Raw genomic sequence first — 120427 nt, 5'->3', positions numbered from 1 at the left:
CAAGTATTTCTCAAAAGTAACACTGAGTGTGGTTGGGTGCTGCAAATGCTTCTAATGCAGCCATTGACAAAGGATCCATGACAATGAATAAATTTGACAAATTTTGCAGTGCAGTTCCGCAGCCAAGTAGTGTGTACAAGGTGAACATAAAAATGCATGTATTGGTGGCAATAACATACCAAAATGCATTATATTAGGGGAAAGTGCTTTGCAAAAATGTGTGCATTAGGATAAATTTGCAAGGAAATGTTAATGCATTTTCTTGAAGACTTTCAAAAATCACAAACTGATGTGGAAATGTGAGGAACTGGACTTTAGATTAGAAACTGAGAAACTGAGAGGAACCAAAACTGATACCCACTTATTTCTAGCACGTACACCACACCTTGGTGAACCGAGACAAACGGAATGTACTTTGTTCTCTATAAATGATCTCAGGAATGTGTAAAATCATTGTACTACATTTTTGTCTTGATTAAATGCCAAATTGCAATAGCAACTACTTTGAAGTGGTGCTCAAAGTGTGAGAGAGAAAACAATAGAATAGTCAGACCACACTCAGTTATGTCCACCTGAAAAGAAATGGGTGTTATAGGTCCACCCCATCCCACCCCACTGAACAAAATCTGCCCTTTTTCCCTTATGGGGTATCCAAGAGCCCATATAGAGTGCTTAAGTGGGTTCCCTATCGGTAGGAGAAAATAACAGAGGCCAACCAGAGAATATTGAGAAGCAAAGCAGCTATTAAGCCTGATCTTTATTAAACTGTTGCAACAGGGTGCTCTCCCCCACGCACAGGAGAGAGGAGGAGAACCCAGAACAAAGGTGTGCCAGCCCTTATGTAGACTTTTCAAATTGCCCACCCTCAAACTCCAGACCACCCCCAGAAACGTCATGCATACATCACAGAAGGGGTGAGTCAAAATGGTTTCAGGACTGTCTTCCTGTACTGTTTCAGACATGTGGTTTATGTATTTATGTACGTGTTTGCCTTGTGCATTTAGTTTACATATTTGAGACCTTAAATTCTTATAACATTGCACTGTTTTGAACAAGAAATGTTTAGGGACTCTGTTTTTTGTGTAGGTGGGGGATGGTCAGTTGTTAGCCTGTGGGTTGGATCTGGCCTTGAAGGAAATGTTTACCTTACCCACAGCGGGCGTACCAACTTTTAGTCAATGTGTAGTAAAAAAGAGGTTTACTACTATTTCCCTCCCAAGGAAAGTTTGTTTTCCAAGTTGTAAGGAGCAGAATGTGTGACGTTATGCTTGAACACCTAATTGTGCAACACCTACTGCAATAGCTTTAGTAGGGGGCCACTTTGTCTGGCATAATACACTTCTGACATGCATGCAGACCATTTGGAGAACAGAGTGGTCCTCAGGGGCATGAAAGTTGTCCATACCTGATACAGAAGGCAATGCTGCTGTTGGAGGCTAAGGATGCTTAGCCTAAACTCTACACAGAGGTGCCTCCTGACCCATGAAGAGTCAGAATATGTGTTCAAGCTGCATTTCCAAGTACGGCATCAACAATCTGCTGTGTTTCTAACTGAAATAAGCTTCTTTATTTGGAACATAGCTGACTGGCAAATTGTGCCCCAGAAGATGACAACATTGTGCCTGCTGTGGTATCAGTGGCAGAGCCTCGTCACTGCCCATCCCTGCTCATTTCCACCAAGGTTTTATTGGCAACATATAAATGCCTCCCTGAAATCCAATAACAGGGTATGTTGTGGGGTTGGGGGTTGGGAGAGAATCTGTTAAAAAAACACCAACCAGGCAAATTATACTACCTCTGAGATAATCAAGTGGGCTGTTGTCATTTATCATGATGCTCTCATCCAGTGATGCTGCTGCCTCTTCTCAGAATAATTACCTTACAATGTGAGTAATCCTCTTTTTTATGTGTGAAGGGCCAGTTATCAAAGTAGCCATGAAAGATATTTGGGGGAAGACAAAAGAGCTGGAAATTCGTGCATCCTTTGGAGGTAACCCATTTATGCATTGATTCGTTAAATTCTGGTGGTTGTTTTTAACCATTTTGCATGGTTTTAAACTTGATTGTAAGTCACTTGGAGACCTCCTTCCCTGTGTGAGGTGACAAATAAATAAAATCAATAAATAGTGTGTGTGTGTGTGTGTGTGATTGGCATTCAGCCTGATATATCCAGGCAGGGTTTGGAATGTTCTTTAATCTGAAACCCTGGAGAGCTGCTACCATTCAGTGTAGACAGTATTTAACTAGAGGGACCAATGGTCTGACTTGGCATAAGGCAACTTTCTGTGTTCCTAATATGCTGTCCTTTTTTATTTTAATGGATAGGGTAGGTTTCAGCATGCATGGCCAATATTCAGTTTGCAGACTGTGATAAACATCACTGAGCTTGTGTAACTTTTTAAAGCATCATTTTTCTGTGCCCACGAGCTGACTGAATGTAGCTTCCCTGTTTAAGAGGAGATGATTGATCTGAGAAAACCTATATCCCCACCTTTCCAGTGTAAAAAATAAATGATGGTTTACGACAAATTAAAATTTTCAAAATAATTTATAACTTATTTTGCTCTGCTTATTTATTGGTTCTGGACTGATGAGGAATACAGTAATGAATGAAATAATATTAGAGCAGCTAGCTTAATTGAACAAAGGATATCTAGGGGCGCTATTGAGCATTTTTCAGCTCCAAGATGAACAGAGTGGTAAGCTAGCTAGAAATAGAAATGATTTTTTTTCTGTATTATTTTCATGCTGTAATTCTTTTGCTCTCTTTTTGACAAATATGTCCTACTTAAACTACAGTGTTTTTGTCCATGCTCGCTAAACGGATTGTGCTCGTTTATTTATTTATTATGCCGGGCTGTTGGTATAATTCCTCCAGAATATCTGAATCAAGAACAGATGGTGGGTAAATGTTTGTGTGGACCAAAGGTGCCCAGCTCAGTCTCCTTACCTGTTGAACTTTATTAATTGAGCACAAAGCTCTGTTTTGATAAGCCAGTAAGGTTTAGTGGTCAGAGCAATTAGACCAGGATCTGTAAGATCAGGATTCAAATCCTGAATCAGCCATGAAGCTCACTGGGTAACATTGGACCAGTCAGTGTCTTGCATCAGTCACAGCCTAATCTACCTCATAGGGTTGTTTTGAGGAGAAACTGGTTTTGGGAAGACTTGAGTTATTTGAAGGAATTATGAGATATAAATCCATTTATTTATATAAAAGCTTTTCTAAATGGCTTCCTATTTTAATATCTCTATGTGGTATACAAAAACACAACATAAAAACAGTTTAACAGTACTGTAGAAACAGGAATTCAGCAATAAAAAGGTTGACTTGTAGGTCAGGAAATCCTGGGCAAAAAGATATGTCATTACAAGCAGGTAGCTAATGGATGATGCTTCATGTATGGCAGAGGGAAGGGCATTCCAGAACGCAGGGACAATGGTGAAAAATGGCATTTTTAGGTCACCGCCCTATGATAGTTCTGTAGGATGTGGTGCCATGAGTAAAACTTCCCAAGATGATCTATGTAAGTGATCTTTTGGGTCTATACAGGCAGAGGCAGGTGGTTCCTTAGGTTACATGGTCCTGAGATGTTCATGGATTTTGTACATCAGTAATAAGAATTTGAACAGGGCCTGGTAGCTATTTGGCAGCCATTGAAAATGTGATGATAAAAGAATAAACCTTACAAATCATTGGCATTGTATTAGAATCATATGCAGCTAGATGCTTGTTCTCATATCTGTTCTGTTTTCTGCACTGAAAATTCCTTAATACTGTGCATATCCATCTGTCTTACTGTTTCCAAGGTTTTCATGATAAAAAGCTTAATAAACATATCAAGAATGCTTTAATTATGTGAAACATTTATTCGGTGCACATTTTACGCCTTCTGTTAAGAGCAGTGCTTTATTTGCTGTTTTCAGAATTCAGTATAAGATAAAATTATGCATAGTTTGGATGCAGACAGTACAGCCCACTCTGAAAGAGAATAAAAGAATTCTTTCAGACTCACAGACCAGTTGATAAACATCCGAAATGCTAGTACTTTTTGTGTTTATTGCAGTGTGTTAACATATCCTTCAGAATTTGTCTGTAATTACATTTCAGATGGATTAACTGTATAAATTTTATTTCATTTGACTCAGGATTCACTAAGAATGCCAGGACAGTTTTGGAAGAATATCACTATAGCTCTGGTAAGACACTTTCATTCAGCCATTTCTGAGTAAAGATACTATTCAGTATGACAATATTATATTTGAGATTTAAGCTTTACGCCATTGCTATAAAGTAACAGTATTTAATGCCTTGGGTTTTATGTAATGGAATTTGCACATAGTTATGTGTTACAGCATTTTTATACTTTGCTTTCATTACCGTACTAGTGTTGAATAAACCTCCGATTCTAAAAATGCATATTGCTTCCTATGTTTCAGAAAGCGCTTTAGCAAAGTATAGCAAAATAAGAGTTAAATTGTTTAGTTACTGGAGTAAACAAATCTTTGTGTTGTCACATTTCTTACAACATGAAGAAAGAGCCATGGATATGAAAGAGGAAGCTTATGTAAGGGCTGCAGTTACTTCTGACAATAACTGTTCCTATTTTAAAAACAAACTAACAAAAAACCAATATGTGCAAATTGAGTATTCACTTTAAATTCTAAGATAGGGTTGTCAAATTTCAAAAAGTAAAAATCCGGACACAAAAGTTTGGCCAAAGTTGTTGAGTTGCTTTGCGGGGGGGAGGGGGGCAGTTCTGGAGCGAAATCTCAAAAAAGAAGAAGTTTTTGAGCTATTTTTAAATGAAAATCACCAAACTCTACACTACCAACATGGGCTGCCATATGTCCAGATTTTCTTGGACATTCTGGCAATTTCCATCTGGACACTGTTTACGAGGGCTGCATACTGCCTATGTCCAGGAAATTCTGGGACTATGGCAACCCTATCCTAAGATCTAATTTCTGTGCTCTAAGGGTTGTTCCACATGCTATCAAATTACAGGAATGCAATTTCTGGTATTGATGTGGGTGGCGAGAGACAGAACTCACTAGAGATAATTGGTCAAAGATGCACAGCAAGGGTCAAGGACCTGTGTATTTTGTGCTCTGAAAAGGACACTTAAAAGTATTTGCTGTGACTTAGCTTTTATATGCATCATAACAGAAAGAGGGGCGATTATGGAGAATAGCCACACATTGTCTGAAGCACAACAGGATGGGGAGGCCACAATGAGATCTCATGTCTTGTTCCCATGCCCTCTTCCTGGCTAATCCACTGTGGCACAGTAACTTTGTATAAAATTACTGGGCTGCACCTGGTGATGCTGGCTGCTGACGGTGAACCTGTGCTGTGTCACTGCAACATGCTCACTGGGAACAATATCCGCCTGGAGCAGCGTTACTTGTGTCCTGTTCTGAAGGCCTGCTAGGTAATGAAAACAAGGGGCAAGCCATCATCCCAAACAACATCCTTACCACTTGAGTGGCTCAAGCTTCAGTCCAACTTTGATAGCCTGATCACCACAAGCTGTTATAATGGAGAATCAAGGCATCAGGTTGGAAAGGGGGCGTGTAGCTTTGATGTACAGGACATAAATCTTATTTGTTCATTTTATAAAGATTTTTAATTGCAGGTGCTGTTGGTGCTAGAGATGGGAAGCACATTTAAAAAAATGCTTTAAATGGCTGGAGGATAACTGGACTGAGAAGTATACAGCTTATTTTGCCTTTTAAAAAAATAACCCCAGAGCTTCTTTAAGAAATGAGGAACCAGGGTTTTTCTCTCTCTGGTTAGTGATAATTATGCAGAAAACCTGTATAAGCAGTTTAACTAGAGCCTAAGATATTTTTAAAAATGCATATACTTGGATTGTGGGTGGTGACATGATGCTATCATACAACTTCCAGCCCTGGAAAATCTTATGGGTGTTTCCAGCCTATTAGGCTTTCTGAAATCTGTTATTTGGCCCACATGCAGCACACTCCAAAGCTGTGTTGCTGTATTTATTTCTATGAAACCTATGCTCAAGATTCCATTTCGGGTCTGTCAAATGATATTATACTTGTTCTAATCCAGGCTTCCTCAAACTCAGGCCTCCAGATGTTTTTGGCCTACAACTCCCATGATCCCTAGCTAGCTGGACCAGTGGTCAGGGATGATGGGAATTGTAGTCTCAAAACATCTGGAGGGCCAAGTTTGAGGAAGCCTGTTCTAATCCAAAACAGTCCCTGGTGAGGCGCTTTCTAACATTCCTGGGTCCATGCAACATATATGAACATGTTCATGGCTGGCATCAAAGGTTGGCATGGCTGAGCATATGCCAGGGGGCTCACATCCCAAAATGGGGGTCACTGACAAGAACGCCACCAGACCTGTTCCTTCTCTGTTGCCACCAGCTTGATTAACCATCTTTCTCTCTCTCTCTCTCTGGTCCAAACATTGGTGAGGGGTGAGAAGGTGGGGAGGAGATGCCGTTGTCTGCGTGCTCATTGGCTGTCTGCCTGGCAAGCCAGGAAGCAGGTGATAGCAGTGATGAGGAAGAAGAGAAGTAGCTGCTTATAATGGTGGGGGGGAGGAAGTAGACTCAATGAGGGAGAGCAGCTAATGAAAGGTGTCCCGCCCAAAGGCATTCGAAACAAGGAATGTGCTGCACCGATAAAACTTCCATGTAGAACAAACTGATGTTATTATTTCCATCGATATCATAATGCCACCACATTTGGAATACTGTGTACAGTTCTGGCTGCTATATGCTAATATAGATTGTGGCTCAGAAAAACTTTAAAACAACTTTGGCTGCCTTTACCATATCCTAGATGTAGAAAAGATTCAGAAAAGGGCAACCAAAAGGTTACAACATTTGGGACTTTTCAGTTTAGAGAAAAAGTGAGTGGTGACATGATAGAAGTTTACAAAATTATTGAGAAAGCGCATAGAGAACAGTTCTTCTCCCTCTAGCATTACACTAGAACCCATGGACATCCAGTGAACTGAATGCTGCAAGATTCAGGGCAGATAAAAGAAAGTCCCCCTTCATGCAGCACATAGTTAAACCATGGAACTCGCTCCCACAGGGTTGACTGCCAACCTAGATGGCTTCTAAAGAACACTAGAGAGGGCTATTGATGGCTCCTAGGCATGATAGCTATGCTCTGCCTTCACAGCTGGAGACAGCTATGCTGGAAACCACAGGAGGGAAGAGTGCTCTTGTGCTTGAATTCTGCTTGCAGCTTTCCCATAGACATCTGGTTGGCCACTGTGAGAACAGGATGATGGACTTGATGGGCCATTGGCCTGATCTGGCCTACTCTTGCTATGTTCTTGTGTTCTTAGTGCTGTAGCCTGCTTCAGAAGTCACGTGGCCTTAGCCTCAGAACAAGATTCTATTTTGAACTGGGAAGCAAAACCTGCAACATATTAATAAATATATGTATTGTATGTAGCCTACCAGGTACTTGTCAACCTCTTATTCTGGTGGGGTTGGGGAGGAGGCCCCAGCAAGCGGCAAAACCTGGGTGTTTATCAAGACTCCGATGACGCATCAGCATAGCTTAACCTAAACCTACCTCACAGGATTATTGTGAGGACGAAATGAGGATGAGGAGAACAATGTCCACAACTTTGAGCTCCTTAAAGGAAAGGTGTGGTGTTAATGTAATAAATAACACAACCATTTATGGCTAGTGGACTATGTTCAATTTATAGATTACAAGGTGTACAGCTTCATAGAAGGTTCACTTCTATGAATTGGTGTTTTGTCCACACACAAAGATATAATGTATCCATAATTGTGAATACTAACAAAAATTAAAGTGAATGCAAAAATTTAACGAAGAACATTTGACTGAGAATTCTCTCCCCCCCCCAACAAAATATATACAAATTTCAGCAGTTTGGGTCCTATTTTAAAGTGGGAAATTCTGATAGCACAGTAAACAACTTAAAATGTTAGTTTAATAATAGTTTGGTATAAGGAATGACAAATCATTGTTGCTTAATGTAATCTTTCTTATGCTTAAATCTTGCACATGGTTATCTGGTGGTAAGCACAACCAAACACAGCATGACTCATTTCCAAGTCACCCTCCATAAGATTGCACATTAAATGAACACATTTCAATAGAGCACCACGAGGTGGCATTGTTTTGTAAGCTTTGGATGCTGGTAAAGGAAAGTCTTAACAAGAATTTTGATATCCCCTAACGTATAGTTGTGCTGCAGCCGATCCATATGGAGTGAGCACAATTAATGGAAATTAATGGGATTAGAAGAAGAAATCAATGGGATTTGCAGCCCAGTCCTAATCATGTTTACTGAGAAGTCCCACTGGATGCAGCTAATAATACCTAGGATTGCAGCAGCAGCAGTGGAGATGAAACAAAAGAAAGCAATTCAATTAGCAGTAGTAATTAGAATTCACTAAAATTTAATGGGGAGGGGGTAGTGTCTTCTTAACCTCAATTTGACAAGTGGACATAATTTCCTCTTCACTCAAGTGGCAAACCCACAAAACAGTTACAGTGGTACCTCGGGTTACATATGCTTCAGGTTACATACGCTTCAGGTTACAGACTCCACTAACCCAGAAATAGTACCTCGGGTTAAAAACTTTGCTTCAGGATGAGAACAGAAATCGTGCTCCGGTGGCGCGGTGGCAGTGGGAGGCCCCATTAGCTAAAGTGGTGCTTCAGGTTAAGAACAGTTTCAGGTTAAGAACGGACCTCCGGAACGAATTAAGTACTTAACCCGAGGTACCACTGTACTTTGGACACAAAACAAAAGTTGCACATTGCTATTTCCAAATGACAGAGAAGTCTTAGTGAAAAGAAGGCTATAAAGTCCATGCCAGGGGTAGCAAACATGGTACCTTTCAGATGTTGCTGGACTCCAGTTCCCAACAGCCCCAGTCAATATGGCCAATAGCCACGGATGATGAGAGTTGTAGTCCAACAACATCTTGGAAGCAACTTGCTGGGTACCCCTGGTCTATGAGATAGATCATGACCTGGGGGAATGAACACAAATCCTCCTGATGCACAGTTGCTAATTTTAGCTTTTCAAAATACAACATGTGAGGTAATGATATGAAATATGGCATAAACAGGACTAGGTGGTGACTCAATAAACATTCCAAAGATAACCAGGGCTGTTTTATGGCTTTCTAGCATTCTGCACTGCAGTGCTGCTCCTTATTTACATTGGCTTTGATTGATGCAAGAGAGACAGCGGAGTTAATTTATGTCAGCTGACCCAAGTTTAAGATCAAGCCACAGGACTTAATTTGAAAAGTTGGGAAAGGAATGCAATTTGCAAGTGACATCATATGTAATCTTTGAAATACTAGTTATAACTTTAGGTTATTTTTGCAACCCACTGATCATGTATTATTTGGTATAGGGGAGCACAGCCAATTTTTAAACTGGGGATTAGTTATCTGACTGGAATTTATAAAAGTATCTGGCATTCCTCCACGATCTCCCACAGATTGTTTTCCCCATGGAGGCATGATTTTCCTCCAGACGACTCTGGGGACAGAGCAAAAGACGGTTACTGTCAGTTAGCTCTTGCACGTTATATATTTCCCACATGTAAAAATACTGGCAGTAATTTGGTTGGCCTTAATGAAAGAACAAAAATGCTCTGATGGGAGTTTAACACTCATGGAACATCTTATATTGTAAACTGTCCTGTGATCCTCGCATGAAGGGCAGTATAGAAATAATAATAATAATAATAATAATAATAATAATAATAATAATGGGAGTCTGACTCCCTACCAGGCTTTGGCTGGGCTCCAAGGCAGGCCACAACTGCGGGTCCAGTTCTAAGCAAACAAATGAGAGTTGAAAAGAGTCATGTAACATGGCTGAGGACTATGGCTGAGGACTAGGTGGGGTCAGATTCTGAAGCATGCATTCTAGGCAGGCAAGGCAGCGAGAGCAGTGGCTCAGACAGAGGAACTAAGCCTGTAGCTGTAGTTATATGGAGTCAGCCAGGAGCAGTAGTTATGAAAAGGCGACTATTGGTTCCTAACAGAGGCGCCATATTCCGAAGTACATTGAGGGAGCCCGATGCAACGTCACACAACATCCAGACATCACTCTGCTTCTGTCTCTGCATTCAGCCTCAACAATGGGGGGGGGGCATTAAAAAAAAGATTGAGGGGGCCCAAAGAGCCTTTGTCCTCTGGAGCAAGTGCCTATGGTTCCTAAAAAAAACACCCCAAGTTTCATATAGCCACACATCATATACTGTATTTTTCGCCCCATAGGACGCACTGGCCCATAGGATGCACCAATTTTTTGGGGGGGGGGAATAAAGAAAAAAAATATATTTCCCCCCCATGCGCTTGCAGGGCAGGCAGCGGGGAGAATCGCTCTTCTCCCCGCCGCCCGCCTTCAGATCAGGTCCGGGGACAGCGGGAAGACGTGCTGCGCCTCCCAGCTGTCCCCGGAGCTTGTGGGGCAGGCAACGGGGAGAAGCACTCTTCTCCCCGCCGCCCGCCTTCAGATCAGGTCCGGGGACAGCGGGAAGACGCGCTGCGCCTCCCAGCTGTCCCCGGAGCTAGAGGGGCAGGCAACGGGGAGAAGCGCTCTTCTCCCCACTGCCCGCCTTCAGATCAGGTCCGGGGACAGTGGGAAGACGCGCTGCGCCTCCCAGCTGTCCCTGGAGCTTGCGGGGCAGGCAGCGGGGAGAAGCGCTCTTCTCCCCGCCGCCCACCTTCAGATCAGGTCCGGGGACAGCAGGAAGACGCGCTGCGCCTCCCAGCTGTCCCCCGACCTTGTGGGGCTGGCGCTGGGGCTCTCCTGAAGCCTGCATTCGCCCCATAGGACGCACATACATTTCCCCTTCATTTTTGGAGGGGAAAAAGTGTGTCCTATAAGGCGAAAAATACGGTAGATAGGGTATCACATCACCACATTTTTCTGCTACTCTCAAAAAGTATCCCACACATACCAATACCCTGTAATCCTCTCCAAACCTTGAACATTTCAAACACAGTTTACAAAAGTTTGATCCTTGTCAGAGAAATATTACTGATTTTTAGTATCATCAATGGTAAATTATGACACACTGCATCTTTCAGTATGTAAAGAAAACTCGCTTTGCAGGAGTGACTTATAGGAAAGACTTACTTAGGAACAAAAATGTGTTCTTACTAGACTACAGAAATTAGATAACTTGGCAAGAGAATTTTGGATGGTCTCAGGAGTAGACTACTTTACACTGGTGCTTGGCAATGAATTCAACAAGTGTTGAAATAGGATTGAAGCTTCAACATCTCATCTCTCTGTGGTATGTGTCAGCTAGTTAGGAGAGCCAAAGGAACTGAAGGTGAAAATACTTGTTTACTATGTGACCGAAACAGTTGTAACAAAAAATAGGAAGCTTGGAGTCCACACTTAAAAGTGATGTGTTAAAAAACTCTAGCTGTAAAAACCACAAAGTTTGCTAGTACTGTGCTAGCGGAAGTGAAACTGAACTGTTCCTCCTATGGAGAGGATCACATTGCCAGCCCAGCTGGAGAAGTTAATCCATGTTCGAACCCTTTCCTTGAGCTTTTGGGCATGTTTGCAACATTCCTGATCTCATAAATACATTTGCCCTCTCCTTGGCTCTTCTCAGCTCCATATCTGTGACCTCCTATCCTCCCTCAGGTGTGGATAAATATAGCCTACACCCACACAATACATTTAAAGCACTCTTATACCACTGTCAACAGCTAAGCCTTCCTCCAATGAATCCTGGGAACTAGTTTGTAAAGGGTGCTGGGAGTGATTAGGGGAACCTTAACTGACTATGTGTCCCAGGATTCTTTGGGGGAAGCCATAGCTTATAATGTGGTATAATACTGTTTTTGGTGAATGATAAGAATGTGACCTCAGAAACCTATTGGTTATTGGACTCCACTTGGCTTGAGCCTAACACCTTTGTTGCTCTTTGGCATGAATATATAAATAATTGCTTTATGTTATTTTTCAGTAACAATAAACTGATGGGAGTATTAAGAATTCTTGAACGATTCTCTCATAGCTCATTTCGTAATCTGAGTCATTAATCTGTCTTTTCTTCATTATGTTTTATTTTACTCATGGTGCATGGGAAACTGTTATTTATGGTATATTCTCCTGTTTTATTGAGCCTGTACAGTGAGTGGGTTGATGTGTGCGGTTTTTTGCTTAATTTATTTTGGATCCAAATTCTATGAAGCTGCACACAGAGAACTCCTCAAAGGGCTTCAGGTGTAAAAGAGCTGACTGAACCTCTTTTTAAAATCGTGTCTCATCTAGTGTAATAAGTAAAATGTTCTGCTCATATCTATAAAATAATAAAACTTTTTAATATATCAACTTGCTCTCTTGGGGGCTGTTGGTTAAAAGGCAGCAAGCTGATATTTCATTGATGAGAAATATTAGATACGAGCAATAAAATAAATATATTACTCATAACACTAAGCTATTCCCGAGTGGATTTTATAGATGTGAACATGATTCATCATTTTAGACAAATATCATTCAGAAGCTTCTAAAATAGGATCTAATCCCAGAGGAAACAATAACCTAAACTGCAGGTAAAACCTTTATTACAAGCCAAGCAAAAATGTGTCAAATTTTTGAGTTATCTTGTTAACGCTAGTACTATTACCAAACTAACACCAGTTCAACACACCTTAGTGTGTTCCCAAGCTGGTTCTGCCAGATCGAAACGTTTTGACTGCTTCCACTTCCAGCAAGCTCCAATCTTCAGGCTGTTTTCTTTCTTTCTTAATATTCTCAAACTGCAAATAGTTAAGCCCTCATCTAAACAGATATAGTCTGCAAGTTCCAGTGAACTAGGCTGCATACACACTATACATTTAAAGCATTAACTTTCCCTGAAGAATCCTGGGAAATGTTGTTTGTGAAGGGTGCAGGAATTGTAGCTCTGTGAAGGGTAAACTACAGCTTCCGGGATTCTTGGAGGGCAGCTTCTCTAATCCTGAGGTCACATGACCTAGCTGAATGGGATTTGGAATACGGTTGTCTCCCCCTGCCTCATCTGACCACACCTCTTATTTGGGACTTACCCCAGCCTTAGTTGAGTCAGGGTGGAAGATATAAGCCCATTAAGTTTGAATCCCCAAATTAAGGATCCAGGTTTGGAGAGGATCCCATATTTGGGGGGTTAATTTTCCTGAAGATATATGCTGCTGAGGGACTTCAGCTGGCATAGCCCTAACCAAGATCTGAGTGTTGTAAATTGGAAAGGGGAAATATTGGTCTTAATTTGTACATCAAAACATCTACTTAAGTCACATAACACACACACCCCTCAGTATTTAGATATTTTAAAATCATTTACAGGCATCAAGCAAAAATGAAACCAATGTCAGCTTAGGTAATTATGACTTTTAAAATGATTTTAAAATAATAATAATTTTAAAAACCACATGTGCAGAACCATATATCAGCCATTGAATAATGGTTGCTTTCCTAAATCTGGACTATTCTACAATCCTTAAAACTATTTGTGATAGCGTAATCTTGCTGAGGTCTGTTTCTTAACAGCACCAGAGTATACTGTGAGTAATTTATAGCCACCAATCTCCCTTCACACTTTCCACATAATCTTTTGTTTATTGGGGCACCAGTTTCCTGTGTTGCTACACAGGAAGTACTGCAGGAATTAGAAATTAGCCAATTGTCCATTTCGAATTGTTAATGCAGTTAGCGGAACTGTGCCTGGAATGAAGATTTCAGTGAAAGAGATTTCAACATGCGTTCAATTCTCCCCACTGAAATCAATGGGACTTAAATAATGATCTCGCCTGCATTGTTTTAGACTACATTGCCGGAAATGGAATATACAGTGCTCTACATGATATCATACTTTTTTCCATTACTGTGCTGATAAAAAGGCATTCTATGTTAAATGGCCTCCATCTAGTCTAGAGATAATTGAGTTTTTGTCCTGTTGATGATTGTAGTGAAACTGGAACTTGATTTTGCCTGGACTGAGGCTCAATATGTATGCCTTACTCTGGCTTATTATACCGCTGCAGCTATGACCACCATGACCACTGTTCTAGCTATTTCATATATATTAGATATCACAAGTATGCTAGGAACTCTACTAAAAACATACATTATTAATGCCTTGCTCCAGGGCACTTATAATTAATGCAGGGTTGGCCAACATGATGCCCTTTAGATGCTATGAATAAGAATACCCATCATCCCTAAGCATTGGGCAGCCTAGCTATTGCTGATGGGAGGCAGTCTAGTTCTTGCATACCAGGTATATTCATTCTCAGTGCTTTTTCTGGGGGGAAGCAGGGGTACACATACCCCTAAACATTTTGTGAATCTAAGTTTGGCCTCATTGAGGGGCAGTATTTCAATATGAGTAGGAAAATAAGAGTACCCCTAAACATTGTTTAAGAAAAAAAGCACAGCTCATTCTTACATTACTCCATGAACTCCATAAAGAACAGCGTGTTGGAATGTTATATTTCTACATGTGCCTTGATTCTCTTCAATAAATCTATGTATGAGAGCTTTGTCGAGTTTTGTTGAATGCTATCTAGATTGAGAGAGAAGTCTCAGGACGGAATACACCATGTTGCCTACGCCCTATGAACAAGACGATTGTTTGGACAATTGCTTACCTCATAGTCATAAATTGGAGGGAAGATAGCACAGCAAATAAGTTTAAGCAAAGGTCTCACATAACACTGTTTTGGATTGTGTCACCCTCATTGATTTGGCTAACCCCAATGTGCCATTTGGATGAGTAGGCATAGGAAGGATATCGTGTAGGCTTGTTGGTGTCAAATGCTCTGTATTTCTATACCGGACACCCATACCCCCCAAAACTGGTGCCTACAGCCCCTTTTGCTCAGAGGGATGCTGCCTATTGCTCAGGAGTGTGGTTTGTCATCCGCACTTGGCAGAGGGTAGGGAAGGGGATAAATTAATTGAGTTTGCACTTTACTGGGAACCAAGGGTTTTTTCAGCCGGAACTCACTGGAACTCAGTTCTGGCACCTCTCAGGTGTGTGCCATTGCCATTATAAGAGAACAAGGGAGGCGTTCTTGGTGAGTTCCAGCACCTCTTTTTCTAGAAAAATTGCACTGAAGTGAACCTACCTAATCTGTGCTCAGACACAAACATGGGTGTAGCCAGGATTTTTGTTCGGGGGGGGGAGAGCATTTTCTTAGTGGGGGGCAGAACCTGAGTTAGCTATTTTTTTAATTGAATTTTATTGATTTAGGGGGACAGCTGTCCCTCCCTGCTCCCCCTTGGCTACGCCCATGGACACAAACCACAATGCACCTGTGGGTTTATCCACACTTACCTTTCCTCTGTGCTTTCCAGGTATGGTATGCACTTTAAAGTTCCATGCTTAAAGCTCTATTTTTTGCCCCAAAGCTTTTCACCATGAAAACCTGAATTGGAGCAAACAGCAAATCCATGGATAACCTGAATTGCCATTTGTTGCACTTCAGCTTTAAAGAGCAGGTTTTCATGGGGAACACTCTAGGGTGAAAAACAGAGCGCTGGGACATTGAGCTTTAAAGTGTGGACCTGTGTTTGTTAAGCATGGGGCAAAAGGTAAATGTGGATAAGCTCAAACTTTCAAAATTTGCACTTCTCCAAATTTTGCAATGCAGTTCTCCACCCAAAAGACGTAATGGGGGAAGTGCACAGAAAATGCCCTGCTCCAGGGCACTTACAATTATGGGCACCTATGGTGGAGAATTGCTTGCAGAATTATTAGGATGAATGCACATGAAAATGTAAGTTTTGTGCAGACCTTTAATAAAATCACAAACTAATGTGGAAATGGGTTGAACTGAAGTTGAACTGAAGTTGAACTAAAGTTTGAGGAAACAAGAAACCGAGAGAAATAAAAATGGTCAGATTTATCCATCCTTATTTGAGGGCTGTGTCGGCATTCTGCACAGCAGTATACATGGGGTTTCCTTGGAAAAAAAGCCCTGATGAATAAACATTCACAAACTCTTTATTGTAATATATAGATAGATAATTTGAGGATCTTTTACAATTTTATAACATGCAGATAGACATATGTGTTGAGAAACCAGAGAAAGGAGCTGAGGGAAGTCGAAAGGTGGGGTGGGAGGTTGGGTTTTCTGTTTAGGGGGGAGGGGGAGGGAAAAAATGGAGGGGGAAAACAATGTGGATTATGTATTTTTGTTAAAACTATTGTGTTGAAATTTCTAATAAAAAAAATTTAAAAAGAAAAAAGCCCTGAAATTTTTGTTTGCCCAGAATTCAGCAGCCCATCTATTGCTATTTCTTAAATAAGTAAACAAATACCTGTGCAAAATAGATTTTGCTCCCAAGAGTAATCTAAAGGCCATTCTTCTCTGTTCCCCGTTAGAACCTTGCACTGGCATCTGCTGACTGCACTGCCTTTGAACAATTCAGTTTTGTCAGTGGATATCAAGACATTCATGTCACAGCCAGGTCATAAGTAATTATAGATTAGGAATGAGGATAGTCAATGAATAACAGAAGCAAATGCAGAGACAGTGCACCAAATATGTTCCCTTTTGAGCAGTCCTGTTCGTCTACAGTTATTGAACTGTGTTTCATACAAAACTTTAAGAGCAGCCTAAATTTTCAGCCCTTGCCAAGCACTGCAGTACCACAGCGTGAGGTAACCCGAGTGCGATCATAACAACATACCTTCTGAGGTAAAGGACATTGGCACCAAGCTATTTATTTCTCATCTCCCATTCAAATATTCATAGCTAAGCCTATGGCTGCCGTCCACAAAATATTTAATCTGAGTAGCCCATGCATTTGGAGGGGCACCTGTCCCAGAATGAGTCAGTTGTGGTTTGCAGTATTTTAGACAATCTCCCTGCTAGTAGTGATTTATTCAAGACTAGCCTTATCATTGGACAACGCAAGGAGGCTAATTATGAGGCAGCATGTTATAAGAGGCAGCTGTTTTGTTTCACTGGCAGATGGAAGGGACATTCTTTTCCCAGAAACAGCAGGATGTGAAAGGTAAATGGAATATCAGATCACATTAAGGATTTGAAGAAGGACCGTCATCATGTATTTCAGAAAGCAACGTAAGGGATGTTTAGCCTAGAGAAGAGGGAGAACAACACAATAGAGGTCTTCCAATAGAGGAGATTGGGAGTGAGGGGCTTGTGTTCTCTGTTGCTCCAGAGGTTGGAAGATACAGGAAAGATTTCAGCTCAGCATTAGAGAAATGTTCTAAGAGTAAGGGCTGCTCAACAATGAAATAGACTTGGGTGGTGGTGGACTCTCCTTCCTGAGAGGCATTTAAGCTGAGTCTTGGCAGATATCTGTAGTGGTATCCTTCACTGCAGATCCTGCGCTGAGCAGTGGGCTGGAATACTAAACAATCTGAGACTATGTAATTCTTTGTTCTTTTCCAACAAAAAAGTCTCTCTCTGTCAACAAGGTCCATCAAGGCAAAGGCAGCTGCCAGGACTGAGCTGTAGGTAGGTTGGAAGCTATGAAGGAGAAGTTGCATCACAGAGTCAGATGTAGGAAACCTTGGCTTAGGCATTGGGCGTGTATCCCTCTCAGACCCCTGCTGGGGATCTGAGGCTAGACAGGGTCAGGAATTCAGGGGCACTGCAAAATGTGTGTTCACACAGCTGGCCCCCTTTATCCACACAGCTGAGGGGAGTACTATGACCCACCACTGTGCGCTTGTGGCCAGAGACTCCCCTCAAGACCCCTTTAAGGGGTAACCCTGATATCGCTGCCACAGAAGGGGCGAGTCACCGCATCACCCGCTCACTGAATATTGGACTAATGGATTCCACCCAAAGCCTAAAAACACCAAAGTTGTGACAATTGCTACAGGGAAAGCAAAACCCGCAGAGCAGGGGAAATTCCTTCCCAGCTCTGAAAAACAGCAGCCATCGTCCTACCGTAGCAACGCCCATGAACCTAGAAAGGAAACAGTTAGCCTGAAAGAAAAGATGCAAGTACAGGGGGGAGGGCTGGGGGGGGGGTGATGCCACGGCTGTAACGGATAGGGATACACCAGTTTAAAAATGGGTTCTGGCGGGAATCCAGACAAAAGACTCCACAGCAACCATCGGGGGCGGAAACCTCGCCCACCATTTGACCTGGTGAGTGGATATTCCAGTGCATGGAAAGCTGACAAGTCTTGGTAAGACCCTTTCTCCCTGAGATTTAATTTTTCCATGTGGAGAGAACCTGAGGCAGCAGGTAGGGAGATTCATTCATTCATAAGCCCCTACCTTGTCCCAAGTGGTACACAGCATTGTTCTAGTATTATTTCAGTTAGGGCAGCTGTTGAGAATCTGTAGCCCTTCAGATGATATTGGATTGCAACCGACATCAGCCCCATCTGGCATGGACAATGGGCCTGGGATGATGGGAGGTGTAATCTTAACAACATCTAGAGGGCCACTATGGCCTCACCTCTGGGCTAAGGCTTGTTCACCCAATCAAGAGTTAGATGTTATTACCTTAGGTTATCCTCCTTAGGATAGCATCTCCTTCTAGCTAAATGGATAAGTAATTCCCAGGCAGAACAAAAGACTGTGCTGATTTTCTTGGGTCATTCACTGGTTGTTGCAAATGTTCTGTGCAAATATGACCCCCAACCACCAGAGCTAAAAAAAACAACACACCCTGCAGTTTGTTTACGGGATCACTTTATCGCAGGCTGAAAGTAAGCCGAGTCAAGAACTGGTTCTGCCAAGGGTGCTGTCTCTCCCTAAGCTCACCCTGACCTGCGCTTCACCCTTCGAATGTAAACAAACCAAGGATTGAAGTTGATTCACTGCGCTGTATCCCAGGATAGTTGATTCTGTAAACAGGATGCTAGAATGCCAAAGTGCCTAATGTGAGCCTTGTTAGCATTCCACACACCAAAACAGTTTAAATTGCTTCAAAATTGGCGACAGATTACTTAAAAGGTCCTTGTTTGTGATAGCTTTCTAATAAATACTGTTGGCTTTTCACATGACGATTTTCCTGTAAATGTTTTTTTTATTAAAAAAACCGAAAAATCTCAAAATAAATTTTAAAATGACATTGACCTGCTGACCCTTCGCCACAATTCTTTTTTTGAAGGATAAAAGGAATTACACACCCTGTTTGTGTTTGATCATGTTTATAGTCACGGGAAGACTCTTCCTGCAAAAAGTGAGGTTCCTTCATATGTACGGTACATACTGAGCTAGCTATAGAGTGCAGTTCTATATCCACTGATAACTCAGCAGCTGAGGAACTCTGCAAAGCCTGCTTCAAACTTCTCAGCTGTTGACAGGCTTGACTTGCTGAGAACACTGGTTAAATATAGCACGAACGAGCTCAGCTCAACAAAGTCATTGCTCTCTGAACAGTGTGAGAGGAGACCAGGAGAGGGGAAATGCAATCTCAGAACTTGACTGCCAAAGCTTAGCACCACAGAGCAACAGTTGTGGGTGGGGGCAAAACAACAGCAAGAGAGGCTTTCAGACAAAAGCCTGGGGGGGAGAAACATAACTGAGAGGCTGTACCTCCTGTTTCTTCTGCGTGGTATTTCTCTTAACAGGAACTACGTTCCTCTTCTGCTCTCTTCCCTATTTCCTGCATTACTTCAGTCACTGATAGATCTAGAAAGAAAGCGAGGGGAAGCTTCTGTCTCTGTGTTCTTCTGGGCCTGATTAATACCTTCAGTCTTGGTCATGCAAGCTAGATTCCTGAAGCCTTCCAAGAGCACAGTGTCTTTGTAAAAGGAAGGCAACTCGGTCTTCTCTTCCACTTGGCAGGTAAGACTGAATTGACTTCTCCAGTGGAGTTTTTCATTGAGAATCATTGTTTTTGCTTCTTGTTTGTGAATGTTCCCTTGTTTCTTGTGTGTGTGTGTGTGTGCCTTCTGTGCTTAACATTCTGCTTAATGTGGAAAGTTAAGAGAAACACTCTCTTTACAAAAAAAAAAAGAGAAGATAAAAAGACTGTCTTTTTTTGCTTTTATCAGTACAGGAAAATTGTCACGTTCTTTTACGCTATCTGTCAAACTAGCAAGGCTAATGGGATATGGAGGCATGGAATATAACAAAGGCATCAGCTATGTTTGTGTAAGCACATGCTGTCAGAAGGCACATTAAGATTGGGGTTTTATTTTAAGAAGACTGGCTGGGGCTAGTATCACAACAGCTATAAAACCTAGTAATGAAGACTGGCTAGTCAGCAGGATGAAGTAGGCATGCTGTGATATTCTGAATTAATTGTGAGGCTCTTGTCTGATGCTTTCTAGCTCACCTATCTATTTTTCGCAAGCCTGTAATTGCTTTTGTACACCTGGTACATTTTGTTCTGCCCTTTTGACAATAGTCCCAAGTCCTGCTGCTGCTATCAAGAATATCTATCTTATTAAATCACAGTCCGAATGTTTACTCTGTGTGAATAACTCCATGAGCATTCATAAACAGGATATTTTTGGACATAACAATGTCAGGATTTATTTAGGTATAAATATATCTTTACAGAGAACTGACCATTCAAAATGTTACCACGTTGCTAGAACACACATTCTATTTTTTACTATAATAATAATAATAATAATAAATTTTATTTATATTCCGCCCTCCCCAGCCGAAGCTGGGCTCAGGGCGGCTAACAACAATAAAACAAAAAATAACCCAGTTATAAAAACATTTACTTCCAGAGTACATGGAACTTACTTCCATGCAACTGATAGTACTCTGTAAAAATATGTTTATCATATTTTATTTTGTGTTTTTGCATTTTATCTTCTTTTTGTAAACCACACTGAAAACTTAGTTGAAGCATATAAACCCTGGAAATAAGTAATGGAGCAATTGTGTTTAAGAACCGCAACTTGATAGGGTTGTATACCCATATGACCACACCTATCTAACTATTAACTGCCTAAAACCAGCTAACAACAGAAAAATCAGGCAAACAAATAAATGCAAGAATAATTCATAACTTGTTGGAAAGTGTTGACATTTACCTGAAATACTTCCTGTTTCTTAAAAAAGATTTTTCTAGTAATAAAAGAATGCAGTAACAGAATTTTCTGTTGTGTGCCCAATGCAGATCATTTGCTCAGTCTAAGAATATGATAATTTGTTGCTTTATTTAACTATCTAAAGAAATAAAATGACAATCTGATATTTCAGTCATTAACACATCTAGTCTGAATTACATCCCAGCAATTAAATGACATCTTAGTGCCATGATCCTAAATTCACTTACTGGGAAGTTTCCAATAAGTGGACTTAGGATCATGGCACTAAGTTACGATGCAAAAGTGGTTATTTTTGTTTATGGGTATAAATTATGGCTGATAACGTAACTGCTAAGAAAACAGTGAGAGAAATGAAACAGTAAGAATGAGACACAGTTCCAAAGAGTCATGAGAAAAGTACTGTGCATTATTTATTTTCCAGAGATGTATCAATTGAATATTTAGAACCCAGATGATCTACAGTGCCTATTCATGGTCTTAGTTTCTCTTCTTGTCAGTATGTTTAGGAACGCATGCAGCTGTCTATCGCTTTCTTCTAGTGCATGCCTTAGGCCTGCCCTAATAGGAACTATGACACACCTACTCCCAACCCAATAAATAATCAACTTCCACCCTACAGCTCCAGGAACAAAACTTTCATCCATCCATATGGAACAGGTCAGCCATGTTGATATGCATCTATTCCTTAAAGAATGCTGGCTAGCACCTGCAAGGGAAACTTTTTCTTTTCAATACTGCTCTTTTGTGTGAATGCATTTCTCTGCAAAAGAGCTGTTTTAATTGTAAAAATTGAAATACCATAAATGTGCCTTAGAAGCTGATTGTGGGAAAAGGCAGACTGCAGCCTTTCCTCATCTGCATGTTTCCATTGGGAGGAGCATAGAAAGAGGATGATGTCAAGGAGGTTTAACAAACTGAAGGACACCCGTCCTCTTTCTGTGCATCTCCTGTACTCCTGTGGAGCTTTTAAAAGGATTTCCTAATGAAAGGTCAACAACTTTGATTTCCTAAAAAAAGCTTAACTTTGGCTGCCCCCCCCCCAAATCCTGGCTACGCCCATGCTAGCAAATATCAACCGTGAAGGCTGTCATGAGAGGAGTCCCTTTGTATAACTCTTTGAATGTAAATCACTATAATTAGCAGCATTCTTGTTGTTATTATTTTTAGGTGTGTAATGGCTGCTCGCTAAACACAATAAATCACACTGAACTGAGCTGAATTGACTAGCAGACCCACAAAGTTTCATGTAAAGAAAGCAGCAAGGTCTTATCCTGTGGGATAAAGAACTATAACTCAAAACAAGAGAAAGGTTTGCATAGTCCTGGAATAGCTTGGGTGCTAGAAACTAATTCGTTCCACCATTTACCTCTTTATGATAATAAAAAGAGGGGGAGAAGTTAGTGAAGCACCATAAACGAAGAGCTTTGTGGAGTTAACCTTCTCACTTTGTGGGAGGGATCATTTGTTTCCCCTTGTCACAGCAAATAGCTTAATGTGTGCTGGCATTTTTGATGGCTTCATCTTAATATTTTCCAAACAGGAGTCTGTCTGAATAAAATTCACCAGCTGATATGTGTAAGGAGCAAAACAGTGTAATGACCTAGTCACCTCTGTATGTTCCCTTCCCCTCCCTTCTAAAGTGGGTACACAGGCTAAAATTACCCTTCTAAACAGGTGCCCACAAAGGGACTCTGGGGTTTTCCTGTCAAATCTGTGAAATATGGAACATGGACTTTACAACAGCTGGGCCACAGGGATTGTTAATAGCTGGACTGTTTTTGATGTAGATTTTCATCCCAGGAAAATATATTGACCTAAACACATGTTCTTTCCTCCCTCCTTCTTCTTCCAACACCCCCTGAACCAGTTTTGGGGGGGCAAACAGCGGGAGGAGAGTGGGGAAACCCCACTGCCCTATGTGGAAATCCTTGTGTGGGCTTCTGCTAGTGGAACTCATTATTTGAATCTTGCTCACAGCCATCATGGCTAGTCACCATTTATAGTCTTACCCCTTATGAATTTGTCTAATCCTCTTTTAAAGACATCCCAACTAGGGGCCATTACTCATCTCATGGGATAAAATTCCGTTCTTAAACTATGCGTTATGTGATGAACTATTTCCTTTTACCTGTGCTGAATCTTCTGATATTCTGCTTCATTGAATTGTCCTGCAAAAATGGACACAACGATGGCAGCAGCCAAGCTTACCTCAGAAGGCTATTATTCCTTATCTGGGATGCCACTACTAAAAAGGTTTTCTCCCTTAAGGGGTTGACTGCCTCTCTTCATCTGGTGGGGCACCCAGAACAGGCCCCAGAACAGTTTTGGCAAGAAGGTGATATTTCAGGTAGCCTGGTCCCAAACTGCTTCTGGAGTTTGGGACCAAACAAACACATAAAGGCAGGTGCTGCTTTGGCCTCCTGTGTCATCAGCTAACATATGGAAAGGCTGTTAACTCAGAGCTCCCACAGCTGCCCATGTAGCTGTTGTCCTGGCCTGATCAAGGCACATTCCATAGGTCCAGAGAGAAACTTGTCCCGACCACAGCCCCTTGGCAACTGTCCACACCTGCTCACAAATGCCTGCTTCACCATTTCAGGCACAAGAGCACACTGTGTTGGGGATGTAGATGCAATCTGCTAACTGTGTGGAATCCTCTGTCAAGGCTATCATCTAAACACTTCACTCACTGGTTACCTCTCCTTATCGTCCTTTCCAAAGAACAAATAAAGCAATCTTTGTCATCTATGAAGAAGCCTTTTGCTGGCCTCCCCCTCTGTGTTGTTCCCTGTTTTTCCATTGTCCACTAAGCTTTCTGCCCATCAACTTTGCGAGCCCTTCCTTTCTCCTTCAAAGCTCAGCATGCTTTTGTCCTGTATTCCAGTTGCCATTTCCAGCTCCTCTCCCTTCCCATGGGAAAAGCAACGTACATCTTTCTCTTTCATTTCCTCGCTGCAGCCTTTTTTCCTTATGCCAACAGATGATTTCTACTCCTGGAACAAGCATTTTCTTTTGCTGTATAAAGTATTAGTAATTTTCAGCTATGCTATGATCTGGTTTTTTTTTTTTTAGCAGTTCTAAAAACAAAAACAAAAAAACCCATAAATAGTGGTGTAGTGGTTAAGAGCGATAGACTCATAATCTGGGGAACCGGGTTCGCGTCTCCGCTCCTCCACATGCAGCTGCTGGGTGACCGTGGGCCAGTCACACTTCTCTGAAGTCTCTCAGCCCCATTCACCTCACAGAATGTTTGTTGTGAGGGAGGAAGGGAAAGGAGAATGTTAGCCGCTTTGAGAATCCTTCGGGTAGTGATAAAGTGGGATATTAAATCCAAACTCTTCTTCTTCACCAAAACAAAGAGAGACTGTCAAGGCCTCCTTGTGGGGTCTGAACTGGCAGTGAAGGACCAGGGATGAGACCTTGGGGTCATAGTAGATAGCTTGATGAAGATGTCAACCCAGTGTGTGGCAATGGTGAAAAGGTAGGGTTGCCATATTTCAAAAAGTAAAATTCCTGACACCTGTGAAATTGTTAAGCTTTTTGGGGGGGAACAAACCCAAATTGGGGGAACCTAACCCCCAAAATAGTGATTTTCAGCTTTTTGAGCTGTTTCCACTGCCTTTTCCATCATGTTTTCCCTGACATTTTGCCGATTTGGTAAAATCCCCCCAACGCCATTTTTACACCCGAAAACTAGGACATGTCGGGAATTTTCCTAACATATGGCAAGCCTATGAAAAAGCAAATTCCATGCTAGGAATCATTAGTAAAGAAATTGATTAGAAAACTGCTGATACAGTATACAAACCTATGGTTCAACCACATTTGGAATACTATGTCCAGTTCTGTTCACCTCACCTCGAAAAGGATACTGTGTAGTTGAAAAGGTTCAACCAAAATGTTCGAGCAGATGGAACAACTCCCCAATGAAGAAAATCTTGCAGCGTTTGGGACATTTTAGTTTAGAGAAATGCCAGGCAAGAGGTGACATGACAGACGTTTATAAAATTATGAACGGCACGCAGAAAGTGTTCTTAAAACTAATACAAATCTAGCTAGTTATTGGCTTTCTGTAAGGTTCGTTCTCAGATGGGACATTTGCAACTAGAAACTTTGGTTCCCAAATGGCACATTTGCAACTGTAGCCCCAATTCAGATAATGTTATTTATGCTTGAGTTCCACTGAAATGGATGGGACTGAATTTGTCACACTGATTTTAGCTGGATTAAAGTCAGCAATTCCAACTGATCAAAGTGGCAATTCTATCTAAACATGGGTAGGATTGTAATTTTATCCAGATTGAGAGTTACATGTGAAATGAGGAATTGCCATGTGAAAAAGGTGGCATTGATAGTTGTAGAGGAGATAGAATTTTGGCAGGTGTAAGCTAACCTGCTGAAATCACATATTCTGCACAAGTATTGATGGCACAGGACAACAGCCCTCTCCTCTTTTTAACCTACCACCCTGTTCACCAATTTGGGATTTTACCTATTTCCTTTTAAGAACATAGGAATATTAGTTGTTTCATTTTAGGGTTCCCCCTCTCTCATTCATTCTGTTTAATGTGTTACAAAATACTTATTCACTCAAATTTCCTAAAAATCATAGTCAGTCATTAGGATACACAAGAAGTTTCTGTCTTCACTGCTTTTTCCTCAGTTTCTTTCATGTTGCTTTTTCTTACAACATGTTCTAAAGTTACAGTGATTTCTTCTTGTGCTGAAGGTCAGGTTGCGTATATACACTAGAGGAAGGCTGTGGAAGAGTTTTGTAGGAAATAGCACAACAGAGATTAGATTGCCATCGGCTATTAAATACATAAGGCTGAACTCACTGAAGTGCCCAGACCCTGATCCAGGATAAATTCCTATGACCCCCAAAAGTGCACTTAAAATGTGGATTTCTGGAATGCAAGCCAAATTTGTATGAGCAACATAGCAGTTGTGTGACTAGTTTACATCAAGCCTCCAGAACTGAGAGGAGGATAAGGAACCACACAGATCAGCGGCTGCAGCAAAAGGGATCACAGAGGACAAAGATGACTACTTTATTTTTTGGAAAGCGTGATAAGGAGACGCTTCCTGATTTCTCAGTGCATATTTACTGAATCACCGCAAAGTCTTCCAAGGGTTTGTCAGTTGCTGGGTTTGTGTATGGAGAATGATGTAGACATCAGAGTCTCCAGGGTTTTCCCACTCTCAAGTTTTCCCCTAAATCTGAATTCTTTCTGAGATAGACATAAACTATTCCATTGCTACATTTCATGGATTTTTAGGTGTGACTCTATCAAGCTTTTATGGATCATAGTTTGAGAGTTTTGAATTGCTTTTGTTCCAAAGATACTGTAACCTGACCTCTTTGGATAAGGGAGTACAGAATCTGGTTAATTTAAGAAATAGCTAGAGGATGGCAGTGAACAGAAAACCCTGCATTTGCCAAACAAACAAACAAAAAAAAGCATCTTGATTGTGGGCAAACTTATAAGGCTACAATCCTATACCCACATATCCGAGAGTAAGCACCATTAAACTCGCTGAGATTTACTTCTGAGTAGCCACATGACCTGGAAGCTGTCTGCGGACAAACGCCGGCTCCCTTGGCCTATAGAGCGAGATGAGCGCACAACCCCAGAGTCGTCTGCGACCGGACCTAACGGCAGGGCCGGATGTAGATGAAGAGAGGCCCTAGGCTACTCCACTTGTGAGGCCCCTCCATATCCCCCACCCTCACAACTAGAAGAAAATGAAAGTGTGTTATAAACAAAATTGAGTGAAGCCAAGGATGATGACGGGTATTTAAAATTCTACAATTCACAATTTCTCCTCTAACGGACATAATATATTATTGTTAAATACCATGGTGATTTTTAAAAATGCATAAGTTTAACACTGAAAAACTTTTGTATTAACTGAACTTTGTAAACCTTTTATTGCCTGGGCAGGCCTGGAACTAGTTCCCATGTCTTGTTCCTCTCTAAGGAATCAAGTTCAGCCTTCATGGCATTTAACCATGGCTCAGCATCCTCTGAGGTTAAACTTTGGACCTCTTGGAAGCTTGAAGGTTCCCAAACCTTCTCTGAGTTACTAACAACAGCTGTATCTACTATGACAGTTTTAACAAACTCTTCAGCATACCTTTTGGGTGGTTTACCCTTTGTGGCCCTTTCAGATCTGCATACTATACACAAGTCTTCCATGCTAGGCTTCTCCTATTTAGGGCAGGCCACAAGCCTGGGCGTCCTCTTATATACCTGCTGGGATTAACAAGTCATCTGACCCTCACCTGAATCTCATAACTCTCCTTTGGCTGCCTCTGATTAGTTATCATTTAACTCTTAGGGGAAATAATTAGCATCACACATCATGTGCATGGAAGTTGTCGAACCAATTAACCAACTAGAAGGATTACTGTTCCTATAACTTGATATTGCTGGATAGTTTTAATGAACTGCAAAAGCATTTTTAGTTTGCTTTTTGTTGCCACACTGGAATATTTCTTTATTAGTGCCACTTTGTTTTGTTCAATTCCTTGCAAATGAAGGAAAACAACTTTTCTGCTTGTATATGTTGATAATATAATTTTGAAACAATATTAAAACAGACCTGCTCTCTTTTGGCCTGTATTTTGGAGCTTTATAATATAGGAAGACTTTGGAAGAACCGGTTGACAAGTCTTATCATTTGCTGATGTATGTGCAGATTTTATTTGCTGCTATTCTGGGCTTCTGGTGCACCAGGGTTTACACCAGCATAGTAGAGTTGGACAGGATGCCCGAAGGGATGCAATTTATGAGCTTTCTCCATTATCTGCACAGCAGAGGGTGTTCAGTCAACAGTGCAAAGGCTGAGTTGAAGCATTCCCTGCTGGTTACCTGCTTTCAGCAATAGGGGTCGCTGTTTGGTAGCACCCAATTGGTTAGCTGTCAGATTCTAGAGCTCCCTATTGGTGGCTCTTAGGTAATTTACAAAATACAGAGTCCATTCATAAAACACAGTGTTCATTCATAAAGTGGTAACATAAATCTCCATTGCTACATATTGGGTGTATATTTTAGTGGTTGAATGCACAAGTTTATGGCCATGCTGTAGTGTAGTGCTTATGTGACTATGAATAAAAGGTGGCTGGGCTCATTGTCTCAGGGTTTGGGAGGGGGAGAGGTGACAAAACTGATTTCCAAGTTCCCCCCTTTATTTCCATAACAATTCCTTGAGTCTGTACTCTAAATGGTGACACCAGGGACCTAGAAGGTGCAGGGCTTGTCAGCCCAACCCCTGCACTGTCTCATCAGGGCTGACCTTAAGGCAGTTGGAGCAATTGGGCCAATTTGGGCCCCATGGGCCGCTCCTAAGGGGCCCCCTGCACCAGGGCAATCTAGATGGATTTTATTTATGTCTATAAGATTTTGCAGACTTTGGCTGTGAACTGGGGCCCTACAAAAAAAATAATGAAGTTGCACCCCACTGCTTCAAATTGGGCCCCACTGGCTAGCCCTGAGTCTAATAGTTGCTGGGCCTGAATTGCCCTGCCCTTGCATGAAGTTTACAATTTTGGGAGAGGGGAGACTGCAGCACTGGGGAGCAGGCAGGCTGCCGAGGCCCCCTAGATTTAGAGGCCCGAGTTGTCCTGCCCTCACATGAAGTATTGGGTTTGCAATTTTGAGAGAGGGGAGACTGCCACTGGGGCGCAGGAGAGCTGGCGAGGCCCCCTAGATTTAGAGGCCCTAGGCTTCAGCCTACTTAGTCTATACATAAATCCGGCACTGCCTAACAGTCAGGGGTACCTTTACCTAGGCACGTACACCACATTACTGCTTTAGAATTCTTGCTGCCATTTATGTTACACACACACACACACACACACACACCACCCTTCTTCCGAGGATCATGGGGCAGTTTACAACATAAAAACACACAAAAAAATGCACAACTGTCCTGCACATGCCTACTCATGGCGACCACCATGTATGAGTGGCATGTGTCCAGGGTGCTGGCATAGTCCCTGATTGGTGGGCTTTGGTTAGTTGTTTCTGGGGATGTGGGAGGGGGGAGGAGCATCTGTACCCTTTTTGTGCCATTTGGGGATGTTCCAAGATGTAAATCCTTCTCTCCTCCTGGGCTGAGCAGATACAACATACAGGAGCCTTTGTGTCAGTGTAGCAGTCACAAATCTTCCTCTCCCAGTGTAACTGGAGAATAGGATTCCTTTGCCTTTCTTTTTTCAACTGTAGGAATTCACTAGTGGTACAAATCAGATTTTGCCATCTTTAAAACAGAAATATAAGCGAGGACAGGGAATCCCAACGAGGAGATCATTTATAAAGTAGGCATAACTAGTAAAAGTGTGGTAGACTTGTTGATGTCAGGAAATCATTGAAATCATGCTGTGTAGGATATTGAAACAAACTCCGCACATCACTGTAGCATCCCAAACAAGAGGCTGTCTTGGTCAATGATCAGTTCATGAGATCAAAACCCAGCCCTTTTCATGCAGTAAGTAGTGTATGGTGCTCATTACAGTTGGCCATGTGGCAAAGTGGTAATCTCCATGGTGGAGCCAGTTTGTTGGGACGTGAATAATCTTTTACCTCAACTTCAGCACAGGCTGAAAATCAATTCAGCCACATGACCGAGCAATTAGATGATGGTGGTGTGGTGGAAGCGCACAGAACTATCTATGAGGCCAGGTTTTTTAGGCTGGAATCTTTCATAGAATCGTAGAATTGTAGAGTTGGGAGGTACCCCAAGGGTCATCTAGCCCAACCCCCTGCAACGCAGGAATCTCAGCTAAAGCATCCATGACAGATGGCCATCCAGCCTCTGCAAGGTCGCTTGTGGTTGCTTTTCAATGTGGGGCAGAAAGTAGCATTGTGCAACAATGCAAGTTTTAATGATACAGACACAGGAAATGCAAAAACACCATTTAAATATAGCTTGTGAAGATGACCTGTATGTGCGAACAGTCCTGAGTATGATTTAAATGTCTCCAGGGTTGAGAGAAACCGCTTGTCTTTCCTTTTTGGGGCAAATTATTACATACGCAGTTAACACTATTCTGAATCTTTGTACTACAGAGACAGATAAAATTATATTCTAAAAGTACAGTCAGTTTTTGTTTTGTTTTTGTACAGAAAGATATGTGAATTCTTTCAGGCTCATGGGAATTAAATGTTTCAGTGTTTATTAGCCTAATTCTTCTGTGGCACATGGGAAGAAAATGATCTTTTCTTCATAAGCAAAGGATCTGGCCTTGAAAGAATGGTAAAAGTAGCAATGTTAGTTGCATTTGGTTAAATAGTTATCTACTGCTGTATTTTTGTGAACTCTTATTGTATGTGGGTGGCGTTCTCGCCTTGCTCTCATGGTAGTTGCCATTACAGTTTATCAGACATATTAAATCCCCCCCTTAAAACAACAACAGAAGAAACATGCAAAATAAACAAGGATGTGATTGAAAGCAGTAGCGAACTGACGTCATCCTTTTAAACTGCTGCCAGCTTGCTTTGTTTATTGATGAGATCTTTGTGAAAATAAGGTCTTTTCTACGCCCAGATGAGAAGCAATGGGGCTAAGTAGTCTTTACTTTTGTTTTTCCATTCCCATTTCCCTCTCTGCTTCTAATGCACTTAGGCTAAAAGTAACCTTGTAATGGGCCGAGTTCCGGTAACTGAGTAAGATACAGGCTGAGAGAAGGAAAGAAGCATTGTAGACTTCATGACGAACTATTTCAGCACAGCAACCTGAGTGTTTAAGGAAATGAAGCAATGCCCGTTTATTATATTTGCAGTTACTGTGACAACAAACATATACTCCCCCCTCGCCTCCCCCAAACCCTCATACATCATTCCTGACTCCGTTCAAAGCCTTTGAGTCCGGCAGACAGAATTTTCTCTTAAGCCCTTTTGCATACCTGACAATATAGCTCACATGGTGTTATTATTACCTCCGTTGCAAGGACTGAATTAGGTTGTTTATTCAAGTCGTTTTGGAAGGGTAGCAGTTGTGTTGTCTGTTGACACCTGAGTGCTAAGCCTAGCAACGCAGTGTTTAGGTAAGAGAGCGGCCATTTCCAACTGAAGGTTCTACAGTCTTGTGGCTTTCGGGATTTTGAGAGCAGCTGCTTTCACCATTATTATTATTCTAAAAACACTGCTACTTTTATCATACTTTAAAAATAAAAAATAAAAAATCAAGTGTCTAGGCATCATGGATTTGGAGGGAATTTTGAAACGGTTGTCAGGAAGTATCTATTAAAAGAATTAAAAAGAAGAGATATTTGAGATTTCTCACCCACCACACTGAGCCACCTCCTGATCATGGAAGTATCACAGAATCATAGACTTGGAAGGGACCACAGGGGTCATCTAGTCCAACCCCTATAGTAAAATACCTGCAAACTACAGATTCTATAATCAGAGTGCAAATACAGTAGTTTAGTTATCCTAACTAAGCTTTCACCGGTAAGATTGGTGGGAAATGCCCGTTTATTTTATTGGAGCTCAAAGTGATGTATCCGAGTTCCCCTCTCCGCATTTTATCCTTACAACAACTCTATGAGGTCAGTTTAGGCTGAGAGATTGTGACTGACCCAAAGTCACCTTGTGAGCTTCGTAGCCAAATGGGGATTTGATCTCGGGTCTTCAACACTATCCACTACACCACACTGCTTGGCAGTCACAATAACATCTGCCTTGAGAATAGATCTGACTTGTGTCACTCTGTTCAACATTTCTTATCACCCAAGTGAAAGAGAGTAGAATGAACAGGCCTTGGTTCTTAATGGGGCACACTAAAAGCAAACACTGTCTGACTTTCAAATCTGTTTTGAAGCTAGGCTTGCTCCACTGGTGGTATGAAGCAGCTAATGTTTCTTCAACGTTTCTGCTGACAGCTACAGCTGACAGCTACATCTTGGTGAACCGCAGTATAAACCCTGCCTTCAAGCTGTTGCTTTGATTATAAGTGTTTAATTCCTCTCATAACATATTCCTGCAAACTCCGCATGAATCCCCTTCCTTCCCAAGATAATGGTGCTACAATTCCCTAGTGCTGATAGTCATGTCTTTGGAAATAATTGTGCTGATTTCAATTAAACTGCCTTTCATTTAAAGCAGATTAGGATTGTAGCCTTGATCAAAATAACAGTCCAGTGCAGCGTGGACAGTGGATTCACTTAAAGGGTTTGTCGTGTGGGAATCAAAAGAGAATGATGCTGATTGAAAATGATACGAGCTATAAGCATTCCAAGAAATGCCATTTGGTGAAAGATGGTGAAAGAGCCTGTCTCTATGCAGTGCTGACATTTGCAGCGGGAAACATGTTGATCTGTGGCTGTTCAGAAAACAAAACTTCATCCTCCATCCATATAAATTTTACACTGTAAGGACTAAATGCCACATTTGTTACTGTAGCAGATGAAACTGAATAATCTCAATCTATATCCTGCCCTCTTCAACTAGACTTCATGTTGAGGCCTCAACTACAGGATACGCAGCACAATCCTATGAATGTTTACTTAGAAGTTATTCCCATTGAGATCAATCTAAAATGGCCCTAGGGCTATTTGGACTCATAAATATGCCCAGTAAATTTTAACAGATTGTATTAATGGGAGAGATGGAGATCATCCCACTACACATTCCTCCTGTCACCAGTGTGCCAAGTGACCAAGTGACAGGAAGATGAGCAACCATCAGATAGAGCCCCTGAAATTATTGAGACGGTGAAGATGATATAACAAGAGAGTTCTTGTTGCTCACTAATCTGCATACATCTTCTTTCACTTTATTGGCTCTCCCCCACCTTCACCTTGCCATGAAAACAGAAACAATGAGAAAGAGAGAGACACTGAGAGAGAGACATGGAGAGAGTGCACAGGCAGGTAAGCAACTGATCCTCCCTATCTAGTCAATTCACCCACCCATTCCTCCATTGAATGTCCAGGAGAAGCAAGAAATGGGCAAAGAGATTGCCAGCAGGGGCCCAAGGGGAGTACCCTCCTGAAATAATATGGTAGCAATGAATGGATGCAGAAGCATGAAGTTCAGGACAGCTGTGGATGTGGTGACCCACATGTGTCATTTTGTCCTGGCTGCATCTGCAGTCCTGCCAGTGAAGTGAATTTTGTAGCTCTGTTGTGTTCTGGTCTGATGCCAAAACCCACAGGGAAACCAGTGAGATTACTTGTCCGTGACAAAGATTGGAAACAGACTAAGGCCTTTTATGCCTCTGTCTCCAGACTCCACCACCTTGAGAGAGCTTTGGAGCCTCGATGGGTCAATCCTCTGGCCTGTAGATGGGTACACCTCCTCCTCCTCCTTTCCATAGCCTCCCTCCTGGTGTGCTCCCCACACTGCTGGACTGGTGGTGTGCAGTGAGAGGCATCTAGTTTTTGGGGCTCCGGGGAAGGTGTCTGTGAGGGGTTAGGCTCTGGCCTGTAAGCCCTGGTGGTCTGGGAGGTTCCTCTGGGAGTTCTCATCCAACCACCTTGGGCACACTGGTCTCCCTATCTTCCGCAGTCTTATCTCTGAGTCCTGATCCAAATTCTGCTCCCTATCTGGTTCCCCTACAGCCTACAGCATGGGTAGGCAACCAAAGCCTGGGGGCCGGATCCAGCCCAATCGCCTTCTAAATCTGGCCCGCAGATGGTCCGGGAATCAGCATGTTTTTACATGAGTAGAATGTGCTCTTTTATGTATCTCTGGGTTATTTGTGGGGCCTGCCTGGTGTTTTTACATGAGCAGAATGTGTGCTTTTATTTAAAATGCATCTCTGGGTTAGTTGTGGGGCATAGGAATTCGTTCATATTTATTTTTTTCTGAAATATAGTCTGGCCCCCCACAAGGTCTGAGGGACAGTGGACTGGCCCCCTGCTGAAAAAGTTTGCTGACCCCTGGCCTACAGCTCTGTGTCCACATCATTGCTGGGCACAGAGGTCATGACAGTCTGTCCCAGCAAGCACTTCTTTTCCTACTAAACTCCTGTAACAGTTAAGAAATGTATCTAAAACTGCTCATTGATACCTGGGCATCTCAGGCACCCCTGACATAAAAATAATGTTGTTTTAAAGGATTGCCTAATTCCACACACACCCTTTTGCCTGTCTTTTATTTGTTTAGATGTGTGTAGAAGTTTTGCCTGTTTTGAGGGAGTTCCAAGCATTGCTAGTCATTCTTCCATGAAATGGATATTTAGTGGTGCCCATAACGGTTTCTCATGTGCCCCAAGGCCAAAAACAGTTGAGGAACTCCTGATCTAGAAGGTAGTTTATGAAATCCAACTTTAGACAATGTGATATCGGAGCTGGGCTTAAGGCAACGCAAAGCTAGGCCTCTGAAAAGCTCACACTGTGTGTGGGTGAATTGTGTGAACTGCAAATTGGTAGAACAGATTTACACCCCCCCATATAGTTCCTTGAGTTAAAACAACATTTAATGTATATGATTGTGAAAATAGCTTTTCTTCATCTTTCTGTGTGGCTGAAACAGGGCTAAAATTCCAGAAGATATAGAAGATAACAGTGGCTAAGTGTCAAATAAACACATATTTTAAAATGCTATCATAAAACATTACAGGAAGGAAAACAAACTGTAGCTGTTACATTGTTCTTATATGTTTCCAGCACGCTGCCAAAATGAATTCTTTTGGAGGTTAAGAAAGGGGCCAAATTCAAGCAATGTCTGGGTATGTTTTTGCTTAAAGTGGAAATATCTTTTGACAGGACGTGAGGTTCTCAACCTTTCTTTTTATAAATTAGCCATTGTAAGTGGCATGAAGAGAAGGTAATGGACAACTTCACAGCCGACAATAGCTTCAGAGTAAAGGTAAATTAGAATAAGGAACACTAAATCTGAACTTTATGCATAATAGCTTGGAAAGCTACAGAGTCTTGTTTTATGCACAGAGAGCTTCAGGTCTTCACTGTAAAGTGTTGTGACATTCTAGCATGAGGCTGATTTGAATTCTCAGTGACATTGTTATTGCCCATTTGCTCATGCAGAATCAGCAGCCTTGATGTTTAAGTTAAAGAACCGACAAACACCTCTTATTCCCACCCTTCTTCTTGTAAACACTTAAAACTTCAAAAGTGACAAGTATTTACAAGAAGGAGTTTTTGTGCGCTTGCAGGCATACGGATCAGGCCAGTTTAAATTCCTCAAACATCCCTTGCACCCACTCTGCAAACAGTCATCTGCATACTGCCCCCAAGAAATTTGCAGCAGAGAGAGGCCAATTCTTTTAAAAAAGAGGCTATATGCATGTAAATTTAAACATAAAACGTGTGCTAAATATGCTGCCTAATCGGTGCAAATAATGTATACACCCACAATTGAACCACTAAATAGTTAACACTGTAAGAAGTTGCTCACTGTCTTGGAATGTGAGGAATATTTGTGGCAGTTGATAAAGGAGAGGCCACAATCCATACAGGATACATGATGGGTTTCCCCACACTTCCCCTTAAGAACTGAGTCACCGCTGTGGCCGACATTCTGATTGATTGATTGATTATTGATTAAGCATGGATTGATTAAGAGGAAGAACCATTTGCCCTGCTGCCTTTTCTTTCGTTACCTTGCTCAGCGTGCTTTAAGGAAACACTTGCAGAGTTGGTTCTGTGTGGTTCAATTACCACTTTCTACAAGGCAATCAATGTACAATGCCTTGAATGGTGGGTGTGAAACATGCAAATATAGTAAACAAAGAAACAGCATAATTTGTAAAATACAGAATGTTGGGTAGTATTCAATGAAGTTTCGCTGAGAGTAAAGGTAAAAGTTAAGGGACCCCTGACCATTAGGTCCAGTCGTGACTGACTCTGGGGTTGCGGTGCTCATCTCGCTTTACTGCCCAAGGGAGCTGGCGTACAGCTTCCGGGTCATGTGGCTAGCATGACTAAGCCGCTTCTGGCGAACTAGAGCAGCGCACGGAAACACCATTTACCTTCCCGCCGGAGTGGTACCTATTTATCTACTTGCAGTTTGATGTGCTTTTGAACTGCTAGGTGGGCAGGAGCAGGGACCGAACAGGAGCTCACCCGTCGTAGGGATTCGAACCGCCAACCTTCTTGATCAGCAAGTCCTAGGCTCTGTGGTTTAACCCACAGCACCACCTGCGTCCCTTTGCTGAGAGTAGGCAACTTCAAATTAATGAACATGGCTAAGTTAGGACCATTCATTTCAACAGGTTTACTTTGAGTAAAACTTAGTTAAATTCCACCTGATGTGTTTAATTTACTCTAGTCATTACCTGGGTTATCTGGAAGAATGCAATGGATGGAGGTTACATGCCTTGTAATACAATATATTGATGTCTACTTCGTTCTGATTCACCTACTGCAGGTTCAATGCAGAAGTTCAATTTTTTATTTTTATTTTTTAGTCATCGTTTAATAATTACATTAGTATGTTCAAGATACTTGGTGTATAGAATGAAGGAGACAGGCAAACATGTCTTGCTGTTGCTTTATAACCTTGAAAACAAAAGAAAAATTGAGTGTGGCCCAGATACAGCCTTTACCACATCTTGGCCCAATAAAATAGACGGTTCGTGACACAGGCTAAGCCTTTAATGGATCGCGGCTTTAATGACAGCATAATTTTATTCAAGCTCTCTCTTTGATCATGGAATTGAGAAAGTATTTATTTAGCATGCTATTTCATCTCACGTAATAAGACACAGGTTTACTTTTCTGGTACCCAGTCCAGGCCAGATGCAAAAATAAAGATCCATGGACTATAATATTCATAAGAAATTCTAGGGGAATGTTGTAGACAGTTTAAAAATTGATAGATAGATAGATAGATCCATCATCTATCTGATGATAGATAGATAGATACCGTATTTTTCCATGTATAAGACAATGCTTTTTTATTTTTTTTTAATGTTAAAAATTGGGGGTCGTCTTATACACAGATAGTGCGGGGGGGGCGGGCAATTGGTAGCTGCTGCGAGCAGGAGTTTGTCAGCTGCGATTGGGCGGGTGATTGGTGGCTGTGGCAAGGCCTGCTGGTGTTTGGCTGCTATAGTGGCAGCAATTGGGCGGGTGATTGGTGGCTTCAACAAGCCCTGCTGGTGATTGGCTGCTGCTGGCGGCTAGCGGGCAATTGGTGGCTTTGGTGAAGTGTGTGATTGGCAGTGGCGATCAGGCAGGTGAGCGATTGTTTGCAACGCCCCCAAAAAAGCTTAACAACTTTGGGCAATCTCCCCCCATTACCTTAATTTGGGGGTCCCATAAATTAGGGGTCATCTTGTACATAGGGGCGTGTTATACATGGAAAAATATGGTAGATAAAAAAGTGAAGTGTGTGCCATAAATGTGTGTGTGTGTGTGTGTGTGTGTGTGAGAGAGAGAGAGAGAGAGAGAGAGAGAGAGAGAGAGAGTGCAGAAGAGGCCTTCAGGCAGACCAGTGAATAGTATTCTCTTTTGTAGGGTACCACTCCTTCTTTCTATCAGCAAAAGACAAACAAATAAAATACATGGGAAAAAACAAATAACAGCAACAATAATGTATTAACTAACTAACCATTGGTGGCCTTTTCATGACATCTGAAATCAGGTACCTGAGGTTGCCTCCCTCACTTTACCTAATGGTAGGGTCAGCCCTTAGTTGTGTATGGTCCCAGATACAGAAATTGCATATGTATAATTTCTAATGAGTGAAGCGCCTTACAATGTTCATTTCGCTAAATATTTCAGAATCGTGAAACAGCTCTTCCTCTCTGTTTAACAGAAGTTGAGGCACAATGATATGACCCATTTCAACCTACTCTGGGACCTGCTGTTGAAGGGTGGGCATTGGGTAATAAATGTGATGATGACAACAGACATTGTCGTGGCTCAGCCTGTGTGTTGCTGGCTCCCTCCATGTCCACACTGCACTGAGAGTCACAACGACACAGTCCCTTTGGGGTGAAATGTGATGGCATTCCCTGGGATGACTTGGATGTGTCTTTCCAATTTTATTTTGTTTATTTTTGTATTTTTTGCTGTTGTGTGCCTCCCTCCACCCCTGGTACTGGGCACACCTTGGGTATTTCAGCCATTTTGTCAGTGGCTTATATCTCCAATCTTGGCACAATGTGATTGCATGACTGCTCTGTGAGGCAGGTATTGGGTGATGAAAGAGCATAGAAAGAAAAGCTTCAGAATTGGACAATTAGAGACCAGACAATGTCTTGTTTAAAAGTAGACGGAGCAGCTTCTGGATCCAAATAATGGCAGGAAGTCAAAGGTCTGAAGTGGTTCCCCTTGCTTTCCTGTTGCTGCAGGTTTCTATTATCCAGTGGTGTTGTCTGCTGTAGTCAGACAACACCAAGAGCCATGCTAGAAATCTTTCAGAAGCAGAGCAGCTGCTACTTCATGTGCCAGGAAAGCAGCTCCAAATATCTACTGCCCCGTGGTGGCAAGAGGAATTGAAACTTGGGATTTTCGGGACTTCTAAACCACATGACCATATTTCCCATATTTCCCCCATTTCCCTGCCACAAGTGACATTGACTGCTTTAACTGATTTGCTTCGCAGCGCAGCGGGAGCAACATTAATAATTCTTGTTCATGTTGTTTCATATCCTGAAGAGCAAAAGCTTATGGAGAAAGTGTTTTGACTGTGCAAGGGTATGTGTGTGAGAGAAAAATTGGTTTGATTCCTCTTTTCTTTCTGTCAGTCTCATTCTGCTACATCAGGTCTCTTGGGCTGGCAACATAGAAAGAGGCCTGATACTTCATACTTGAGGATGAGAGACCATAACAACACAGGCTGAAGTGGCTACAGAGACATGCAGTGATAAATAGCAGCAATTAATAATATATAATTAAGTCACACACACACACCATTTGTTAAGCAAACTAAGAAAAACTTACGACTTGTGGAAAACAGTTTTGGAAATAATTTTTGGTGAAAACAGTGAACTGAAGAGTTTCTAAGCAAGATAACTTTATCAAGAGTCACATGTGTATCACATGCATGTGTTAATTGATGGAAGACAGGTTCTACTACAATGTTTAATGAATTAAAACAACAGCTTCATTTGTGAGGCAGACATATCCTTAGGCCAATCTGGAGTTTTAGGATGACAGACCCAATATTGACCTTTTCATACCTTCCAACATTTCGAAAATAGGGACGTCCCATTCCATAATGATAATTTTACTATTTATGCCCCACACATCTTACTGGGTTGCCCCAGCCACTCTGGGCAGCTTCCAACATATATAATAGCATGATTAAACATTTTAAAAACCCTTCCCTGTACAGAATTGCCTTCTGTTGGCTCGGGGGTTGGATAACTCCATACCCTCCAACATTTTTCCAATGAAAATAGGGACATCCTGAGGAAAACTGGGACATTCTGGGATCAAATCAGAAACCGGGACAACTTCTCTAAATTAGGGACGTCTCTGGAAAATAGGGACACTTGGAGGGTCTGTCTTTTTGCCAGATTCTATCACAAGATATATATTTAGCATAAACAACAGTGGTGTTGCAGAAAACAAAACATTATGTCATAGTAGCTGTGACTGATGCCTGAATCTTTTCACCAAAATGCACAGAATAAAAAGGTTAAGTTAGTCTCTCTTCTAGTTCATTTTGCACAGGGGTAAACTTAATGAAAAGCAGGGCCTATGGATCTGCTGAACAAGACTGTGGAGTGCCAGAGAGTGAGTAAAATATCATTACATCATCATGGTATTTTTGGCCAGCTCACATCCCCATGGAACCTGCTTGTTTGTATTGGGGGCCTTTACGTAAATGTCTGTGACAGGTTTTAATTAATGCATTTATTTTATTTTATTTTTTGCGTGACCCTGAGCATTATTCTCAGGGTGTACAAAATACGCTGCATCCTTTACACTGTGAAGAAAAGGGATTTGGGGTTTCCTTATCACTTCTGTTCTTATACTGACTCGCTTTTGTAAGACTGTGTGTTGCTTCTTCTCTTCACTGGAGGATGTGGGAAAGTGTAGGAGGGAAGGAAGAGAATATTCCTCGAAATTACCTTTGTAGGTGGAAAAAAGGACCACCCACTTCTTAAAATATCTCAGCGCCTCTGGACAAGCTGTTATGAAGTTTCAGAAATGCTGCTGTAATGGGTGGGGCGTGTAAGAAAATGTCGCTGCATTAGTACAAATCCTTGTGTGTACCTAAATAGGTTTTTTTAAGATCACGGCCTGGCTTAGCCCATCACAATCCCCTTATAACCGCTCGGACCATTTGCCCATCTAGGCTAGTGTTGTCTGCTCTGGCAGTGGTTTGCCATGATCTTAGGCAGTGCTTTTCCTCATCACCTGCTATTCGGTCCTTTTATCTGAAGATGCTTGGGGTTGAACCAATGCCTTTCTGCGTGCTCCACCACTGTGCTCTCTCTCCCCTGCCCTCAGATGCAAGCCAATGTCTCTGGCATAACTGATCCTTGCAGCAATGGCAACTGCCCCACCGAGTATGCTGGACTCCAGCCCCATCAGTCCCAGCCAGCACAGCCCATGATCAAAGATGATGGGAGTTGTAGTCCAACATTTGGAGGGCCATAGGTTGCCCCTGCCCTGGACACAATCTTATTTTTCTGCTATTGATGAAATCATCATAATCAAGTTTGATAAGCTGAGTTTGAGGTTTACATTTCATCAAAATTTTAATAAAAAGCATATGGCAAGATATGTAACAGCCATTGTATGATCTCAGAGGCATCTGAAACATAATGGCCAAAACTGAACTATGGTGAGATGGAAATTATGGGTTGTATCCAACTACGTTCTAATCGGACTAGACCCTCTGTAATGAATGGACCTAAGTTAGTCATGCCAATTAATTTCAATAGATCTACTCTGAGTAGGCTTAGCATTGGCTATAACCCAATGCATTATAAAAAAAACACAGTTCCTTACCATTTATCCTTGGACATAGTAGTAACAAATATTTTTTATACTTATATTCCCAGATCCAAAGAAGTTTCTGTGAAGCATTGTGCCAAGTTAAAATTGCTCTGAGATCAGATTTTGCACTATTGCCATTGCTGTTCAATCAGAATATCTGTGTACTCTCTGGAGTGCTCACATGGTGGTATAGAACAGTACTTCTGGGATGTATTTCAGAGATGTATATGTTTTCTTTTAAAGTATGATGTGCTTTCCCCCCTGGTTCTTCCATTGTTAAGCATGCCCAGAACACGCACAACATATGTTAACAACAGTGTTCCCACTCCAGACACAGTTTCGCACAATAATTCAAGCTTGAAACAATGCCTAGGGGTGGTTGTGCCATTTTCTTTGCAAACTCTAATGTGCTAAAGAGTTAAAGAGCGCTGCACTAGATGTGTTTGGTAATACATCCAGATGTACATTCATATACAGCTTGTGTCAGGCAAAGGAATTTGCAAACAAAACCAGTCTCTGCCTTTGTATCTCCCTTCCTCGGAATTATGGCAGAGAGATCCCTTCCTGGAAACAGTGAACATTTAAATATCTAGTTCAATAGACAGAGAGCAAGATAAGAGACCCAGGTTCAGTTTGTAGGGGTTATGAAGTCCGTTACTCAGAGTACTTTCCCAAATGAAAAGAATGCACAACTCAGTGGGAATTGCAACAAGGAGATACAGATAGGATTGGGTTCCAAAAGGCATATTTTGCATTTACTGTAGTGCATCTGCCAGGCAAATGAAAAGCCCAAAGTGGTTTTCAAAATATCTTTCTTTCATTTAGCATACCTCACAAGCATGGACACCAATAGCATAGGTCCTCTAATGAACTGGTAACTAGTTAAGGAACAGGAAGCTGGGAATAGGAATAAATGGAAAGTTTTCACAGTGGAGTAAGGTATGCACTGGGGTCCTTGAAAGATCTATATTTGGATTGGTACCCTGGAGTCTGGAGTGAGCAGTGAGGTAGTCAGGTTTGTGGATACTAATGTATTTATGATGGTAAAATCCAAAGCAAACTGCAAAGAACTCCAGGGGGGGTCTCTGCAAACTATGGAATTTGATCTTTGCCAATTCCAGTATAAATCAACCTGATCTGTATCTCCTAGTCCAGCAGGTTAGACTTCTGCTCTCCATCAATTTTCATACTTCCTGAATGCTCCAATGTATTTCTTGGCTTTAAAAAAATGAATCAAAATGTATATTTGGAGAGAAAGTAACACACACACACATGCAAAATTTAAATATGTAGATTTCCTTTATCACTTCTTAGTGATTGAGGCTGCAGTCCTATGTTCCCTGGAGAAGTATCCCAAAAACCATAGGATATTATCAGGGAATCTGAAGGAGATCTGAGTCTCCCATCCCCAAACCATTGGCCCAACTGACCAATGGCCAAAAGGGGGGGAGAGGTTCTGGAGGTGTGCTGGTGAGACTAGGCAGCCCATGCACTAGCCACTCAGCCAGATATATGTCAGCATCCTTCAGGGGCCGAGATTCCAGCTGGCTAGCCCCCAGCTGGATCATGCCCTTCCAGCCATGATGAACCCCCAACCTCTGGTGCGATGTAAATCTGCAACTCAGACTTCAAAAGACTGAGCACGCTATATAAGCAGAGCATACTGCACAAACAGAACAGGCATGAGGCTTGTGGAAACATACTAACAAGCTACGGATTTATTAAGCATAAATCAGGACAAAAGAAACATGTCGTCTCACTTTCTTCTCCTCAGAAAGACAGTCAAAAGCAAAGGCTATACACACAACGGAAGTTCCCAGCAAGCTGTGCTGGTATGTAAACAGACATGTGACATGCAACAGTTCCATGTCTGCAACTAAAGGTGGAATGGAATTTTCCAACAATATTTTGCTTTTGAAGCTTTATAGGGGATAATGGGGAGGAGGGACCAAGGCAGCATACAGCCCCCACACCACCTTGCAAAGGAATCTGCTGGACTGCAGATTCTGAAGTGGACAGTGATCCTCTTTAGCCTAGCTAAAGGAAACTGCTAGGCCTAAAAGGCTCCCTTTTAAAAAATAATAGCCCATCCCAAGACAGTGGGGCCTGCTTCCAAGTAAACATGGGACAGCATTGTGGGATAGCAACTCCAGCTGCTGGTGGTGTGGGTCTAAGGCCAAGGCTTGTAACAAAGGACTCAAATTCCAGGGAGTGGGGAGGGAAGCTGTTAGCCTGTTGTGGTTAAAAATGGCGAAGAATTTTGTGACACCCTAAAGACCAGCAAACGGATTTTACAAGTACTGCGGTTCTAAGTCAAATCTTCCTGTTGAATAGTTCACCACTGTCAACTATGTCCAGTCTTTAGACTGCCACACAACTGTTGTTTTTATTTAGAAACAGGGTTCTGGAAGTAGAGAAGTTGGCTTTTAAATAAATTATGCCTCGATTTTGTTCCTTATGAGGTTAGATATCAAGCAGACTCTGAAAAGCAAAACGTATTACAAAACCACCCAGGAGTTCATTCCCTAGGTACTCACATTATCCGTCTCCTGTACTGTCTCTTTTAAACCATCACATTCAGCTGAAGGCAGATTTTGAGTTATACCTTTAAAGTAATATATGGACTTGGCGGGGGGGAAATGGTGTCTTTTATGAAAGATAGCACCGTTTTATTCTGGAACTGGTCATGCAGGATTGAAGTTTCCTGCTTAAACGTTCCAAAATGAAAATTTTTATTTCATTATCTGTGAAATGCTCTGCTTTCATCCGCGGCCAATATCTTCCTCTTTCTTACAGTGCTGCAAGCCTTCTGGTTTCAGTAAATCTTGAGTTTGGCTTGGATTTTACCAAGGCGCTCTCTCTCCCTCACCCCTCCGCTTTTCAATTACCCTTCAACACAGACTTTTTTGAGCATGCTCTTAGATTACATGTTGATTGTGTTGACTGTAAATGTCAAGTTGTTTTTCAGCTCTTTCCTAGCACTATACAGCTTTCCCCAGCCCCTCCTCTTTCCTTTCCTTTTTTGTTTTGTTTTGTTGCAAGGATGCACAAACAATTCATTTAGAAAGGACATGGGGGAAATGTGTCTTGTGCTATTATAACTGCTACTACCCTGGGTGGCTATCCATTATCCCCAGGGCTATTACTTAAATGGTGACTTCATTTGATATGACCTTGCCACTGTTAAGCAAAATAACATTCTCTAGAGGTGAACTAACAGTGCAGGTCCTGTTAGCCAGTGCAGAGACAGCTGGCACTGAGTTAGCGATTGGAGTCAATGGACTTGACTCTCGTTTTGCTTCCAGGCAGAATGTCTGGAGCCAGTCACCATCCAAGAAAGTTAATCTTGAGGGCTTGTGTACATTCATTTTTAGCACTGCTGTTATTGTATCAAGCCTGGTTGGGTAGCATTAGTGAGACGACTGTTCAGACAAAATGGAGACAGAAGGCTGCCAAAGGGGCTTGCCTTGTTCTTCTCCAGGAAATGTCCGCTCACACTAGAGGTGGGCACAGCCCTGAAGGGGTGGAGGGCACCTCCTTAATTATTATTTTTTTAAAAGCAAGGAGAAGAAGCCACTTCATGCACTAGAACAGAGAGGCCTCTTGGGGAGAATGCATGCTTCCCCCTATTAACACTCATCTCTCATTGCATGTTAATGTATATTGTGTATCACGGTGTTATATAGGAGCCTAGGATGTTGCCTTTGGTCCATCTAGCTCAGTATTGTTTACCGTGACTGGAACATGTGCAGATGAGGGCGACCAAGATGACAAAGGGGTCTGGAAACCAAGCCCTATGAGGAACAGTTGAGGGAGCTGGGTGTGTTGAGGAAGAGGTGATTTGATAGACTTCTTCAAATATCTGAAGAGCCATCACATGGAAGATGGAACCAGCTTATTTTTTGCTTCTCCAGAGGTTAAGACTTGAACCAATGGATTCAAATGACAAAAAATGAGCTTCTAAATACAGTGGTACCTCGGGTTACATACGCTTCAGGTTACAGACTCCGCTAACCCAGAAATAGTACCTCGGGTTAAGAACTTTGATTCAGGATGAGAACAGAAATTGGGTGGCAGTGGCGTGGTAGCAGTGGGAGGCCCCATTAGCTAAAGTGGTGTCTCAGGTTAAGAACAATTTCAGGTTAAGAACGGACCTCCAGAACGAATTAAGTACGTAACCAGAGGTACCACTGTATTAGGGATAACTTTCTGGTGGTAAGAGCTGCTCAACAGTGGAACAGGCTGCCTCCAAAAGGTGGGTGACTCTTCTTCATTGGAGGTTTCTGAGCAGAGGTTGGATGGCCATCTGTCAGGGATTCTTTTGCTATGATTCCTGCAACGCAGAAAGTTGGACTAGATGACCCTTAGAATCCTTTCCAAGCCTACAATTCTACTATTCTATGAGCAGCAGTAGCTCCCCAGGGTTTCAGAAAGTGTTGCTGAATCCAAGGCTGCATACATGTTATACTTAAAGCACATTTAAAGTGCATCCACCAAACAACCCAAAGAACCATAGCTCAAATCCCCACAGAGCTACAGTTCCCTGTTACATAGGGATTAGTCTGTTTTTCCAAGCAGCCCTCCAGAATCTGCCTTGCAATTCATAAGTTCACTGGAGGCAAGGTTGCTTGGACTGGATATTCATACAAAATGTGGCTTGGATGTTCATACAGATGTTTGCAGAAGACTCAGCTCATGCCAGAATCAGCATGGTGGTGAAGTCCTCTTCTGTGAATTAAAATGACCCCATGTTGCAGAAAACATAGTGGATTAGTCACATTCCAAGGAACAGCAATTGTGCCCCGGGGATGCCTGTCTCATACTCATTTGCCCCTTCAGACCAAAAGCACTTCCTACCAGCATGATAAGGCAACCAGCTTTATCAATATCTAGCAAAGTGGGGATCTTTAAAGAACATTCCTATCTGAGCAGATAGGGATCCCTTCTTTCACTGACACACTTGACAATTGCTTCAAAAGTAAACGTAGCTGTGCTGGCCCATAAGGAAAATTCCAAAATCCATATCAGGGAAATACCAAATGTCGGTTTTGCAGTTAGTAATTAACAATATACCTGAAAGGGTTTGCTTCCAGCTACCTTCCTCCTTTGTTGTTGTTGTTTAGTCATTTAGTTGTGTCCAACTCTTCATGACCCCATGGACCAGAGCACGCCAGGCACTCCATTCTTCCACTGCCTCCCGCAGTTTGGTCAAAACCTTCCTCCTTAGCTGAGCCCAAATTCATGATATTTCACCTTGGCCCCCAGGCTCAGTTGACCCAGGTGATATGAAAGCTCTGTTTATAGTGGTTGCTGAGTGATCACTGTTTCAACACATGCAGATTATCACAATGGTTGCAGGTAGAATTTGTGAATGCATCCATAATTTACCTTATGTCAGCCTTCCCCAGTCTGGTGCCCTCAGAATGTTTTGGGGTTGTATTCAAAGTAGCACCATGGAGATTGTTTCATCTGGCAAGTATTTCTGTTTCCAGATAGGATGAGATCTCCCCTCTCCTCCCCACAACCCATGCTGTTCTGGGGGTTCTCCCGAACCCCTGGAACAGATTTGGGGAGGATGCAGAGGGTGTGTAGGGGGAGAAGAGGGGGTAATGTCCCATTACTGCAGCGTGACTCATTGTGCAGGCTTCTGCTAGTGCAGCAAGTTAATCAAATATGGCCCATTGACTACAACTCGCATGATCCTTGACAATTGGCCATGCTGGCTGGGACCAATGGGAGTTGTAGCCCAAGGCCTCTGAAGGACAGTAGGTAGGGGAAGGCTGCCCAGCCTTCCAGCTTTGGAGCCTTTGGGGTACATTTCATTTGTACAATTGTACAATTAATTGACTTCAGGCACACATCAGTAAAATACTGCATTGCATGAGCTCAGGAAAGCTGTAATTAGTTGAGCTGGTAAGAGATGAGCGAGTCTTGAATTTTAAAATATAGACTTTGATAAGCTGCGTCACGTATGTGCAGTAGGTGACCAGATGGAAAAGGAAAAATGTAAAAACTGAGCGTGTGCCAAGGTTTGAACATAGTCCAGAAATTTGCATTGACGTTACTCTTCCAACAATATATGGACATTTGAAACCACAAAATCTGTGAAGGGACTCAAAAAGAGGGAACCTCATAGGAGTTCTTGCTCTCCTGGTAGTTTAAGAAATAAAGCAGTTACAAACATAACATCTAATAAACTATGGCTCCAGGAATGGACCGATTTTGAGGACCAGTTTCTTTAAGAAGACATTCATACAGAACCATTATGTCAAAATGTGATTAGCACTGATTAGCGTGTTAACCTATTTCAATGTGTCCTAAGAAGGGCTGGAACTCTGCAGCAACTGAATGGCTGAGTTTTGAATTAAGAATTCTCTGGCTCATGTCTCACTTCTGCCATGACCTCAGTAAATGGCTTGAGACAAATCACTGTTTCTTATGCTATGTAAACATTCCCAACTTAAAAAGCAGTGAGGTTGTTCTTTTATCGCTGCGTTTCAAACCACATTTTCAGGTTGTTGTAAGGTGTTATGTATAGTGTTACAAAGGTTGTACACTACTCCCAACCTCTGCCAAGAGGTGTCAAAATTCAAGTGGGGTTCCAGTCGCTCACCCAGAATTGTTTTTCTGTTGGGAAATCAAGGCACAGCAGAGGCTAGTGTCTTTTAAGAAATATGGTATATTGTACACATATTTACACCTGGGTCTACTTTGGAGTTCAGAGCATGGCATCTCAAGAGGGGCTTGTTCCCCCAGCATTCTAGCCCTGGATTGTTCAGGCATCCTGACCGCCATATCTGACTCTGCCGCAGCCTGCCAAACTGGTTCCGGCCTCCACAGCAGCTCATGAAGTCCTGCCTGCTTCCTTTTATCTTCCCCAAAACCCTTGCTCCAAGCAACTCCTCCCCATCTGTCTTCTCGCCTCCTTTATCCAGACCTCTGTTTTTAAAAAGGACAGCATTTTTTTCTGTGCGACACCCTCTCCCATCACCCAGGCAACCTCTTCCTCTCACCTGCAGAGCCTCCTGCCTGGTTGACGGTTTCTATTGATGGCTTAATGAATTGTTTCCAGAACCTTTTCTTAAGGACTTCTGTCTCAGGTCGTCACCCTGGCTTGAAAGAGAAGCTTAGCCTGTATTTTTCACTGGCTTGGCATCTTCCCTTCAATACTCCAAATATTAACTAAGTTCTACCATTTATTATTTTCTAACATTCACTAACCCTAGCAGTTATGGGTGCCTTTGCACCCCCCAAACTCTGTTACCCCAGATCTGTAACAATAAGCTTAGTTTCATCCTCACATGTGCAGTATGCAGATAATACTGATGTGTTACCAGGTTTACTGAGGTATATGCTTGGAACTCTGCTATAGAAATGATAATTTAAGAAGTAATGTTATGCGATTGGAAATCTGGCTCTCGTTTAGCCATTTCAGTACGAGCTGTGTGCTGTCGAGAATTTGGCTCTAAAAGTGTTATTCCCACTTCCTGCTTTTTTATCTGTCATACAGAATGCTGATACATTTGTGGTTTGCTTGGGCGTGCTAATAGGGCATATGGTTTTGTAACAACACCATCCACTTTGTAGCAGGTTCCACTAATGCTTTTCATAATGTAGGAGTATAATTAGTTCTGATAAAACATTATTTTTTAAAACAAAACAAAAAAACAAGACCAAACCATATGCCAGGGAATGAAAGAAACATACCCTTGTTTATAAGATTGAAAACAAACTAGCATGCGTACATGGTGCCTGGATCATTGTGTTGTGTAATGTTTCTTCATTATTTTCATGCCTGGAAGCCAGTTTTGTTTTATCTTTGTTGGTAGCTGATTCATTTCTGAGTACCGTTCGAAGTGCTAGTTCTTATCTTCAAAGCTCCTCATGGTCTACACTAGACTATCTGATGAACTGCCTTCTCCAGTATATACTCTAGCCCACATGGTCTGATGAACATCAGAAGGCCTGTTCTGGGTCTGCCCATAGACTGAAGGGCATGCTTGGTGGTGGCACCTGTGCTGAGGAATGTCCCTTCCTAGGCTGACCCCTATGACTTTGTCAGGAGCAGGTCAGCAATAAACCACACGGAGTAAGTGAAGTTAACTCTTTATTAGACAAAACAAGGTATGCTCAGGAGTGCCTGGCCTAAAGAGCACAGGAGCTCTTCTTGGTAGGTCCTGCCCCTATGAAGCAATTGTGGAGACAGAAGGTCTCCACAGTTTTCCACCCCTGCCTAAGTCTCCTCCTCCCCCAGGTCCTTACCAAGCAATCTGAAACTATGCTGCCATGCCTGTCATTGCTCCTCTCTCTTCATACCTCTCCTAGTCCTGAGAGACCAAGGGGGAAGGAGAGTTTGTTGTAGCAAGAGGGCGAGACACCATGGCTTCTTCACCAGCCTGATTCATCTCTGCCTCTGGGCTTCCCTCCTCTCCTGCTTCTGTTTCTGGACTTCTCTCTGCCACAGACTCTCCCTGCTCACCAAGCCCTATTACTGCTTCAGCTTCTGATGCCCCCCCCCCAATTTGACCTCTGACTATTCATCATCATCCCACCAGCAATCTGCCCAGGCTCTGAGCCTTCTTACCTTGGGGGTTCCCCCATTGCTGCTCCCACCAATCACAGACTCACAGAATGGTCGAGTTGGAAAGGACCACAAGGATAATCTAGTCCAACCTCCTGCAGGGCAGAAATTTTTTACCAACCAGGACTCGAACCCACAACCCTGAAATTAAGAAGAGTCTCATGCTGTACTATTCTTTTGCATCCACCCAGCCCATGACAGACTTCTTCACTATAAGAGGCCAGATATATCATGAAGTCTAGCAATGTTCACTAAAGGCCGACTCAAAGACACGTGGCTTTGCCCTTGTGTTGGTTTGTACTACTACAGCTTTTCACATAAGGAATTATTTGTGGAAAGTGCCCTGCATGAATTCAGTCCTTCTCAGTAACCTGAACACTGACTGCAGTTGCTAGGAAATAAAAGTTTGTGTCCTGTACACTGAGACTTATCACAAGTTTTCTCTAGAAGGTAGGATGTTCTCGTTGTATGATTGGTATCTATTTGACAGTGTGGGCTCACCCACACTTCTGCTAGACACAGGTCCTAGCAGTTTTCCACTTGCCCTGCTGCTCCCCCCAGAAAACCTGCTTTTTAGTGCTAAATTGGAACAAATAGCAATCCGCATAAAACCCAATTACTGTTTGTTCCAATTCATCATTAAAGATTGGGTTCTGCTGGGGGAAGGTGGTGGGGCAAACAGGTATGGATAAGCCCTATGTCAGGCCTCAAATCCACTGTGGATCCTGAACCCAGAACCTGGCAGACTACTGGAAAGGATTTAGCCATGAGTTTGATCAAACTGTGGGAGGCAGTGGAAGACAGGAGTGCCTGGTGTGCCCTGATCCATGGGGTGACGAAGAGTCGGACATGACTAAACAACTAAACAACAATGCTATTACCAGGCTCTGACCTAAATAAAAACATGAGAAGAGCCTGCTGCATCAGGTCAACGTCCCATCTGGTCCAGCATCCTGATCTCATGTCTTTGCCTCTGTCTTACCCTTCTCAGCTTAAACAAGTGCTGGTGTAACACTCTATGTATCAGTTCTCACAGAGGAATACAGTTATTGTCTGTGGAAGAAGATGGGTCTCTGCAAGAGGTGTTGAACATTACCTTACTGGGGTTGGAGAATTAGAATTAAGTTTCTGCACAAAGTGTGGCAATGATATAATATTTTGACGGGGAAGTTGACAGGGCAGTGGAGCCAGAAATTAGAGCCAACAGCTGTGTATATTCCCAGCATGTTGTGCTGACCACATAAGGTGACATCAGCAAGTTCTTGCCATATTGAACCAAGACAAGACATTACTGTGGGAAGAGTAATGACCATTAAAAGCTGTTTGAGAGTACAGTGAACAAATGCATGGTACACTTGGATGACAGTACAGAGTCAGTTTCCTACTGACAATAGAAAAAATGGCAAAAGTTTCCTAATACTGAGGATTAGCCATTTCAAGAGCAAAGGAAGCCTTTTGTAGGCAAGCTAATCTATCTGGTAACTTGCCAGATACATTCCTGCTGAAGATGTCATCCTTCTTTGCTGACGATGAAGCAAATTTTGGAGCAAAATACAGTTTGTTCATATTAAGCTAAACTTCAGGAGCCGTGCTCACAGATGAATGTGATGACATAAAGGAGGAGAGAAAAAGTAAGAAACATCTTACATATACAGAGCTACCTTAAAATGGCTTTCCTGTTGTTCTGCTCCATGCCTCTTTAGTAGAGTGTGGAAACTTGAATTATCAGGATAGCCCTAACCATGTCTGTCATTCATTCCTGCGTCAGTGACCAAATGGTTGTCAGTTAAGCTGATTGCATGTGACTTGAACATTCCTTGCCAGGCAGGAATTGTGCTTTTCAGTGGGTACCATGCTGCCATGATACTGTAAGACCCAGCCTGGAAAATGTTGGACTAAGACCTGAGAGTCCAGGGTTCATTCCCTGGGTAACTTTGGACAAGTCACAGTCTCTCAGCCTAACCTACCTCACAGGGTTATTGTGAGGATAAAATGGGGAGGAGGAGAACCACAAGCTCTTGGTGGAAAGATGGGATATACAGTGGTACCTCGGGTTAAGAACTTAATTCATTCTGGAGGTCTGTTCTTAACCTGAAACTGTTCTTAACCTGAGGTACCACTTAGCTAATGGGGCCTTGCGCCACCACCGCACGATTTCTGTTCTCATCCTGAGGTAAGGTTCTTAACCCAAGGTACTATTTCTGGGTTAGTGGAGTCTGTAACCTGAAGTGTCTGTAACCCGAGGTACCACTGTAAATGTAACAATCAGTGCTATTTTTCTAGAGAAAGAGGTGCCGGGACTCATCATGAACACCTCCCTTGTTCCCTTATAATAGCAATGGTGCTCACTTGAGAGTTGCTGAATTTCAGAGAGCTTCAGCTGGGGAAAAAAGCCCTGGTAACAATAAAATTTAAAAAATAATACTTCAGCCTCTGTTGATCTGTAGGAAAAATGTGCTACCACTGGTGAATTGGTACAGATTTTTTGATCTGATCAATTTCATCTGAAATCAATTTCAGCTATGGACACTTCAACTTCTCTCATATGAACATATTTGCATTCTATTAAAGCAGTAGAATTGGTAGCTATTTCGATGTCAATGAAAACAGGAGATGGGAACAAGGGGTTATTACTTACACCACTGTTAGGTTAAGCCAATTCATAGAAATGAGGTGCTAGTCAAAGCCAGCTTGTCTAACTGACATGTGCCTCTCCGCTGGCTTCCTATCTATATGTAATTCCAACCAGCCTCTTTATCTGATTCTACAAGTATTACTGATGCCACAGCATTATCTGATTTGGCCTGTTTTCCCAAGAGCTCTGATGAGTATATATCTTACACTAGATGAAAGAAAACAAGATTAGGTTGATCCTCTTCTGACATCCTCTGTGTCAGCAAATTCCATGGAAATATTTCTTTCTGATCTCTGCAAAACCAATGTAGAAGCCATGTAATTAAAAGCACACATGTTGATAATTATTGAAAATTGAAGCACTGTTTCCCAGAACAACAAAGGTTTAAGTAAATAACCAGAACACTCATGTACCTACCACATAAAATGAGACAAAAATCCACTGCCTTGAAGAGTTACGCAATATTTTCTTCATACTGTTGAAAACAACGTAAACACTAACCTTTTAATTTTTAATTTTCCCCTTTACTTTTATCATCTTGGGTGTACGATATATATCCAATTTTACATATGAGAGTGGCTTTTGGTGGTTTGTGCATATTGTATGGAAAAGGATGCTGAGGTAGTGTAGTGTTGGTAAAATTATTATTGCCAGGCTCATTCAGTCATGAATTTGCAGCATTTACCAAATGAGATGCTTTAAAGCAATGTAGTTATTTGGCTGCTTAAAAAAAAGTGCGAACTGCTTACTGTTAATAATGCTGGTTGGGTATATGTTTTGTTCTGGAACAACTTTTATTAGCCACGTCAATGAAGAAACCAGGTTTTGTTTGTCCTGTTCTGTTTTCATGCTTGGAACACCATGAAATCAGTGTTCTTGTAATATTTCCCCTCGCCCCCTTTTTGCATCTAATCTCTCCTGGTTCCACTTTACTGGAATTCTGCACAGATTTCCTTGTGGGGGGATGAAGAATTTGAAGCAGTGCAAGTCAAAAATCCATTCTGTGTGCCAAACCAGCAAATTCCATTTGTTTATTTCTCATACTTCTTTCATTTCACTCGTATGCAAATATCTAAAATAGCAAGTTTGCTATGTTGATTTCCCTCTCATCTTTTGTTACCAAGTTAGCACAATCTACCATAATTTTTGAACTCTCAATTAAATAATGTGGAACAGAGATGGGAAGATTTCAGGCTTGTAGGATCTAATTTGCTTTTCTACTAGGAACCCTGTGGTACATGTATTTAGGAGAGTGTGTGTACTTAAGACATGACTCTAAAACATGATTATGAGAGGTGAAAACTTTCCCAGAGAAGCAGTCAAGCATCATACTATTGTGTGCCTAAACAGGTTGTTCATATCACACCGATGGTTTATTTGGGACAATCAATAGAGCATCCATTTATAACAAAACAAAACAAAAAGAATCATAAGTCATATGTTGGCTAATATGGTGCAGCATAAGCATAAAATCACAGGTGCATTTAAACTCACAACTTAACACATTTATACTCCCAGCCTAAAGAAATTAGAGATGCTAATCTCCAATATAAATAAAGCAGTGGAATTATGAAATTCCTAGAAAACAGAGAAAGATCGCAAAGTGCAATCTCCTGTGCTTGGAGAGGCTCTTGAAGCTTTTGATTATGATATGCATGTGAAACAGCATGCATGGAAGTGCAAAAGTATTTGCCTGAGTATGTGTGAACCAGAGAAAAGTCAGGTCAAGCGTTCTCCCATTACACCCCAGATACCACTGTTCAGAGCCAGGTGTACTCTAGTGGCTCTGGAGGGTCGACCTCCTCGTAGGATTAAGAGACAGGCTGCCTCTGAGCACATGCTCAGTTCAGGAATTGGGCCCAGTTACAAAGTGAAGCTCAGAGACATTCCTTACATAAACCCACTCCTGGTTTTATCCCCAAGCTTTTTTGTGTTAGAGCATTCATTCTGTTGTAGTCAACGGAATAGAGCTATTGGTCATGTTGGGAGCGTGTGGTGCCCATAACAATTTCTCCTGTTTGCAAATGTGCCATCAGGCCCAAGCAAGTTGGCAATCTTTGTACTAGAAGATCCTGCTCAGCCTTCCCCCAAGAACTGCTCACCACTAAAAATGTACTGCTCATCAATAAAAAGCATGTTCTACAATCATTAATTGGCTGACCCACCCTTAAACTATGTGAAATCTCCAAATAGGTTATTATGTGATGTTCATGTCACTTACTGATGGGGTGGAGTGAGATCCCACAAAACATCTGAGTCACCATGAGAGCCAAGTACTTTTTCCTGAAAAGGAAGTAGACTGAAATGCTCATGACCTATTACAGTTCAGTAGCAAATTGAATTGGCCTGAAAGGAAACATTGGCCAATGTTTATTTTTCCACCACAATCCTGAGACACCAAGTGTTTCCTAAACCCCACAGGTATTGTTCACATTCATAATAGATATTTATTTTTAGAGTGGGGGCACAGATCTTCTAAGAGATAAAAATGCCATTGGTTGAGTGAGGATATTCTGCTTAGGTATTCAAGAGCCTGGGAGCCAATGGGTTGGATTTCAGTGGGACCAACTTAGTCTGAACCCATAAACCTTCATATGATCATTTCCCTAATGGAAATAAGGCTACAAAGAAGAACTCTGTGCTTGATTTTTCTCCTTCAACTGGGGCAAATAAAATGGTGAAGCAGCTACAGAGCTTAAGGATGGCAATGGAGAAGGAACCAGGGTATTGGAAACTACAATAGTACATGGTAAGCTGCCTTATCGCAAGTTAGACCTTGGTCCATGCAGGCTATCTCAGTATTGTGTATAATAAATGGCCACAAACTAGTTTCAGGTGAGGTCTTTTTAGCTGTCTCTGGAGATGCAGGGTGGGGATTGATCCAGAACCTTCTGCATGCAAAGCATCTGTTCTGCCACTGAGTTAAAGCCCCTCCAGCAATAATGCTTCACAGTTGCATGGCACATACTGAGAGCTCAAAGTGCTACGCACATGCTTTATATTCGTAATCCTTATTCAAACAGCTCTGTTAGGAAAGACAACAGCATTAGCCTTGTATTGCAGATGTGAGGCTCAGGATGGAGAAAGAGTGGTTTTCTGTGGCTCACAGCTACTTCTACCGGGGAAAGCTTACTGAATTCATTGAAACTACAGCACTGTGATAATGATGGAAATTTGAGAAGTAATAAGACCTATGTTTAGGAGACAAGCATAGCACTGGCTAACTGCAAGCCCTTCTTTGCTCTGTTGTCGTTTAGTCGTGTCCAACTCTTCATGACCCCATGGACCAGAGCGCGCCAGGCACTCCTGTCTTCCACTGCCTCCCGCAGTTTGTTTGTTTTTTATAAAATATTTATTAAGGTTTTACCAAAAACAAAGGTTTACAGAATAAAAAGAAAGCATAAAAAAGAAGAAATAGAAAAAATACAAAAAATACAAAAATACATAGAAAAGAAAAAAGAAAAAAAATACAAGATAAAAAATTAAAAAACATATCTATTTTTTGGTTATCTTTAAGCTCATTTGCTTGTTTCCTTGACCTCCTCACACCTCCCCTTTTTGTATTCCCATTTACATAATCAATTCAGCAAATCCTTACCCTCTTTCATTTATCTTAACTCTATATCTTAACATATTATAGCTATATATTTTCATTCATTAGCAATCTATTTTTGCATATTCTTATTAACTTTGTTGCTAATGCCACTTATTTTCAATCCAGCATCATTTTAATATTCATTAATTTTACAATATTTCTGCAAATAGTCTTTAAATTTCTTCCAATCTTCTTCCACCAACTCTTCTCCCTGGTCTCGGATTCTGCCAGTCATTTCCGCCAATTCCATATAGTCCATCACCTTCATCTGCCACTCTTCCAGGGTGGGTAACTCTTGTGTCTTCCAATACTTTGCAATAAGTATTCTTGCTGCTGCTGTTGCATACATAAAGAAAGTTCTGTCCTTCTTTGGCACCAATTGGCCGACTATGCCCAGGAGAAAGGCCTCTGGTTTCTTCAGGAAGGTATATTTAAATACCTTTTTCATTTCATTATAGATCATCTCCCAGAAAGCCTTAATCTTTGGGCACGTCCACCAGAGGTGAAAGAATGTACCTTCATTTTCTTTACATTTCCAACATTTATTATCGGGCAAATGATATATTTTTGCAAGCTTGACTGGTGTCATGTACCACCTATATATCATTTTCATAATATTCTCTCTTAAGGCATTACATGCCGTAAATTTCATACCAGTGGTCCACAACTGTTCCCAGTCAGCAAACATAATGTTATGTCCAACATCCTGTGCCCATTTAATCATAGCAGATTTAACCGTTTCATCCTGCGTATTCCATTTTAACAGCAAGTTATACATTCTTGAAAGTATCTTAGTTTTGGGATCTAACAGTTCTGTTTCCAATTTTGATTTTTCCACCTGGAAGCCAATTTTTTTGTCCAAATTATAGGCCTCTCTTATTTGATAATAATGAAGACAGTCTCGCACGTTATCTTTTAATTTCTCAAAACTCTGCAATTTCAATTTGTCTCCTTCTTGTTCCAAAATTTCCCAATATTTCGGCCATTTGGCCTCCATATTGAGCTTTTTCTGAGCCTTTGCTTCCATCGGTGACAACGACCTTGGGGTTTTATTTTCAAGTAAGTCTTTATATCTTATCCAGACATTAAACAATGCTTTCCTGACAATATGGTTTTTAAATGCTTTATGTGCTTTAACCTTGTCGTACCACAAATATGCATGCCACCCAAAAACGTTATTAAAACCTTCTAAGTCCAAAATGTCTGTGTTCTCAAGAAGCAGCCAATCTTTCAGCCAGCAAAATGCTGCTGATTCATAGTAAAGTTTAAGGTCTGGCAGGGCAAATCCGCCTCTTTCCTTTGCGTCAGTTAATATTTTAAATTTTATTCTGGGCTTCTTGCCCTGCCAGACAAATCTAGAAATGTCTCTCTGCCACTTCTTGAAACAGTCCATTTTGTCCAAAATTTGCAATGATTGAAACAAAAATAATATTCTTGGCAATACATTCATCTTTATAGCTGCAATTCGACCCAACATGGAAAGCTTCAAATTTGACCATATTTCTAAGTCTTTTTTCACTTCTGTCCAACATTTTTCACAGTTATCTTTAAATAAGTTTAAGTTCTTAGCAGTCATATTAACCCCCAGGTATTTTACTTTCTTAACTAATGTTAAACCTGTCTCCTTCTGAAACCTCTCTTTCTCAATCAGTGTTAAATTTTTCTCAAGAACTTTGGTTTTTGACTTGTTCAACTTAAATCCTGCCACATGACCAAATTCTTGAATCAGTTCTAATACTCTTTTCGTACTAGATTCTGGCTCCTGTAACGTCAAAACTAAGTCATCTGCAAAAGCTTTCAGTTTGTATTGTTTGGCTCCGACCTGTATACCTTTAATCAGACGGTCCCTTCTGATCATATTTAGCAGAACCTCCAGGACCGAAATAAAAAGTAATGGGGAAATTGGGCAGCCTTGTCGTGTCCCTTTCTCTATCTTAAATTCCTCTGTCACCACATTGTTAACTATTAGTTTAGCCTTTTGTTCTGAGTAAATTGCACTTATACCATTTTCAAACCCTTGACCAACCCCCAGCCCCTGGAGATTTTTCTTCATAAAATTCCAAGAAATATTGTCAAAGGCTTTCTCAGCATCTACGAAAATTAAAACTGCTTTAGTATTGATGTTCACTTGCAACTTCTCCAAAATGTTAATTATATTCCTCGTGTTGTCAGACAAGTGTCTACCTGGGAGAAAGCCAGCTTGGTCCTTATGCATCTCTTCCACTAATACTTTTTTTAATCTATTAGCCAAAATATCAGCAAATATTTTGTAATCCACATTGAGCAGGGATATGGGGCGGTAATTCTTAAGTTGTGTCTTTTCAGACTCAGTTTTCGGTATAAGCGTAATATAGGCTTCCTTCCACGACTCTGGCGCTTTTCCCCCCTCCAAAATTTCATTACAGACCTCCTTTAGTGGTTGAATTAACCAATCTTTCAAAGATCTATAGTATTTTGAGGTTAGGCCATCCGGCCCTGGAGATTTGCCCAACTCCCGCAGTTTGGTCAGACTCATGTTTGTAGCTTCAAGAACACTGTCCAACCATCTTGTCCTCTGTCATCCCCTTCTCCTTGTGCTCTCAATCTTTCCCAACATCAGGGTCTTTTCCAGGGAGTCTTCTCTTCTCATGAGGTGGCCAAAGTATTGGAGCCTCAGCTTCACGATCTGTCCTTCCAGTGAGCACTCAGGGCTGATTTCCTTCAGAATGGATAAGTCTGATCTTCTTGCAGTCCATGGGATTCTCAAGAGTCTCCTCCAGCACCATAATTCAAAAGCATCAATTCTTCGGCGATCAGCCTTCTTTATGGTCCAGCTCTCATTTCCATACATCACATCTCTGCTCTGTAGTTTCCCCCAAACAGATTTGTTAAAGTGCCTTAGGATTTACAATGTCACTATTAATCTGGCCTTATTAAATTCCTCATGGAGACTAGATGGTCAGTTGCACCAAACCATGTTGTCCTGTGTATGGTTGACAAGTCAGATAAGATTGCAAGCATCAAACTGAACATTAAATGCAGAGGAAGAGGTTATTAAGAAAAGATCAAAATAATATTATTTTCACTATGCATTTGCATGTTTTTGGTCTTCATAATCACTGTAATTAGATTAAGTGCCTAATTAATATTACAGACAGAGGGTTTTTTTTTCCCTTGCGAAAAACATTGCAAGAACAGAGACAGAAGAGGATAACATGGTGAGATTTTAAGCCACAGAGGATAATGGTCTTTACTGATTAGTTCAAGAGAGGAGCTTCTACATCTTACAATAGTTTAGGAGAGGCTGAGAGGTGCAGTTGGAGAGAAACTGGTAATGATTAGGTGGATGAAAGCCTTTTCTGAGGGCAGGAAAGCTACATAGGAAAATGGAAATTATGAAGGGAGGGAAGGAGAGAAGTATGAAATTGTGACAAATGTTGCATGTGAGAATGAAAGCCAGAAATTGAAAATATTTGTATGGACAAAAACATTAAATATTCTGCAGTGGGAAACTTGGGGGGAAGCTATAGTTTTGTATGGTCTTGCCAAGTCCTTTTAGTGACTAAGGAACTTGTTGAAGAGCTAAGCATTTTAATTGTTGCCAAAACTGAATATGGCCCTGTTATTGGAGGCTGCAATCTGGTACCAACTTACCTGGGAGGAAGTTACACCAAACTTAATGGGGCTTACATCTGAGGAGACTTAGGACTGCAGCAATAGTTTTGCCATCTTCCTCCTTCACTTTTAAAATGGTTGCCTCTCATAAAGTTTGGCAAAGTTCTGTTTCATTGTGTATGGCTGACTGACAACTGCAGTGAACCTGCCTGGATGCTTAAATGAGATATCAAAGTACTTTCTGCAGAATTTCATCGAAAAAGGTGTTGTTTATAATTATTATGAAAGTATGTTACTTAAAAAAAAAAGAATAATACATTGTTACTGGTCTGGAAGTTCCTGTGCAGATGGCGTAAAAATAAACAAATATTTTCCCACATGTTTTCAAATTTTCAAATAAAACTAAAAGCCCTAGCATTCAATTTTATTTTATTTTTGGTTTTGTTTTATCCAGGTCAGGATGAGATCCCGAAATCAAGGTGGAGAAAGCTCATCCAACGGGCATTTCTCCAAGTCAAAGACCATTATAAGCAACACAGAAAACCAAAACCTTCCGGAAGATGCAAAGAAAAAGAACAAATCTAACCGGAAAGAAGATGAAGGCTCAGGCTCAAGCAACGTCAAGCAGCACAGCAGACTGCCAGGTCCTAGTGAGCGGAAAAGCAAGAAATCAATAGATCTTTCTAAAGAGGATCTGATTCGTCTCCTTAGTATAATGGAAGGAGAACTGCAGGTATATCAGAAATTCTCTGCCCCTCTATTTTTTTGAAATATTTTTTGCTTCTATGCTATAGAAAACATTTGTGCCTTGACATATATAACACAGAGTTCGTGTGTACATGTGACATATAACCCAACCATTTTGAAGACATATGTCTGGGCTCCTTTGGTAGGAAGGCCTTATAAAAAATTAATAATGATGAATTAATGATCTTAGGGAGAACACTTGGACTCTCCTTCAAAGGCATAAAGTCCCAGTTGACTTGGAAGAAAGGAGAAGCTGAGTCTCCTCTCTGAGGTCAAGAAAGATTGAAGGCCAAACTACATCCCTGTGATCTCTGTAAAGGAAATGAGAGCCCAGTTAGTCAGCATCTAAGTCTGTATGACTCCATCTGTCTCATAACAGCATCCAAAAATCACTAATTAGGAAAGAAAGAAAAAATCCCATTGTACAAGACAGCATCACACAAACAGAACAGGGAAGCCTTTTGCCAGAAAATACACAGAAACATATAATACTTCTCTGCCCAACAAAAGCAGTACTGAAACTCAGCACCTATTATACCAGCATTTGTTGATATTCTCAGGGGGAAGGAGCTATTGAAATGAATAGACTGAATGATCCACAGGGTGGTTGTGTGTCTGTTTTAAAGAAACTATTGCCCCCCAAACCTCCCCCCCCCATGATGACTCCATGATGTCAAATCAATGGATAGAGTGGCCCAGATGATAATAAGCAAAAGGTGAAGAGTCTGGCAGACTGCCCAGCTGTTGCAGTGACCTAATACAGTGGTACCTCGGGTTACAAACTTAATTCGTTCCGGAGGTCCGTTCTTAACCTGAAACCATTCTTAACCTGAGATACCAGTTTAGCTAATGGGGCCTCCTGCTGCCACTGCACCACCACCGTGTGATTTCTGTTCTCATCCTGAGGTAAAGTTCTTAACCGAGGTACTACTTCCAGGTTAGCAGAGTCTGTAACCCGAAGTGTTTATAACCCGAAGCGTTTGTAACCCAAGGTACCACTGTACATTGTAGCATGTTATATATGCTTTTCTTTTCCTTTGCTGTATGCAGTCAACTCTTTGCTCAGTGTTTTGAATTATGGAGCTTTAACCATAGTCTTTTCTCTCTGGGTCTTCCTATACGAAGAGCCAATGGCTGACTAGCCCTGCAGCTGTTTTTAGTGTTACACTAATGCCAGGCATCTGCAAACAAATCTTTATACATTTTGTGGCGATGAAACAGGGAGGGGCTATCTTTGCTATCAGGGTTTATCCTGTTGTGGAAGAAGGCAGCTGGATTTTTATAACGTGGTTGAAAAATTCACTGAAATGTTTGACAGACTGGGTGAGGGGAGGTAGGAGGCAGGAAGAAGCACCACCTGACCAAAATAGATAAGGAAAGGACCTTTCAAACACACGAGGCACGAGATAGGAGAGGAACCTCCTGCTAACAACACAAGCGCCACCCAGATACCTCTTCAGATATCATAGGGCTCCAATTCCCATCAGCCCCAGCCAGCACAACCAATAGCAGTCCAGCAGCATCTGGTTGAACTAGCTACCTCATTCCCCTTCCAAAATAAACGAATCCAGGCTAATCGACAGCAGGGATTTTTCTTTGCTAGCAGCTACAAATGGAAGGATAGTTTTGCATTAAACAGCCATCATGTCACAACAGAACTGATTTAGTCATAAGCAGGGGTGCCTGGTAAGGGGGGTAGGGGACAGCCCCCCAAATATTTTAAATGAAGTGGCCAGGCCTCTTCAAAGTTCTGTGGTGGTTTCTCGCAGCCCTACCTGGTAATGCCAGCGATTTAACGCTATTCCATTGGCCTATGGCCCTTTCCTACGGTATAATCGCTATGCCATAGTGGAGCACCTCTGCTTCCTTTGCTGTGTGAGGGAACGCGTGTCTGTGTGTGTGCTCAGAATAAAGGAAATCTGACACAATAATGCCATTCATCACATACCTCTGTGTTCTTGCATTGCCTATCAATAGATATCAATAGATTATCAATAGGCTGGGATCTCTTGGTCTTCTTTTCAGGTGCAGGCCACACGGCTTTCGCAAAATATATGCCTTCTTAATGAGAACAAATGCAAAACAGCCAACTTCAAAAGGATTTGCCTTTCTAGTTTTGTGTGTGTCTGGTTTAAAGGCTCCACCTGTTGGCCAGCTCAAATGGAACAAGTGCTGCACATCAAAGTACTGCTGTTCCTGTCTTTTGCTCAGTAGGCATTTAACTTGATTTTCTTTTTTAAAAAATAACAATTGACATCTTTAAAAATGCCATTAGATTCTTGCCAAACAAGTGTGTCGTTGGGCATATTCCCATCAGATATCAACACTTTGCAAGGAACTTTGCAAATTAAATATGTGGCAATAAAAAATGAGGGACAATTTGCATTCTTAGTTATGATACTGCCACCAAAATTATGTGGAAACTAAATTAAGTCCAAAACCCATTTTACTGACGCATCTGTTTACCACAAAATAGATACTTGTGCTGCTCTTCTTAAGTGATCAGTCAGGGCTTTACAATAGCTCAGGCGTAGGAAACCTGTAAGCCTCTGGATGTTCTTGAACTCCCAATTCCTGTCAGCCCCAACTAGCATGGGCAATAATCCGGAATAATGGGGCCTGTAAATTAACAACATCTGGAGGACCACAATTTGCCATTCCTGCTGTAGATGAAACTAGGCCTGGATGGTGTGGAGGGGAGAGATTTTACAAAGGGGAAGGCTCCCCCACTGAGAAGGCTCTCTCACATGACACCACAATGTGAGCAGCAAGCCTCAGCCAGAGGTTGTAGAGCCAAGAAAGCACAGCCAGTTTTATGGGGAGCTAGGCCTTGAAGTGGGCTTCACTACGCTATGACTTGTGAACGTTCCTTGCACATATAAACAGTGGAATAACTCAGTTGGTAGAGCATGAGACTCTTAATATCAGGGTCATGGGTTTGAGCCCCACGTTGGGCAAAAGAGTTCTGTGTTGCAGGGGGTCGGCCTAGATGACCCTCGTGGTCTCTTCCAACTCTACAATTCTATGTTTCAAAATACAACAGGCCCAATCCTTTCGTGGTTACTACTTTTTTGCAACTCAGTATGACCTCTTGGTACTTGTACACTATTTGTGTCTTCTGCTCTGGTATCTGTATCCAAGCAAGACATGGACCACCCAAAGCTTGCCTTTTTTCCTGTCTCCTGTGTGTGTTTATTCAGTGATTCATTTAGGTAACACTGGCTTGGATCCAAGGAAGCATTTGAGAGAGTGGATGGCGCTTTCACTTGCGCAAAGGGGTGGTGGTCTTGGATTTCTGCCGTTTCCTCCACACAGCTGCAGCCCTCAGGCCACATCAAATGCTATTCTGGAGTATGCCCCTGACTCTCAAGAGAAGCTTCTTTTTTGGGTGGCGGGGAGGGGATGAGGTTGCAGGAAAGCCTCTTTCCATGAGCAGAGCAGAACTCACAGTTCCCAGGCTCTACACCTCTCTGTGAGAAATTTGATTCTTAATCTAAGGGGAAAGCTAGACCTGACTATGCTAGATGTGATCAGTTTGACAAGGCACGTCTGTGATTTTTGGTTAGCAAAAATGTAAGCAGGGATGGTGAATCTGTCAATATCAGTTTCTCTCAGTTTCTCAGTCTGAAGTTCCGTTATCCACCTCTTTTTATTTTAATATCTTTCTGAAAATTCACCAGCATTTTAGTACAAATTTCTCCTTATAAACACATTTGCATTCAGTTTCCCCAATACACATTTTTTTGCAATGCATTTTTGTATCTTATTTTCAGTAATATGTGATTTTTAAAAAATGCATACTTTACCCCCCAGTACATGCTTTTTTGAGCATGCCTTGGCTGCAGAAATGTATTGCAAAATTCAGAGATGTGCAAATTTTGAAAGGAGGGTTGCATTATGGTTCCCATGTGGTTTTGGGAAGTATGAGCTAGGTAGATTCACCTTTCAGTGAGAGATGAATCGGTTTTTTCCACCATCCCAACACAAGGGGCCCTGAGGTGAAATGCGACCAGAGTGTGGAGGAGGGGGGGAGGTTAACCCTTTGCCCCTGCTGCAGTCCTGGTTGGAATCAACACACACACTTGCAGGTCACAAAGGGAGGAAAGCTTCTGGTGCCGATGGGAGCTTTTCTCCCACTGCAAATTTATTTTGTTTAAAGCATTTCCAAACCACTTAATATTTCAAAATTTCTAAATAGTAAGTTCTATGTACAATATAAAAACGATGCCTTTTAAAACCAAAGTACAGCTTAACACCAAGGAAACAGTGTAACAGCATATAGCAGCAACTAAAACAGAAATTCAGGGGATTCATACATGTAAATCAGTTGCTCAGAAGGGAAGGTGGCCCTCAAGCTGCGTAATCTTCCCCATCCTTGCTCTATCCACACCTCCTGAACTTCACAGCTGCAGTAGTTGTTTCCCCACCCAGTTTTCCATGTTCACCGTTGGAATTGTGTCCTCCCCCCAACCCACTGGGATGGCAAAGAAGCTGCACTGCTGCAGGACACTGGATCATCTGAAGGACAAAACAGGCAATATATTAAGCTTTCAATGTGTAGTGTTTTTCTTCTTTTAACAATGCCAGTTCCCTGGGATTGGAAACTCAGGATTAGAGGATTGCCGCAGAGCCTTGTTCTTCTTCTTTCTTTGGTCTTGGTCAAATGGCTGCAGGCTTTACTCAGCATCATAACACAGTTACTCGACTTGAGCACAACCAACAGATGCCCATGGGCGTCCTTTCGTTTTCCTGAGAGTCTCCAGCAATCGCTAGAGAAGAGAATAACACTGCTCTGGTTCCCCTCAGCAACTCCAGCCACTGATAAACCTGATGGACACAATATCTGCAGATGGCTAAATTTGGCCATGAGAGCATTTATAATAACCGGCGAGGGCAAACCGCGAGTCAGCTGGTTTGTCCATTGTGATGCCTTAATTCCTGAAGCATGTAAGACATATCGCAACACACTTTGATCTGTGTACATAATCTACATTGACCTTTCGATTTTGCTTCTTGTAATGCCAAGGATCACGGAACCGTAGGCTTGCGACTAACCTTCCCCTTTGGTGCGATAATAGAGAACAAGGCTCCTTTTCAGTGTCAACAAAACAAGAAATGATATCTTTCAGCCCTTAAAAAGTCTGACAACATCAAGCAGTGTATATAGTTAATTCCTGGTCATGGGAATTTGCTGTCCCCAGGCCAGACTACAGATAATGAATTATGTCAGTGAAAAGGCTCTGGTGGCCGGTTCTTTTCACAGAAAAAGTGACATCATCTGTGCAGCTCTCTGGCAATAAAGCCGAACCAAAAGCTATATGGCAGGAAATAACAGACAGATGTCTTCCAGGGTGCATTTGATCTGTTTCAAAGCCTGATGTAAGAAGTAACAAAGTGGGGCTCTGCTGCATCGCCGCAGTTCTCGCCTCCTCATTTTGTCTTCTAAACATTTGGAGGCAAAGCCCCCAGCCCCATTGGAAGTGCAGTTTATATATATAGCTGCATGCACATGCACACACACACACACACACACACACACACAGAGAGAGAGAGAATAATATAATAGGCTCACTGGTTTAGATCAGAGGTCTGTCTGGCCCAATATCCTGCCTTTGACATCAGACTTCATTAGTTGCTTGAGGGTGTGTGCAAGCCAGCACAGCATTATTATGTAACAGAGTTAGTCCATTCATTGAATTGGTATAACTGGTACTTCACTGGGCTATTCATTTGTCTCTCCTGAATAAGCAACAGGGATGTTGTTGTGTTGCTGATATATGGGAAAAAGTTTTAACTGTATATTTTATCTTTTAAAAAGACATCTAAGTAGTGGGGTGTGCCTGGTGCTGCCTGGGAATCTGTAGAAACTATTTTTTTTTTTAATGGATTGTGTAATTCGTGAGTTTGGATATGTCACACCAAAAACTGGGCAAAGTCACAACACAGTTAGGTCCTCCATCTTGATTAAAAATGGTGCCCAGCACCCAAACTTTGATGAAGACTATGACCCCTGCACCTCGTGAACCCTCATGCTGAGTTTGGTGACAATATCTTGAGAGGCGCCCAACAAATGGACAAAGTCACATTTTTGTCCACTATCTTGATTCAAAATGGCACCCAGAAACCAAACAGTGACAAAGCTTGCCACCCCCACCTCAGAAACCTTGATGCCAAATTTGGCATTGTCATCTCGAGAGGTGGGTGGACAGACAAGCAAACTTTCCAAATATATAGTACAGTACTTAACCCGAGGTACCACTGTAGATGCAAGTAGAGAACCTCGAGCCTAGGGGCTGAATGTGAGCCTCGAGACCTCTTCATCTGCCCCTTGAAACTCTCCCCAGGTCACATCCCTCACGGGCTTGCTCCATACCCAGAATTGGCTGTCCTTGAGGCCTTATAATGCCTCATGACTAGATGGAGGATGGAAAGTGGCCTTTGTGAGTGTGTGTGGAAACTCACATACTGTAGAAAAGAAACATTTGCATGTTTTTCTCTGCTTGCATTTGCTGCTGGCAGACCCCAGAAAGTTGCTCAGAAGCAAATACAGTCCTCAGGTTGAAAAAGGTTTCCTACCCCTGTATTGCATCAGGGCCGGTTCAAAATATGAGGCGTGCCTGGGCAAAGCATCATCTAGTTGGCCTTCTGTTGTGTTGATGGGCTCCTTGGATTTTCTTGGTGGCAGCAGCACTCCAAAGGTGGAAGCCGCCACTTAAATTTCCCACAAAGCCCTGGGATACCCAATATTCCCACAAAGCCCTGGAATACCCAATATTCCAGTGTATTGTGAGAAATTAAAATGGAGACTCATGGTCCCAGTTTCTCATTGTGAAGTGTCTAGGACAGGTTTTAGTGGTGGTGGTGAACAACCCTGTGGGGAGTCCAGAGGCCCTAGCAGCTGCCCCAGGATGCTGATGCTGGGCCTGTATTGCATGTAGATATGTTGTCAACATGGATGATGAACATCTGAAAGACACATGCCATACTAGCCTAAATTGCCAGAAACTGAAGAGAACTTTTCTTTTGGATGTGAGAGATAACGTTTGCAGCTGCCTGAGAACAGGCACCTGAAATCCTTTAGAGGGCTACCTTGTGAGTTTTTATTTACGTTCTTTGTCAGGCCCAGTGCACAGAGTCCTTTAAAATTTAGAAAATGTACCACTGGTATGACCACAACACTGCATTGGGGATCCATGACCTTATCTTATTTCTGATCCTAGTACGCAGCAGCTGTTGCACTATTAATAAACTGAATGAGGACTACAGAGTGCTCATGTCCAGAGTTTGACAGTTACGGGTGTAGCATAATCAGAAGAAAAAGTCTGGACTTAGTAAACTTTGATCCCCTGTTTCATGGTGCCTGTAGTCATGTACCCCAAGCTGTGCACCATAAGGGCTTGAAGAGCCATCTTGGGAAGTTAATAATATCCAATAAATCTTGAATGATTTCATGAAGAACTTTATTTATGAGTGGTGCTATTTGTCTTCAGCATTGCTAGGCTCCTTCCATGTGCAATGGTCATTATATAATTGAAGAAACAGATCTCTTAACAGCAGAGTTCAATTATTATCTTACACGGCTCATCAGTCAGCTAGGAAACAAAGTTGTTGGTGGCTAAAAGGCAATGATGCTTTTAAGCAAAGAAACAGTTGGGCTTCATGAGCATCTTATACTGAACCTAAAATTAACTAGCTAATGGGCTGTTGCTTCCACCCAGGGAATGCTCAGATTGCTGGTGGTTAAACAATTATGTATGTGTTGCAAATCAGTACTTTTAACCCAAATAATTACTACAACAGCATCCTATGCAAAGCAGGTATGCCAGAGCTTTGAAGACAACATGCTAGGGACTAGGAATGCCCCAGAAGTATTTGCTTTCCTGGATCAGACCAGAGGCCCATCTAATCCAACATTCTCTTTCTAACAACAATCAGTAAACCTTTTCTGGAAGCCCAGCATGCCCAGGTTCTTTCAGCTAGACTACTATCATGTGTTCAGTGTGGGGCTGCTCTTGAAAGCTGTTTGGAAGGCACAATTACCGTATTTTTCGCCCTATTGGATGCACTTTTCCCCCTCCAAAAATGAAGGGGAAATGTGTGTGCGTCCAATGGGGCGAATACAGGCTTTCGCTGAAGCCTGGAGAGCGAGGGGGGTCGGTGTGCACCGACCCCTCTCGCTCTCCAGGCTTCAGGAAGCTATCCGCAAGCCTTGCACGCCCGGCAGGAGTTCCCGTGGGCTCATAAGCTTGTGGGCAGCAGCCTGCAGCCCGAAGCACGGGGTGCGCTCCGGAGCTCGCCCCGTGCTTCAGGCAGATGTCCGCAAGCCTTGCGCGCCCGGCGGGAGTTCCCGTGGGGTCGCAAGGCTTGCGGACAGCAGCCTGCAGCCCAAAACCCGGGGAGCGCAGTGGAGTGCACCCCGGGGCGATCCGGAGGCAGCGGTAGGTGAAGCACAGGGCTTGCAGCACGCGGCGCGCGACTGGAGGAGGCGGCTCCCTTATCCACTGCCGCCGGGCTGAGCTCCGCGCTGGCTAGCTCTCAGGCTGGTGCTTTGCGCCCAAGCGGGAGAAGGCGCACCTCTTGAGGCTGGGAGAGTGGAGCGCGCTGAGGGAACGCGGGCCTGGCGCGCGTTGTGGGGGGGAAAGCGCACACTAATGATCCTATTGGAACTGGACATCCCTGCACCTTCACTGGAGGTCCCCACAGAAGCTGCCTTGGTTCCTAGAGGGCTATCAGATGCCTGGCTACCACCTACAGGGCCTCAGATGGGGAATTCAGAACTGCCCCCAAAGTGCCCAGCTTATGCATGGACACCATTGGATACAGCCCATAGTACGTCAGCAGTCGAAAATGCTGCTATTTCATTGTTTAAGTAATTAAATAATAGTAGTAGTAATATTAATAATATTGTCAATTTGCAGGCTCGAGAAGACGTGATCCATATGCTGAAAACAGAGAAAATAAAGCCTGAAATTCTGGAGGCGCACTATGGCTCTTCAGCTCCAGAGAATGTCCTCAGGATATTGCACAGGGATGCGACCCTTGCCCATGAGAAATCAACAGGGGAAGATGTCTATGAGAAGCCAATTTCAGAGGTAAGCAAATTACTTTAGGAACCTTGAGTCAGGGTGTCCTTTTCATTTTGACTTGCATTTGCGATTTGCTTTACAAAATACCATGACTGAAGGCATGGGCACATCCCCAACCTTGCATGTCTCTGTTTTCCTCTCTTGCACCACATGTTGCAGTGGCAACACTTGCGTACGTAGATACCTAATCTGATCCTCTACAGTGATAGTGTGTTAGCGCTCAACACGTTGCATGTTTGCAAAGTTTACGAGAATTAAAAATCTAAAAAGCAGACTTTGAGGCTGTGATTGGAGAAACACATGCCTTTGAGTAAGAGAACACTGTGAGAATTACCTCTGAGGAAACATGCATGTTCTGAATGTGGAACCAAGGGCAACAGTATGTTACCATTTGCAAATTCCACAGCAGCACAACACACCAGTGACCAAACCACTGTGATATCTGTATATAGTCCTGTGAAGTTGACAGTGTTTGCTCTCAAACAGGGATGGAGAACACTAAGCCCAGGAGCCAAATGTGGCCTGTTGGCCTTGAAAGCGTAAGCCCCAGGGATATTGTGGGGTTTGGGGTGTGTGAATCACCCTGTGTTCCAAATCCCATTTAGTTATTCCACAGAAACTTCTAGACTTCTGATTAACTTGCTGACTCTATATAATGGATGACTATTATTACAGAATGGGTCTCTGTGCTAGGCATAGATGCCAAAGGAAGACTTTTTCTCCATTTTTTTTTAAAGAGAGGGGTAACTGTTAGCTGTCATTGAGAACATTGCCATAGTGATCATGAAGTATAAAAGGGCAATCACAACTAATCTTCTTAAACTGCTCTGTACAGTTTAATTCTGAAGAGATTTAAGAGTGAGCCTTTAAACCTCACTGAGAATCTTCCCTTCCTTCACACTGAAATCTCTTTTCTCCTTCCAGTGAAATCTGAAATAGTGAGCCGAATAATCAGTCCCTTCCTTCAATCTAAGCTCTCATCAAAATCAAAATGTCAGTAGCTCATTGCTGAAGCAGCTTGGTATGGTTACAATTTTAACTTTTGCCCTCCTCTACATTTGATCTGTCGTGGGCAAAGCTAATGGGTATCAGTGGTGTTTATTACTAGTGACTGCTTATAGGCAATGAAAGAGGCCATGCCACGTTTACAGTAATGCAACATCCTTGTTCAGCAGATGTACCAATGTCAGCCAACAATGTATTTAACACAGTCCATTTTATATTTCAACCAACCAGCTGGACAGACTGGAAGAGAAGCAGAAGGAAACATACCGGCGCATGCTCGAGCAGCTCCTCCTGGCAGAGAAATGCCATCGGCGCACAGTTTACGAGCTGGAAAATGAGAAGCATAAACATACAGATTACATGAATAAGAGCGATGACTTTACCAATCTCTTGGAGCAGGAGCGTGAAAGGTGAGCATTAAGAGACAGCCTGTTGAATAAACTCTGCATTTCGGGGGTTATTCTGATGGGAAACAACGGGTTTTTCAAATACATTTTTCAGCAGAACTGCAGAATTCCAGATATCAGAGATATTGTAGAGAGGGAATTAACATTTTTAATATACTGTTTCTCACCACTTATTGAACTTTTTTGCCCAACCAAAACCTATTGTCAGTTCTCTGGTACTGTTGAATCCGTATTACCGATATGGGAATAATTCATTCAAGGCTGCAGAGCTAGTCTAAGGCTTAAAAAAATAAATAATAATTTGGGAACAAATATACAATCAATTACAGTTCCTCTCTGTTGCTGCCACACAAACCCTATGCCCAGCTGTATTAGTAGTAATAAAATAAAACATTAATTCAACCGCTGCCCATTTAAGATGTGTACCAGTTTCCTGTGGGTCTGGGGTGGTCTATATGCATGTTCTTTCTTTGTTTCAAATGAAATAAAAGTGGACCACATAGTCCAACACTTTTTCACATCTGAAGCAGAGTGGCAAATGGCACCCCCTACTTCTTCAATAGTTTCCACAGCCAGCGAAATTATTTTGGCACCCAAGAAAAGAAAATCCCACATATGCCTCTTCCCCACCCCTCTGACAATAAAACTACAGTAATAAATTAAAGAACTAACAACTTGGTGCCCTTTCATGATACCCAAAATCAGATGCCTGAAGCAGCTGCCTCACTTTGCCTAATATTAGGACCGGCCCTGCACACATTTTTATATAATGAATCCAATCCTCACTGATTCGCTCTGTGATTTCAGTGTGAATGTTTCAACATGCAAAGATACCCTTGGAGAAATAGTTTGGATTGGTATGTGCTAAATCATGATCTGGACGTATGTTTAGTCATTGAAAAAAATAGTTCAGGATGCACACTGGAAACATCAAGCAATGTCAATTTCAATATATAAAGAGCAGCAATCTGAATAATCTCTAGGATAACCAGTAAAAGAAACTGACTGGTTTATCCTAGTTTATCTGCTGTTTTGGTAGTGGTGATGGTACTCCATAGGGAATATATAACCCAATGGACTTATATCAGTTTTATAGCACAGTCAGTCATGGTTTCACCTAAAGAATGCTGAGAATTGTATTGCGATGAACTACTGAACATTTTATGGGGCATCTTCATGACATCATGAGAAAAACATCCTTCTCCTATGTTTTCCCTGTTCAGCCTCTATTCCCCATCCATAGCTCAGAAGATTTTACTTTTTTGAAGACAATAGGACAGCTGCACACTTTCCCCAGGCATAGATGACCAATCAGACAGCTGTCCACATGTTTGGGTTGGTTGTAGCCTGTATAAATTGTTCTAGAGATTCTCTCCTCTGAGATCTGTCTCTCCTCTCTAGGAATCGTCTCTATTGCTTTTATCTCTCCCAATTCCAAATAGCAGTGCTTTTATATCAGTTTCCATTAGAGTCTCCCCTGATGGGAGTCTACTTAGCTTGAACTACCACGGCTTTCTCTAATTGCTTTGCAGTGGCACCAAGATTATGGGTCGGGGACAAAGCAAAAACAGACACATAATTCCAAAGTACGTGCAGAGTTCAAGTGGAACTAAGCTAGCAAGTGTTTCTCTGTGTTCACATATTCAACGTTTGATTTTGATTTTTTCATAGTCTCTTACAGAGGGACTGTCCTGATTGGTTAAAGCAAATCACTGAAAATACAGGCAATTGATGAAATATATGACATCAGTTTTCCTGTGTAAACTACAGTTCCCATAATTCTTCAAGGGAAGTCATGTGCTTTAAATGTGCAGGGCCAGTGAGGATGTGATGGCTAGGGAGGAACAAATACACAATGCTCACTCTCCAGCCTCGCAGTTGTGAGAGAATGTCCCCAAAGGGCCTGAAAGTGGAAACACTGGCTTGCAGTTCTTGGAGCCGCTGTTTCGGAGGCCTTGGAAAACAAAACCAATGGAGCAACACTCTTCCTTATATTTCCCTGTATACAAACTGCTGGAGTTATTTAGCCTAGCGTAATCAGTTAGCTTTTACGTAAGGCTTCTTTGTAGGTTAAACCGCTGATAGTGATTGGATGTTTGAATTTTCTTAGCTCAGTATCCTCAAAGTTCTTTTCTCCAGTTGAAACAGTAGGGCCCAGGTATAGAGAAACGCTGATTAATTTATTCCAATACAGAGTACACACACACACACACACACACACACACACACACACACACACGTTATCCTGCTTCAGTGCTAGCGTCACAAATATGGTCTTTGTTAATGCTCCTGGTTCCACCCCCTCTGAAAATGCGTGGCTATAATTGTAGATATACGCAGGGGATCCTCGGACCCCCGGATCTTCCTCCTATGAAAACTTTCGCTCTTCTAATGACATTTTTTGCTCTCCATCCCAGCACCCCCAGCAAAGAAAGAACTGGCGAGTTTCTCAGTAGCCTGTGATAATACATTCCTCTCTGCTTCAGTCATCCTGGCACTGAGATGCTCCTTGGCTGCTCTTCTGGTGATGTAATGCTGGGACCGCATCACCTGCAAAGGAAACTGATCTGCATCTAATAAAGAGCGCAGGCCTCTTGAATCAGAAACGGGAGCACTGATGTTAGCGGATTTCAAACATCTCTCTCGTACCCCCCACCCACCCTTTGTGCTTTTGTTATTCAGGTTTCCTTCCCTTTCCCATGAGAAGCCAGCCCCAAGCCTTTCTTCCCAAAATGTTTTCATTTTGCTCCACTTTATTTCATATACATGAGATGCAGAGTGACTGTGGAGGTCTAAATTCAGAGAAAGGCCTTCTCCTATGATGGGCTTAAAATCTGCAGACTTCTCTCTCTGGGTTTGTGTGTTAAACAGAACGGTTGCTTTAAAAAAATTACAGCAACAGAGAATAAAAGGGCTATACTAGTGTCATTTTGCTGTCGGCTAGTTGAAGCTTTGTCAGAGCATGTAGGCCGAGATATAAACCACTGCTTAGACTCGCGCAAGTGTGTTAACCCAGGAATAGAGACAGATTGTGTGTTAGCCCAGATGGAGGGGGTGCCAACTCCCATCAGCCCCAGACAGCACGGCCAACAGTAGCTGACCCTGATCCCTGATCAAGCAGCTTTTGAAAGTTTGGTTCCACATAGGCATTGCCTAGCGGGGGGAAGGTAGCTCCTCATACAAACAGCTCCCCACACCCCATTGCCAGACTCATGTTGCTTCTTGACAGAAAGCCGTTTTTCATAGGATTGTTTCATACAGATAGAGAAATGCCGTCCTGTGTGGGCTGAAGGCTTCCTTCCAAGCCACTAGAGTTCCGCTCTCTCCTCCTTTTCTGGGGAGGGTTCTGTAGCAGTTCCTCCCTAACACTTGTCTTTGGCTCTCACCTTGTAGCCACTTTTGGGGGGCTTCCACCTTGGCCTACACCCAGTGGCGTAGCGTGGGGGGTGCAGGGGGGGCCGGCCGCACCGGCCGCAACATCTGGGGGTTAGGGTTAGGGGGCGCAAATCCACGGGTTAGGGGGCGCAAATCCACGGGTTAGGGGTGCAAATTACTTGCCTTGCCCCGGGTTCTGACAACCCACGCTACGCCACTGCCTACACCCCCTCCTCTGTTGCAGGAACCACACACCTGGCCTGTGAGTCAAACCAACTGGATTTACTTTAGAGAAACCTAAAGTGGGGCAAAATTCACCTTCACATAATACACTTGCCCCTTTCTGTTTCCCCCTTTTTTCTAGTGCCTCCACTGCTTTTTAAAAGCATTGCTGGGAGGCAATAGAGGCAGAAGGTGCTGTTCTTCAAGAAAAACAAGTATAGAGTCCCCTTGGGCCCAAAAAGCTAATTTTATGGTTCTTTGTAATCTGATCATAACTGGTAATTTCTAATAGCAATACACCTATAACAATATTTGAAGACCAAAAGCCAGAAGGTGGTTTCTTATATTAGGCCTACTCAGAGTAAACCCATTGGCTTTAATGGATGTGACTAACTTGGGTCCATTTATTTCAGTGGTCTACTCTGAGTACGGGACGTGGGTGGCGCTGTGGGTAAAACCTCAACGCCTAGGACTTGCCGATCGCATGGTCGGCAGTTCAAATCCCCGTGGCGGGGTGAGCTCCCGTCGTTCATTCCCAGCTCCTGCCCACCTAGCAGTTCGAAAGCACCCTTAAGTGCAAGTAGATAAATAGGTACCACTTTATAGCGGGAAGGTAAACGGCGTTTCCGTGTGTTGTTCTGGTGCCGGTTTGCCAGAGCAGCTTCGTCACGCTGGCCACGTGACCCGGAAGTGTCTGCGGACAGCGCTGGCTCCCGGCCTCTAGAGTGAGATGAGCGCACAACCCTAGAGTCTGTCAATACTGGCCCGTACGGGCAGGGGTACCTTTACCTTTACCTTACTCTGAGTACAACCTAGCAATTTGGATACAATCCAGAATTTTCATCTCATACAACATGATAGATTATATGTAAACATAAAATCTGTCACTTTAATTGTGCAAGGTGGTGTTTTTTTAATGTTCAGATACATTTTCTGCCCGTATCTTCTGAAGGTTTCATACGTTCTGTTCATTAGTTTTTCTCCCTTGATTCTAAAGCTATGATCCAGAGCAGCGGTGGGGGGTGAGGGTGAGCAGGACAGCACTATTGGGTGTTGTGGGAATTTATAGCATTGCAATTATTACTCCTCTCACTGTACAGTGATTAAAATCTGCAAGAACAAAAGAGCAGGAGAATCAGTGTAATATTCTGAGAGTTCTGGCATAACAAACCCTCTTTCATAACTGCTGCATATCACTGTTATATCTACAACACTGATATATATATTTCTACTTTTCTCAGGGATACCGTCAATATGTTGAATTTCTTGAATTCAAAGACAATAATTTAAATGAAAGGGATGATCTTGGAAAAGACACCCACTAATTTCATTCAAATGTTTTCTAATTTCCATAATGAATATTTAGAAACTGGTAAATGAAAGGAAAACAACAACAACTAATCCAGTTGTTCTTACTTCCAGCTGATCTTTAAGACAGCAGTTTATAGATGCTACTAAGACTGGATGGAAATGGTTTCGAGCTTCTGTATGGGTTGAACAGCTTTTAAGATTAAGGAGGGATAACTAGATAATTGTAGCCACATGATAACTAGACAGGGAGAAAGGAGGATGTCAGGACACTGCCTCAAAATAGTTTTGCAGGAGGGGACCACAACTCAGCAGGACAGCACATTCTTTGCATTAAGAATTCCCAGCTGCCAGGTTCAATGGCAGGCATCTCCAGATAAAAGGATAAAGTGATGGGAAATACTCTCATCTAAGAACTTGGAGAGCTGCTGCCAGTCAGAGAGTACAATATTAGTCTAGGTGGACAAATGTCTGATTTGGTATAAGTCAGCTTCTTGTGTAGTGAGAATTATGGCCTGCCTGATACTGTATTGAGCTTCCATTGGGTTATAAATTACAGCTGATTCATCTAATATTGTGAATGTTGTGAACATTTCTCTAGTGGAGAGTGAGTCGATGGCTTTAACAGGAGCTGAGAGTAGCCCAAGGATATTGCACTACAAGTTCCATTGACCTCAGTATGACTTACCGGTACTTCTGGGTAAACATGCCCAAGATTGCCTGGTAAGAGTGTGATGTATGATTCTGCAAAATAAGTATAAAAAGGAAATGGATTTAGGCAGTTTCAGAACACCACAATTATTTCTCTGTGTGTTTAGCATAAGGATTGATTTAGTGCCAAGTAGCATAAAAGCGCATGCAGCGTGGCTGACATTTGAAAAGGTAAAACAGCTTTGATTTTATCTGGAACCAGACAGATCATACAGCTTACAAAAATAAATAAATACATTGGTAGGGTTCTGTCATATTATGATTTGTAACTAACAGGGGCGGCTGTGGACATTGCAGGAGGCTAAACTAAATGACCCTCACTGGTGGAGGAACAGGGGTGCGGGGGGGAGTGCACCACCCCCGGTGGCATGATCCCGGTGAGGTGCCATCGCGGCTGCTCCCCCCGTGCTGGGTGCCACGCCCCTGCAGGCGGTGCACCATGCCCCAGGACGCGTGCCACACCCCTGCGGTGGCACGGCGCGTCCATGCGGGTGGCATGCCGCACACCCCGGGACACGTGCCACACACCCCGGGACGCACGTCTGCCATGCCCCCGCCTGCTCTCTGCCCCACCCCCCACTGGAGCTTGAAGCTCCGCCACTGGACCCTCAGGGTCCCTTTCAATCCTACAATTCTATGAAATGTCTGCCATAAGCTATAGTTTATGGTTTGCTCTTTTTGAAACTGAAATTTTTGGGTGAGGCATGTGACTGACAGTGCAGTTCTCTACACAGAAGTAAGCCCAACTGGGTTCATTGTGAGGTATTCTCAGGTAACTGTGTAGAGTTTGGTATTGCAACCTATGATTTCAAAGAGAACGGCACTGTATCATTCAATCAAATGGAAGGCTTGCATTGATGGAGGAAGAGGAATGGGACAGGATCAAAACCGCCCCCCAAGGGCTTTCCACACCACCATCTGGTCATATGCTTTGAGAAAAGCCTGAATTCTCCCCAGTCAAACAGAAATGCTTTTAAATAAAAAAGTGTCTAAGGTCATTACGTTTAGTTCATGAATCATACTCCATAAAAGGCAATAAATGCATAACAGGGAGATATAGAACAATTCACGGCGTGATTTAAAGAAGAAGAAAAAGCAGCGCCTCAGCCCATCAATTCAGAGGGAGAAAAAAGCCTCAAGAGAATAATATAATGTTTTATAACATCTGCCTGGAATGACCTGTTTTAAATAAAAGCACGGCTGGTGACTACGGCCAGTTGTTCAGCTTAAGTTTACTAAGTGAGGGGTTTTTAGGGAATATGATGTAAGTAATATAAAATGTATAGCCCAGAATCAGCACAGCTTGCAATCCTCTTCCCGCTTCCAGCATTCTTTTTTCAAGGATATGTTTTATTTCTCTTTATTGAATACTTTCCCAAGAGGCACAACATGAGTAATGCAATATATTTATATTAAAAACAGCCAGTTTTCCTTTTTCCCATGATTAAAAAAACCCACCCTTCCCTCCACCAAATGGGTTCTAGGAACTCATTAACATACATTAAGCACTGCACAGGTGGAAATCTGCAGGTTTGCATAGAAATATGATCATTATCTAGAAGCCTCACCTCTGAGCATACAGTAACCTGGAGCGTCACTAAAATACGGCTTCTTTAAGGATGGTGATTCCTTGTTTGCAGTGCACTTTTCATGGCAGCAAGTAAACGGGAATCCTGGGGAATAGTTGTTTGTTCTTTTGCAACAAGCATCTGGCTTTGTTTGTAGAGGATTTAAGTAATGTAGCCCAGGAATCTAGGAGTTCTGTGGGTGTTACCTTTACTACATTGCATGAGTTCCATTGCATGAGATAAGAAGCATGAAAAGAGAAGCCAAAGCAGGGTTTAATTGATGCAAAAGCACAGTCCTGAAATCTATGTTTAAAAGGGGGCTGAATCCTGGAATATAAGCAGCATGGTTGCAAGAAGAAGCTACTGCTTGTAAGTATGGAACCCAAAACTGGTGGCTGTCATCTCCTCAATTAATTAATGCAGACCATAAGGCACAATGCAGCATATGGCATATATGATAGCAAGGTAGTTTTATGGAGAGGGTGGATCTAAAACACCTGGCTTCAGTCAAACACAGTTGAAAAGATCTTATCAAGAGCACAGCCACACCATACATTTGAAGTACTTGGATGCTACTTCAACAGCCATGGTTTCCCTCAAAGAATGATGGGAACTGTAGTTGGTTAAGGGTGCTGAGAGTTAGCAGAACTGGGAATTACAAAACCACTTTTTAGCTCTCAGTCGGAGCAACCAGCAATCTTCCAGACTGACATTTGCTCTAATTTAGCATTGAAGAATGGGTTTTCCCTGGGAAAGGAGTGGGTCAAGAGGAAAACTGCTTGGACTCACTCCTTCTAGTCATGGGACAAGTGGGGACAAGCCCTAAGTGTTGCAGTAGTAAGTCCTTGGGGGTTGGCCAACCAAATCTGAGCTTTTGAGCAGCATGAAATACAGCTTAGGTGGATAAATAGGTGTTTGGTTGCTACTGATCTAGTTCCTAATTATTTAATTATTGTTTATACAGTAATTCGTGATTTATTTTTACTACTGCAATCTGCTTAGCGTTCTCACAGGAAGGTAGGGGGAAAATAAAGAATCAAATCTGTCAAGAAAAATACCTCTGGCGGAAATTAAACAGATGAAAACTGATAGCTCACTCAGTAGAGCACGGGACTCTTGATCTTGAGGTCGTGGGTTCGAGTCCCATGTTGGGCAAAATATTCCTGCATTGTAGGGAGTTGGACTAGATGACCCTTGTGGTCCCTTCCAACTCTACGATTCTATGATTCTGTGAAGTTTTTGCTAGCATGAAGATGCATTGATGGCGGGAAGCGCTGACCTGATTCGTCTTTTAAACTGCAGCTGTTATAAATAAGGGTGTGTGGAAAAGTTTGGTTTCAGATGATGCTACCAAACTTCCAGAAAGGTAGCACACCCACCTTCAGCCTAGCTTGGGGAAAATGCATATCAGCATGTCTTTCTTCACTGGTCATGTGAATGTACACCAAATGACATTTAATTCAATGACAGTGTAACCCAGATTTAGCTGCCATAGGATGACCCCCTGGAGACTCATAAAGTGGCTGATTCTATATAAATCAGGACTTGTTTGTAGAGTGATGCTGTTAGTCCAACAGCAATCTCATACCCTCAAGCATTATGTCACAGCTGTCTCTTAAATACACAACAATTGCAGACTGGATTTTCAGTGTTGTTTTTTAAAATTGCAACCCAGTTTTTTTTCTGAGTTACAAGCAGACTTTGGGCATGTAAATTCCTAAGATTGTTAACCTAGTGTCTATTTAGGAGATGTATAGCAACTATAATAAACAGTCTCTAGAAGACAGCATACCCTTCCTGTAATTTTTAGGTGGAGGGGGTCATTTCAGCTTCCATTGTCCTTTGTGCTGCATCTAGGATGGGAATCCATAATAGATAAATAATGGTTTTACTTTACTTTCATGCTGTGTGATTTCAGCTCCTTGGGCTGATTCTGAAAGGATTGCAATTGCAGCTTGAACACATGTTTGAATGGAACTGGCTGGAGTTCAATTAGTTTGGAAGAGGGGGGGATTTGGGGGGGGGGAGGATGAGAATACACTTCTATTGTACCTACCTTCCCCCCTACTTCCCCCCAAGCCTTTCTCTAGCCACTGTTTTCCTTTGCTTTCTGAAGTAGTGAGGCTCCACCCCCCCTCACTGCCCAAAGTTAAATCTGCACAATAATGAACCATATAAGGGAGGGATGACATCATCAGTGAGTGGTCCCAAGCTGTTTTGCACAACATTCACCTTTCATTGTTCTGATGACATGGCTGGAATGTGATGGCTAATTCCCTGTAGAGCAGGGGCTAAGCAGGGCCTGCAGACTAGCAAACTCTTGCAAAGAGAGGCAGGGAGGGGGAATCGAAAGTGCTCCTCATTAGGAGAAGGTAAGAAAACCGCACTCTGCTGTTTTGTTTGTTTCCAAAATGTTGCTTCTTGTGTATGCACATTTTTCAGTACTTGCGCTAATGGATTTGCTTGGCAAGAAGACTCTGCGAAGAGCCTGTTGCATGTAACAGGGAAGTACAGACATGTGCTTCGTTACAGCGGCAAATTAACTGCAGCTTTAAAAACTAGAACAGCTCGGATCTCCCTGTTGACTGACTTGGGGAGGGAAAGCTCTACCTTGCATCAAAACATAGCCTGCCTTTCAAGGTATGGCATGTTCTGACCTTGTAAATAGAGAGATGCTATGAAACTGAATCTTTCCTTGGAGTTACTTTGTGGTTCGGTTTTCATTTCATTGTGCAGAAGACAATTCACAAGTTCTTAAGGGAAGGATAACCTAGACCAAATACAGCCTTGGCAGAGCTTTAAATCTTTTGCTTCACATTGGCATAGATCTTTTTTTGCTGAACTCTGTACTGATAATTTCTTATTATGTAACCAAGACATTGAATTGTTTGGTCCTATAAGCATTCTGTGTTGTGAGTACTCTTTAGGTTGTAATCCTGTGCTTACTTACCTCGGAGTAGGACCCACTGAGCTCAGTGGGTCTTACTTCCGAGTAGGCTTGTGCTGTTAATGTGATTGCTACAAAACAGTGTGTTGGGAAAGCCTTCAGGGCATTTGAAACAAGTGAGATATCCCACTGCTCTAAAACAGGGGGAATTTGTCTTGCACTGTATTCAACAAAAGCAGTTGGTGTTCATGCTGGATTAATCTTTAACTACTTTGTAAAATGATTTTCTAGTTCCAGTGAACTGGAATTGTTTATTTCTTTGGCATAATTTTTAATAGGGCAAATCCCAAGGCATGTTCTGAAAGCACGTGGTAGCAGCCACCTTAAAAAGGTCAATAGCCTGGATCGGAGTCCACCTTGGAACCTCATTATTGCATCTTGAGTTTATTAATGGAAGAAAGGTGACATATAAGTAAAGGTAAAGGGTCCCCTGACCGTTAAGTCCAGTTGCGGAAGACTCTGGGGTTGCAGCGCTCATCTCGCCTTACCGGCTGAGGGAGCCGGTGTTTGTCCACAGACAGCTTCCGGGTCATGTGGCCAGCATGACTGGGCCACTTCTGGCGAATCAGAGCAGCACACGGAAATGGCGTTTACCTTCCCACCGGAGTGGTACCTATTTATCTGCTTGCACTTTGACGTGCTTTTGAACTCCTAGGTGGGCAGGAGCTAGGACCAAACAACAGGAGCTCATCCCATCACGGGGATTTGAAACGCGACCTTCCAATCAGCAAGCCCTAGGCTCTGTGGTTTAGACTTTAACAAACAAGGTTATTTTCAATGCTACCTTCTTTATCTGACCAGTCAAAAAACCTGAGTGGTGAATTGGGCAGATCATGCCTGCTTACCCAGCGTGCGCACGTGTGTGTGTGTGTGTGTATAGACACACACGCACACATGCACACACACACGTGATAGTGGTAGCATGTCCTGCGTCGCAGGATGTCACATAAGCCATCTTAATCTTTACAGCAACTACATAAGTTAGGGCAATACGATTATTTCCATGTTATAGATTACTGGGGGCTCAGGTTGAGGGCTAAACAGCATGCCTTAGCCTTGTTTTTGGGCTACAACTTCCATCAGCCCCAGCTAGAATAGCCAATGGCCAGAGAGGATGGCAGCTGAAGTTCATCGCTATCTGGAGGGCCACAGGTTTCCCACCATTGCCATTTCTCATACTTATGTGCATTTCATTTACTTGCAGTGCAGTCTCAAACATGTCTCCTCAAAGGTCTCATGCATGTTAGAATGTGCATTTGTCTTCGTATGGATAAAGTCTATCCACACCAGGCTGCTTTCAGTTGGATGCTCAGCTCTGTCCACATTATGGTACAGATAGTCATGCAAACATTATCTTATTTAAAGTGTGACGATGGCTGGATCGGAGCACTGGAGTTCCCCCCTACATATGGTGTCAGAAATAAACTTGTTCACATAGTCATGTGTGCAGGTCATGCAAGCCCTTGTTTTCTTGTGGAGCCCTCATCCCAGATTGTGGTTTTTCAGGGAATCCATACTATCCTTGCGTGGGGAGAATAAATGTACACCTTTGTAAAAACACAATGTGGGCCTGAACCTTTTCATAGATTATAAGCATATGAGCAAGGATTGTGAATTCCTATTTACGGTCAACTGCTTAAAAGCTCTTGAAGTAACAGATGATGCTGATGATGCACAGCTACTAAATATGATAGCTTTTGCACAGAAACAAGAGGCGACTAGGACACAACCAGAGTTTGTTGTGCATTTCACAATAAGCTGTTGAAATATATTTACATTCAGCAAGACAGCTCTTAAGAGCAAATGCTGGATAGCTCCCTGAGGAAGTTTACTGAGGCTGAGTTGAGGGCCATCATGTTTTTCTTAAATGGAGAGCTCTTCCATATGGGACAAGGTGAGGGCTGCATTATCACTCTGAAAGTTGTTGGAGGCTGTATCCAGTAGTGAGCGAGCTAGATCCACCACAACCCCTCACAACAGATTCCCAAGAGGGGTTAATCTTTCATTTTCTCTATTGACTTTTTGGGAAAAGAAAAGAGAGAGAGAAGTTTTTTAAATTAATTAATTAATTATTTGATAAGACTGCTCTTCAATAGAACTGCCTTGTCTGGGCAAAGAAAAAGCCAAAAAAAAACCCTCTGAAATCCCAACAGAAGAATGCAAATAATGCCAAACCACAGCTGTATTGCAAGCTATGCCACATTGCTATTCAGTGCCTCCATCTTCAAAATCCAACTGCAGCCCCCAAACTTGCAGGCATTCAGTTGCAAAAATGCATGGATGGCTTTTTGCATATCTGCAGGAAATCCAATCTCTCTTTGCACAGACACTTTCCCCTCTGCTTTCATCTCCTTGTAGCAGATAATTGCAGAGAAAGAGCTGCAATTGAACACTTTTCACAACATCAGAGCCCTTTCTCCTCTCAGCTGTTCATTGGGGAGCAGCTGTTGCTTAGGAGGGGACCCAGAGGGTGGGTGCTTGTGCAGCTAGGAGTTCCTTACTTCATTGTAAGAAAATACATACAGTCCAGAAGTAGATTATTTTGGGTTTTGCACACTTATCCTCCATGAAAGTGCTTTCCATGTCTGAAAATTCATAGTAACCTGAATTGTTTTGTGTAATCCCTAATAAGGGGACAGGCTGAACAGTTTCCTCAGTGATTCTTTAGGCAATAGTTTTACACATGCTTTAGATATGTGTCAATTATTATTATTATTTAATCCATGACTGCTTGGTTTGTAGGTTGTAAAAGCAGAGTTATAAAAACATCTTATTACTTTCTGGAAATTTCTTTAAATATTTCTGGTAAGAGGAAACATGAAAATATTATGTGAACTTGAACTTTAAATAGCTTTATAGAGAAGTATGTGCTTCTACTCTAAAGAGTAGTAAAGTTGGCTGTTTAAGGAGAAAACTTCATTGAATCTGGAATGTTCTAAAGTCTGCAATGACGTACCCACTGATGGCAGTTAATACAAGCGGAACAGTAATAATAGCACTGATACTGTTCTCTTCCTGCAATAATATAGGTTTATACTAGTGAAAATATTGCTCTACGTTTGGGTTCTCCTTTTCAGAACCCTTACTCTTAATCACCTCAAAAGAATGGTAAAAGGATCTCAGATATCTGGAGAAATATCAATCTATAGTTCATTTCAGAGAAGCAATAAACTCTGGGCTAATCTGGAAATTTCTGAATATTCCAAATTAAGTGTGACTGTTTTCATTTTTTATATATCTTCTAATTAAATGACAAGGTCTGGCTAGTTGAGACTTTGAGCTTGAGATAACCTCAGAGCGTTAGAATTCCAGAAGCAAGGAACACTTTGTTCAAGCCAGGCTTACAAATAATTTAGTCTGAACCAGTAGTTGCTAGTAGGGTGGTGTTTGTCACTGGCCTTCTGAACACTGAGCATTCCTGGTGGTTCTTGAGAAAGGTTGCGTTCAGTGTGAGGCAGGTGTGATGGCAGGAGGGCCAGATTTGCTTCACCACCGAGTTGCACCATACTCTCTCTGTCTCAGGAACTAGCAGTGATGCTCAGTGTTTGGAAGGCAAGTGAGCAACGCTACACTCCCTGCCTCACTCCACTAACTGGTGCTGATCTCAGCTTAATACCTTCAGTGAAGGAGAGCATTCTACCTCCCTAGACAGTCTTTGCCACTGTCACAAGGTCACAATATGACCATGGCACAAATAACTGACCTATGTGGATTTGATACACTGACTTCTACTTTAAGCTATGCTCTCAGCCATTGAACAGCATTAGCAAGCCAGTGCAACATTATCCTGGGCCAGAGATACCTGATGTGCCAATGCTGCATGTGAAATTGAAGACATCCTTCATGAATTTGCCTAACCCTCTTAAAACCCCATTTAAGGTTGTTACTAATGGCACTTATTCTGCTTCTTCAAAATAATGATGTGCTTCCTGAACCTACTGCCAATCACCCCCATAGCATGTCTTTTGAGTCTTGGGTAGGAGAACAAATTGTGACAAACTACCTCAGGGAAGATGGGAGCAGGGCAAGGTGACAGAGTCCGTTTTTTAACCTCGGTCACTCCATGTCTATTAACAACTGAGAATTCAGAAATTCTCAATATGTGGTAGCATATAATATAAATATGCAGCAAGATCTATCAATATTGGGGTTCCCGTGACAGTTTATTGGGCATAAATTAAAGCTGGGGCACAATGGAAACGAAAACTATATTTTTATGAACAAACACTCAATGGAAGATAAAGCTTGATAGTTTCACTATTAAAGGCACAGTACTTGTTTTCTGTCAGAAACACTGTTTCAGGTTTAACAAGATTTTTTTTTAAAAAAAAATCCTAGCAAGAGAGCTGCTTCTATGAAATCTATTTCATCCCAGAATGGCTATCTGCTTTTACTCTGCCTGTAAAACACCTCTAGCCCCTTTGTAAGGCCCTCCCTTCCCCTGAGGAAATTAATCAGGTTTATCCTTCCTGATAAACCCCTATGCACCACAAGCTGCTTCCGTTGCCATGCCCTTTTCTGCTGGTTAAACCGTCAAATTATCCCTTTACCATTCTCACTCTCTCCTGATTGGCCATTTCTCCTCCCTGCCATGACTGGCTAAGGGTCACCAGGAGGAATAACCCAATGGTTTGTCAGCTGCACAAACATCTCTAAATGTGCTCTTCCTAGTTCAGGGATGGGGAACGTCCATGAGATGGCCCTTCAGATGATGTTGGACTCGGGCTCCCATCAGCCCCAGCCTACATGACCAGTAGTAGTGACAGATAATGTGAGTTGTAGTCCAGCAACCCCTGGGAGCCACAGGTTCCCATTCCTGTTCTAATCATGCATACTTTTATAAATCTCTGTGATGTTCCCTCTTAGCACACACTCTCTGAAGCTCCATGTTCTTGAGCCTTTCCAAGGAAACTGTTCCAAGCTTTTGACCATTGTAGTTGCTTTTCTGTGCCTTTTCCAGCTCTACGGCATTCTGTTTGGGTAACCAGAATTGCACACAGTATTCTAAATCTGGGCACAGATTTGTATAATGGGATTATACTTTCTCTGTTTCTTACAGCTGGGGGGCAGGGGGCGGGATGAGCTAAGCCTCTGTCCACTGTTCCTACTATGCTCATCAATGTGGAAAGAACATTTGGGGACTGAATTTCATTCTGTTGTAGTGAGCAAATACGACTTATGGTTCTAGATGAAGTTTCGGCAAACGGCATATTAGAATTTTTTTATTTTAAAAAATTATTTAGTAAAGTATCTTTGAATCGATACACTGCAATACTAAGAGTGAGATAATAATTTGTATTATTTGGGTTTGAAGTTACTGATCCACGTTAGTGTCTGAACTGGAACTAAGCCAGAGTTTTCATTTATATATACTCCCTGCTAATGAACATGAACTCTAACCAAACCCAGTTTTTTTGTAGTTTAAGCCTTGGCTTTCAATACATAGAAGACCAGGCATCAGATGTGTAGTCATGTAATCATTGGTACAAGATGTCTCTAAAGAGGCAGAGAGGCATAAAAAATGTTTCAACTTTACAGTGATGGAAAAGGGTAAATGTAAACCTTTGGTGTGATCCATAAGAGATTTTATTTTCTAATGTTACCCAAGCATTGGATAACATTAGAACAGAAGAGGATCCTGGTTGGACTAGACCAACGACTTACATATATACTGATAAATACCATCTATAGGGAAGGTCCCTGGGACCTGGGTGGTGCTGTGGGTTAAACCACAGAGCCTAGGACTTGCTGATTGGAAGGTTGGCGGTTCAAATCCCCACAATGGGGTGAGCTCCCGTTGCTCAGTTCCTGCTCCTGCCCACCTAGCAGTTCGAAAGCACGTCAAAGTGCAAGTAGATAAATAGGTACCGCTCCGGCGGGAAGGTGAACGGCGTTTCCGTGCGCTGCTCTGGTTCGCCAGAAGTGGCTTAGTCATGCTGGCCACATCACCCGGAAGCTGTACACCGGCTCCCTCGGCCAATAAAGCGAGATGAGCGCCACAACCCCAGAGTCGGCCACTACTGGACCGAATGGTCAGGGGTCCCTTTACCTTTACCTTATAGGGAAGGTAGTACATGTTTCAATGACAGTATGTACATTAGCTGAGAAATTTTCTGGTGAAAAAAATCTGGTGGCTGGGGAAAGAGAGGATCAAAAGGAGAATTTCCTTCCTGCCCTTTCTTGTTAAAAGTTGTGCAACATTATGCACAACAGCTCCCAAGGAATGTACTTTTAAAAGAACCCTTAATGTACTCACCCCTTAAAGGAATAGCATGCTGCACATTTTGGCAATTTTGGGTGTACTCATATGTACAAGCACCTAGAGAAGGGATGTGGAACTTGTAGGGATGGGGAACCTGTAGCCATTCAGTTGTTGCTTGACTTCAACTCCCATCATGCCTGGCCATTGATCATGCTGCCTGATGCTAATGGAAGTTGGAATCCAGCAACATCTGAAGCCCTACATGTACCCCCCCCTTGCTTAGAGATATGCATAGTTTAGGTAGTAGGAATTATTATTGTGTTCTTTTTAAAAGAAGCTTATAACACTGTTTGTTTTCTCCTTCCTCAGATTAAAGAAGCTTCTTGAACAGGAAAAGATCTACCAAGCCCGAAAGGAAAAAGAGCATGCAAAAAGGCTCAACAAGCTAAGAGAAGAATTGGTCAAACTCAAGTCATTTGCACTCATGCTTGTGGATGAAAGACAGATGCACATTGAGCAACTGGATCAGCAAACCCAGAAAATACAAGATCTAACTCAAAAACTAAGGGAAGAAGAAGAGAAACTTAAGATTCTGGGTACCAAAGGAAAAGAGGATGGGCAGAAGCTAATGAAGCTAGAGGCAGAACTTGAACACAAGACATCCTCCTTTTCCCAAGAGCATGAGGAGATGACTGCCAAACTGGCTAGCCAAGAGTCGCACAATAAACAGCTCAGGCTGAAACTGGCTGGTTTAACCCGGAGAATTGAGGAGCTGGAAGAAACCAACAAAAACCTTCAGAAGACTGAAGACGAGCTTCGGGAACTGAGAGACAAAATAGCCAAAGGGGAATGCGGCAACTCCAGCTTGATGGCTGAGGTGGAAAACCTCCGCAAGCGGGTGCTTGAGATGGAAGGCAAAGACGAGGAGATCACAAAGACTGAATCTCAGTGTAAGGAGCTTAAAAAGAAACTACAAGAAGAGGAGCATCACAGCAAAGAACTGAGGCTTGAGGTGGAGAAACTGCAGAAGAGAATGTCTGAACTGGAAAGGTTGGAGGAGGCTTTCAACAAAAGCAAATCTGAATGCACTCACCTGCGTTTGAACCTGGAGAAAGAAAAGAACTTAACCAAAGACTTGATCAATGAGTTGGAAGTGGTGAAGACGCGAGTGAAGGATCTTGAGTCTTCAGAGAGTAAGTTGGAGAAAGCTGAATTAAACTTGAAAGATGACCTAACAAAGCTGAAGTCTTTTACTGTCATGCTGGTTGATGAGAGAAAGAACATGGTGGATAAGATAAAGCAGGAAGAGAGAAAAATTGAAAGCTTGAATAAGAACTTCAAGGTGGAGCAAGGCAAAGTTATGGAAGTGACTGAGAAACTAATAGATGAGAGCAAAAAACTGTTGAAGTTGAAATCTGAAATGGAGGAGAAAGTGTCCAGCTTGACAAAGGAAAGGGATGAGTTAATTGGCAAGCTGAAGAGCGAGGAAGAAAAGTCCGCTGAGCTGAACTGCAAAGTGGATCTGCTGAAGAAAAGGATTGATGGCATAGAGGAGGTAGAAAGGGAAATAGCCAGAGGCCGCGTTAAAAAAGGGACTGGGCTTTCTGGACAAGAGGACAACAAAATTAAAGAGCTAACAGTTGAAATTGAAAGACTGAAGAAGCGTCTCAAGCAACTGGAAGTTGTTGAAGGAGACTTGATGAAGACGGAGGATGAATATGATCAGCTGGAGCAAAAATTTAGGACTGAGCAGGATAAAGCTAACTGTCTTTCTCAGCAGCTGGAAGAAATGAAGCTCCAGATTGCAAAAAACAAAGCAATAGAGAAGGGAGAGGCAGTGACTCAGGAGGCAGAGCTGAGGCAAAGGTTTCGACTGGAAGAGGCGAAAAGCAGAGACTTGAAAGCCGAAGTGCAGGCTCTCAAAGAGAAAATTCATGAGCTGATGAACAAAGAAGACCAGCTTTCTCAGCTCCAAGTGGATTACTCAGTCCTTCAGCAAAGGTTTCTGGAAGAAGAAAACAAGAACAAATCCATGGGCCAGGAGGTGCTGAATCTGACGAAAGAGCTTGAGCTGTCTAAACGCTACAGCCGTGCCCTGAGACCCAGTATGAATGGGAGAAGGATGGTAGATGTGCCTGTCACATCCACCGGAGTACAAACTGATGCAGTAAACAGCGAGACAGCAGAAGAGGAGACACCAGCTGTGTTCATAAGGAAATCCTTCCAGGAGGAGAACCACATTATGAGCAATCTTCGACAGGTTGGGCTCAAAAAGCCCAGCGAGAGGTCATCTGTGCTTGACAGATATCCTCCTGCGGCAAATGACCTTACCATGAGAAAATCCTGGATCCCATGGATGAAAAAAAGAGAAAATGGCTCTCAGGTGACTCCAGAAAAAGGAGCCAGAATACAAACCAGTCCAGAGCGTCCTGGGGAGGTTGTCCTTTCTCCAAAGCAAGGGCAGCCTCTCCACATTCGGGTAACTCCAGATCATGAGAACAGCACAGCTACTCTGGAGATTACTAGTCCAACAGCTGAAGATTTCTTCTCCAGCACCACCGTTATCCCAACCTTGGGGAATCAGAAACCACGGATTACCATCATTCCCTCTCCTAACGTCATGTCCCAGAAAGGAAAAGGGAGTGAGAGCCCAGCGGGCCCAGAGCGAGCCATGTCTCCAGTAACTATAACTACTTTCTCCAGAGAGAAATCTTCAGAGAGCCCAAAGTCTCCATTCATGGAAAGACCCGTATCACCAATTCAGATAATGACAGTGTCTACCTCGGCAGCACCTGCAGACATTACCATGTCTCCAGAATCGCAGGACATGACCATGGGGAGGGCTGTGTTTAGAGTGACGCCGGAAAAACAAACTGTCCCAACTCCCGTCCGAAAGTACAATGCCAACACAAACATTATAACGACCGAGGACAACAAAATTCACATCCACTTAGGGTCTCAGTTTAAACGCTCGCCTGGCACTTCTCAAGAAGGAGCAAGCCCTGTGATAACTGTCAGGCCTATGAATGTAGCAGCAGAGAAGGAGGTGATGACTGGGACTGTCCTCCGTTCCCCCAGGAATAACATATCCTCAAGGCCTGGAGCAAGCAAAGTGACAAGTACCATCACTATAACTCCAGTTACTACGTCATCCACACGAGGAACACAATCCATGGTAAGCAATAGGGAATCTTATGGAATATGTTTGCATGCAATATGGTAGGGGGAAATATGATTTTTGAGAGTTGGGCTTGGATCTGAGAGATCTGGGCTCATCCTCAACTTGGCTTAGGAATTTGGTGGCCTGAGTCAAGATGAAATGGAAAACCGCTGTTGCTTTTTTTAATGAATGGCTGCAGCAAATCTTGACGTCACTCTCCTCCTTCACCTCTTCTTTTTCATGCCAGAGGAGAGATTAGAAGTACCTTTGTTGAGTGTTTTGGGCAGGGTTGGAGAATCTTTCTCCTCCCTAAGGGCCAAATTCCCTTTGGGAAAAGTCATGGGAGCACAAGCTCCCAAAGAATGGGGTGAGGTAAGGGATGTCTTAGGGCAGGCATCCCCAAACTCGGCCCGCCAGCTGTTTTGGGACTACAGTTCCCATCATCCCTGACCACTGGTCCTGTTAGCTAGGGATGATGGGAGTTGTAGTCCCAAAACAGCTGAAGGGCTGAGTTTGGGGATACCTGTCTTAGGGGAAGCACTGTGGGCTATATAAAAAGAACTGATGGGCCAGAGATTTCCTATGCTTGCTTTTTAGGGCATAGCACTTAGCATATATCGCTTTAAAACTCTAATCTTCACACACCCACACACACCCTGTTGCCTATTCTGAGACTCCTTGGGAAACATCTGGGAGAGGAGGAGCCATAGAAAGGGTGGGCGGCAGGGACCTTCAGTCCTGGCAACTGCTCTGTAGGGGCAAGGGTTGCTGAGTTTCCTTGAATAAAGAGTTAACACTCTGGCAACTTACTCTGCTTCTTCATGCTGACTGCATCTGACTCCAGCCCTGACAGTGGGTGGTGAGTCCACGTGTTTCTTCCTGTCCTTCGAGCACTGAAATACTAGGAGGAGTGTAAAAAGACTGGGGCAAATTTTTACTTTATATGAAAGAAAACTGTAAACAGTTGAAAACGCTTGTAGGTTTGAGTTGAAATGTTTGGTAATGAGAAATTAAGGAGCTTATTTACATATAAGAAGGTGATTGCTAAAAGATTGATATAGGGTAAAAAAGTGGATATAGGTATGCGAATAAATTGGTAATGGTGTGTGGAAGTCTGTCAGAGGGAGGGAAGGAAGTTGATGCTTTATTTAAGCAATGCTTTAAGTTATGGATTTTTTATTATTATTTGTAATGAAATATAGAAAACTTAATAAAACTTATATAAATAAATAATAAAAATAAACTTAATAAAAATTATATATATATATTTTAAAAAGAGATACTAGGAGGATTACTGTTCTCTCCTTTTCCTCACAGAAGGCATCTCAGATGACACCCGGGGCACAAACAGGAAACTTGACCAAAATCTGTTTTTATTCCACTGCTATTTTTTTCTTCCTTGTCTTGCAGACGGGACAGGATGGGTTATCCCAGAGACCTACACCCACCCGAATCCCTGTATCTAAAGGTATGAAAGCCGGGAAGCCAGTAGTGACAGCCCCAGGATCAGGAAATCAGACCAAATTCGAGCCTCGAGCCGAGACTCAGTCTATGAAAATAGAACTGAAGAAGTCTTCAGCCAGTAGCTCTGCCTCCCTTGGTGGGGGGAAGGGCTGAGGGCAGTGGCTAAGGGGGTATGTTCTGCAGGTTTTACTGCTACCATGGAAATAAGCCCCCTGTCCTGTTTAGTTGTTAGTGTTTGCACATACTAATTAAGTCTGCTGAAGCTGTCACTTCTACTAATGCATGCATGTCTTACCTATTGAATGTAATAATCCCCTCTTCCTTTCCTCTCTGCTGAGTAAAAAAAGAAACCCCCCTTTCTTTTTAAAAAATGGTCTAGTTCAGCAAGTTCTAAAATGGGGCTGCTGTTGCGATTTACCTCTTTCAAGCAGCTGACCTTGTCCCCCTTATTTTGCTGCGCATGATCATTTTAGTCAGTAGTTTGCCAGTAAAGTTGAGCACTTTACTGCTGCTCCTTTTCAAAGCCACATCTGTCTAGTTCGAACTGTTCTGAGATAGCAACAGGCAACATACAAATGCCTCATTTAAATACAACAGGTATCATTCCTGAGGTGCAGGAGGGGTTAGGAGTGTATTCTAGGTGTAGATCATTAGGGTTTTTGATCTTGCAGATCTTTTTATTCCCAAACTCAGGTTGGACCTAACTGAAGGCTCAACAAAATCAATTAAATCATTTTTGTTCATGCCAATGACCAATGGTTAAAATCTGCAGCAAGTGAACAACCTTATATTTATGCCTTCTACCTTTTGATCTGGGATGGTCCTAATGTCAGCATGTTGGCAGGGGCGAGAGAGAGGTCCTGCTGGCAGACTTTACTTAGAGAGAGAGGTGATATCTAAAACAATGAATAGGTTTGAGCCTCAAGATCACACCTGTATTTCTCTTGTCAACACCTGGACTTAGGGACATCTGGCCAAACTGTGTGTCTTCTGCCTGCATTGGAGTGCTTTGCTTTTATTTCTGAAACCATGCTTTGAGAGTGGAATTTTGTGTGAATATGACTGGCTGCCATTATAACTGTGTCTGTCTATTAGAACCCCAACTGTTTATGAGCATTTGTGTTGAAGGAAGTAAACAGCTACAACCAAAACCTTTAACCTCTGGCAGAGGTGACTTGACATGCAAAATCCTCTGCCAAGCTGCACTTTTCCCTTTCTTTTCTTCCTTTTTTGTTTTGTAATGATCTAGTTGAATGACCTGCGGAAATTCAGCAACAAATTCCTCAATGGCTCCATTCTGGAGGAAAGGGGGAAAGTATGCACAGTACCAAAAAGGACCTCTGTGCAACCAGTGACAATAAAAAGGGTAAAGTGCTTAAAGCAGAGTGAATGGATTTGTCCATTAGGAGATGAAACTGAACTGCAGAGAGATTGTGTAGTTTAAAAGTAGTCTGAGGTAGAAGTCTATAAAAGGAAGACTGCCATCAATGGCTGTAAGTAAAATATGAATGCAGGAATGAATTGTAGGTCAAATCGTGTCATTAACTATACCTTGAGCTGCTAAGGGCCACAAGTATTGATTTTTTAAAACAACAACAACAACAACTCTAGTGCAAGGACAGTGCAAGGCTCTCCTCTCCAGATGTTGGTGAACTCCCCATTCCCCAACCAGCATGGGGAATAGGCCAAGGTTATGGCAGTTGTAGTCTGACAACATCTGGAAGGCTACAGGTCCCTCATCCCTACCTAGTGGAGCAGAATTTTCTCCTTCTTCACTAGTGTGTTTATGGGCTGCAGTGTTTTGCTGGCATTTCAGATTCCAGGTGAGCAGCTGGATTAGTTTGTTGCAGCCCCGAGGCACCTTTATCCATGGTGGACGCTTTCATGGGCCAGGCAGACACTACTTCATCAAATTGTGCTCTGGCCTACAAAAAGCTTATGCCACAATAAATGTTTGGGGTTTTTTTTGTCTTTGAGGTGCCACAGATCTTCGCTGACATTTCGGTTTACTCGTCCAGCCTTTACCTACATCAATAGCAAATGCCCGTTATGAGAAGGAGTGAGGGATGTGAGGCTTGTATATTACAATGACACAACCTGTCCTAGCCAGCGCCAACCAAGTGCCAAGCTTGGAGGGGGTTTTCTCTCTCTTTTCCCTGCCTTCCCTCCTCACAGGTGCACACAATAGCTGACTTAACAATGCTTTCCACTTTTCCTTCTGTGGTAAGGCTGTGGCAGAGCCAGCTGCTTTTCTGTCTCTCCAGCCAGGAGCAGAGAGAATGCTGCTTTATGCCAGAATTTTCTTAATGCAATGAATGGAAGGAATGACAAAGTGTGTACAAATGATTAATGCAATCCTTCCTCCTCCTCCTCCAAAAAAAAGGGGGGGGGAAATAACTCACTTCTACCTCCATCTTCCCCTCTCCTACCACCTTCATGTTTGTTTCTGGTTCAGAAAATAAAGTGTGACAGAGTGAAAGAATCCAGGAACAGGCTTTTACCTACATCAGCAGCAAAATGCCCCTTATTAGAATGAGTCAGGTATATGTGGCTTGTATATTACAGTGACACATCCTGTCCCAGCCAGTGTCAAGCTCAAGCAAAGCTTTTCTTTATCCATAGGAGTGAATGGCAGCCATTCACTTACATGGGAAATAGGAAAGAAGTGCATTCAGGTGGTGACTAAACCCTGCTTCCTACACCCAGTCATTTGAAAAGTTTCTATCCATGTTGCCGCTCCTAGGATCTGTTTCTGGCTTGCACGTTGACACAGTGTGGGAGCTGACTTCTCATGAAGCAAGAGCAGAGACCTTGTGGCCCACCAGATGTTGTTGGACTCCCCATCAGCCCCAACTAGCATGGCCAGCAGTCGAGGTGATGGGAGTTGTAGTCCAATAATATCTGGCAGTCTGCAGGTTCCCCATCCCTGTTAGAGAAAGAGTGATGCTGATTATAAAGGACCAGATCGTGCCAGGCTGAGAAGCCTGAACACTATTCTTCCATGACTTTGCTTCTTAACCACCTATATTCACTGCTCCTGCACAGCCTATGGTGGTGCTGTGCAAATAGGAGAAAGCTATTCTCCTGCTTTGAGGAGGGAAGATTGCATGATTTCATGTACAGAAAAGCCTTCCCGCATAAGGAGGAGGAAACTGAGCATGCAATCACTAAATATTTCACTGGGTGCCAAAACAATGCATATTATTTCTGCTTTCAGGATTACATAAACTGGTACGCGTGTGCAAGAGCCATCTGAGTAAAATCAGACTTCTTTAAATGGAAATTTGGTCACCGGACATTGTCCATTGATGCAATTAAACTTCTTGCTGCTGCTGCAGTAGCCTAGATAATTTTTGCACATATTGCTGTTACTTCAGTACTCTCAGTGCCTTCTATTAACTTGAGGCTTGATGGACTAAATACATCGCTCCTCCGCTGAGGTACTCTTTTGAGATTATCAGAGTTTGGGGTCATTTTGATTACAATGTAAGGACATCACACTTGCATTGTAAACTAACACGCTCCTGTGTTTTAACTGGCTTGTAGCACAGGCTACTACAGTAAGGGTTATTTTTAAAAAAACCTCTTACATGCTTTTTATTGCTTATCTGCTGCTGGTGTTCCTGGGTTTGATTGGAGCTGTCATTTGCTGGCAGCTGGATCTTCTTTTGGGGCTTATTTTCATTGGGAATAATGTCCTTTCTTTCCCAGATCAGTGTGAGTCCCTTAATCTTGACTGATCTTTAAGAAGAGCTTGAGCGAATAGTTTGCACTTGTAAAAGTTGACTTCATTTTAAAATCATCTTACTATTTTATCTATGTTCAGTTTTGGGGATACATAAAATTTCCAAATGAGTAGTAGTCAACAATTTACAAAGCCAAATAGCAGTTCATTTGGATTTAATTTCACCTGTTTACTGGAAGGGTGGAGGGAGATATGCTCTACAAAGGTTCTAGTCAGATAAGGATTTTAGTTAAACAAACTGAGTGGCAGCCAAAATATTATGCATTTTGTCACAGGGCCCTACAAAGATATCGCCTTTTGCACACAATAATCTCAGTTGTAAAGAGAACTAATTTAAAATTATAATTTAATCACTAGGATTTAATGATACTTAAGCCTTATGCAAATTGTTCAGTATGAGCCTTATTGTGTGTGATCTCAAGGCTATTACTTATTATATTTGTATACTGAACGATTGTGTGCTATTGTATCTGTTATAAAAGAGCAAATACGGGTATAAATTGTAGGTTCCTTTTTTCAAAACACTCAGTAATGGCAACCTGGTAAATAACCTTCATGATTTTTTATGGCTATTTCCAAGCATGCTAGGGACCAATTGCTGTTTAAGTTAAATTAGAGTAGTGCCATCTAGTGATAGTATTCTAGAATAGCTCATTCTTTTAAAGACCATGATTGGTTTATTTATTTGTTTGTTTATTTATTTCTGTTGTTGCTGTGATTTAACTAATACACGTTTTGGCTTGTGCACATAGGTAGCTTATTTTTTTAAAAAAATAAGTAAATAAGAAGAAGCATAGCCAGGGTAGGATTGGGGATTATATGCAAGCCAAAAATGGCTGCAAATTTATACATTTGCAAATCAGTTTAATAAGTTCTCAAAATTATACTAGGGGAAACAATGAACAGAATGGGAACTATCAATGCATCCCTGTAATTTGATTCCTTGAGTATTTCAGGTTATAGAGCCTTTGTTCCGTGGAATATTTAGCATCAAATGTAGCTACCTGAAAAGGAGAAATATTCAGATACATGTGTCTGGTTTTATTAAGCTTCTTGACTTTGATCTAAAGAACCAAAACTCTGCATGTTTATTCAGAAGTCTCCTCTGTTTAACGGGGCTTACTTTCCTAGTACTTAAGGATCAGAATCTGTCGTGCCTGTTCAAATATCCGTACCCTGTGGCTATATTTGGTACTAAATAGTTTTTTCTGTAGAAGGCTCGTAGAACTTGAAATTAGTTTTTGGCTTATTCACTGTTTTGAAGCAGTCAATTTCTATCATCCCTTTTATAGTCTTCTTTGCATCCAATAAAATATCTCCCTTCTTATGGAGAGAGACCTACACTTGAATGCACAGATGACTTAATATATTTGAATTAGCTTTTTAAAAAGTTATATAGAAGAAAATATACCATATAGAGGACTAAACTCCCTCCAATCAAAACTGTATATAGCGTCATGATAAAGCTAATTATCTTGTAGAAAGACACAAGTTGGAAAACCTTAAATTTGCTATTACCAACTGCAGTTTGGAACTGCAGAAAGGACCAAACTCTCAGTCCCTGCTCAGTTTTTAAAAAGAAAACTATATGGGTTGGAACCAGACGGACAATGCAGTTTTCATTACTCAGAAGTAAGTACCATTGAATTTAAGGGAGCTTACACCCAGGTAAGTGGATACAAGATTGCATCCAATATTAGTTCTCATTTATTTCAATGGGACTACATGTTGGTCACAGCTAATCTTTCATGTTAAATATCAGTAGGACCTAAGTGTAATTAAAAGAAATGTTATGATATAGGGATAGTACACTTCCAACTAAAGATATGTAAGTAGTGCTGGAAGTATTTGAAGCAGAGGTTTGTTTTCTTTTTAAAATGATAAGTGAGAAGGTCTCAAAGTGGAAGCATACTGGGAAAAGAGAATGCATTAAGATAATTTTTTTTAAATAACTACTTTTAGATACAGGTGTGTTTCTTTTAACCAAACTATAGTTAGTTCCTAAGGAAAAGGAAGTGTTTCCTTTTTATGTAACTCCCACTACAAGTAATATTAGCCTGCTGGTGGCAAAAGATGATTTCTGAAGCTCAAGAGTGGATGGCAATTATTGGCATTTTTGAGCATCACAATAAATAATTTCGAAGAAAATCGATGTGTTAATGGATTGGACTCTGCTTTCAAGATGTCCACAACAGAAAGTGTTTTCACTTTAATGTGAGAAAGGGGGCTTTATATCTGTGATGTAAATAAGATCTGAAATTGTATGAATTTCTGAATTAAAAATTATTTTAAAAGCTAAAGACATGATCCCATCCTCTCTAGGTGTGGTGCCTAAATATGGAGTATCCCAGTTAAGTCTCAGTAGAGCTGTTTCCTACTCCCATTTCCTATGTGATTATAACTGGTACAAGGGACCATTGGAAGAATGGGAGGTTTGTCCTTTGCCCAATACAATTTACACGTGACCATGAGGAACTTATGCTGAGTAAAGAGAACAGATGGCAGGGGATATGGGAACCTTCAGTTCATATTAATTGGCTCCCTCACTGGTTGAGTGCACAGATGGTGGAGAGAGGAGGGAGAGCTGTACAGTGCTCTGCAGAAATACTCTTGAGAATGAGTGGACTGGATTATGCTCCTTCCATTTACATATGACAAGCAGCTTCGTACCCAGCAGTGCTCAGGAATTCTAAGAAACCAATGAAATCAGTGTGGCTTTGAAATTAGTGGTTGAAATCCATGCAGTTTTGAAAGGTTCAGTCCCATCGTCTTGATTCAAAATGGCATCCAGTTGAATCCAAACGTAGGCAAAAACCTGTTCCTTGATCTCAAGGAACATTATGCAAAATTTGTTTGCGATATCTTAAGAGGCATCCAACAGCATGGCAGGCAAACAGCTTTCCAAAATGTTTTGTAGATGGGGATAGAGTGCCCTCAATTATACTGCTAATTCTAATCTCTTCTTTGGCCATCTTGATATGAGTAGTTCTGTTCTGTCTTTCTTGTTTGAAGTGGCACTTTGAAGTTTCTGTAATGTAGCTAAGCTGTTGATGGGATTAAAGATTTAACAGTGTGGGTCCTCATAGACCTTTCATGTATTCTCATGGTAACAGCCTATGCTTTGCTATGTTTCTTTTCCCCTTTAGAGAGCATCATCATCCATCAGTTACGCATGAACTCAAGATGAGATGCCATGCAAGCTCCATCCTATGTACTTGCACTTCTCCTCCACACCACTTGGTTGGATCACTGCTGAAGCGCCACCTCATTCCCTGTGATCTTACCTGCTACTGATTGCTTGTGGAAGTATTTTATTCCTTCCATCAGAATCTGGCTTTTTGTGTGTGCAGATCCATTAAAAAAAAGTTTGATCTTTGGAAATTAGGTGGAAAGAGAACGTCTTCTGTGCCAATTTTACTCTTTAATTTTGCAAAGCCTTTGAATCATGTGTGCTTTTTGTTTGGCGTTTCCTACGTAATTTATTTTTATAATACAATTTGTAATGAAAGACATTTTGTGGTTGTTGTTGGTTTTTTTTGCCAAATCTGACTTTGGTGGTCTGCGGCACATTTGGTAGTAGAATACACTGTCAAAGATTTCAGAGTGCCGGTTTGTATATTTTTTATTGGAGTTTATAAAGATGTTGACTTGACCTCAATAATGGCACCTTTTAGAAAACTTTGCCACGTTTCCTAGCCATAATGTGACTGTGAGATTAATTGCCCTAAAGACTGCTCTGTGGGATAGTATTATAGTATGTTTTTTTTGTTTTTGCACTGTGCTGTGGTTTTAATACAAAACTGAACACCAACAAACCAAAGCCTTGAAACAGTATTAGACTGAATAATTGTTTTAAAATGTTGTACGCTGATTTCTATTATGCCATGCTCATATGCTGTGTGTTTTTACATATGTCTGTACCAAAAAGGTTCGTTTTTAATTACACTGTAACAAATTTTCACAAGTGTGCAACAGTAATATGGTGTTCCAATTGTAACCCTAGTGTTAGAAAAGGGTGCTAATGCTGAAACTTACTGAACATTCACATTGGTTTTTATGCTTGTTTCCTTGTGAACCAAACACTGATCCAGTTAATCCTGTGCACCCAAAGCCTTTTAATTTTACTGCGCTCAAGCACACCTAACTCTGCATTGTATCAGGCTGCAGATCATTTACCAACTGCTTCACCAGTTGAATCACAAGTTTGCAGCACACAATTTGGGAGCATAAAACCTAGCCTTATTTGACTGTGCTCCTCTATACCTCAATACTATATTCTAGATGGAACATAAAATTAGTACAGTTTCTCTGAGTCAACAACACTGGTGAAACATTGTGGGAATTGCATGGAGATCCTGTGGTATCTGCATTTTTTTTTTAAATGATCTATTTTTAAACATGCCTTTCCACCGAGATATAAACCCTACATTATTAAACTACTTCTAAAAATAGTTCTGGTTTCAAATTGTTCCCATATTTGCAGACTTTCTATGATGCTGTATAATGAATGTGAAATTGTATATAGCTGCAATAAGGAATGTGTTGATAGAAAGAATATGAAAGGGTATCAATACTATTTTGCACCCGTACTGTGCAGAACACAGAAGACATGTGATTTAGGGGCTTCTAGACAGAACAGCTTGGGTAGTGTAAGGCACATTGAATTGGTGCATGTGGTACTCACAAACAGCTGGGGGGGGTATTCCTCCATTATCTGCTAATCAATGCTACTCCAGATGCACTAGCAAGGTGAGGGCAGTTGGTATAATTCATATTTAGCAACCATCAACCCCTCTCATGGTACCAGCCAGCATGGAGAGCTAGACACTGTGTTAACAAGGGAGAGAGGGTGTAAGCAAAAGGGGATGGAAAGAGTTTGATAAAAGCAGTAGCGAATGAGGGTAAAGAAAGGTTATCTGTTGACATCAAGGAATAGAAGCTGTGACAACATGAGGAGAAAAAGGAAGTAGGAAGTTCATTTATAAAATGCAGGGAAAGGAGCTCACCACGATGAACAAAAAGTTTCAGACATGGAGAAATGGTATGAGGGCAGACACTGAGGTGTACTGTATGTTAGATCATACAAAGAGATGGAACTGAATTGCAGTACAAGTACGTTGCCAGGATATTTCTGCAACAGGTAATATTTAAGCAGCAGGAAACCCTGGTTTGCCAGCAAGTGTACATTTGAAAAGGAGCTGCAGCCAATCATGATTGGCTGCTTGAGTGTAGCTGTGTGACACTATGATTCACACTTCACATTCTTAGGTGTACACCTAAATTTTTTTTAGATATATAATATGTGAAGTCAGTGGCCCTGTAGTTAACGTCTGTGAAAGTAAATGCCAATGAAATGAGGAAGACTTAGTTCCCCCTAAAGAAAAAGGACAAGCCAGGAGGAGGACAACAGACAAGTTTGTTGTAGAATTCAACTTCCTAGTGAGATAAATAATCCAACCTACCTGCTTTGAAATTCCTACTTCAGGTTCCAGGTAGACTTCAGAAGTGTTTGGATTTGTACATAACGAGTTGTTTGTAATTTTCTGTTCCTTTGAAAATCATAAACATTAAAAACAATTGCTTTGCGTGCACACTTTGTTTTTCAGTAATCTTTTGATGCTGAGGCAACAACTGCTATTCTCGTCCACACATTCATAGTCCCTCCATCCCTGTGATTCAGTTGCTTTGGATTTTTATTAATGATGTCTTCTTCTTCTTGTCCCACAATATTTTCCTGAAAAGACAACAAAGCACGAATATTCTTACAGCAGTGGGTTTACATCTGGAGCCAATGAGCTAGTGCCATTCCCTGAACTATAATGCTGAGGGAGGATGTGGACTGAGCTGTATATCCCAACTTAGCCCATGGACAGCGACTATACTGTGCTGGTCTTTCTCCCCATAGTGTGCCTTAAGGCACCTGTGCCCTAAGATGCTGATAAGGGTCACTTTAACAAGGACACGTGCATGCCTATTTCATCACCAAGATGAGCGTTTTTTCTTCAGGCTATGCGAGTTGCTAGTGAAACAGATTCCTATCTAGTTATTATTTGGTGACATCGACCAGCATCATACAGCGAGCGAGGCTTGGAGTTATCTATCATGTCTTGCGTTGGAAACAGCCCTAATTTTATACGGTATGACGCAAGATAGTTGAAGACTCTAATCAGATGTAGAAGGCCAGTGTAACTTTCCATCCTTTCAAAAAGCTGGTGTTATGGCTTTACTGATTTCCAATAAAGTGCCTCTGAATCCACTTTAGAAATAAGACACAAAGGAAATTGAGGAGGAATGCTTTCCTTGTCCTGCATCAGTTAAACTGCATGTGCTTCACCTGTAGTGGGGGAGATGAAAATTGACAAAGCAGACTTGGGGTGGGAAGCACCTTTGTTCTTTCTCTCTGCAAAATTCAGCATGATAGAAAAGCAAACTCACTGTAACACAGTAAATTAAGAAAAGGAAGAGGACAGAAATTAGAATGAGAGAGGGGTTGGGGTGTGGGTGGGGTTGGCCTATGGGACTCTAGCTCCCCTCAGCCCCAGCCAGGAAGGCCAATGGTCAGGGGTAATGGAAGTTGTAGTCCAACAATATCTGAATGCCACAGGTTTCCCACCCCTGAATTAGAGGAGTTGAGAGGAGTTAGAGGGAATGGACGAGGTTGAAAAAGAAAGACTGGTGGTCAAGACAGAGGAAGTAGATAGGTATGTTGAGTCACTAGTTTGAGTAGAAACATTTCCTGTTCTTTATTGAATGGCTGCATGTTAACAAATTGATTCATTTGGAGTTGTGTCTAAATGGTTGTTTTACGTACCAGATATATTCTGGTGTGAGAGAATCCTAGAGTAATATATTTCAATCTACAAACATAGTCAAGCATAAAGGGAGGTTTCTCAAATGTTGAGTGGTTTGCTGGGAAAGGCTGCTCTTCATCACATTATTTTCTCTGTCATTAAGATGTATCGGGAGCATTGATTAAAAAAGAACTGTATTACAGTATGTTCTGCACCAATTCATGCTTCATAACCAAGATTAATCCAGCCTTCCATAGGCGCCATAAATCTGCCCTGATAAATTTTGCCTAACTTCAGTTCATTCCAAAGTGATAAGCATAGGATCACAGAACTGCGGTGTTGGAAGGGACCCTGAGATGATAGAATATGCAGCCGCCCAGAGTGGCTAGGGAAACCCAACCAGATGAGCGGAGTATAAATAATATGGGGATCGAAGCTACAACCTTGGCGTTATCAGCACCACACTCTAACCAACTGAGCTATCCAGGCTAAAACACCAGGTTCTTCATACATTTCTACATCTGTGGAGTGTATACCGTCTGATAGCTTGTTTTGCATCATCAGCTCTATGTTTCCAAGATCTTAAAGTCAAGTGTTTCTACAATCAGGTCCTTCTCTATGACCGCCCCAACGCTATGTTTGGAAGGGCCATTCACTCCCCTCTTTTATGGGGTTTTGCCATGCCTTTCTGTTTAAGCAGCTGTATTCTTTTATCCCGTGGCTTTTTGAAATCTGCTGCACTGATCTCCGTTGGCCAAAAGTTAGTGGAATTTAAAAGGTGACAGACACCGGCTAGCGACAAGATGACTGACAAGATGGCTTCTCCGCACTCACTATTCCCTCCTAACCCCCGAAGGCTTCATTTTATATTTCCAATATGTTATTATTAATATATGCTTCCTACATAGATCACTTACACGACACAGTAATCATACTTGTATTCAATTTGAAAAACAGTAGATAAAATAATGCAAAACTATCCAAAAGAGTTAAAAGCAAACTGCAAACAACACTATTGATGCAAACAGGGCGTTTCTGCTTGCGCACTATGATCCTCAAGCACAATTACGCTCCATGCGGGTCTGCTACTTTTTTCCACCTAGTCGATGCTTACTACGCAGGCGTGTCTCCGCCATCGCTCCCGGCCGTCCGACTTGTTAAGCCGCTCCCACTGGTTCTTTAACCCTATCAAGACCCGGGCGGAGGAGGAGCTGGAACCAGACTCCGTTCCGGAGTCGAGAGTTACGCGGCAAGTTCGCGCATGCGCAGGTAGCCTTCGTGCGGGCGATGCGGGAGAGGGCATGCCCAGAAGGAGTCGCTGGCGGCGGCGGCGGCGTTCGGAATTCCACCCCTCCCCACTTTGTTTTGACGTCGTCGGCGTGCTTGCGCAAGCGCAGTGCGAGCTGCTCTTATACCGAGCGAGTGGTGGTTCCGTAGTGCCAGTTCCTGCCGCCGCCTCCTCCTCCTCGCCTCCCTTTAGCGCTCGACCCAGAAGCCCGGACTCTCCATGGCGATGAACTTCAACGCGAAGGAGGAGGTGGACGGGCAGGTTCCCGGGAGCAGCGGCGTGGGGGGAGCCGGGGTCGGGGTCAGCGTGGCCGGTGGGGCCGGAGTCAAGAGCCGAAAGCCCGACAACACCGCCTTCAAGCAGCAGCGCTTGCCGGCCTGGCAGCCCATCCTCACGGCCGGCACCGTCCTGCCCGCCTTCTTCGTCATCGGCCTCATCTTCATCCCCATCGGCATCGGCATCTTCGTCACCTCCAACAACATCCGCGAGTACGAGGTAGGCGGGGGCGGGGGGGGCAGGCAATGAGGGGGGGTTACCCCACTTTTGGGGGGCACGCCCCCCCTTGTCAGAGGGGGAAGGGGGCAGCCCCCCACTTCTTGGGAGCAAGCGCCGTGGGTGGAACATTATAAGCCAGTGAGTGGCATGGCAACAAGGAAACGAATACACTTTGATTTTGGCTTATATAGAAGCCTTAAAAAGAAAAAAAAATCCTTTAAATGTCTTCCAACTTTATCCCTTTCGACATGGAAGAAATATGTCGCCCAACTGGATAGGGCAGTTTTTTTCAACATCACAGGTCTGGCACCGTCAAGCACCTTGAAAGAAATAATAAGCACTTGTGGTGATGATGTGGAGAACTTGAGGATGGCGAGGGCACCAGGTAGCGCATCTGTCTCCAACCTGGTGGTCTCTGGGTGGTGTTGGGATACAGCTTCTGTCAGCGCCCAAATATTGTAGACAAGAACCTCTGGGTGGTGCCTGATTTGTGGCTGCAGTGTCTGTGGGAACTTGGGGCCGATTCACGTTTTCTGTCATTTTGGGCTGACTTGTCCAGGGTGTAGGTAAAGCCGTCACCTGGGCAGGCATATCATGTGTGCTGTTCCACACCTGTGATGTGTTAGTGCACTAGCAGTGCAAGCACCTTGGGCATTGATGAGTTTTATATTACATGGGCATGGGTCAGTGCACGTATACACTAAACTCAAAGAGGTGTGTGGGGAACACTTACACAAATAAAGCCTTTACTAACAACCTAAGGCCTGTATAATTCGTGGCTCCTAGTTGTTTTATTGGTTTGAGAAGTGTGTGAGGTGTATAGGAACTGTCAACTATAGCAACTTCCTGTGGAACAGGGAATCTCCATAAAATTCCATAAAAACTGTTATGGTTGTACTGCCCCCGCCCCCGGCTGTTACTTTGAAGAAGAGTTTCAAAGGAAAATGGGTCTTTGAGGGTTAAGTTGGATAGTTTGTAACCATTGTTTGCAGTTCTGGTTTAAGGAAACATATTGGTGGCGTTTCAGAGACTACCGTATTTTTCGCTCTATAAGATACACCAGATCACAAGACGCACCTAGTTTTTGGAGGAGGAAAACAAGAAAAAAAGTATTCTGAATCTCAGAAGCCAGAACAGCAAGAGGGATTGCTGCTTTCACTGCGCAGCGATCCTTCTTGCTGTTCTGGCTTCTGGGATAGCTGCGCAGCCTGCATTTGCTCCATAAGACGCACACACATTTCCCCTTTCTTTTTAGGAGGGAAAAAGTGAGTCTTATAGAGCATTTTGGTATTTCCAAAATGTAATTGATCCAAGGGATGCAAAAGAACAGAAGTGTTTCCATAAAGCGCGTATTGAAGATGGACAAAATGCATACAAATAGAAATGAGCAACAATGTACATAACTGGTGTATTAAATAGAATGAAAAACAAGAGAAAATAAAAACTGCTTCAGCAATTGGATCTTAACTTTTTATAAAGGAGCAGTTGTTCTCCCCCCCCCCGCCTTTTCCCCAGACAGGGGAATCTTTGATCTTGCAGAAGTTGCTGAACTACAGCTATGATCAGCCCCAACAAGCATGACCAGTGGCCAGGGATGATGGGCATTATAGTTCAGCAACATCTGGAGGCCCAAAGATTCCCTACACCTCCTACAGTTTGTTGCCAGTTGTTGTCTGAAAGACTAGTAAGCACTGTACTTGATTCTCGGTTTATCACAGAGGTAGGGAACCTGTGACTCACCAGATGTTGATGTACTACAGCTCCCAGCATCTCTCACCATTGGCTATGTTGGCTAGGGCTGGTGAGAGCTGGAGTCTGACAACAGGTGCCACAGGTTCGCCAAGCCCTGGGTTATCAACTTAGGAGTTTTCCCTACTTTATTTTTCCTACACCAGCTGCTATTAAGTTATGAGTCGTCATTATTTTTGGAGTCTACATGTACACTTAAAGTGTATTTTGGTGGAAACTGTTGTGTCTTGAGTAAAGTTCACTGAGTATTTTTCCTACTTTTTAATGTTTAAATGCATTGTGTTGTTCATTCTATGTCATTTCATTTTGGTTAAGCTCTGGCTTTGCCGTTTACTGCCAAGTTCCTGGTGTTTTGAAATGCTGATTTGGCAAGCTCTGTTGTAGATAAAGCTTGGCTGATGCAGGAGGGAGATGATGCAGGTTAAGTGAGAAGGAAGTACTGAAGATGTGTGTGGGAGATGGAGGGAGAAGAGAAGCAAGAAGTAGCCAGGGACTGGAAAAAAACATTGGGAAATGCAGGAGTGAATAGGGAGAAATAAGGCCTGGCTGTGAGAGGACAAAGGGGTGAGTGGGTAAAACCAACAGTGCAAAAGAACTGATGTCAGGAGAGTGCACTCTTTGAAATAAGGGGGGGATACAATTAAGAGGAATTAAAGCCCCTCTTAAGGGCCATTTAATACAAATCCTCTTTGTATTTTGATGCAAGTTGAGAAGGAAGGTTTGCCCCCCACAAATAGACACCCAAGAGTGCAAAGTTAAACTATGGAATTTGCTCCCACAAGATATGGGATGTAGTGCTCCCACAAGATGTAGTGATGGCTTGAAGAGAAGATTCAACAAAATCATGGAGGATAGTTGCTACTAGCAACTTTTAATAATAATAATAATAATAATAATAATAATAATAATAATAATAATAATTTATTATTTGTACCCCGCCCATCTGGCTGGGTTTCCCCAGCCACTCTGGGCGGCTTCCATAGAAAACCAAAAATACACTAAAATATCACAGATTAAAAACTTCCCTGAACAGGGCTGCCTTAAGATGTCTTCTGAATGTCAGGTAGTTATTTATCGCTTTGACATCCGATGGGAGGGTGTTCCACAGGGCAGGCGCCACTACCGAGAAGGCCCTCTGCCTGGTTCCCTGTAGCTTTGCTTCTCGCAATGAGGGAACTGCCAGAAGGCCCTCGGCGCTGGACCTCAGCATCCGGGCAGAACGATGGGGGTGGAGACGCTCCTTCAGGTATACTGGGCCGAGGCCGTTTAGGGCTTTAAAGGTCAACACCAGCACTTTGAATTGTGCTCGGAAACGTACTGGGAGCCAATGTAGGTCTTTCAAGACCGGTGTTATGTGGTCTCGGCGGCCGCCCCCAGTCACCAGTCTAGCTGCCGCATTCTGGATTAGTTGTAGTTTCCGAGTCACCTTCAAAGGTAGCCCCATGTAGAGCGCATTGCAGTAGTCCAAGCGGGAGATAACCAGAGCATGCACCACTCTGGCGAGACAGTCCGCGGGCAGGTAGGGTCTCAGCCTGCGTACCAGATGGAGTTGGTAGACAGCTGCCCTGGACACAGAATTGACCTGCGCCTCCATGGACAGCTGTGAGTCCAAAATGACTCCCAGGCTGCGCACCTGGTCCTTCAGGGGCACAGTTACCCTATTCAGGACCAGGGAGTCCTCCACAGCAGCCCGCCCCCTGTCCCCCCAAAACAGTACTTCTGTCTTGTCAGGATTCAACCTCAATCCATTAGCCGCCTCCAACTGCCTCCAGGCACTCACACAGGACCTTCACCGCCTTCACCTTTGGCTATGTTCTCCCTCCACTGTCGGAGGTAGTATACTGTTGTGGTCACGTCCTGCTTTTGGACTTCTTGTAGGCATCTAGTTGGCCATTATGAAAAGAGGATGTTGGACTAGATGGGCCTTTGGCCTGATCCAGCAGGACTATTCATATGTTCCTGTCCAAACCACAAAGCCACACCTTTGGCCCCAATAAAGCTGAAATATTGTGGGCCAGATGCAGACAGCTGACCAGAACTGTGTACTAGACCCGCATAAAACCTTTTACGTATTACGATAATGGTGCAGGGCTTTCCCACCTTTTTATTTGGGGTATGTGTGTAGGTATAATTGAGGGAGAAATGCACAGTGAATGTCTTGGCAAATACCTCCTGATTCTATTCCACAGGCATAGAAACCTATAGGAGGCTTATTTTGTCTTGGATGTAGCTGATCAATGTATAGTAACGACAACTGCATCATTCTGTTTGATCATCTCAAGAACTCACAAACAGTTGCAGTTCTTTCTACTTCTTCCAGCCCTAGTTTTCTGTGTGTGTTACTATTTCAGTGGGTACAGCAATTAGGCAGGTAGCCCCTATGCACCCAGCATTATTTCTGCACACTGACATAATTGCAGCCTGAGAAAGGCATTGACAGGTACATACTTTTCTGGCTGCACACAGTAATGTGAATTAGTTCTCTGATATTCTGATTTGAGAGTCTTGTTGTGGGCCTCAAATGGACAGCAGTGTCTTGAGAAATTAGCCCTTGGGCAAACTCCACTCCGCCCAGTGGCTTGCTTTGTATCTTGCAGTGGCTCTTGATTTGGATGCATTTCATCCCATCTCCAGTATTTCCTGCCTGTAGCAATTCATGGGGAAATGTAGAGCTTAGGGGAAGTGGCCTTGCCGCAAAATGGGCACCAACGCTTCTACTTTTAGAATTGCAAAGGTGACTTGAAATGCAAGAAATGTTCAGGAAAGGGAAGCAAGACTCTTAAGACCAAACTTGGCATATTGCTTGAAAAAATGGATGATGGAGAATGCCTCATGAGCTAAAAATACATGGTCCGGAGGAGGGTGGGGTGAAGGTACTATTGGTTCTGTTTTCCATTGGATTGTTTAAAAAAAAAAGGTTGGTTTCCTTTCAAGTGACTCCCCCAAAAAAGAATCCTTTATCATAAGATGAGGAAGTGGATTTAAACAAAATTCCTTTGGTGTGAGGGGAAGTTCAGGTATGATTCTAGACATGCTTCCTTGTATAATGGCATTCTTCCCTGCAACCTCCCAACCCCACCCCACTCCAAGTATCCTCAAAATCTGCTTCTGAAGGCCGAGAGACCTTCTGGAGCAGATCTGAGCTGTGCACAGGGATAGGAAAGGGTAGTTGACATGTGCAGTGCACGATACAGCCCATAATGAATATGCCAGAGTTGAAGAAAAAGATATACAGATGTAGTGGTAGTTTTCTATCAGTGCAGACTTCAAGTACTGTAATTAATCCAGTCTTTATAGCTTGGGCCAAAACCTGGATACATTGCTAAATGTGCTTTTTTTTGTTGCTGCAGCAAGCATACATTATTGCTGTGGCAAACAAACATTTAAAGGGGGAGCATTGCTATGGTATATATTGATGGTTTGTGTGTTAAGAGAGACTATGCAACAACAGTCTCAAATTTCTTTTTTGTAAATTTACCATTCTTTAGGACTAAATACACAGTTGTTTTGCTTCAAACTGAATACATATATAGAAAACAAATAGGGGACAGATCTCATGTGATGTAACTTCATAATGGTAATACTGAACAAATACTCTGTTCTGGTCTCTAATTAAGGGAGATATTCGTCTTTAAACTCTGAACTTCTTTAAAACCAAAGACAAGGTTGACATGTACTTAATGTCCTCCCTTACTCACTGTGCGCTGTTAATAGCTTTCTAAAAATAAGCACCTTTGTTTCCATGTTTAAGGATACAAAGCAAATCTGTCAATATTGAGATGTTGCTAGCTCCAGTATGGTTACTAAAATGAGACCTTGTTTTAGATTTGCTTTAGGACAAAAATATAATGGACCATAATCTTGTGTCCAGTACAGCACAGGTTTTCTCCCCTCTCTTAGTATCATCATTTAAGCAGAATATCTGTCAATGTTTCTGAAAATATTAAAAACCCACTTCAAATATTTTAAGAGATTAAGGTGTTAAGGACAAAACTAGGAAGTACCATTGACTTGGTGTTTTATATTGTCCTCTTTTGGTAAAACTTGTTTGTTTAGTTCCTTATTTTCCACTAATAATGTAGCCCTGATATTCTCCACACCAGAAAACAAAAGTGAAGCTTTCATTTTAAGTAAATTATGAAATGCTGAGATTTTGTCAGTACTTCCAAGACTGCATGTGTGTCGGCTTCCCAGAGAGAAGCATCTTGGGATAAGCGTGAAAATGAGACTTCTTTAAGCCAGGAGTGGGCAACTTGTTCCGCATCTTTTCCCTCATGCTCAGATGCTCCTGTAAAGTCATGAGGTCTGGGAGTTATTCCACTTAAAATGTGGAACTGTTTTGAAGATTTAGACAAGAGGCAGTGAACTGCACCAAAGATCATCCCATTGTGAAGTGCCAGCTAAGCTGTCTTCCCCAAACTGGGCAGCTATTGAAGTTCCTGCCAATAACTTTGTAGCATTCCCAGGACCAGATAGATAGATAGATAGATAGATAGACAGATATAAAACACCTACATTTTCTTATTTATTTTACAGCATATAAACCTTGCTTTCTCATAGAAATCTAAAGAGTGGGGTTGGCTCAAAGCAGGCATCTCTCTGGACTTCTACAGTTTGGTCATGTAGAAACTTAGATAGTTTCTTGTAGTGCCTTCAAGTGTGCTATGGCCTAGATGCCACCACCATAAAATGTCTGCATAGCCAGCCCTCAAAACATGATCCACATTTGATGCATTATCTACTGATTACCGTGGTCAACAACTTTGGCTTCAGCAGTGAATCAGCTTTCTTTATGTTTGTGGTTTGGTGCTCTTGTATTTTATAGTAAACTTTGTTTCTTCTCTTTGTTTTTATGTGTCCTTTCTCTGCAGATTGATTATACAGGAACAGAACCAGGTAGTCCCTGCAACAAGTGTTTAAATGTGTCCTGGAACAATACACCTTCTTGCACGTGCACCATACACTTTACACTGGATCAGCCATTTGAGGTATGTTACCTTATATCTGTGTATATATGGCAAAATAACTGTTTGACTGTCTGTGCTCATGTACAACTCTTAATTGGAATTCTTTCATACCAGCCTCTTTCCCCATTGCAGACTGTCTGCAATTATATATATATGAGACAGCCTAAAGGTTTTGGGTGGTATTCAGCTAAGTTTTACTCATGGTAGTCCCATTGAATTTGAGGACCATGATTAAGTTAGGTTCCTTAATTTCACTTTCCGCTCTCAGTAAAACTTAGTTAAATACTATTCATGGTAAATGAGAATGGTTGGGAAAAATCTCAACAGCTGGTTTAGTAGTAAGAAGAAATTCAAAATCAAATAAACCAGTGGACATACTACATTGGTACTGGAATGTACAGGATATAACATTATTAACAAAACTTGCTGTAAGACAGTGGTTTTCAGCCAGTGTGCCGTGGCACCCTGGAGTGCCTTGAATAATGGTCAGGCAACACTGGCCTCTGCCCCTCTTTCTTTCTTTCTTTCTTTCTTTCTTTCTTTCTTTCTTTCTTTCTTTCTTTCTCTTTCTTTCTTTCTTTCTTTCTTTCTTTCCCTTCCTCCTCTGATGCCCTCTCCCGTCTCTGCTTCCCAAAGGCTTGCACAGCTGTTTAGTGCAGCAGCCCTGGGTATAAGCTCTGCAGGCAAATGGTGCCTCTTGGAAGCACCACTTTTTGGGTGGGGGCATCTGAGAGACCAGGGATAGCAGCAGCTGCTGCCCAGAGGACTCCCAAGAAGAGAAGAGAGGAGAGGAGGCTGAGGGAACACTCCACAAGCGAAGGTGTTTGAAAAAAGTGTGAGAAGCTGCCAGCTCTGCAGGCAAGGGGTGACATAACTGGGCTCCTGAGCCCCACAGGGGGTGCCGCAGAAAGCAAGTAGTTGGTTAAGGGAGCTGTGGACTCAAAAAGGTTGAAAACCTCTGCTCTAAGAGATTGAAGGTGTAATCCTGTCCCACAATCTCCTCCCGCAACCAGATACTCGTTGTAGCATTTGAAAAAGGCTTTTTGTTTCATTTGAAGCCACCATTAACTGTGCACATTGGTGAAGCATCTTAATTTGTGTATTGCAGAGCAACGTGTTTATGTACTATGGACTGTCCAACTTTTATCAAAACCATCGTCGCTATGTGAAGTCTCGGGATGACAGCCAGCTAAATGGAGATAACAATTCTTTACATGTAAGTGAAACCCTTTGCATATAATGACATCGTTCCTGGCTTCTGATACATAAAACACAATAGCTTTTTAAATGTTAAAGGGAAAATGCACAGATTGTCATTTGGTGTCTTTTTTATGTAGTCATAATTGAACGCTACATAGGCTTCACTATTTGACTCCTGTCCACCATCCATTCCCTCTCTCTATGTGTGTTAAATAAGCCTGCACAAGGTCCCACTTATATCACTGAGAAAGCTTAAGAGCTGCAGATGGAAAAAATGCTGATGGAAGGCAATGTTGTCATTCACTCCTGTGCTCTCCAGTGAAATCTTGGACTGTGGGGGGGGGGGAAGAGCCCCCTTCCGCTGAGAATCCATATAATGGGAATCATCCCTGTGTGTTCAATTGATCCCTTAAGTTTTTTTAAAAATCATTTTCAGTTGACCTTAAATAACAAGTTAGGCTGTTTTGGGGCGCTGTATCTGTCTGTTGCCTAGTATACTATACCTGATGTGTAGAAACTACTTCAGAACACTTACTTTCACATTAATTACAGCAATCCAGACTCCCCCTATCTTAAGGCATACCCTGTTAGCTTCTTATTGGGCAAACCTTTCCTTATTGGTCTTTGAAAGTATTTCCATGCACTCTTTCTTGGAGTGTGCTTGAGAGAACCTCTTACCGCTGGGTGCTAAGGTTGGCTGCTACTGTAACTCCTTGTTTCCTTTGGCATCTGATGAAAAGGAAACGGGAGCATTCTAAACCTCGCTGACTGTCCAAGCTGTTTTTTTATTCAATAAGCTGATGATAGATTTATAGAAGCAGTTGGCTATAAGAATTTTATATCTACTTTAAAGATTTGCAGAGTGGATAGTTTGTTTTACTACTGTTTGAATGTTAGTTTTTAAAGTTTTATTTATATATTGTCTTGTGATTGATGTTTATCATAGCTAGGCAAGATACAAATGTCCAAATAAAGAAAATTTTGCTTGCTGGGTGTGGGCAGGAAATAGTGCTATTTTCTAATGAGTGTCCAGATACTATTCTTCCTTCTTGGTAGTGAGTAGCGCTCGCTCTCTCTCTCTCTCTCTCTAACTGTGATGAGATTGTAGGCTATTCAATGTGTCCTTCACAGAGCAAGAATTACGTGTGATTAGATAGCTATAAAAAGATTAGGCAAAGGGGGGAACAATGCACTTGCATAACCTCATTCTGCCATGCAGACTGAAGCCTATGTGGGCTGTGTGTGCTTTGGGTGTGTTTAGAAGTGGAGCACCCTCTTTTAAGATGTCATGTTGCAGCCACAATTCAGAGAGATTATATTCTCAGATTAGAAGATAAATGTCTTTCTCTTATTTACTAGAAGCAAATAGCTTGAATTAAAATTGGTCATTATCTCTGTAATCATTATTTTGGTTACTTGTAGTCAAGCAGCAAGATGTGAATTCACTGAAAATGTAAACATTGTTCAGCTTTTACAGTGCTTGATATACTAGTAGTGTGTCCAACTGCTTTCTCTGTAACGTGTGGTTACATTAATTTCTTTCCACCTTGCATCCAAGGATCACAGGGCAGTTTACAATATAGAAACAAAAAAAAAGCTTGCCTTCTGAATTATAATGCCCTTCCTAATCTTCCTTCCAGATCTATCCTTAAATCACCAACGATGAAACCCTAGTGCAGCATATTGGCTTTCTCTTTTGTAACTTTATTTATCTTGCAGAACTGGGACTTGTAGCGTTAATTGCAGGCGACTGCTGACTGAATGCTTTATAGTTGCTGGCGTGTTTGCCAAAGCATTTCGTCCTGTAACTTGAAACCGTATTTTTTATTTTATTTTATTTGCAGAGGAAAGGAGGAGGAAGGGTTGTTGTGGTATCGGTTAGGCAGTCTGATGTGTTGATTATATTTCTGACTAGTGTGTAATCAAGACTGACTTTTCTTTTCTTTTTTACCAATCAGCACCCCAGTAAGGAATGTGAGCCTTACCGCACCAGCGGGGACAAGCCTATTGCTCCTTGTGGCGCTATTGCCAACAGCATGTTTAATGGTATGATTTTGTAAATATGATATAAATATTGTGTTGGATTTTGAATAAAGGCAAGGAGATATCTATTAAGCTCTCACACTTCCCATCAACAGCGCATGCACATAGATTCAGGCACCTGAAGGGAGCACTGCACGTTCCCCCACCCCAGTAGTGCTGATAGAAGCCTTGGCCACAGCAGATTTCTTAAGCGTTTACACATCTTACGGCAGGAGCGGTCATAGCTCCATGCATCTTATCCCAGGTCCAGTCCCTGACACCTCCAGGTTGGGTTGGGTAAGGCTCCTGACCGAAGCCCTAGAGTGCTGCTGCCAATCACCGCAGACAATGCTGAGCTAGCTGGACCAACGCTCTGGCTTGGTATAAGGCAGCTTCCTAAAAAATGGCTGCCATGCTAATTTCAGTAAACTGGTTGGCTCTGTTATGTGTCACACTGAGGCTACTGGGACATGTCAGCAGCCCATGATGAGGGAGGACTTTTAGACTGGTCTGACAGTCTATATTACCTTTCAAGTTATGAGTGTGTGCATATGTGTAAATATAGACATGCCATTGCTTGGTTTTTGTTTTTTTACAAAGTTGTATATTCTGTGCTTATGCACCATGAAATAGCATCTACATGCAGAATTTGATGACTTATCTGAACACTTAGGTCTTGTATATGATGCATTGAAGCTTTTGGATACAGCAGGCATGGAATGTGAAAATGAACCTTGAAAGTGATGCATGTCTATTTGTGTTTCTTTCTAGATACGTTGACACTGTTTCGTATTGACCGTAATGAAACCAAATATATACGTATTCCTTTGACTAAACAAGGCATTGCTTGGTGGACAGACAAAAATGTGAAATTCAGGAATCCTACTGGACCTACAAAGGATTTGGCAATACTTTTCCAAGGTAAAATGATAACACAATGAATTGACCCATGTATGAGAGAACATAAAGACTCCAGTCTGGATCAAGACCTTCCTGGGAAGGTATTGTGGAGGCTGAAGTAGAAATGGAATTATTTTTCCAGAAAAATAATAAAAGAGCCAATTCTCAGTTTATGTGGGGGTTACAATCCAAGAATAGAGCATAAAGCCAAAATTGCATATAGTCAAAACACATTAGGTTCAGTTGTAGGTGGGATTGCCAAAGTCTTTTTTCCTCCAGGTGATGGTCCCCTTTCTGCCCCCTTCTTAATTTTTAAAATAAAATTTCCTGAGCTCGTAAAGCTGAAGGCATGCAAATTAAATGCATCTAAGTTGTGAGTTATCTGTAATGTTTTGAATGGGATACACTGTATTGATTAGTACAAGTTCTTGGGGAAACTGTAAACAAAAGTTAGATGTACATTCTTGTGTGCCAGCTCATGTATGGGTTTGCTTTGCTTGATTCTCTCTCCTTCCAAATGTCCAAAATTTCTATTCAAACAGTTTGTTACTAGCTTTCTTCTTGTTCTGCTAATATATTCATGCCTCTTGTCTCTCTCAACCCCACTCCCAAATTATTTCATAGCAACTATGCTTGCGTTTGATTGCTTGGCTGTGTTCCCCAAGATGCATGTTTTCTAAGAAAAATCATAATCTCATATTAGTGCTTTGCATTTTTGTTTTTAAGGCACAGCAAAACCTGTCAATTGGCCCAAACCAGTGTATGAGCTAGACAAGGATGCAGACAACAATGGATTCATCAATGAAGACTTCATTGTGTGGATGCGTACTGCAGCGCTGCCTACATTTCGGAAGCTATATCGCCTTATAGAGAGACCAGATAACTTACGGCCTACTCTACCAGCTGGGAATTATTCCTTGGAAATAGAATATAGTATCCTTTTATTAAAAGGTCTAAGAAATTGCAGTCAGTAAACCTTGTACAGTCATACCTCGGGTTGAAGTTGCTTCAGGCTGAGTGCTTTCGGGTTGCGCTCCGCAGCGACCCGGAAGTAACGGAACGCGTTACTTCCGGGCTTCGCCGCTCGTGCAGATGCTCAACATGACGTCACGCGCGGAAGCGGCAAACCACGACCCGCGCAGATGCGCAGTGAGATACCACTGTAATCGTCTTTTATTGAATTTTCTTGTAAACCTTGAAGTCATTGAATAGGTAACTGTTGGTAGCATAGCAGGCTGATAAGAACCATTTTAGGGCTGAATGAAAAATCTACAAAGGTCACAATAGGAGCATGCACAAAATTGTCTCAGTCAGCTTTTTTTTTTTAAAAAAAAGGTTGCATTAACTGTTGGGTTGGCTTATCTGTGGCCCTTGCCTTCATGTCAGACATCTCCTGCAAGTAATCAGTTCAGACCTCTGGCCAGAAGTACCTGTCCCACCCTCAGCATCCCGTGTGGAGAGGGGAGAGAAGGATGTACCCCCTGCACTCACTTTTTGTACTTCTGGTCCAAACCCTCCCCCCAAAAAGGGAATGTAGTTTTCTACACACCCCAAATAGAATTCAATCCCTGTGTATAATTCTCACCCCTTGCAATCTTTTCCAAGAATTAGGTCAAACATAAGGTCCTTTTGGGGGGATCTCCATGGCAGACTTCTGCTTCTCAACACCCTCTCCTGGAGTAGAAAACTGTGTTTTTGGTAGGGCAGAGGGGCCAACTTACTGAGGCCTGCTATTCTTTGTCAGCTTCATTCACTCTTTGCCACTGTTACTTAAATCTGCAGTGTTGGTGTTCCGCATTTTTGAGTAGTTAAATTTGCTCTTTCCTCAGCATTTGCAGCTCATGCAAAGGTGGAATAGGAGGTGGTGACTTTTTTGGTTAGTAGGAAAAGGAACACCTTGATATTTAGGCTGACTGGATGAGGAGGGGCATTTGAGAGGTATTTGGAAGGGACAGCATGACCTTGTGAGGAGGAGAGAGCTCTAAGGCTTTGCTCAGCCCAGTGGTGGTGCTGATGCAGTTTTAGCAGGTAAGCTATGGCTGAATGGTACAAGGCTATTGGATGCAGAAGGGTGGGTGTATTGAGTAACTAATTACTGGTTCTTGTACTGCTTTCCTACCAGGTCAAAGCCCATGGGGGTTTTCTTTGATAAATTCTGCATGTGGCTTTTGGAATAGGAGGTCTGGCCATCCATTTTTCTGCAAAAAACAACAGCAACAAAAAGCCTTCAAAAGTAAAGAGAAACATAGCTTCATGGCTGCTTTAACAATAGTCATGGTTCGGATATTATCTACATCTTTGGTAGCCCCCTCTGCCCGTTGGTTTCCTTGGCTTGAAACTTCTTCAGCCAGTAGACTTGTCTCTGAGTAATTTGCTTCCCAGGTGTTTTGTTTTTTTGTTGGCTCATATTTCGAGTAATAAAGTGTCCCCTGGCTATCAAGCCTTGACTACGATACAGCATGTTCTTCAGAACACTTGCTGTTTGTTTGTTTTTAAGTAACCCAATCTCCTTCCTTTGTGCCGATATGAAGCTTTCTTGTTAGCACTGTGACGCCAGCCAGTCACTGTTGGCGAATGTTTTTCCTATACCCGAATCAGATTATCCTGTGCATAGCTTCGACGGGCGGAAACGGATGATCTTGAGCACCATTTCGTGGATGGGGGGCAAGAATCCGTTTCTGGGAATCGCCTACATCACCGTCGGCTCCATTTGCTTTTTCCTCGGAGTAGTGCTGCTAATCATTCATCACAAGTACGGGAACCGGAACAACAGCGCAGACATTCCCAATTAATCCCGCCTCTCCAAACCACATGTACTGCATGTGCATCAAGGCCAGTCCAGAGCGGACACAGCTTTGGAAAGCTCTATCCCTGGTATATATATATAAAAAGTTGCTTCTGACACAGAATGCATAAGTATATATGAAGCCTTTTGTTTTCCCTTACGGTGGATTAACTTGAAGATAATGGCTATAAAAAAGTTACCTATGTAAAACAGTGCTGCCTAGAGGACTTTTTGAGGCTTGGCCTCTGGCTGGACAGGTGCCATGATGCGCATTTAGTCTTTCCTCACCTAATGCATCTGCTGCTTGTGTGCTTTGTAACATGTCCATACTGTGTATAGACTGCCTGGCGAGAACGTGTTTAGGATAGAGTAGCTTCACGTTTCAAGGATGTCAGGTGTGCTGGTGCTTTTGGAAGGAGAAGAGGCCTGCCTGGTTTGTTGTTTGGTTTTTTTGGTCACGCATGGTGCGCATGGGCTTTTGTGTTCACGGCTGAAATGTTTGCTGTATTAAACCTGTGCAATTTGTTCTCTGAGCCCAGCTTCACGTTCAAGCTTCGCCGTATGTTCCAACAGGTGTGCTTGCCATGTGAACGTGTGCAGCAGCAAAAGGCTTCCTCATTACATTAAAGCCACTTTTTCCCCACACGGAAACAACTGCTGCCTATGCAAGTCTTGCTTTAAATTCTTCCGCGTGCAGCTCTGTTCTGTGCCCAGCACCTTGTGTGGTCCAAAACTCTTAGCGTGGCTCCTACAGAAATGAAGAGCTTCTGTCTCAAAGGCAGGAACAGCTGTCTGTATTGGTACAGAAATGTCCATCTCTGGTTAAAAGCAAGGGTTCGACCCCGTTTAACATTCCTAATTGGGGAGGAAGCATTAAATTTAATTCAGAAGGTGCTTGAGCTCCTGAATTCAAGTACTTGAGGGTCAGCGAAAGAAACTTGAAGTGTCATGCAAGTCTGTTACAGCTTGCTTGCGGTGGGGTGTGGGGGACGTCCCCTTCTTGCAAATTTTCCCTGAAGTCTTTCCGGAATGTAAGAACCCAGCCCGTTGATCTTAAATTATTAAATTGCTATGTATATGGAAGTTGTTTTACGTGAAACTGATTTGTCAATCTGAATATTTGCTATTGAATAAATGCTGTCATTTGTTTTATGAAACAATCTTTTAGCAGAAGTGTCTCAGTTTTGGGTGGCAGTCATGAAAACTTTCAAGAGGACTTGAAAAGGGATAATGCAAAAAACCTCATGCCTTTGATCCTTTTGGGAACCAGAAAAATACAGGAACGTTAAATGCGGAAATAATTCTGTAGAAGGATTTTGAAAGCTGAGATCACTCAGTTGGAGGCACAGTAGAATTCATTTCCTAGAAAACCAAGTGACTCAGTCAGTTGTGTTAGTTTACACTACTTCTTTCCTTCAATACACACACTTCCTTGCCAAATTGAATCTTACATACACCTAACTTGTATGTTTGCTATAATGTGCAAATTGAATGCCAGATTTGCTGTAAATACTTGGCAGTGGCTGCCTATAAACTTAACTGTCTAGAACATGCATTCCAGTTACAGTAGGGATTTAATATGAATTGGTTTAATTTGAACCAGTAGAACTAAAACACCCTTGAATTCTGTTGATTTAGATCACATTATGAAAAGCTATCTGAGACTTTGGAACAGGGTTTTCCCTGTTCCAAACTCAACACTCCTTAATGAGATACCTATTTTATTTATTTAAGCATTTGCTACTTGTCCATCAACCATCTCCTCAACATTTACCCTCTGCCCATTAAAAACATTTAACAATCCAAAGTTAGAACAGTGAGATCAATACAAATTACCACTTAAAAATCAATGCAAGCAGCATAATTCCTTCTAAAAATGAGTTTTAAAAACAGCTGACAATTGGTTTATTTTAGCCCTTGGAACAAACATAGTCCTAAAAAGCTTGGGAAAATAAAAAGGTCATCTGGCACTGCAAATAATTTGGTGTAGGCATTAGACAAACCTTGCTAGTGAGAGCATTCCATAACTGGGGCTGCCACCACCAAAAAGGGTATCATCTTGGTAGATACCTGCCTCACCTCATTTGATGGGAGGTGCTGGAGAAGGGCCTCTGGTAAACATCTGAAGGTCCAGAGAGGTATGTATGAAAGACAATCCTTCAGAAAACCTGACTCTAAGCTGTATCTCAGGTCTGTTCTCCTTGAAAACAGTGATGTAGACAGAGCGTGTCTACCCAGTTTGCACCAGTTTACCCCAGTGCCTTAAAACTTGCTGTCATGTTAATATAATCTCAGCTTCAGTGTTGGATCATGCCTAACTCCAGTGATCCTTTTCTGTACCTGTCAAAATCTGCAGCTGTCTCAAACATCCCTACGGAAAAGCTACTGGCTGGCTTAACCCAGTAATAATAGCAATGGCAAAGCTCACCTGGGGTAGCTCAGTTGGTAGTGCAGGAGATGCTTAATCGCAGGGTTGTGGGTTTAGTCCCACGTTGGGCAAAAAGATTCCTGTGTTGGGGGTGGACTAGATGATCCTTATGGTCCCTTCCAACTCTACAGTTCCAGGAAGGCAAATTCTGAGACATATTATACATAAAGTGGTTTGGAATATAGATCAAGAGCTTTTTAGCTCTAGAACAAGGCTGTAAGATGAACTGCTAAATTTGGCAAAGAAAAACCTCATTGGAACGAATTTGCTAGCAGCTGACTTTCCTATTTCATGTTGACTACATCTGACTACATCCACCTCCTGAGTTATTCCTAGACAAACCTGGGAAGGGTTAGGGTTCTTCTGCTGTCACCTGTCCAACAAGAACAGGGCTTGGTTAAACAGGTACGGTGATTTGGCATCTGTTTTTCCATGACTGGTGTACTTTGTCACCTGCTTCCTGTTTAACCACATGCCACTGTTAAAGCAGATTTAACCTGGGTTATCCAGTTAGTCTTTTACAGAGCAGAATTACTGTGTGTTGCACAAGCAGGATATTGT

General features: G+C 42.3%; 2 protein-coding genes and 1 long non-coding RNA gene across 9 annotated transcripts; 2 read left to right on the top strand and 1 right to left on the bottom strand.

The window, feature by feature from the left end:
- Nucleotides 1–15892: 15892 nt before the first annotated feature.
- Nucleotides 15893–18402, bottom strand: LOC310760159. The gene is made up of 2 exons (XR_014546813.1): nt 18270–18402; nt 15893–15971 (listed from the first exon to the last, which is right to left on the bottom strand). It is a non-coding gene; the product is annotated as an uncharacterized lncRNA (long non-coding RNA).
- Nucleotides 16874–100830, top strand: FILIP1 (filamin A interacting protein 1). 7 transcript variants are annotated; one of them, XM_083608116.1, is made up of 8 exons: nt 19358–19790; nt 32841–32897; nt 59749–60027; nt 68960–69133; nt 70364–70542; nt 87242–90047; nt 91443–91500; nt 98388–100830. In XM_083608116.1, exons 2-8 carry the CDS (start codon nt 32877–32879, stop codon nt 98426–98428), a joined length of 3558 nt encoding a protein of 1185 aa, XP_083464242.1. In that variant the 5' UTR covers nt 19358–19790; nt 32841–32876; the 3' UTR covers nt 98429–100830. The 7 variants fall into 7 exon arrangements, with proteins under 7 accessions (XP_083464245.1, XP_083464243.1, XP_083464240.1 ...); XM_083608113.1 differs by having other exon boundaries at nt 91443–91666; XM_083608118.1 differs by lacking the exon at nt 32841–32897 and adding an exon at nt 42664–42721 and having other exon boundaries at nt 19363–19790.
- Nucleotides 100831–103224: 2394 nt separating this feature from the next.
- Nucleotides 103225–118598, top strand: TMEM30A (transmembrane protein 30A). The gene is made up of 7 exons (XM_083608153.1): nt 103225–103815; nt 110436–110552; nt 111640–111747; nt 113690–113777; nt 114525–114674; nt 115380–115586; nt 117252–118598. The coding sequence occupies exons 1-7, from the start codon at nt 103540–103542 to the stop codon at nt 117443–117445; spliced, it is 1140 nt and encodes a 379-aa protein (XP_083464279.1). The 5' UTR covers nt 103225–103539; the 3' UTR covers nt 117446–118598.
- The last annotated feature ends 1829 nt before the right edge of the window (nt 118599–120427 follow it).

Source organism: Podarcis filfolensis (assembly GCF_964270895.1).
Source record: "Podarcis filfolensis genome assembly, chromosome: 3".
In the NCBI taxonomy this organism is placed as follows: Eukaryota; Metazoa; Chordata; class Lepidosauria; order Squamata; family Lacertidae; genus Podarcis; species Podarcis filfolensis.
The sequence above is the reverse complement of the archived record's forward strand: the minus strand, read 5'-3'. Positions and strand labels throughout refer to the sequence as shown.

Bases quoted from the DNA above. Each gene is read 5' to 3' on its own strand.
- FILIP1 (XM_083608113.1), top strand. From the start codon at position 32,877: ATGGAGAGAGTGCACAGGCAG. The intron at 69,134-70,363 runs GTAAGCAAATTA...TCAACCAACCAG, and splicing joins ATGAGAAGCCAATTTCAGAG to CTGGACAGACTGGAAGAGAA. The intron at 70,543-87,241 runs GTGAGCATTAAG...CTCCTTCCTCAG, and splicing joins TTGGAGCAGGAGCGTGAAAG to ATTAAAGAAGCTTCTTGAAC.
- TMEM30A (XM_083608153.1), top strand. From the start codon at position 103,540: ATGGCGATGAACTTCAACGCGAAGGAGGAGGTGGACGGGCAGGTTCCC. The intron at 110,553-111,639 runs GTATGTTACCTT...TGTGTATTGCAG, and splicing joins CACTGGATCAGCCATTTGAG to AGCAACGTGTTTATGTACTA. The intron at 111,748-113,689 runs GTAAGTGAAACC...TTTACCAATCAG, and splicing joins GAGATAACAATTCTTTACAT to CACCCCAGTAAGGAATGTGA.